General features: G+C 43.9%; 7 protein-coding genes, 1 long non-coding RNA gene, 1 other non-coding gene and 5 pseudogenes across 46 annotated transcripts; 3 read left to right on the top strand and 11 right to left on the bottom strand.

The window, feature by feature from the left end:
- The first annotated feature begins 2269 nt into the window (after positions 1-2269).
- TUFM (Tu translation elongation factor, mitochondrial) lies at positions 2270-5796 on the top strand. The gene is made up of 10 exons (XM_039884650.1): positions 2270-2430; positions 2534-2728; positions 3174-3340; positions 3599-3703; positions 3787-3951; positions 4089-4221; positions 4306-4410; positions 4532-4683; positions 4769-4888; positions 5433-5796. The coding sequence occupies exons 1-10, from the start codon at positions 2388-2390 to the stop codon at positions 5604-5606; spliced, it is 1359 nt and encodes a 452-aa protein (XP_039740584.1). The 5' UTR covers positions 2270-2387; the 3' UTR covers positions 5607-5796.
- Positions 5797-7929: 2133 nt separating this feature from the next.
- Positions 7930-20415, bottom strand: ATXN2L (ataxin 2 like). 28 transcript variants are annotated; one of them, XM_039884634.1, is made up of 24 exons: positions 19595-20414; positions 18041-18077; positions 17792-17848; positions 17633-17704; positions 17107-17257; positions 16578-16702; positions 15188-15279; positions 14590-14790; positions 13774-13949; positions 13503-13613; positions 12790-13002; positions 12630-12701; positions 12321-12391; positions 11847-12142; positions 11698-11767; positions 10997-11143; positions 10804-10876; positions 10523-10710; positions 10003-10132; positions 9785-9906; positions 9408-9620; positions 8987-9230; positions 8678-8714; positions 7930-8437 (listed from the first exon to the last, which is right to left on the bottom strand). In XM_039884634.1, the coding sequence occupies exons 1-23, from the start codon at positions 19891-19893 to the stop codon at positions 8683-8685; spliced, it is 3192 nt and encodes a 1063-aa protein (XP_039740568.1). In that variant the 5' UTR covers positions 19894-20414; the 3' UTR covers positions 7930-8437; positions 8678-8682. The 28 variants fall into 28 exon arrangements, with proteins under 28 accessions (XP_039740568.1, XP_039740570.1, XP_039740576.1 ...); XM_039884636.1 differs by having other exon boundaries at positions 7930-8414; XM_039884642.1 differs by having other exon boundaries at positions 9041-9230; positions 19595-20152.
- Positions 20416-27694: 7279 nt separating this feature from the next.
- On the bottom strand, positions 27695-27813 carry LOC120620628 (uncharacterized; annotated as a pseudogene).
- A 2413-nt stretch (positions 27814-30226) lies between these two features.
- Positions 30227-31704, bottom strand: LOC120620537 (RNA-binding protein FUS-like; annotated as a pseudogene). Its single transcript, XR_005657928.1, has one exon. The product of XR_005657928.1 is annotated as an RNA-binding protein FUS-like (transcript).
- A 6836-nt stretch (positions 31705-38540) lies between these two features.
- Positions 38541-38659, bottom strand: LOC120620728 (uncharacterized; annotated as a pseudogene).
- A 7781-nt stretch (positions 38660-46440) lies between these two features.
- On the bottom strand, positions 46441-46559 carry LOC120620698 (5S ribosomal RNA). Its single transcript, XR_005657955.1, has one exon. It is a non-coding gene; the product is annotated as a 5S ribosomal RNA (ribosomal RNA).
- A 14557-nt stretch (positions 46560-61116) lies between these two features.
- LOC120620135 (eukaryotic translation initiation factor 3 subunit C) lies at positions 61117-76583 on the bottom strand. Of its 2 annotated transcripts, none has more exons than XM_039884617.1 (21): positions 76504-76583; positions 76230-76369; positions 74934-74999; positions 74638-74827; positions 74133-74258; positions 73895-73949; positions 73659-73768; positions 73130-73257; positions 70123-70282; positions 69887-69990; positions 69294-69435; positions 68973-69098; positions 68749-68842; positions 67774-67964; positions 67287-67511; positions 64007-64370; positions 61968-62127; positions 61819-61884; positions 61648-61735; positions 61386-61548; positions 61117-61289 (listed from the first exon to the last, which is right to left on the bottom strand). In XM_039884617.1, the coding sequence occupies exons 2-21, from the start codon at positions 76328-76330 to the stop codon at positions 61207-61209; spliced, it is 2742 nt and encodes a 913-aa protein (XP_039740551.1). In that variant the 5' UTR covers positions 76331-76369; positions 76504-76583; the 3' UTR covers positions 61117-61206. The 2 variants fall into 2 exon arrangements, with proteins under 2 accessions (XP_039740551.1, XP_039740552.1); XM_039884618.1 differs by having other exon boundaries at positions 76456-76555.
- Positions 76584-76586: 3 nt separating this feature from the next.
- LOC120620136 (uncharacterized) lies at positions 76587-77844 on the top strand. 2 transcript variants are annotated; one of them, XR_005657748.1, is made up of 2 exons: positions 76587-76707; positions 77724-77844. It is a non-coding gene; the product is annotated as an uncharacterized LOC120620136 (long non-coding RNA). The 2 variants fall into 2 exon arrangements; XR_005657747.1 differs by having other exon boundaries at positions 76593-76707; positions 77681-77844.
- Positions 77845-88775: 10931 nt separating this feature from the next.
- Positions 88776-88894, bottom strand: LOC120620717 (uncharacterized; annotated as a pseudogene).
- A 1788-nt stretch (positions 88895-90682) lies between these two features.
- Positions 90683-100640, bottom strand: CLN3 (CLN3 lysosomal/endosomal transmembrane protein, battenin). Of its 6 annotated transcripts, none has more exons than XM_039884609.1 (18): positions 100553-100640; positions 100121-100334; positions 99217-99663; positions 98908-99030; positions 98705-98783; positions 97367-97500; positions 96560-96631; positions 96101-96180; positions 95904-95989; positions 95338-95410; positions 95112-95255; positions 94181-94293; positions 93903-93949; positions 93758-93826; positions 93609-93664; positions 93378-93471; positions 91163-91303; positions 90683-91061 (listed from the first exon to the last, which is right to left on the bottom strand). In XM_039884609.1, exons 3-18 carry the CDS (start codon positions 99292-99294, stop codon positions 90942-90944), a joined length of 1509 nt encoding a protein of 502 aa, XP_039740543.1. In that variant the 5' UTR covers positions 99295-99663; positions 100121-100334; positions 100553-100640; the 3' UTR covers positions 90683-90941. The 6 variants fall into 6 exon arrangements, with proteins under 6 accessions (XP_039740543.1, XP_039740544.1, XP_039740546.1 ...); XM_039884610.1 differs by having other exon boundaries at positions 99217-99414; XM_039884612.1 differs by lacking the exon at positions 100553-100640 and having other exon boundaries at positions 97367-97463; positions 100121-100301.
- Positions 92126-92241, bottom strand: LOC120620692 (uncharacterized; annotated as a pseudogene).
- Positions 100641-100774: 134 nt separating the features above from the next.
- APOBR (apolipoprotein B receptor) lies at positions 100775-106104 on the top strand. Of its 2 annotated transcripts, XR_005657746.1 has the most exons (5): positions 100775-101059; positions 101394-104204; positions 104291-104556; positions 104645-105815; positions 105923-106104. XR_005657746.1 is itself a non-coding variant. In XM_039884608.1 (4 exons), exons 1-4 carry the CDS (start codon positions 101003-101005, stop codon positions 104712-104714), a joined length of 3204 nt encoding a protein of 1067 aa, XP_039740542.1. In that variant the 5' UTR covers positions 100775-101002; the 3' UTR covers positions 104715-106104. The 2 variants fall into 2 exon arrangements, 1 of the variants encoding a protein (XP_039740542.1); XM_039884608.1 differs by having other exon boundaries at positions 104645-106104.
- On the bottom strand, positions 105714-124860 carry IL27 (interleukin 27). 2 transcript variants are annotated; one of them, XM_039884615.1, is made up of 6 exons: positions 124716-124860; positions 119728-119827; positions 107942-108114; positions 107759-107857; positions 106734-106892; positions 105714-105947 (listed from the first exon to the last, which is right to left on the bottom strand). In XM_039884615.1, exons 1-6 carry the CDS (start codon positions 124737-124739, stop codon positions 105732-105734), a joined length of 771 nt encoding a protein of 256 aa, XP_039740549.1. In that variant the 5' UTR covers positions 124740-124860; the 3' UTR covers positions 105714-105731. The 2 variants fall into 2 exon arrangements, with proteins under 2 accessions (XP_039740549.1, XP_039740550.1); XM_039884616.1 differs by lacking the exons at positions 119728-119827; positions 124716-124860 and adding an exon at positions 110162-110269.
- A 6316-nt stretch (positions 124861-131176) lies between these two features.
- On the bottom strand, positions 131177-132721 carry NUPR1 (nuclear protein 1, transcriptional regulator). The gene is made up of 3 exons (XM_039884606.1): positions 132361-132721; positions 131788-131937; positions 131177-131467 (listed from the first exon to the last, which is right to left on the bottom strand). Exons 1-2 carry the CDS (start codon positions 132473-132475, stop codon positions 131801-131803), a joined length of 252 nt encoding a protein of 83 aa, XP_039740540.1. The 5' UTR covers positions 132476-132721; the 3' UTR covers positions 131177-131467; positions 131788-131800.
- Between the last annotated feature and the right edge of the window lie 7684 nt (positions 132722-140405).

The raw sequence follows: 140405 nt of genomic DNA, 5'->3' as shown, positions 1-140405 counted from the left end.
GTTATGGAGAAAGTTACAAGGGAAAACATCTGCAAAGATCCTGAGGTAGAAACAACTGTAGGATGTTCGCAGAACAGAAGGATGGCTAGTGTGGCTGGGAGGGAATGAGAGGAAAATCATACTAGATGAGGTCGAAGCGGTGGGCAGGGGCCAGATCCTGCAGGCCTTGTGGGCCACAGGAGGAATTTGGATTTTTTTTTTTTTAATAACAGCTTTATTGGGATATAATGTACCTGCCATACAATTCACCCATTTCAAGTAGGAGTTTGGATTTTATACTAAGTGTCATATCATAAGGAGTCATTGAGGGGGGGATTAGTCTCTGATCCACATTTTAAAGACTGATCTGGCTGCTGTGTGGAGGATAGATTTGACAGGTACTGAGAATAAGAGTAGAAGCTGGGAGACCCATTGAATTCGTGAGGTAACCTAGATAAGAGATGATGCCAGATTGAACCACAGTGTCAACAGTGGAGATAGAGAGAAGTGGTCACGTTCAGGAGATATTTGGGAGAGAGAACTAGCAGGATTGAGTACTGGGTAAGGTGTAGAGTGAGGGGAAGGGAGAATGGTGGTGCCGTTTATTAGATGTGTAAGGAGAATGTGGGAGATAACCGAGAATCCTGTTTTAGATTATGTTAAGTCTGGGGCACCACATGGTGGCACCCTTTAGTTTGGAAGGTTCATTAATAGTTAAAATGCAAATATTCAGAGGCCTACGGTGGCCAGGCACAGAGAATATGAACATAAAGAAAGCCCAGTCCTGGCCCTATGCAAGTCACTCAGTCTCAGACAAGAAATCCGTCTTGGTACCAAGTGCTGTAAGAGAGTATCTGTTAGGATGTATTTAACTGCAAATAACAATTTTGACACAGTCTGGCTTAAACAATAGGACATCATCATCACATACAAGGAGTCCAGCCTTCTAAGATCCTCTTTGCTTTGGCCTCTTCTGGATTTTGGCTGCATCACAGCCCAGGAGCAAAATGGGCACAGTAGTTCTAGGCTTTCCATCCAGATCCAGCCGACATTCAGAGTCAGAAGAAGGTCCCTTTCTTTGGTGTCTCCTTCTTGAGAATGAGGGACCCTTTCTTGGAAGCACCCCCCCCCATCTCTTACTAATGATTGGCCCCAAAGGAGTCACATTCAACCCTAACCAAACCTCTTGGCAAGGATAATAGGACCACCAGAAGTGGATGAGACCCGTCAGATTTATTCTGGAACAGGGGAAAGGGCCACTGTGAACAAAATCAGGGCCTGTCTGCAGGAAGATGGAAAATGGCTATTAAGCAGGGGACATAACAGAATGAACAGACTGCCAGGGAGAAATGGAAGGCCATTTGATTTCAAGAATATCTTTTTTAAAGAGTTCAAGATTTGGCACAAATACTTTTTTTTAACTGTAGTCATATACAGTTATATGATTGTATATGAAAAAGAAAAATTATTCTCCAAATTCACAGCCTCCTAAAGTCACATTTTCGACTTCCTTTGTTCCCTCCCCCCACCTCCCACCCTCCACTCTTTCGGCTGCTGAGGGGCAACAGGCCGGACCGCAAAGCTCTGTTTGTCCCTGCAGGTTGTGAGCCAGGAGGGCGGGTATTTGAGGGTAAAGAGCTCTGGGACCTGGAGGTCCCACGACCCCATTCTCGCCTTCTCCTCAACTCATTTCCTCTCAGAGCCAGACATCAGTAATACAGATATTACTACTGTATTCCCATTTTACAGATAAGAAAACAAAGGCTCAAAGGAGAGATGGGTCACTCTTGAGTCCCACCCCCGAAAAGGCACCCAGGATCGTCTTCCTCAGCCTGGCCGCTGGGCCTCGTTCTACCTCCAGCTGCGGCACTAGGGCCGCCAGATCTCTCATCTGACCCGCGTAGGGGGTTTGGGGCAAGGACCTTCCTGAGCAGTCTTCACCGCGGCCGCCTCTGCCTCCAGGAGGCCGGGCCCCTCCCTCTGGACCCGGTCTAGTGCCACCGGACTCCCATGTTAAGTGCAAATACAGCCTCCCGCCCTGGGAACCCCAACACTCGGGAGCCTCCGGGACGCTGGTGTAACATGGGATGCTCCACACCTCCCTCTCCCGGCGCCTCCAGAGAGGACTGCGTGGACTCCCTCCTCCCGCGAGGTCCGCGTACGTCATGGAGACCTCCATACCGCCCCGCCCCTGAGACGCCAGCATCTACCTCCCTGGACGTCTTCCGTCCCGCGCCCGGAAGTCGGCGGAGCTGGCCATAAAAACTGGCGGCTAGAGGCGCCCAGACTTGCCCTCCCGGCCTTCACTTCCGCCGGAAGTGTCTTCCAGTTGCCATTGATCGTTCCTTAGTGCACGCGCGGGCACCGGGTACTCGGTACCCGGCCCTCGGGGCGTGAGTCCGACCACGATGGCGGCTACCACCTTGCTGCGCACGACGCCCCTCTTCGGCGGTGAGGGGGAAGGGAGAACGGTGGCGGGCTGGGGACCCGTGGGGGTCGTCGGGAGTGGCCAGGCTTGGACCCGCGCCCTGACTCCAAACCTCTGCCTCGGCAGGGCTGGGCGCCGGTCCGACCTCACTACTGCAGGGTCTGTTGCGGCCGCCGAAGGCTCCGGCATTGTCTCTCTTGTCCCGCGGCCTGGCGGTGGAGGCTAAGAAGATCTATGTGCGCGACAAGCCCCATGTGAACGTGGGTACCATTGGCCATGTGGACCACGGCAAGACCACACTGACCGCGGCCATCACGAAAAGTAAGCGGGGTTGGAGTGGGGGCATCCGGCAGGGCCCGCTCTGCTGGCGGGACCTGGAGCCAGGGAGGCGGGGCCAGCAGAGTGGCTGCTGGAGGTGTTTAGTGCCAGGAGCCCAGAATTCGGGTGGGCGGTAGACTGGAAGATGCAAGAGACAGATGAAGAATGAAGAACTTTGTGATGCATAAATTGGGGGGACCCTGAATGGCCACCCTCCAACTATGGGGACAGCCTCATGAGCAGAGGCTTTATCCTAGAGAAGACGCTGGGCGGGATCTTAAGGACTTTTAACATTTCTGTCTTGGTTACCTCTGCTGAGGAGTTGAGGGAGGGGATTATCATCCCAGGGTGTCCCTTGTTTAGGTGGGAAGGACCCAGGGGTGTGGCCTGAACCCTGCTTCTATCTCTGCAACTTTAGCTGAGAGGTGTGTTCTCTTCCCTCCATTAGTTTTAGCTGAGGGAGGTGGGGCCAAGTATAAGAAGTACGAGGAAATTGACAATGCTCCAGAGGAGCGAGCCCGTGGTATCACCATCAATGCAGCCCATGTGGAGTATAGCACTGCCGCCCGCCACTATGCCCACACAGACTGCCCGGGTCACGCAGATTATGTTAAGGTGAGAGCATTGCCGGGGACAGCCAGGAGCTGCCTCCTGTCAGGAAAAATACTAGACTTGTGGGGGAGGAGGTTCAGATGCTGAAGATGTATAGGTTTGAGATCATGGATTTCTGGGCATGGCTCACTTTTCTCTGCCATCTCCTCATGGCAAAGAAAGGTGAGCCTCAGTTCCTAACTGCTGTTCTTGGCTAGATGGATGTGGAGCTAAGGAGGTTGTTCACGTAGGCTGAGTGTTTCCTCTCCTCTCCTTACCCAGAATATGATCACAGGCACTGCCCCTCTTGATGGCTGCATCTTGGTGGTGGCAGCCAATGATGGCCCCATGCCCCAGACCAGAGAGCACTTATTACTGGCCAAACAGGTATGCAGAGCCTGGGTAGGAGTGGAAAGATGAAAAGTGAGGAGTTGGGCCACTCAGGACACCATCTCTCTTTCTGTCTACAGATTGGAGTAGAGCATGTGGTGGTATACGTGAACAAGGCAGATGCCGTCCAGGACTCTGAAATGGTGGAGCTAGTGGAGCTGGAAATCCGAGAACTGCTCACTGAATTTGGCTACAAAGGGGAAGAGACTCCAGTCATCATAGGCTCTGCCCTCTGTGCCCTTGAGGTGAAGGCAGGGTCAGGCAGGGGCTGCTGTGGCAAAGGATGGGGCTGGATGGGCATCTAGAGCTCTGCTTTGAGTTTGGGGAGTGGTTCTTCATAAGCAGAATGAAAATTTCAGAGTCCTGTCACCTCCGCCCATAGCAACGTGACCCTGAACTAGGCCTGAAGTCTGTGCAGAAGCTGCTGGATGCTGTGGACACTCACATCCCGGTGCCCACCCGGGATCTGGAGAAGCCTTTCCTGTTGCCTGTAGAGTCAGTTTACTCTATTCCTGGTGAGGACTGTGCTCATTGATTTTTCTTTTCCCTAGCAAGAGCCTCACCCAGGGTCTCTGATGTTCTGTCTTGTCCCCTCCCAGGCCGGGGCACAGTGGTGACAGGTACGCTAGAACGTGGAATTTTGAAGAAGGGAGATGAGTGTGAATTCCTGGGACATAACAAGAACATTCGCACTGTGGTGACAGGTATAGGAAGGAAGCTTTGGGACCCAGGAGCTGGCTCCAGGATGACCTCTCTTCTTACAGATCCCCTGTGCCTTCTTTTTGACCCAGACCATCCTCCCTTGTCTTTTCTCCTCCTTCCTAGGCATCGAGATGTTCCATAAGAGCTTGGAGAGGGCAGAGGCAGGTGATAACCTTGGGGCCCTAGTTCGAAGCTTGAAGCGAGAAGACCTGAGGCGTGGCCTGGTCATGGCCAAGCCAGGTTCCATCCAGCCCCACCAGAAGGTGGAGGCACAGGTGAGGGCTCCAGGTGATGGTGGGCCGGCCTGAGCCAAACTGACCCCTAGAGAAGCAGTGCTTCTAGTCACTTGTTCTTTTCCAGGTTTACATCCTCAGCAAAGAGGAAGGTGGCCGCCACAAGCCCTTTGTGTCCCATTTCATGCCTGTCATGTTCTCCCTGACTTGGGACATGGCCTGTCGTGTCATCTTGCCTCCAGGGAAGGTATGGTGGATATAGCGAATGTGAAGGAGCAGAAGGGGCACTCTTCATATAAGCTTTGCCTCACAGGACCAAAGTTATGACAGTATGGGGACTTCCTTAGGTGAAGAGAGGCTGACTGAAGATATAAATGAAACTAGTCATGGAAGGGTCTGGATCAATGGATTTAGGGGGAGCAAGCCCTCATCCAGTATTCCCTAGGCTAAAAACGTAGCTTTACTGGCATTTACCCACAGGAAGACTTCCCAGAAAAGGATTCCTCTTCTCGAGTGTTTCTATACATAGGGCTCAAAGAAGTCCGTGACTAAGAAACCTGCATAACCCAAAATGTCAACATTTTTTCTCCCGAGTGTACCTTAAGAACAGTGTCACTGGTCCTTTTTTGCCTTTGCATATGCTGTTTGCATTTGCCTGACTGCTGGAATGAAGCTGTCCCCAGAATCATCCTGCTGCATTTCCCCATAAACTTGAACCTAGGTAGCCAGCAGACAATTGGAATGAAGGCATCCTGAAGGCTATGCATAATTCCCGTCTCTGCCCCCTCCAGGAGCTTGCCATGCCTGGGGAGGACCTGAAGCTTAGCCTCATCTTACGGCAACCAATGATCTTAGAAAAAGGTCAGCGTTTTACCCTGCGAGATGGCAACCGGACCATCGGCACTGGCCTTGTCACTGACACACCAGTCATGACTGAGGAGGACAAGAATCTCAAGTGGAGTTGAGTCTGCACCTCTGCTCAGGCTCTTGAGTTCAGGGCTGCACTGGCCAGTGTTCGCTCCTTCTGGTGCCCCCTTCCCAGGGCATAGACTGTAACCTAGCAGTTGCGCTAGACTGACACTTTCCCTGCCAGAAGAGGCCATGTAGCCTGCCCGGTGAGGTAGGTCAATAAACTGTTCTGTGAATAGTAAGCTAGCCTGGGTCTCCTGTCCTTTGTATAAGTTGGAACGATAAAGGTATATAAAAATGGAGCTGAAGCCTGGGACAGATGGGCTTTGAGATATCCCTGAGCCATTTTAACTGAGTTCTCTCTAGCCTCAGTTCATCTCTGTGGTGTAGGCTGGAAAAGTTCCTTTTTTAAAAAGCTGTCATTACTGCCGTGACAATTTAAGGGAGAAGCCAAAGACTGGCTATCCTCCTGGGAGACAATGGAAAGGATTTTGTTACCACCTGGAGCCAGCATGGGCTCTGCTCAGGTGCCAAATCCACCTCATTTCTTCCTTGAGTATTTATCTACTAGGCTGTTAATGTCTAGCCACCCTTGTTTAAGATTTGACACTGGAGACTGTATCTTACCACTAGAACCAGCACCTAAGAGGTACTTGATTAACCACTGTCTTAATTCTAAACAGGCTTGAGAAAGTTGTAGAATGAAGGTTTCTTTTTGTTTTTTGAGGTTTAACCCTTTTCACATTTGAAAAGAAGTGCTGCTCGCTGCCAGTGTTAATATGCATAGGAATGCTACATTTTCTAGGATTTAGCATTTTCAGCAATCAAGAATTAAACAGTATTTCGTAAATAGAAACACCACTACTAAAAACAGAATGCTATAAATAGAATGTCACGTTTCCAAAAACTATCGATACACTAGAGCGATGCAAAAAAAAGCAAGATATTTCATGGCAAACTTTGGGGGTAAGGTTAGGACTGTAATCCATAAGTTATCTAGGGGTAAACGCTACTGCCTCAAGCACTGCCAGCATGTATTCTTAGGGCAAGTGGGAAATGGGTTAAAATCAAGAAAAAGGCTGTTTATCAAATATTACAGGGGATAAAATGCTGAGATTTTTTTAAAACCTAAAATAACCGATGAGGATGCTGACTCCAAACAGAAGTAACATTCAGCGGGGATTAATGGCCACCTTTCAAACGTGGATCCTGACAAATGAGTATATTCAGACAACCTACTGATAAGTAGTCCTAAGAGGGGAGGCCCTCCAACCTGAGAGCAGTTTTGAGAAACTGAGAACTTCATCTATGACTCCAGAGAGAGGCCCAAGAGAAGGAGGACTTAAGGCAGGTTTGCTTGTTTTACCCTCGGTGTCCAGGGTGAAGCTAGAAAGTCTCAGGGGGACTCCTTACTGGAGGTGAAGTTCCAACTTCAGGATTTCTGCTCTTAGGGGTAAGATAAGTTAAAACCAATCTACAGTCCTTCCATAAAGCATCAAAAGGACTACTCAGTAAACACAGTTATATCACTCACAGTACTAGACATCTGTGTCCCCTCAGCCCAACTGAAAGATTTCCTGTGCCTGCTTTTTCCATCACTGCCCAACCCCAACAGACATCCCTTAAGATAGCTCTAACTTGGGACCTCAAAACAGCCTATTGTAGCAGCCAATCAGCTGCTACAGACAATGCCTTTCTTCTTTTATCTCATACCTCCCCTTCCTCCCTCAACTCCCGTGTCCACCAGATTTCAGATATTCACACCCTGGAAATTCTTTCCCAGTATCTAATCTTCATCTGTCCTGTCTTGGTCTCAGCCAATTTTCTCTGGCTTTGGTCAGAGCTGAAATGCCCCTGCCTACCGCTGAGCACCAGTTCCATCCTCACAATCCCCTAAGGGTGAAATTATCTCCATTTTACAGACAAGATGACCAAGGTCAGGTCAGATAAGAATTCCAAACTACCTCAAAAAAAAAAAACCTCTGAGGCCTGTGTTTTCTACCTCTTCGCCCCAAGCTTGGTTGTTCTTGTCCTGTCCTTAATCCCGTTTAGCTCCTGCTCCTCTAAACCCCAACCCCCTCTTCTTCCACTAGCAGCTTTGCCTTTATAGGTCTCACCTGCACCCAAGACTTCTCACCAGTCAGGCCTGTTTCCAGTGGCCATGTACACTAAAGTGCTTTTCTGTGTAAAGCAGTGAACATAATTCACAAGGCACTTAGAAAGTCACTGGGAGGTTGGGTGACTTGTGCAGTAGTTGTAGCCAAAAGGGCACCATCCTCAGGCTATAGAGCTACAATGCCCATCTCTGGAACTACATCCTACACATTTAAGACTGACAGCTATCTTACTCTACTCCCCAAAGAGAAAACTACAGGCAGGTTAAGTTAGTTTAAAATTTTATTTTTTTTTTTAAATTTTTTATAATATTTTTATGTAATAAAAAGTAAAAGTCCTTGTCCAACCATCCTTGTGGGGCATCTGTCTCTCACGCAGGTCACTCAAGTTAATGGGGAAGAAAGAACAGGGGGCCCAAGTCTGAGATTATAAATAATAGAAAATAAAAGATCTTCCGTCTCCAGCGGGGGAGAGGTAAGAGGATGGGAGGGCAAGATGGGGTGGGGATGGGCAGGGGCAGAGAAGGAACCTCCCACCCCGCTGGACCCTGGCCCTGCCCACTGAGGCCCCTCCCATTCAAGGTGCTTGGCAGGAATTCCCCAGCCCCAGGGCAGGGGAAAGTGAGGATTGGGGGGCTGGGATGGTCCGAGCTGCTGGGGGAAGAGACATAGATCACTCTTCCCTCCACTCATGGAGGTCTCAGGTCGCGGCCAGGACAATCTTCAGTTCCCCGGGGGGTGGAAGGGGAGCTGCTGGGAGGGATGAGATTGAACTGGTTGGAGGGGAAAGAGAAGAGAGCAGGAGCATTAGAACCCAAGCAGCTGTCCCTTCATCCAATGCCGTCCAGTGTGGTGGGGGAGTGTTTGGGTGGGAGCGGCCTCCTCAAGGTGTCTCATGGGGCTGTCAGAAGCACAGATCAAACGCTGTTTCCCAGTGAGCCAGAGCCCTTACTCGTGTGCCCAGCTCAGCCCCCCACACCCCAGCCTGGCCCTGTCTGCTGCGCTGACCTTACCTCGGCTAAGTCAGGAGACAGTCGGGGTCACTGAGAGCTGGGGAGGCAGTGGGGAGGGGGGCTGCTGGATCACAACTGAGCGAGGACGGAGGGAAGCAAAGGACAGAGCCAGGAGCAAGCCCCTGGCGGCGGCGACTGTGGCTTCTGCCCACCCTACATACTTCACAGACAGGTGCAGGTCGGCGGGCGCCCTGTGGGACAGCCCTGCCTCCAAGACCCCTCACTCCCCACCCAGAACCCGTGCATCCTGCCCCACCTGCAGCCCATCAGCTCTTCCATGCCAAATTCCCCCAGCTAACGAGAACTCACGAATCCTGTCATCGGCTCCTCCTGGAAATCCAGGCGCCTGGCCAGGCTGCTCACCTTGGGGGTGTCCGATGTAGGGGTAGGGTGAGGGTGTGGAAGCTGAGAGTGCAGGCACCCCACTCTGGGGCACTGCGCCTTGGGGGGGGCCCCCATGGCTCTGGGGTGGGTGCAGCAGCATCACCTGGGGCGGGTGGGGAGCCCCAGGGTGAGGGGGCGGGGCTGCTGTGATTCCAGTTTGGACATGGGCCTGCAGAAAAAAGAAAGTAGCTAGGAGCACCAAAGGACCTTGACACAGGCTGAGAGTCTTTAATGTTGGGAGCACTAAGTAAAGGTGGCACCACAGACTCAGGAATGGGATAGTCCCATGGTTAAGGTCCTCACAGCAGAACAGACCCAGAGGAAGTGGGTCCCTCTGGGCTCTTACCTGGGTAACATGGGCCATGTTGGTGAAGCCGTGGGGCAGCTGCTGGTGGGCATGGATGGCATACACAGCAGCTGGCTGGGGAAAGCTGCTCTGAGGGGACTGGGCAGAAGGTCCCGGTGGCAGAGAAGGCGGCGTGCCTGTCAGGGCCCCTGGGTGGTACAGATTCTGCTGTGGCTGTCCACTGCCCAGGTGTGGGGCCTGCCCCGCCTGGTGCTGTCAGGGGGAGGGGAAGGGTGAGTGCCACCCACTCTTCTGGTACCCAGGCCTTTCATCTGTTGACCTCTTGACCACCCCACTGGGGAATTACCCCTAGCTCTATCCCTCACTTCCAACCACCCGTTCCTGCCCCAGTCACTCAGATCCCCCATGGCAGGCACCTGGACAGGACTGGGGGCTGCATGCTGGGACTGTGGCTGGCTCCCAGTAGGCGTGGTGGCCGGCTGCGGCTGGTGGGCATGGAGTTGCGTGGCATGGTGTGGATAGGACTGGTGAACAGTGGCTACAGCAGGAAAGAGGGAAAGAATAAGTGCTGAGCACACTGGAAGAGCTGAGGAGCACAGCCTGGAGTGGAGGGGGATGGTATAGCAGAACTCACCATAAAGGGCTTGGGGGGTGGGCTGCTCTGCAGAAGGGTACTGAGGGGTGGAGGATGACACAATGGCCTGAGGATGGCTCCCTGACGTCAGCATGCGTGGGTTGCTTTGAAGCATGGGGGCAAACACCGGCTAGAGTGGCAAGAAGAGAAATGGTTGGCACAGCAAAGGACTTGGAAGGCATAACCTGTGCACAGCGCATAACCTGTGCACAGCACTACTCTGGCTTTGTCACAACTACCTTGTTTAACAATCACAATCACCCAACTATGTAGATGCTACTTTATCGACACTTTATAGAAAAAAAACTAAGGCTTGGGTGTTGAAGTGCCTTGCCACGGGTCCTACTGGAGCCAGGACTAAAGCTCAAATCTGACACCACCATTCAGAACACTGCCTGCCTCTCTCTGACACCACCATTCAGAACACTGCCTGCCAGCTCCTCTGAGTCTAGGAGGTGAAGAAGACAGGATCTCTAGCAGGGCTCCTGCATCCCCATGTCCCTCCTGTGCCTCAAGTCACCTGTGAGGGATAGTGGGCCATGGGCTGCATCATGGTGGGCTGGCCTGGGAACTGCTGTGGGTTGTAGGGGATGTAGGAAGAATAAGGTGTGGCAGCCACCAGAGGTGGGCCAGCAGCGGCGGCGGCCTGCATCATTGGAGGGGCTGAGGCTGGCTGGTGTTGGTCCGAGCGCTGGGGGGGCAGGGAGCCTGGAGGTGGGGGGAAAATAGTGCAGAGCTCAAGCGCCATCTGCCAGGAGGTATTAGGCAGCCCCACTGACTGCCTCTCCAGAACCTGCTCACCTTTTGCTCCCCGGTACTTGCCCTGCTGTCCAGGCACTGAGTTGGATACAGGATATGGATACATCTGAGGTGCCTAGAAACAAGGAGACGAGGCTGAACGACTTATTTACAAATGCCCAGAACACGTGCGACCTGGTCCCTCAGCTAGCCCAACCAAACCTCCTACTTAACCTGGGCCCACTTGGTTTCTTACCTGAACAGCTGGTCCCATGTGGATCTGAGGTATGTAGGAAATGTATTGAGGGCTATACAGCCCACTTTGGCCTGCTGTCAGCACCGGGATGGAGGGAGTTGAATGAGTACGGGGCCCCGGAGAAGTTGGAGTACTGGTGGATTTATTCTGTAAGAGATGAGAGACAACATATGTAAAATATCTCACAATTTTTCTATCTGCTTTCACTCCCCAGCCTCCACCTATATAGCAACAGCATTCGTGGAGTGCTGTGTGCTAAACACATGCTACACTTTATCTTGGTTAAGCCTCACATCAAACCTTATGACATGGGGGCACTCTAAAATTATAGATGAGGAAACAGAGAAATTACGTGGCTAGTCCAAGAACACAAAGCTTACAAGTGCAGGGGTTTAAGCCAAAATTGGTGGGCCTAACTGAAGCCATGCTCATAACTACCATGTTGAGATACTCCCTGAGCCAAATGCTAAGTCCCAGAGAGAAACCTATAAATACTTGTCAGAAACATCACATTCCTCCCCACTCAGTCCTGAAACTTGTTTTCACCAAACCAGCCCAACTGCTGCTATCTCTATACCTTCACAATGTCTCCTCTCTCACTGCCTGACAGTCAAATGCTCCCCTCCCTCTTCAGTGTTGTTACCCTACTCCCAAATCTCTTTTGTGGAAACCAAAGTCCATATTCTCCTATCCCATCTCACCACAGACAGCAGAGGCTTTGTGGGATTGAACTCCTTGGCATTGGGGTTCAATGTTGACTTCTTCACTTGTCTGTAAGAGAAAAATAAAGTAAATCCTCATGGCTCACTCCTCATTCTCCGACACCCACCCAGCTCCCCACTCCACTCACTCAGCAACAGGGCCCTCATCCTTGTCATCTCCCTTGATGAAGCCCACTGGGGGGCTGCCGGTTTGGCTTGGGCAAGGTGGTGGGGGCTGATCTGGCCCTTCAGTGCCTCCTGCTGGTGGCAGGGGCGGTTTGTCCTCCTTATCCAATATGGACTCTGTCTTGGAGGAGACTGGGGACCCCATGGACTCTGAAGTCAATAGACCATCAACTTCTTTCTCCTTCCCTTTGGCCTCTTCCTTTAAGATCCGAGGAGAAAAAGGATCCAGGCTGGTTTCAGGAGAGCTACTGGGCTGAAGCTGAAAGGAAAGAACCACACATACAACACTGTCTAGTTCAGACCCCAGGCCCTGCTTCATTCTTTCACCCTTGCTCTCATCACTTCTAATTCACCTAATCCTATGCCTCTTCCATAAGCGCCCCCCACCTCCTTCAACTTCAGTTATTAACATCCTAGCTCATTCCCACCCTTCTCACCTTAAACTGGGCTCCAAACTTTCTCAGTTCTTCCAGTTGAAAGCGTTTCTGTTCATTCTGAAGGCCAGAGACTATTAGAAACAGTAAAAGAGAAAATATACATTTCTTTTCTCAAAGTAGCTACACAGTGCCAGTAGCTACACATAACAAAACAACCAAAAACAAAAGAGGAGCTCCTGAGAATCTTATCAGAGAAATTAGGATCAAAGAACTAATAGACATTGTTTCTAAATTCCAACAACTTTCCTAACTGAAATGCTCTCCTGATCAAAGGAGTATTAGATGTCAGCAGATAAAAACAATCCTCACCTTTCCCAGATATCCGAGACAGCTCTTGGGACTCCAGAGTTCTCCCAGGTTCCTTGGCCGAAAGTTCTTTTACTGAGCAAGAAGAGACAGATGCCTGAAGGTCCTTTTGTCCAGAACCACACTTCACATTGTCCACAGCCCTCAACCATCTGGCTCTTACCATCTGTGGGAGCCAGTGAGATCTTTGGAGAAGCTGGAGAAACGGAGCCTACTCCAGGGTCCACAATTGATGATGTCACAGGGATGGAAGCTGAAGAGGTCGGTACTGCTGAGCCAATGGGAGACTCAAGACAAGAAGCTGAGACTGGGGCAGGGGCAGCCGACTTGGGGGAGCGTGGGGGATACATCCGGCCCACTGAAAGAAAAGGGAAAGCTGTAGAATGGTTACTGCTGGTCACTAAGCAATGGGTACAGAGGACTTACTAGAAACACCAAGAAAAGTTTATCTACTCTTTTATATACCACAAACCTAAATGCCTAGAAGGGCAAGACAGGTAACATAAGCAGGTAAAATGGCCTCATGGGCACCATGAAAGATTTAAAGAGATAGTCATGACTCAGTTCCAGCCAACTGGAGCTATACAGCAAGACAGGTCAGTGCTGGCAGAACTTCCTGTATTTCAAAAGAAATTGGAAATTTTCTATGATTTCTCTTGTTTTAAATGCTGGCAACTAACTTAAACAAAAGACATCTGCCACCAGGCACACCTATAGATTGCTATGCTGGGGTTTCTGCACAAAGGAAACTAAAAAATTCTTTTCTAAAAAGCATAAATCCAAACCCCCAAAACACCTTTGAGAGCACTCCAAACACTGACATTTATATCCTTCCACAAATTTCTATCCATTCATTTAACACTGCTGAAATTTTACCTGCAGAAGGGGGTGGAACAGAAGCTTCTCCAGAAGGCCTACTGCTGGGTGAAGATAGAGTCTTAGCACCTCTCAGAGGTCGCTGTGCCTTAGGAGACATGCGGGAAGGGCCTATTTTTTTTTTAAAGACGGGAGAAAAAAGAGGGAGAGTATTTATTATTACATTACCACCAACGCGTTATCCTTCCAACCCATCTAAGTCCCTTCAATTACCCTTCCCACCTCCTTACTGTCTCTGCTTCCCGATCCCCACGTCTGCTTCATAACTCACCTCCATTAATACCACGTGTTTCAGAACCTGGGCCAGGGCTGCTATTATCAAGATGATGAGGGCCACGAGGTGGCAAAGAGCTAAGGCCAGGCCGGCCGCCCCGGGAACTGCTGCATCGAACTCCTCCCCGGGGACCTTCCCGAACTCGTTGAGGTAGAGGGATATGCTTTCCCTCCCTGGGAAAGAAAGTTCAAATAAGGTCAAGTAGCCACAAAACCCATATATTTTGGAAATAAGAAGCCCTTCTTTCTCAAGTCCACCTCTCACTCCAACACACACATGCACAAGTACGCACACACGAAATGCTTGGCTCCAGCTTTCTGCACTATCCCACCTGAAGATTTGTCCTGGTTAAATGTTCTGTGGCTACAGGCTTATGACCTTGTGTGTCAACCCTGACCTGACCAACCTGGCCAATGCCCCACAATTCCACCACTCCTGACCTATGAAAAAAGAAGTATCACAACATTGTAGTTCAAGGTGTTTACAAGATACAGATTATCATGCAGAGTTTGATTTCATTTTCACAAAGAATAAAACATAGATATGGATGGATGTACAGACACACATACACACACAAAATACATACCAAAACTCTGAAAAAAATTTTTTTCCTGTAAATCCATAATCTTTAGCCTCATTACCATGGGCAGATCACTTAACCACTCTAGTTTTCTAGACTGAAATTTGGAATAACTATTTCTTAATCTACATCTCATATGGCTGTGAAGCTAAAACAAGAATATACAAAGCTCTCGGTCCAAGCCCTGGCCCATACGATGAGCCCCAAACAGGCCAGGCTGCCCTCGACAATACCTAGACGCCAAACTGGGACTCTCTCGTCCTGACCCCTGCCGCTGGACTGCACTGTGCTTCTCCTCTTCAGTGCGCCCATCATCGTTCTCCATAGCGATCCGCAGGCGGTACTGGGGGCTCGATTCAATCTCCCGAGCCAACTGGGCTGCACGCAGCTCCCGCTGACGAAACTCTTCCGAGTTGTCCTTCTCTAAGGGCACCCTGAGAGGACCACCACACAGACCACCACCATCCCAGTGCCAGGGTACAAAAGGGGAAAAAGGAAAAACATTTGTTAGTCCTGTCACAAGCTCGGGTATGTAAGTAGTTAACCCCTTTAGCAACTCAGCATATTTAATAGTCCTCTCTGAATCTGAGGGACACTTACGCACATATTCAAGTATGTTTTAATTTCTAGAGGACAAATGGACAAGAAAGCAGTTAATTCCACCCATGAGGTGGCCTGGATCAAGGATAAAACCTTTGAGGGAGCACAACAGGAGTGGGGAGAGGGCAATCTGGACACCAGGAAAAGCATGAACAAAAGCTATGTTCCACCTAGAGACCTGCTCTTCTGTTAGTGACCCCACACCTCAAACTGCACCACCAAGGTACTCACGTGTAAGAAGAGAGACTGCTATCATAGGTGGTCTTTACACCGTAATTCTCTTCATTGAACTTGAACATTTCGTTGGGATCCCATCCATTAGACTAGGAAGGGAGTAGGGAGAATGTTTTAAAACCCAGCAAAGATGAGACAACATGAGCGGATCTAGAGCATATTATGTTAAGTGAAACAAGTCAGAGAAAGGAAAGTACCACACAATCTCACTTATGTATGGAACCTAAAGAATAAAATGAGCAAACAAAATAGAAACAGACTCACAGATACAGAGAACAAACTGGTGGTTGCTAAATGGGAGCCGGGTTGGGAGGTTGGATGAAAAGGTGAAGGGATTAAGAAGTACAAATTGGTAGTTACAAAATAGTCACAGACATGTAAAATATAACAGAAGGAACATAGTCACTATTACTTAGTAACTATATATATAAAATGCCAGGTGGTTACTAGATAAACTGTGTGTGTGGGGGGGAATCCCTTCGTAAATTTTATGTCTAACCACTACTCTGTACACTTGAAACTAATATAATACTAAATGTCAACTGTAATTGAAAATTTTTTTTAATTTTGCCAAAAAAAAAAAAAAAAAAAATCCTAACAAGGAAAACAACAATGACCTGTCATTCTCCATCAGGCTGATAAATTTAAAAATCTAACCAAACCAAGAGTGAAAAAAAAAAAAACATGGCTGGTGGGAATATCAACTAGAACTACCAAATGTGGCACAAATTGGCAATAACTAGGAAAACTGAAGCCTTGAGACCTAACAAATCCATTTTCAGAGTAATTTCGGTATACATGCATGGGAGTACATGTTCTAAAAATTCAGTAAGTCACTATTTTTAATAACAAAATAATGGCAACAGAACACCAATCAGTAAAGAAAGGGATAAATACGATTTGGTAGATACACGTATATAGGCATGTATACAAACAGAACAGTAGACAACAGTTAAAAAGCAACGAACTAGAACTATGTATTAACATAAAACATTCAAAAACAGACAGGAAGAGTAAATTCTTGTGTAAATTAAATAGCTAAATAGCAATGCATTTACTCATGAGAAATTTTAAATGATCAAAGTACAGTAGTTTTTCAGAAGAGAAATGGGCTTACATGGTACTTACTCTTGTCTATACTTTTTCTTAAAAGATGAAGCAAATGTTAAAATTAGTTAATCACACATAGTAGGAGAACAGATATTTTTGTTTTGTTCTTTTCTGTACCTTTCCATTTGAAATCTGACTGCCATGAGCAAGCAATAGTAAAAGATGTTCCTCCTCCCTCCCTAGCAGCAACTCGTTTCCAAGAATGATGTCAGTGTCTATACCCCACACACTGGCAGCAGGGCTGCCCAGCTCGCAGGGTCAGGGAAGGAAACTGTACCATGTCAGACTCGAGGTCATAGTCATCGCTGTTGCTGTCACCCCCTTCCCAGCGCTGAAGAACCTTCTCTTTGTGCTCTCCATTCACCTTCGAGTTCATGGCAATGGCTGAATCAGTGAACTTATCTGTGGGGGCAGAGTTGAAGATCAGGAGTCAGGTGTCAGTTCCTTCTTTCTTTACAACCCCCTCCTCCCCAAATAGTTCAGAAGCAGAGAAAAGCGTGTGTGTCTCAGGGCTTGTAAGTGGGGGTGGTGGGCAGGCGCCAACATAAAAAGCCTCATCTTAATAGTTCAGCAAGAAGCCGAAAACAAAGAAAATATGAAGAACCAAAACATACACCAAATTCATCCTACTTTATCTTAAACATCAAGACACATTCTCAAGAAAAATCCAGCAGTCTTCTTCAGAAAAAAAATGGTAAAGAGGGTGGTGATATGTGGGAGTGGGGGGTAAAATCAAGTTATCCTGTAACTGCTCTATGCCCTCCGCTCACAGAAAGTGGCTCTGACATAACAGCCTGCCATAGTACCTTTAGTAGCATAATTGAAGTCAACATTTCGGAAGTGGACAAGCATGACATCACTTGGCTTAAACACCATGGTGTCCACAATGTCTTCCCGTCGAGGGCCACCTGCTGGCTCAGATGCTTTCCGGTGCACAGCATCTACTGCTAGTTCAAACTAAAAAAGACCCATTTTCCAACACCCAAAGGTCAGTAATAAAGAAACATGAAAACAAAAATATGACTATTTTCTTCTTACCCTTTCTAAACTTTTCCCAACACGTGTGATGTCTTCTCAACATCAGCCACAGGACTTGGCGAAAGTCCCAAACTTAAAAATTTATATTTTAAAATTAAGCATTTTAACAGTGAAAGCATCCAGCCCTCAAATTTCACACCCATGTCTTTCAAAGCTTGCAGCACTATTTTCAGCACAGAAATAACTAATGGCCAAAACACTAACCAACACCACTCAATCCACATCTTCAATGAGACTATTTCATCATCCTCCTTCCATGCAACTCTAAAAACAAGCTAATTTGAGTACACTGACCTTTGAGCTCAGAGTCTTGAAGATACCTTCATAGGTGGTACCATTCTTCACCTTTACATCACAAGTGGACCCCTGGGAGAGTGGGAAAAATAAGAAGTGTCTCCAGCAAAGAGATGCAATACATTCCTCAAACAACCCAGTGGTTAGGTACCCACTTACCACAACAGCTGTAAGAAAGTGCAGCATTCTGGAATTGTTGTAGACACCCTCAAACACCTGTCAGTAACACAGTAGAGAGAAACAGAGGAATAGCCAGTCAACACCACACTTTCCTTCTAAAAGCCCACACTCCATATAAACCCACCTATATGTGCTGGGCCCCCTGGTCTTCTGAACCCACCTGACAATTTCTGCACCTCAACATACGTGTCTTTTACACCTCTACCTTGGGGAGGAAAAGGCACTCACCGGTGACTGTGGGGGTCCCTTTCCTGTGCTTTGTCCCCTGTAAGGAAACAACTAAGTTAAATTTGTTCAATCCCTCTTACACAATTAATTACAAAGGACTTTGTATCCCAAAACCATACCATGTGAAGATGCTGATTTAGGCTACGATTAATTAACAAGATTTTCAAACTCTCATCCCATAAAGGAATAAGCATTACAAGCCATTAAACACATTTCTTCCTAATGCTAGTAAAACAAACCTCGACAACTGTTGTCAACTGCTTTAACAGCATATTCGACACAACCATCTCACTTTCTCCAAGAGGCCAGGGCTGCATGCTTCCAACAGACCAATGATAAAGTATTCAATAACCAATAACCCACCTCAAATATAAAGGTGAAAACAGAGAGTGCAGATTCGGAAGTACCTAGCTCAAGCACATTACCTCCGAAATAGGAAAGACAATCATTTTCAGCAACTTTACCCCTCAAGCACTGCGAGGAGAGTACTCCCTTTATAGCCCACCCCCTCGACCTCTTTACTCATTCAGCCCGTTACCCACTCTGGGAGGGGTCATCAATGGCCTGGTAACCCTGCTCCTCGCTGGCTGATGTAACCGCCGGTTGAGGAGGGTGATGAGAGGGCCGTTGGCGGGGCTGGGGGACAGCGCAGCCGCAAGAGCCATCCACAGGGAGGCCTCGCCCGCTCTGCGCCTGCGCACTAAAGCCCACGGGCCTCTTCAAAAACCCTCCTCCCGCTATCAGAACCCTCTGCGCCTGCGTGTATCGCCACGCTCAATTCCATTAACCCATACTCAGAAGAACCCGAGTGGGGTGTCCACCACTCAGCCACGAACTCCCTCCATGCACACTCCTGGCCACTGCCCCATGTTACCCCAGGCTCGCGAACGCCTGGGTCATAAGACAAGAACATCCACGCACACGTACGTAATGAGCGCGCGCACGCGTTGGAGGTTCCCGGCCCGCAGTCCTCCCAGTTGCCTCTCTTTCCGTCCCCCCGCCCACCCCGCTCCCCTCCTACTGGCCAGACCAGGAAAGGGGAGGTGGCCACCCGCTCCCAAGTCCCTCCCTCCCCATTGGCCAAACTGTGGGCCGCGCGCCCCCCTCCATTGGCTATGGCCGGGGACCCCTTCCCACAGCTGACTCCCCATTGGCTGAAAACCGGGACCGCGAGACCCTCCTTGGTAATGGAGCCGGGGACCCCGATCATCTCTTCACCCCCCCAACTCTTCGTTCCGACGGTGTTGGCGGGATGCGCCCTGCCTGCCCTTAAGGCCCAGCCGCGAGCCCTGACTAGGCTCTGAGAGTGGAGCAGGGCCCCTAAATGTCCCAGTGGCTGCCGGGGAACCCTTTTCTTCCGACCTGTTAGGATTTGAGGGGGCCCACCCCCAAGCCCCACGGAGGGTTCCCCAATCCCCCTGGCACCCCTCAAAAGCGGCCAGGCTAGGAGCCCGTCACGCGCGGCTGTAATCAGGTCTCAGCTACCGGGCCGGAACCGAGTCGCCACCGCCCCGCAGCCGGGGCTCCCGCGCCCAGAAACCCACCCCTTCTCACCTGGCGCTGCCGATGGTCGCTGGCCCTGGCCTCTCTTGATGTTGCTGCTGCGGCGGCGGCTGCGGTGCCAAGATGCCCTCGGGTCCCCGACGGAGTCCGCTCCCGGCAGCGGCTGCAGGCCCCAGGCAGGGGGAAGCGGCCGCGGGAGGCCCTGGGGGAGCCGAGGCAGAGGCTAGGGGCGCCGGGAGGCCGCCGTTGGGAGGGCTGGTGCCCCCGGCAGGCCGGCGGGCCACGGCCTGTTGCGTGGGGGGCGGCTGCTGGGGCTGGGAAGTCTGTTGTGGCGGCTGAGGCTTCAACATGATGGCAGCGTCCGGAAGGGGAATTAGGGGGAAGGGAGGGAGAGAGGAGGCCGGGGCTAGGCCCCTGCCGGAGAGCGCGGGAAGCAAGGGGAATTGGGAAGCTGGGGACCCGCCGTTGGCGGGCGGGGGGGAGCCCCGCGGCGTCGGGGTTGGATATAGAAGACCGCGGTGCGAGAAAGCGCCGCGAGGCGGAAGGGGAGGGGGGTCTCGCGGGCCGGAGGAAAGCGAGAGGGCGCGAGCCGGCCTGGCGCGCGTGCGCGTCGCCGGTGAAAGGGAGGGGGAAGAGCGCGCGGGCGGGAGCTCCCGAAGGGGGAGGGGCAGGGGAGGGAGCGGCGGCGCGCTGTCCGCGCTCACCGAGGCGGTTAGCTCGGGCGGGAGAGAATAGAGAAAGGTGAACCTCGCGCCCCTAGGCTTTGGAATGGGGAAGGAGCATCGCGGGCGCTCACGCGCGCCAAGGATTTAGGGTCTCTAGGTCTCTCACAGCCCTAGAGGCGGCCGGCCGCTGTCGCTTCACAATGAGCGTGTGAAGCGCTGGGGGAGGAGCCGAAGAAGCGGAGAGGAAGAGCCGGCTGCCCCGCCCACGCCGCCGGCGTAACGTCAGGATGCCTCCGCAGTAGTGTGAGCTATCAAGACAGCGTGCAGTTCTTCCGCCATTTGGAGGCCTTTGGGCGGAGTCAAATTGCAAAAAAATCCCGGGACTAGACAAGTGGCTCCTCCGTGGCGATGGTGGGTTTCATTAGGAGCTACTCTCTACCTTATCTATTTTAAATAAGACTATTGGGCATTAAGGTTATCGGTTTGAGGACGCCGATCTTTGCAGATGTCTGCGCCTAATCCCAAATTATTTTAAACTTCAATTATTTTAAACCTAAATGATTTCTCCATCCGCTAGAATGAACCCTTAAACTGTGGTGGTAATAAAGAGACTGAAGGACAAAGTTCCTAGGGTCTAGTTCAAAATGCTCCACCCGTCTGCCCTCATTCATTTAAAATTATTTGGGCTAGATGCTTTGGATACAACCAATTAAACCACTTCCTGCCCTCAGTTCAGGCTAGTGGTAGATTTCAGTTAGATGAAAGCAGGAGTGACACCTAATCCAGGTTTGGGTGATGGATTTCTAGGCAGGGGGAACAGAATGGAACAAGCTAAGAAAACTTCAGCATGGCTAGAGAATAAAATTAAAGAGGGTGGAGGTTAAAAACAAATGAAACTGGAGACATAAGTAACCTGGGACCAGATTTTTAAGAGGGACATTATCCTCAAAGCAGTGGGGAGCCTTTTACAGAAAACGAAGAGGTAAGATTTGTATTTTAAAAGCCTTTTTGCCACGTGGAGAATGGAGTAAAGCAATAATTCTGTGGACTTAATCCCAGTAAAACTTTCAAATCTCAGACTCACTTCACTCTGGGCATTAGCTTTGGAGTTCTTCTCAAACCCTCTTCCCCCACAAAATGCACACACCTAGATAAAAATCTGCCTTAATCTTCGTGAAGTATTCCTTCACTCCTGCCTCACTTCTAGCTTCAAGTGTGTTAGGCTCCCTTCCTGTGTGCTTGCCCTGCAATTTTCCACACTTTCTCTAAGAGCTCCTTGAATTCTGTCTTCTTGCTAGTAGCAGCTCCCTAAGGGTTGGGATCTTACTGCTCCTGCAGTACCTAGCACAATGCAGGCAGTCAATTAGGTACTTTGAAGTGAATGGATCTGAGTGGTATTTTAAAGACCTGAATAAGCTAAATAACAGTCCAGCTTTTTCCTGGCATTACCTGTACCACCTGGTGCCATGCCACCTCTCCAGCCTCATTATGGACACTCCTGTTTCCCCCACCCACAGCCTCTTCCCACACTCAGTTCTAAGTTTTAGCCCTGTTAAGCTTCCATTTCCACAACATGCTTTGCTCTTATTCAACTCTGCCTTTACATGTGCTGTTTTTCACCTGCTTTCTCATTCTTCAAGCTCTGCTGTCAAGTCCTTTCAAACATCCTGTTATTGACTCCCTCTTCTGGGCTCTCAGAGCACTGTGATAATTTTGCCTCTCCTTTCCACTAGAGTCCACTGTATTTTATTCATTTCCAACTCGGCTGGCACACAGTCACTCAATTGGTAAATGAATGAAATGTCTTATATGCAATTTAGAAATTATACCACTGACTTGATATGGAGTGATTTCCAGAATATATTGTTAAGTGAAGAAAGCAAAGTTCAAAGGAGTATAAACTATGCTACCTTTGTGCAAGGAAGAAGGGGAAATAAGAAAACATAAATGTATCTGCAAATTTTTGCAAAGAAAAACTCAACAAGGCTAAACCGAAAACAAAATTGATTACTTAAGATGGGTAGAGAAAATGAGAGATCCTTGGTTATTTGGTTACATTCTTCTTGAAGGAAGAAGCCACAGAGCTCTGATTGAGGAGAAGGCAAACTTCCTTGAGTATACCTTTTCATATGGTTTTGACTTTTCAACACATGTTAATGGTCAACATATTCAAAAAATTAAATCAACAGAGATTATGGGTACCTAAAATCCGAATATAGATGTAAATAAATGAACCCAACTCTATTTTAAATTAATAAAAATAACACTGAAGGGGAAAAAATAGGACTGATTCAAGGAACTTTCAAGCACCCTCTGTCTAAAGAAAAAATAACAGCAAATAAATCTTGAATTATTCTTAGGTTTGCTGTAGGGCAAGGCTTTGACCATTCTGAAACTATTGGCTGTGTTGTGAATTGAGCACACAAGTAAATATATAGACGTTGAGAGCCAGGGTTCTCACTGGGGAAGTAGGGAGAAACATATATGGAATGAGAAAAGTGACCAAAAGTTTTGTGAGGATCAGAATGGAAATTATCAGTATAGAATTTATGGAAAAAATAAGATAGACGGATAGATGGATTTACGCATATCTAGTTCCAAATCTTGCTTTCTAAATATCATTCTACAGAAAGGACCTAGGGCTCCTTGAAGAAATGGCTGATTGCAGCCTGGGCAGGAGTAAAGAAGGTACCAAATGAGCTTGAAGATGAGCTTGAGCCAGAAAATAAGTACTAAAAAAAATTATAAGGGCATGAAAGAGACACAGGAGCCATCTTAAAGAGGCCAAATCTGTCACAATTTGAGCATCAAAATAAGTATAGTAACATTATAACTCATTGAATAAAGGAAGAACCCATGCATTAATACTGTTAATAAACATATACATGTACACATTAAAAGAAGAAACATACAGGAGAAATAATGACTGTATTCCTCAAAAATGTCCGTGGCATGACAGCCAAAGAAAAGTTGAACTGTTCCAGATTTAAAAAGAGGCTAAAGCAACTAACAAGTGAAATACTTGATCCTAGCCTAGATCTAGGAAAAAAGTGCTATAAAAGATAGTCACTGTTCCTTCCCCGCAAAAGACATTATGGGGAAGATCGATGAATTTGGAATATAGGTTATAAAGTATTACATCTTTGATAAATTTCCTGAATGTGATAACTCTATAGATATGTAAAAGTATATTATAGTAAATACACACTGAAGTAGTATGGGGGAAAAGAACGTGATACATGTAACCTACTACACACGCACGCACACACACACACACACACACACACAAATTAAGCAGAGCTCAAAGTTGCCAAGATAAGCAAAAATTCTGCAAGTGAGTAATTAAGTATAATAGTGAGAAGAGCAAGATTCATTTTTACTGCATGATTCTCAGACTCATGTATTCTGGCTGTAGGGGAGACAGCACCATATAATGGTCTCTGATTAAAGTATATACTCTATCCTGTAAAATAGAACCCCATCCTTTTAGGGTGTGGTCTTCCAAGTGACACCATAACTGAATCTTTAGTAAGCCATTCCACCATGCCAGGGACTGTGTTGATTTGTTCCAGTAAGGATATTGCATCTGAGACAGCAGCTACAGTTAGAGTCACCAACTGATTAAGTTTAAAGTAGTCCACAGTCATTCTCCAAGATCCATCTGATGTCTGCGCAGGTCAAACTCCTGCCATTCAAGTTTTTGAGGGTGGCATTAATCTCTGCAGTTTCTCCAGGGATGTGATATTGCTTCTATTCCTGTCTTGATAGGAAATGGATGTTGCAGGGCTAAGTGAAAACTTAGCCCTTCCTGCCATAATGTTCTTACTCCATGAATCATAGAACTAATGTGGGGCTTCTGCCAGTTGCCATTGATGTCTATTCCGATTATATTCTCAGGAACTTGGAAATAACCATAGGGTGGGACCGTGGGTCAGCTGAGCCCTCTCTGAGTTGGGCTTGAGCTAAGACTCCATCTATTACCTGATCACTGTAAGCTCCCACTTTGGTAGGCCACAGTGGCATTTGGGTCCTTAGGAATTAGTGTCAATTCAGAGCTAGTATCTAGTATCCTCAAAAAGTCTGGATATTTTCTTCTCCCTAACATACAGTCACTAGTAAACACTAGTTTGGCCAATTATTCATTTTTAGAAACATGCTGATCAATTAGCCACTGCCAGTGGGGCTAAGGCATTCTGATAACTGGTATGTCTCTGCTGCCCTTTAGAGCAGACACACCCATCTTCAGCGGCAATATGCTGTCATGTGGCCTCTGCTAATGAAGGTTTCCATTATCCCCACTGAAATCAGGAGCCCATTTCAGTGGTGCCATCCTCCACAGTAATACCTGGTTTACACAAAGAGCAACAACAGAGCTTTTTAATAATGCAGGTGCTTTACATGTGCTTCCTACATGAGACATACTTCACATCGAAAGACACAGACTTAAAAGTAAAGGGATGGAAAAAGATGTTTCATGAAAATGGAAACAAAAAAAGCTGGGGTAGCAACACTTATACCAGAAAATATATAGACTTGAAAACAAAGGCTGTTACGAGAGACAAAGAAGGACCCAATTATCCCATTTCCTGGGTATTTATCCAAAGAAAACCAAAACACTACTTAAAAGGATATATGAATCCATATGTTTATTGCAGCATTATTTACAATAGTTGAAATATAAAGGCAACCTGGGTGTCCATCAATGGATGAATGAATAAGAAGTGGTACATATATACAGTGGAATATTATTCAGCTATAAAAAATGAAATCTTGCCATCTGGAACAACATGAATGGACCTAGAGTTATTGTGCTGAGTAGAGTAAGTCAGAGAAAGACAAATGCCATATGATTTCACTTAAATGTGGACTCTAAAGAATAAATAAAACAAACTCATAGATACAGAGAACTTTTTGATGGTTGCCATATGGGAGAGAGATTGTGGGGGTGAGTGAAAAGAGGGAAGGGATTAAGAAGCACAAATTGGTGGTTACAAAATAGTTATGATGAGATAAAGTATAGCATAAGGAATATAGTCAATATTGTAAAAATATGTATGGTGTTAGATGCATAAAGCAGCTTGACATTACTTGTGACATTGCTAGATTTAGCAGAGTGACCACTTTGTAAGTTATATAAATGTCTAATCACCATGTTGTACACCTGAAACTAATATATGGCAACTGCAATTAAAAATTATTTGAAAATAAAAATGCAGGTGCTTTTCTCACCAATGCATTTCTCAATGCCTTAGTGAAGGAAGTGTCTTATAGGCCTTCTTGTGGAATATAGTTAGGGGGTGAGTATGTTCATTTCACATGATAAATATACTCTAATATTCCTATCTCCCTAAGCCTTTGGGTTTTCTACTCTACACCATGGCAGGGAAGTTCTGGCGTCTCAACTTCATTAAAGGTAGGCCACTGTCAAGTTCAGGTTTCAGTCAGCTTACCAAGTAAACTGTTAGGGCCACCTCCAGCTGCATGAGTCAATGCATTAAATCCAGAGTCTCTAGTAAGTACACCCATATCAATGAATTTGACGCAACCTAGTGCTGCATTTTGCTCTACTTGGTCTAACACCCTTAGGGTCGTTTTCCACACACATTCCCCAGGTTTCTGCTGATAAATACTAGCAAGTCTTGCACTTATTTTGCTATATGTTATTTCCTCCTGGGTTATAGTGCGCACCTAAATCCTCTGGAGCACACGGAGATTTGACCCTCGTTATGGGTCTAATGGCAACAGCAGTAGTTGTGCTCTTAAGGATAATCATCCCCTTTCAAGGAATCTGTCTCAGAAGAGGTTGTCACAGAGTTTTCAAGGAAGGAGCACTGCTCCCCTTGAGATGGTTCTACTGGCATGAGAGGCTCAGAAAATTTGGGTATTTAAGATTATCAGTTTCATCGTGGTTCAATTAGGCATCCCTATTCCAAGTTTCAGAATCCCGTTCTTTCCTAATCAGTGCCCAGAAAAACACATAAGAAAGTTGTGAAACTGAATTCAAGTCATTGTAATTTATCAACTCAAAATTAATTTTTTAAAACTGCTTAATTGAGGTATAATTAAAATACGATAAATTACACATGATTAAAGTGCAAATTTTATGTTTTGACATGTATACACCTGTAAAACCATTACTTACAATCACAATAGTGAGCATATCCATCCCCCAAAAGTTTCCTCGTGATGTTTATAATCTCTCCCACTTGCCCCTTTGCAAGCCCCCCATCCACAAGCAACCACTAATATGCTGTCTCTATAGATTTTTTGCATTTTCTAGAGCAGGCGTTGGCAGACATTTTCTGTAAAGGGCCAAATAGTAAATAATTTTGGGTGTGGTGGGACAACAAACAAAAATGAGAATATTATATAGGTACTTGTATAACAAAGAAAATAAATTTTATTGGTAAAATTAAAAGTATAATAATTAAAAATTATTAAAATTAAAAATATAATAATCTTTGTAACACAAATCTACTAATGAAAATAATGGATATTTTTTGGTGTGACATTTTGCTTAATTGGAGTTCAAAGTTAAGTGTCCCTTATCTTTAAAATCTATCACAAACGTTTTCCTCTTAATTCAGATTTAAAAATGTTTTTTCACACAGATAGTACTGCCAAATACAATCAATACACAAACTTATGATTTTACTCAAGCGTATTCATCATTTGGAAGGCATCTGTAGAATTCTATTAGATTCTTCTCTTGATATTTGTTTTTTAGCATGACACTGTGACATTGCAGTTTGATTACTTCCAGTCGAGTTAGGTAGACTTGGCTTAATTGCACAGTTAAATGGATTTTGAAATATGAAAATTTCCTTTGTGGTTATATCGATGTCCTGAAAATGCTGCTGGAACTGTTTTTTGAGCTTGGAAAATACAGCTACTACATGTTTATGTGGGAATGATGATCTTGTTTCTTGTTTTAACTTTTGACATCCTGCATAAAGCAGCTTGACATTACTTGTGATTCAAACAATGTTATCAAAATCACTTTACAGCAGTACAAGTTATGGATGTATGTGCTATTTTGTCTTGTAATTTTAGGATGAGTTCATTAAGAAACATTGTCAAGTCTGCAACAGAAGCTAGTTATCAAAGCCATTCAGTGGTTGCTAGTAGTAGCTGAGTGTGGTTCTTTCCATTCAGCAAAATTTCAATCTAAGCCCCAAGTTCAAAAACCCACAGTAAAGCTTTAGCACTGCTAAGACATCAAACTTCTATGTGGTAGGGTAAGTCAGGATATTCAGCTTCTATTTCTAACAACAAATCCTGGAACTGATGATGATTAAGCCCACAAAAACAAAGTTCACAATTGACAATACTAGTTCAATATCATATAATCGATTCAAATAATTTCTGTGAAGTACCTGTTGATGAATAATATGAATAATAATTATAGGCTTTATACACTTTACATTTTCACAAGCTTTCTAAGTTTGTCCAACTAAGGCTTCTTCTGCTCCACATAAATTTTTTATGCCGACGGCACCTTGTATTCCAAGGTGGTCTCCCATCCAAGTATTAACCAGGCCCAACCCTGCTTAGCTTCCGAGATTAGACAGGATCGGGCTTGTTCAGGGTGGCATGGCCATAGACAGGCTAATTCTTGAGTCACTTAAAACTCATCATTGATTCCTCAAATAACACCAATAGTGTTGGTAACGTCTGTTAAGTCATCAAGAGCCAAGAAAAACCACTTGAAATCATTCACCTGTTTTTAGTTATTGATGTTGATTTCTTCACCTCTTTGAGCAACTGTTCTCAGTGGTTAATAGTCTTAAGCAAGTTTTATTTTCTCCAAACACATTTCTTTGGCTACTGCAATTGAATATGATTTCATGAACTCACATCGGTAAATAGATTCCCTTGCCTGGCTAGCACATGAACTACTTAGATTTGGTTCCAGTCTCTTTTCTATTTTTTATTTTTATAAAGAAATTCTGCTGTGGTGAAATATTCTACTTTAAATTTTCTATTTTTTTATGACTGTTGCTTTCCTGTGAGGAATATTATGATGAGTCCTTAATCTGGTAAGGTCAGTGTATATTGTATTCATCTAGCACACCAATAGCCTTATTAAATAGTAAACACTACATTTACATTTGAGTGCCACTTTTCTTATTATGCCCTGGTAACTTTTTAAAAAGTCACGGCATGTCTACGGCTATGCCACCCTGAATGTGCCCCATTTTGTCTGATCTCAGAAGCTAAGCAGGGTTGGGCAGTATGTAAACTAATGGACATGGGTGTATTCTGATAAAATTTATAGATGCTGAAGTTTGAATTTAATATAATTTTCACATATTATTCTTCGACTTTTTTCAACCAACTGAAAGTGTAAAAGCCATTCTTAGTTCAGATACATACAAAAATAGGCAGTAGGCTAGATCTGGCCTGCAGGCTATAGTTTGCCAATCTCCAATCCAAACCCTGACGACTCACAAATGTATATCTCAAGTTGTAACCTGTATCCTGAACTTTATGTTTATCTATCCAACTGCCTACTTGACATTTCCATTTGGAGTCTATGGTATTTCAAAAATAAGCCACTCAACCCATAGTCCTAGTCATTTTTTCCAAAAAATTGTATTATAGAATTTTTCAAAAGTATGAAATGGTTGAAATTTATGGTGAATAGGATTGTATCATTAACATTTTATTATACTTGTCTTATCACATAGTTATCCGTCTTTCCATCCCTCTACTGATCTTTTAATCAGTCATAGTTCCTTGACGCATTTTAAAGTTAACTAAGTTCATTTCAGCCTAAATACTTTTTTTTCTTCCAAGGTAGAAGTCACATATAATGTTCTAGAGTTCTATATAAATGGAATAATACAGTTTGCACTCTTTTTTTGTCTGGCTTCTTTTATTCATAATTCAGCCCAATTATTCATCTATGCTGTTGTGAGTCAGTAGTTCATCTCTTTTTATTGTGGAGTAGCATTCCATGTTTTGGGTATGTCACAATGTGTTTATCCATTCACTTGTTGATGGATATTTGGGCTATTTCCAGTTTTTTAGCTATTAAAGTCTCTATGAACCTTCATGTACCATTCTTTGAATGGACATATATTTCCTTTTCTCTTGGATAAAAACCTAAAATCAGAATAACTGCCAAATTGTTTCTACCCACAGTGTATGAGAGTTCCAGTTGTTCCATGTCGTTGCCAACACTTAGTATGGTCAGTCTTTAAATTTTAGTTACTCTAATAGAGTGGTATTTCATTGTGGTTTTAATTTGCAATTAAACCATCTTTTCATGTACTTATTGGCCATCAGTATATCTTCTTTGGTGAGGTGTCTGTTCAAATCTTTTGCCCATATTTTAATTGGGTTATTTGCTTATCGTTAATGAGTTTTGAGAGTTCTTCATTCTAAATCAGATATATGCTTTGAGAAGATTTTTTCCTAGTTGATAGCTTATCTTTTCTTTCTCTTAAGAGTGCCTTTTGAAGAGCATATGTTTTTTATTTTGATGATGTCGAATTTAAACATTTGTTTTTTTATGAACTGTCTTTTTACTGTTGAATCTAAGACATTTTTGCCTCATCCAGAGTCACAAAGATTTTCTCCTATGTTTTCTTCTGGAATTTTCAGTTTTAGTTTTTACATTTAGGTCTATGATCATTTTCGAGTTACTTTTGTATATGGTGTGAGGTATGGATGGATAAAAGTCTTTTTTTTTTTTTTTTTTTTTTTTTTTTGCACATGGATATCTAATTATTCTGGTACCATTTGTTGAAAATGCTATCCTCCATTGCATTGCTTTAGTGCCTTTGGCAAAAGTCAGTTGTCCATTTATGTGTGGATTTGTTTCTGGACTTCCTATTCTGTTTCACTGATCAATTTATCTTTTTTTTTTTAAACTAAAATGATAGTTTTTAATGTGACCCAGAGATATGGTTACAATTACATAGTCAGACACAAAAAATCTGTGGGTGATCAAGAGTTACAAGGTTACAAAATAATGAGAGTAACACTTGGTATAGAAGAAAAACTGTCCAAAACCTCAGTAGCCAGGCTAGCATGGCCTCTCCCTGCGATCCTGTCTGTGGTCACCCCTGGAGTCCATCTTGCTGGGGCCAAAGCCACTTCTGTCTCCACCATCCCAGCCCCCTTGGAAGCCCCTCATGGTCCCCGCCTCGGCCTCGGTAGCCACCCCGATCATAGCCTCCTCTGCCACCACGATGATCATCTCCATAGCTACTTCCCATATGAGAGCCTCCTGGTCCCCCTCCTGGGCCATCTGGTTTAGGGTCCTTACACTGGTTGCATTCATTCCTCCAAGAGAAGTTCGTGTTCTCACATGTAGGATTAGGACACTTTCAGTCCCCAGCTCGCTGCTGTCCTCCACCACCACCACCTCCACTGGGGAATCCTCCCCGGCCACTGCCACCACTGCCACCACCTCCATAGCCTCCACGGCCCATGGGTCCTCCTCGCCGTCGGCCTCCACAACCATTGCCACCACCTCGATTGAAATCTGCTCGCCAAGTAACAAATGAGACCTTGATAGGATTCCCAGAAAATTCTTTACCACCAAACCAGTCAATAGCTGCTTTAGTAGAAGGTGGGTCATCAAATGATACCGTTGTCTCTCCCTTCAGCTTGCCTGTTTCTCTGTCTGTGTACAGATTAATCATAGGTTGTCCAGTTTTCTTATTTGTCTTAATAATACCAATCTGCTTAAAATAATCAGCCACAGACTCAATTGTAACATTCTCTCCCAGGCCTTGTATGAAGATGGTATTGTCTGAATTATCCTGTTCAGAGTCATGATGTGATCCTTGGTCCTGAGGGCCACCAAATTTATTGAAGCCACCACGGTCACTTCCTCCCATGCCTCCTCTGCCTCCACAGCCACCTCCACAACCTCTGGGTTCATAGCCACCACTGCTGTGGTTGTAACCACCCCCTCCTGGGCCGCAGTCCCCTCACTCCTGCTGGCCTCCCCCGTAGCCACTGCCACCACCGCCTCATGGGAGATTGATCTTGACCGTTGTCACCTCTGCCACCTCCACCGTTACTGTTGTACTGGTTCTGCTGTCCGTAGCCCTGAGGAGGATTATAGGAGCTTTGCTGCTGTCCACCATACCCAGACTGCTGACCATAGCCCCCACCCTGGGCCTGCCCATAGTTGTTGCTCTGAGGACTGCTACTGTTAACTTCCCGAGGTGCTGCTAGGGGCTGGCCGCTGGCCATAGCCAGGGTAGGAGGACTGCAGCCCGTAAGAAGATTGAGAACTCTGGCCACCATAGCCACCCGCTGAGCCATATCCCTGGGGAGCTGGCTGAGTGCTATACCTCTTCTGGGTCTGTCCATAAGAACCTTAGCTGCTCTGGCCATAGCCTGAAGTGTCCGCTGACTGACTGTAACTCTGCTGTCCATAGGGCTGATTGCTTTGCTGGAATAGCCCTGTCCAGGCTGGGTGGGGTAAGCCCCATAGCTTTGGGTTGCTTGTTGGGTATAGTTGTTTGAGGCCATGTCGGCGCATTCGCGCACAGGCCGACACGCAAGAAGCTTCCAAAACCACAGAGCACTGATGCCTCGAGGACTGAACCCAATTTACCTATCTTTACAATAAAACTACACTGGTTTAATTACTGTAGCTTTATAATGATACTGGAAATTACTATAGTGGTAGCCCTCTACTTTGCTCTTCTTTTTCAGAGTTGCTTTGAGTTTTCATTTCCATATACATTTTAGGAATAGCTTGTCAATTTCTATGAAAAAAAAGTCTATAGGAATTTAGTTGGGTATTACTTTGAAAATTGATCTATAGACCAATTTGAGAAGAATTGCTATCTTAATATTTGAGTCTTCCAATTCATGAAGAAAGTATAGCTCTCAGTTTATTGAGATTATTTTTCTGACATATTTTATAGTTTTCAGCACATATGTCTTCGCAACTTTTGTTAGATTTATTCCTAAGTATTTCATATTTTTGATGCTGTTGTAAATGGTATTTTTAAATTTTAATTTTCTATTTCTGTGGCTAAAATATAGAAATACAATTGATTTTGTACATTGATATTGTATTCCATAACCTTTCCAAACTCACTTATTTGTTCTAATATCATTTTTCGGATTCCATTGGACTTTATACATGATGATCATGTATTCTGTGAAAAAAGAATTTTGCTTATTCCTGGAAGGGTAAATTTGGTCCCTTTTACTCCATCTTGGCTGGAAAGAGAACTTCTCTATACACTTAAGTTTTGTTTTTATTGCAAGCAAAATCAGCACTGTGGCCATGAAAAATAATAGATACTTTTAGGGCTATTATGGAAGCTCTCTGGTTCTGAGATTGTGACGTGAGCTGACAGTTAAAAGACCTGAATTTGCCATTTTCTCTCTGTAAGCAATCCAGTGCACTTTGAAGAAGAATCCACACCACAGTCATCATTACTGATATAATAGTCAAATGCAGCAGCCAGTTGCAGCAGGCAGGTACTTTAGTTGGTACTTCATCGAAATAAGCCACAGGTGATAGCCTGATTAATTGTGATGCCACTGCATGTCATGGATTACCAACATCTTATTTCCTATTGTCAAGGAGCTCAGAACAGTGCTCAAACCCAGTGGAATGACCAAACCAATCCCAAAATTCCATCCTGTGGGTCTGTCTCCTAGCAACACTCTTGGTACTAATTCTGTATCAGTCAGGATCCAATCATGAGGCAGAAACCACACAGTAATGTAAAAAGGAAGTTTATTTATAGGAATTACTACTAAGTGTGAATAAAAGAAAACTCTAAAAAATAAAGCCAGAGGAATAGTACCCAAGGAAGGAACAAACTTGAAAGGGAAGTGCCCTCTCCAAGTCTGGGATTCAGACCTCATTGGAGAGATGTGGCTGCAGCCCAGTGGAGAAGTTTGTTGGGATGCCCCAGGCATCAGACCCAGGCTGGTGGCCAGAGAACCAGAAGCAGAAAACCCTCTCATTGGGGTGCTAGTGTGAGGCAAGGAACCATGAACTGGGACTGGCAAGCTGAAAGTGAAATGCCACCAGGAGTCCTGTGTGGTGCTGCTTGCCACAATCAGCAGAGAGGGAAAAAAAACAAACAAACCTAGAAGAACCAGGAGAACCTTCTTCCTCCAGAATCACTCCAACGCCCTCTACTGTCAAGAAATGTTTGCCAGTTCCAACTCAGTAGAAAGCAGAGCAATTCATGGATTTGCAGCTGAGAGGCAAAAAATTGATAACTGGCACACTATACTAATAGTACTCTTCACCGGTATGCACTTTAAAAAAAAGTCCTCCATCTACAGCCATGCTACTCTGAACAAGCCCAATCCTGGCTGATCTCGAAAGCTAAGCAGGGTCGGGACTGGTTAGTACTTGGATGGTGAGACCACCTAGGAAGACCAGGTGCTGTAGGTGTAAAAAAATAAAAAAATAAGGGATTGTAAACTGATGAGGTCCTTGCAATCTGTGAGGTCAATCAAGGGTTGCCTCACCTAAAAAAAAAAATTCAGTGACCTTTTCGAAGCATTAAAAATGATCAATTTTATTGTCTCACCCCTTGAATGCCTATCTTTTTAATATTCTGCATGTCAAAGCGGGAAATACAGATAAAGCACTTCTGCTGCATAGTGAGTCGCAATGGTTATCTCAGGGAAAGTCACTTGTAAGATGCAGTTGTGAGCCAAACGAGTCACTTTTTTTAAAAAAATAAAACACTATTTTTACTTATGAGAATGAAGAACAAATTGCTATTATTTAGAGTTGGGTATCTGGCAGACATGTCTTTAAAAATGAACCAAGTAAGCCTGGCCCACCAAGAAAAAAAACCAGCGGTGTTGCTAGTGATACCTTTTAAGTGAAAATTAGAATTTTTTTCAAAAACATATCCATTTTCAAGATCCTAACAGCTTCCCAATACTTTTTTCCCCCAATAAAATTGGTTGTAAAGATAGACCAATGGCTTTTAATATGACAGAGTATGATATGTTCATTGATAAGGTTTTACCTCCCACATTTGTAACTAACCTTTTAAAAAACAACTGTCAAATTTTGGTGTTATATCAAAGAAGTATATCCACATTGAGAAATACTCTTGTTTTTCATCTGCATATCTGAGTGAGGTTGGATTTTCTTTGTAAGCTTCAACCAGAACAACACAATCAAGCAAGCCACAGTGAATGCAGAAGCAGATATGAGAAGCCAGTTCCCTTCTATTAGGCCAAACATTAAAAAGATTTACAAAAATGTAAAACAAGCTATTTTCAGTAAATTTGTTTTTTTAAAATATAGTTGTTATTTTTTTAAACTATATTATTTACGTTAATGTAGTTATTTTATATTGGCATTTTTAAATGATAAATTAACACTTAAATAACATCTTAGTTTTAATTTTAATTTTCAGTGGGATAAATACCGATTGCTATAACCCACATAACCTAAAGTTTATAGGAGTCCTCAATAATTTTTAAGAGTATAAAAAATTTGAACCACTTGAGACAAAAAATTTGAGAACCACTGCTACAGGTCAAGTGCCTGGTCCACAAAGAGTTCAATAAGTGTGGGTTGAATCAAGGAGTTTTAACAATTCTGAATTTTGATGTGGCAATTTGGAGAGCAATTTTATAGGCATGAAGGGGTGAAATTGATGGCAGTGGGAGGTCGAGAAGAGTGATGGAGCTAGCTAAGCACGTGGAGACTGTTCTCTGTAAATCTGGCAATAAAGCAAAGGAAGGAGAAGATAGTAAAAGGCAAAAGATTTATGCGATCTGAAGAGAAACCAGAGTACAGGAAGGAGAAGATAAAAGCTAGAGCTGGGATCAGAGCTGAGAGGATACATTTTACAGTATAAAATTTTGACTGCTCATGTTTATAGGCCAGAGGAGAATTAGAAGCTGAAAATAAACTTGTTATCTTACAAACTCCTCATGTAGACTTTCTCTCAATAACCTTCTCCTGTATCTCTCCTTTCCATGCTCTGTACCTTCTCTGAACTCTTCACTGACCTTTCCATACCTTCTTTAACCTCATCTGCAGGCTCTGTAAACTGCTTTGCACATTCTCTGAACTTCAATCACAGTATCTGCTTCGAGGTATGCCCCAGGGTGGACCACATGAAAGATAAAGTTAGCTCCTTATCTTAGGGCTATAGGGTCAGGCTTAGAGCAATTCCAGGTCAGAGGTATCATCCAGGTCTGTTTGGAGAATCCAGCATCGGTCACTAGGTAGTCCTTACCATTCCACAGCCACCAGGCCTGGAGGACCCCTAGTACATAGAAACCTTTGAAGTGTCAGAAAAGAATGGTAGTCTCCCTTGAAAATACCTAGACTGCGAACAAGGGAATGGGGTGGGATAGCAGCTAGAGGAGTGTGAAAAGAGAAAGAGGAAGAATATATTATTATAAACATTTCCACCCATTCGTCTGGAATCTTCTATCTCAGATGCAGGCACCTCAGGGGATGTGGGATTATGGGTCAGTTGAGGGTGATAGAAAGATGGATCTGAAAGCTTGAGAGTGGTCAGCCCCAAGAAATATCTTCTCTTGGGGACAAGGTAGGTTGAGGAAATAGAGCCTTTGACTGTAATTAAGAGGACTCAGAGAAAAATGTGAAAGAAACCAGAAGGAGTGGGTATGGGGATGCTTCCTTACCAGTGACCCAGAAGAAGGTCTCAATGTGCTGTTCCTTACTGGTTATATCGATGTCTTGAAAATGCCGCTGGAACCGTGGAGTTCTTATACTGCTTTGGGGTATCAATAGGGAATAAAATCTGAAAGAAAGGCCTTGTTAGAACCGTTCTCCTCTTCTTCCTTCTGCTCTACTTCTAGAAATTAGGCCAAAATGTGTCTGGGGCATGCCAGTGTATCTGGAATAAACCAGACCAATGACAGCCCTTATGCTGAAAGAACATATGTGCAGTGCAAAGAAGTTCCATGGATCCATGAGTGAAGCTCTGGGTATATCTGGAAGTGGGAACCTGGAAGGGAAGGACGGATAAAGGGAAGTCGGGGAAAGAAGAAAAAGAGACAAGTCGAAGATGAGTGAAGGGCCAGAAAGGCTGAAAAATGGAAAGTAGCTAATAAGAGATAGGGAGAAAAGATATAGAACTGCGAGGAAGGAAAGAGGGAGGAAGAGGCAGCATAAGTTAGAATCAGCTTGATATTATAATTTCAAATTCTCGAGAAGAGAATGTGTTATGAGCAACTGTATGTCAACAAATTGGATAAGCTAGATGAAATGGACAAATTCCTAGAAACACAAATCAAACAAAACTGAATCATGAAGAAATAGCAAATCTGAATAGACCTATAACGAATAGAGATTGAATCACTAATGAAAAACCTCACAACATAGAAAAGCTCTGCACCAGATGGCTTCATTGGTGAGTTCTACCAAACATTAACAGAAGAATTAACATCAGTTCTTCTCAAACTCATCTTATTGCCCTGCCTAGAAACTCTAGTTTGAATAGATGTGGTAAGAGTGGACATCATTTATTTTATTTTTTATTTAAAATTTTAAAAAGTTAGACATTTATACAATCCATGAAATGATCCTCTTGATTACTCCAGCACCCATCTGGCACTACATCATTTCTTATTTAAGAGTTTTTTGTTGACTCTTTGGGACTTTGTATATAGATAATCACGTCATCTGCAACAAAGACAGTTGCTTTACTCCTTCCCAATCTGTATACATTTTATTTCTTTTTCTTGTCTTATAGCACCAGCGAGGACTTCCAGTATTATGTTGACTACTAGTGGGAGAAGGGACATCCTTGCCTAAATCCCAGTCTTAGCAGAAAGGCATCTAGTTTCTCACAATTAAGTATGTTAGCTACAGGTTTTTGTTCCTCTCTGTAGTTTGCTGAGTGAACGGGTTTTTGTCAAATGCCTTTTCTGCATCTGTTGATATGATCACATGATCACATGATCATATTTTTCTTCTTTATCCTATTGATGTGATAGATTATATTAATTGAGTTTCAAATGTTGAATCAGGCTTGAATCTCTAGAATAAATCATAATGTATAATTCTTTTTAAACATTGATGGATTCAATTCACTAATATTTGGATGAGAGTATCTACGTCTATGTTCAGGAGATATTGGCCTATAGTTTTTCTTTCCTGTATTAATGGTTTTGGTATTAGGATTTCCCTAGCCTTTTTAGTATACAGTCACAACTAATCTAGGCCCATTTGCAAATATGGCTTCACGGATAATGCAGGTATTTTATAACCGAGTATTCCCACTTCCGCCCTCCTATCCTTTTGTATCATTGTTGTCATTCTTTTACTTCTCCATAGCTGTCATCCCTCAATACATTGATGCTATTATTATTTTGAACAAAAATTCTCTATTAGATTAATTAAGAATAAAAAACATAAAGGTTTTATTTTACCTTCATGTACTCCTTCTCTAACATTCTTTCTTTTCTTAACAGAGATTTGAGTTTCTGACCTATATCATTTCCTTCATTTTAAAGAACTTTTTTGAACATTTCCTGAGAGCAGATCTACTGGTTACAAATTATCTCAGTTTTTGTTTGTCTGAGAAAACCGTTTTTCTCCTTCGCTTTTGAAGGATAATTTTACTGGATACAGAATTGTAGGATTTCCCCCCTAGTGCTTTAACTATTTTACTCCACTCTCTTCTTGCTTGCATGTTTATGAATAAAAGTCTAATGTAATTCTGATCCTTGTTCCTCTGTTTGTGAGGTGTTTTATTTCCTCTGGCTTTTCAAGATTTTCTTTGCCTTTGGTTTTCTGCAGTGTCAATATATGTCTAGGTATAGAATTGTTGGTATTTATCCTGGTTTGTGTTCTCTGAGTTTCCTAGATCTGTGGTTTGATGTCTGTTGTTAATTTTGGGAAATTCTCAGATATTTCTTCTGTTCCTTTCTTCTCCTTCTGGTATTCCCATTACACGTATGTTACATCTTTTGTGATTGTCCCACAGTTCTTGGATATTCTGTTCCTCTTTTTTTTTCATAATTTTTTTGTTTACATTTTTTGGGAAGTGTCTATAAATATATCTTCAAGCTCACTGATTCTTTCCTCTGTTGTGTCCAGTTTACTGATGAACCCGTCAAAGGTATTCTTAATTTTCATCAAGTATTTTTGGTTTTAGTATTTTCTTTTAATTTTTACTGAATGTTTCAATCTTTCTGCTTATATTACCTACCTGTTATTGCATGTTGCCATCTATTCTTTCCATTAGAGCCCTTAGCATAGTCATTAAATTCCTGATCTGATTCCAAGATTTCTACTACATATGAGTCTAGTTCTTTGTTTTGTCTCTTCAGACTGTGTTTTGTTTTGTTGTTTTTTGCCTCTTTTTTTTTTTTAATTTAAATGCCTACAGCACCTGGTATTCCAAGGTGGAATCCCATCCAAGTGCTAACTAGGCCCAACCCTGCTTAGCTTCCGAGATCAGACGAGATCGGGCACGTTCAGGGTGGCATGGCCATAGACTGTTTTTTGCCTTTTAACATGCCTTATAATCTTAGTGATGCCAGAGAGCTCGATGAGGCGGAATCCAAACAGGGACCCTGACCTGGAGCTCTGGTGATCAGATTTTGTCTTAAGCTGCTAGAAAGAATTTAAGGACGTGACAAACAGCAAGCAGGAAAGCACAAGTTTTATTAAAGCAAAGTACACACTTTAACTAGCAATAATTATGCTTGAATAAACCTCATTGGTTACGATCCTGCCACTGCGCAAAGCTTTAAGGTACATACTTTAAAGTGTGGGCAAACTCTAGGAGAGTCTGCCCCAAGCTGTCTGAATTATGAGCTTCTGTTTTTTGGGGGGTGGAGGTGTCCCAAGACCATTTGTCCTGGCTCCCAGTCTTGGCTTGTTTTCCATGCTACCTTGGAGGGGAGGGGGCAGTCCAAGACCATCTACCTTGTCTCTTGGCCTTGGCTTGTTTATCATGCCTGAATTTTCACACCTGAAATCAAAACAGGGAGAGGGCTGAATAAAGGACAAGGGAGAAATTCCAGAGCCACAGGGAAAGGACTGAGTAAAGGACTAAGGAAAAATTCCGGAGCCACATCCTGGAGGAGAGGAGGAACTTCCCTAGGCTAACTATCCTGCCTCATGATGTTGTAAGCCAGACATGATGTATTCGCTAATGAAACTGAAATACACAGGCCTTTAGTGTAAGGTTTTGTGTTCAGGAGTTATGCTGTGTTTATTGCTTGCTGTAGTTGTAGGTGTCCAAGCCTTCAATTTTCTTGAGTGTCCTTTTTTTTGGGGGATGGGGAGGCAGTCTTTCCTCTTGTTTTTCGAACTCCTAAACTCCTAAAATAGAGTCTGAGCCTTGCAGTCCTTTCAGCTGTAATCCTGTTATACTGGAGCCTTTCTGATGTAGTGGTAAGGTATGGTGGGAGGGGAAGTAGTCTATAATTCTATGATTTGGTTTCAATATTTTACTGGGTCTGTGCCTTGGTTGTGTTCTTTATAAGATCTCAGCTTTCCCCACATTGAGATGAGACAGGAAGGTCAGAGAGGGCTTAAGTTGGGTCTTTCCATTCCCCAACATAGTTTAGGCTCTGGTAAAGTGGTTTCCCTTGAGGGCAGATAGAGAACAGAATGCTCTGGGCATTCTGTTACTTTTCTCTTGTTCCTCCTGGAAGCAGGAGGGAATTTTTATCCAGTTTTCATCATGAAAACTTGGTGAGCTCCTAGAGGTAAAAGTCACCCAGTGTAGGAGTGCCCCTCCCCCGCAACCAAGACTGAGCCTCTAGGAATTAAACTTCAAGCTAGTCCACACTCAGCCTCTAGCAGTTTATAGATTACAGTTTAAGTTTTCCTACCAGTTCCTGGTTCCAGTTGCTTCTATGCTTGGTAAATTGTGATTCTCTGTATTTGCCTGTCTTTCCAGTTTTCGAAGTGTTAGTTTGATCTCTGACCTCCATTCTTTGATGGATTTAAGAAGAGTTGTTAATTTTCAGTTTATTTGGCTTTTCTTTTCTTGTCGTGAGAATGGGAGTGATGACTTTCAAGCTCTTTACAGCGACAGAATGGAATATAATCTTTTTTATATGATGCTGGATTCTGTCTGCTAACATATTTTTAAGGATTTTTGCATCTATATTGATAAGGGATACTGCTCTGTAGTTTCCTTTTCTTGCGATGTCTGTGTCTAGGGTAAAACTGGTCTCATAGCATAAGTTGGATTGTGTTTCCTCATTATTATTTTTTTAACATTATAACTATTGTAAATTGTAAAGTTCAATGGTATTATACATTCATATTGTTATGCAACTATCACTACCATCCATCTCCAGATCTCTTTTCTTCCTGCCAGACGGAAATTTTGTACCCATTAAGCACTAAATCCCTATTCTGCCCTCCCTCCAGGCCCCTAGCAACCACCATTCTACTTTCCGCGTCTATAATTTTGAATACTCTAGGTACTTCATCTAAGCAGAATCATACAGCAGTTGTCTTTTTATGACTGGCTTATTTCACTTAGCATAATGTTCTCAAGGATCATCCGTATTGAAGCATATGTCAGAATTTTATTCCTTTTTCTGGCTGAATAATATTCCATTGTGTGTGTGTGTAACACATTTTGTTTATTCATTTATTTATTTATGGACACTTGGGTCGTTGCCATATTTTGTCTACTGTAAATAATGCTGCTGTGTACATGGATGTACAAATATCTCTTTGAGTCCCTGCTTTTTTTTCTTTTCTTTCTTTTTCTTTCTTTTTTTTCTTTTTCTTTTTCTTTCTTTCTTTTTTCTTTTCTTTTGGTATATACTTAGAAATGGAATTGCTAGATTATATGGTAATTCTATGTTTAACTTTTTGAGGAACTGCCATACTGTTTTCCACAATGGCTGCACCATTTTACATTCCCACCAGCAATACATGAGTGTTCCAATTTTTCCACATACTCACCAACACTCCCTATTTTCTACTTCTGCTTTTGTTTTTGTTTTTAAATAGTAGCCATCCTAATGGATGTGAATGGTATCACATTGTGGTTTTGATTTACATTTTCCTAATGATCCCTAGTGATGTTGACCATCTTTTCATGTGCTTATCAGTCATTTGTATATCATCTTTGAAGCAATGTCTAATCAAGTCCTTTGCCCATTTTTTAATTGGGTTGTTTGTTTTTGTTGTTGAGTTTTAGGAGTTCTCTATATGTTTTGGATATGAATTCCTTATCAGATAAATGATTTGCAAATCTTTTTCCCATTCTGCGGGTTGCCTTTTCATTCTCTTAATAGTGACCTTTGATACACAAAGTTTATAATTTTGGTGAAGTCCTGTCTACCTACTTTTCTTTGGTGCCTGTGCTTTTAGTGTCATATCCAAGAAATCATTGCCAAACACAGTATTGTGAATATTTCCCATGTTTTCTTCTAAGAGTTCTATAAATTTGGTTCTTATGTTTAGGTCTTAAAATTATTTTTTCTCAATACACAACTTTTATTGTACCTTTAAAATATCACAGATAAGTCTGAGGAATCTTCTGACATCTTGGCTTTTCTGTAGCTGGATATCTTAGACCTTATTTATCAGCCTTCTGAACTGTTCCTTTTTCAGAAACACAGATAATATACAAAAACTTTCTAATATCCTTGTTTTTAACTGTTGGGGCTTGTTGAATCAAAGCAGCTGAATTTGATAAAGTTCAATGTTATTTCCTTAAGAATTAACTCATCTTTCTGGGCTTGAGCTACTGAACAAGCAACACCTGACCTCATCTGAACACTGTGGATGTATTTTTCACCCAAGAAATTTCAAATCTCAGCAAGAGAACCATTCTCCTGAATAACAGTGCTGATGGGTAAGGTGAGCATACACAGACCTCATTTTGCAACGAAAGCACAATGTAACACTCTTGATTGTGTTCTGTACATGACTACAGATAGTGCGAACAGTAGCCAGTTCCTTTCTATTTCCCCACCATTTGTCAATCCAGAGCCTCTTCATTTTCTTTGCAAGGAGACTGAGTTCTACATTGATGTGATTGATGTCCCTTTACAGGGTGCCTCTGGGGCCCTTAACGGTAACTGTGCATCCCTTCAGAGTGATGCCTACATTTTCTGGAATGTCGACAGTCTATTTGTTGAGAATGGTCATTCTTGCAGTACATGCAGCAATAAGAACAAGTCTTAAAATTATTTTGAGTTAATTTTTGAATATGATATAAGGTCAGGGTCCAATTTTGTTATCTTGCACATGGATGTCCAGTTTTCTCAGAACAGTTTGTTGAAAAGACTGCCCTTTCTCCATTGCATGGTCTTGGAACACTTGTCAAAAATCATTAACCAGGGAGTGGCTCCATAGTGTAGTGGTTAGTATGCCTGCTTCACACGCAGAAGGTTCTAGGTTCATGCCCCAAGTAGAGCCACAGACCATACCCCGGGTGCCCCAGGCCCTGGGTGCACACCTCGAGCGTGTGGGAGGAGATGCCCTGCCCTCAGAGATCCAGTTTTTAAGGGGAAAGGGCAACATCCATGCGTCAGGAGTGGAAGTGTGGGGGAGAATTAAAGAAGGAGAAAAAATCATTGATCATACATACGAGAGTCTATTTTAGGGCTCTCCATTCTATTTTATTGGTCTATACATCTGTTTTATGCTTTTACCACACTGTTTTGATTACTGTCCATTTATAGTAAGTTTTGAAATCAAGAAATGTGAGTCCTCTAACTTTGTTCTTTTTCAAGATGTTTTGGCTCTTTGGGATCCCTTCAGATTCCATATGAATTTTAGGATGGATTTTTCTATTTCTGAAGAAAAAAAAGTTGGAATTTTGATAGGGATTGCATTGAATGTGTAGATCACTTTAGGTAGTATTGACATCTTAACAATATTAACTCATATTGCATGAACATGAGATGTATTTCCATTTATTTATGTTTTCTTAATTTCTTTCAGCAATAATTTGTACTTTTAAGTGTACAAGTCTTTTACCTCCTTTTCGATGCTATTATAAAAGGAATTTTATAAATTTAATTTAAAAAGTTCCTTTTTAAATTGTTCATTGTTAGTATATAGAAATGCAACTTATTTTTGCATATTGGGTTTGTATCCTCCAATGCTACTGAACTCATTTATTAACTGTTTAGTAGTTCAAACAATATGTATGTGTGTGTGTGTGTGTTTGTAATCTTTAGGGTTTTCTACATATAAGATCATGCCATCTGCAAACAGAGATAATTTTACTTCTTCCTATCATTTCGGATGGCTTTTATTTCTTTTTTACAGTTATAATAATTTATAACTATAATAATCACTCTAGCTAGAATTTCCAAAATGTTGAATTAAGGTAGCATAAGCAGGCGTTCTTGCCTTGTTCCTGATCTTAGAAGCTTTCTGTCTTTCATCACTGACCCATGTTATTCACTGTGGGTTTTCATATATGGTTTTTATTATATTGAAGTAGTTTCTTTCCTAGTTTTTATCATAAAACGGTGTTGAATTTTTGTCAAATGCTTTCTTAGCAGCAATTGAGATGATCATGTGACTTTTTCCTTCATTCTTTTTATGTAATGTATTACATTGATTGAGTTTCAAGCATTGAACCATCTTTGCATTCCAGGAATAAGTCCTAGTTGGTCGTAGCATATAATCCTTTTAATATGCTTTTAAATTTGGTTTGCTGATATTTTGTCCAGGAATTTGCATCAACATTCATAAGAGATATTGGTCTATAGTTTTCCTTTCTTGTAGTGTCTTTGTTTGGCTTTAGTATCAGGGCAGTGCTTGCTTCATAGAATGAGTTATGAAGTATTCTGTCCTCTTCAATTTTTTGAAAAAAATTGATGAAGATTGCAGTTAATTCTTCTGTAAATATTTGGTAGAATTTACTTACCATTGAAGCCAGCAGGTCCAGAAGTTTTCTTCGTTGGGAGACTTTTTTTATTATTGTTTCAATGTCCTCAGTAGTTATAGGTATATTCAGATTTGCTATTTCTTCACAATTCAGCATTGGTAGGTTTTGTGTTTCTAGGAATTTGTCCATTTCACTTAACTCTTTCAAATTGTTAGCATAAATCGTTCATAGTACTCTCATCATCCTTTTTATTTCTGTAGAATTGGTAGCAGTATCTCCACTTTCATTTCTGAATTTAGTAATTTGAATTTTCTCTTTTTTTCTTAGACAATCTAGCTAAAGGTTTGTCAATTTTGTTAATCTTTACAAAGAACCAGGTTTTGGCTTCATTGATTTTCTCTATTGTATTTCTATTCTCTGTCATTTATGTCTGCTCTAACCTTTATTATTTCTTTCTTTCTGCTAGCTTTGAGTTGGTTCAGTTTGTTCTTCTTTTTCTTGTTCCTTAAGTTGTAAAGTTAGGTTGATGATTTGAGATTACTCTTTTTTAAAATGTAAGGATTTATAGCTATAAATTTCCCTCTTAATATTTTCACCATGTCTCATAAATTTTGGTATGTTATGTTTTTATTTTCCTTAATCTCTGAGTATTTTCTAATTTATCTTGATTTTTTAATGCATTTTTAACAATGTTAATTTCTATAAATTTGTGAATTTTCCAGTTTTCCTTCTGTTATTGATTTCTACCTTCATCCTGTTGTGTTTGGAGAAGATACTTTACTTTTAAAAATCTATTGAGACTTAATTTGTGGTGTAGCATTGGTCTATCCTAGAGAATGTGCCATATGCACTTGAGAAGAATGTGTATTCGGTTGTTGTGGAGTAGAATGTTCTGTATATGTTTGTTAGATCTAGTTATTAAGTTGTTCAAGTCTTCTATGTCCTTACTTATCTTTTGTATGATGTTCTATACATTATTGAGGTGATGTATTGAAATATCCAACTATTATTGTAGAATTGTCTATTTTCCCCTTTAATGCTGTCAGTTTTTACTTCATATATTTTTAAATTAATAACTTTATTTTTCAGTTATAGTTGGCATATAAATACTATATTAGTTTCAGGTGTACAACATAGTAATTAGACATCTATATAACTCACAAAGTGATCACCCCAATAAATCTAGTGCCCACTGACACCAGACATAATTATTATAATATTATTGGCTATATTTCTTATGCTATACTTTCTACCTCCATGACTATTTTCTAACTACCAGTTCGTACTTCTTAATCCCTTCCCTCCTGTCTGGTAACCCTCAAAATGTTCTCTGTATCTATGAGTTTGTTTCTGTTTGTTTGTTTATTTTGTTCTTTAGATTCCATCTGAACGTGCAGTCATATGGCATTTGTCTTCCTCTATCTGACTTACTCTACTCAGCACACTACCCTCTAGGTCCATCATGAAATATCTTTTTTCCATCCCTTTACTTTTAGTCTCTCTGTGTCTTTTAGTCTGAAGTGAGTCTCTTGTAGGCAGCATATGTAAGGGTCTTGTTTTCTTATTCATTCAGCTACCCTGTCTTTCGATTGGAGCATCTAATCCTTTTCATTTGAAGTACCCGCTGATAGATATGTCGTTATTGCCACTCTTTATTTAGATTTTTGATACATATCTTTTTCTTCTTTTTAAAGAAGGCCCTCCAACATTTCATGTAATATTGGCTTGGTAGTGATGAAAACCTTTAGCTTTTTCTTGTCTGGGAAGCTCTTTATCTGACCTTCGATTCTAAATGATAACTTTGCTGGGTTACAGTAATTTTGGTTGTAGGTCCTGGGTTTTCATCACTTTGAATATTTTGCGCCAAGTCCTTCTGGCCCGTAGTTTCTGTTGAGAAATTGGCTCACAGTCTTATGGGCATTCCCTTGTATGTAACTAATTGATTTTCTCTTGGAACTTAACCTGTGTCTTAGTGTGGGCCTCTTTGGGTTCATCTTGTTTGGGACTCTCCAAAGTTCCTGGGGTTGCATGTCTATTTCCTTCACCAGGTTAGAGAAGTTTTCCATCATTATTTCTTCAAATAGGTTTTCAATTCCTTGTACCTCTTCTTCTTTTGGTACCCCTATGATGCAAATGCTGTTAGTTTGACGTTGTCCCAGAGGCTTTTTAAACTATCTTCATTTTGGGGGGATTTTTTTTTCTTGTTGTTCTGATTGGGTGTCCTCTGCTACCCCATCCTGTATGTCACTGATTTAGTCTTCCATTTTACCCACTTTGTTGATTCCCTCTAATGTACTTTTCATTTCAGATATTGTATTCTTTATCTCTGATTCACTCCTTATTATGTTTTCCATCTCCATTTTTATGCTTTTTATCTCTTTGTTAAAGATCTCACTGAGTTCATCTACTCTTCCTTTAAGTTCCTTGAGCATCCTTATAGTTTTTTTTTTAATGCCTACAGCACCTAGTATTCCTAGGTGGTCTCTCATCTAAGTACTATCCAGGCCCGACCCTGCTTAGCTTCCAAGATCAGATGAGATCGGATGCATTCAGGGTGGCATGGCTGTAGACATAACCAGTATTTTAAACTCTATATCTGGTATATTGCTTGTTTTCATTTTGGTGAACTCTCTCTGGAGCTTTGTTCTGTTCTTTCAAATGGGACATGCTTCTTTATCTCCCCATTTTGGCTGCCTCCATGTGTCTGTTTTTATGTATTAGGTAGGGTTCCTAAGTCTCCCAGTCTTAATAGAGTGGCTTTATGTAGTTGGTGTGCTGAAGGGCCTTTGGCATAGATCTGGGAGGGGTCCAGCTGCAGCCCGAATTCAGCCACCACTGTGCACCTCTGGGGTCACCTGGTAAGAGTCCACATATGGCTGTCACTTGTCCTGGGCTTATAGGTGCCTCAAGGGACCAAGTCAGAAAGCAAGGCCAGCTGCCACTGGTGCGGGCCTTGGAGATTCACAACAAGAGGTATGGGGCACGCTGAAGCCAGATGCTGCTTTTTTGGGTTTTGTGGGCATTTGAGAGATTTTATGAAAGTTCACAGCAGGAGCCAAGACAGCTCATTTATATGGAATAAATTACTGGAAGTGGCTTGGGTGGGCCCACAAGTTGGGAGAGCCGGAGTCTCAGGGTATTTTCTGAGTGGAGTGACCTGTGTTACCCAGTTTGATGGCACCTGCACGTGCAGGCTGGAAGGAGGGAAGGCTCAACAAAGGAGCAATGGCTTCTGCCTTTACTTCTGTCCAGGAGTCAGCTGCCCCTCCAGCCCTTGTCCTGAAGCTCGACAGCTCAGTGCCTCCCCGTATGTTCCTGGCACCCCCCGAGCAGCTTCCCCAGCACTGGAGCGCAGAGTGAGCAAGTCTGTCAGCAAGTAAGGCCGGGCATGGGCCCTTTAAGAGGGAGGTATCCACTTCCCACAGGCCTTTGTCTCACTCAGCTGCCATGTCCACTGGTTTTCACAGCCAGAGGTTGTGGGAACTTCTCTTCCTGGCACTAGAACCCTGGGCTCGGGAGCCCAGTGTGTGGCCAGGACCCCTCCTTCCTCAGGTGGGGGAGGTGGCTCTACAGCCAAAATAGCCCTCCCATTTCGCATCTCCGCCCCTCTTACTGTTTTGATTTAATACTGTAAAGTTAAATTTAACATTATAAAGTTAGAATACTCATTTTGATGTATACTAGCTTAACTTTACTAAAGTACAAAAATTCTGCTCTTTTACAGTTCCATTCCCATTCCTTTCAAGTTATAGATGTCACAAAATTACATCCTTATGGTCCAAAAACAAATTAATAATTGCTTTTTAAATGCATTAGTCTCAAATCATGTTGAAAACAAAATGTGGAATTACAAACCACTGTTAATACTAGCTTTTATAATTGCTCATATATTAACCTTTACTGATATCTGTATTTTTTCATATACTTTTAGGTTACTGTCTCATGTCCTTTCACTTCAATTTGCAGGACTCGCTTTAGCATTTCTTGCAGGACAGGTCTAGTGGGGATAGACTCCCTAAGCTTTTTTAAAAGTCTAGGAATGTCTCAATTTTTTCCAACTTTTGAGGGGCAGTTTTGCTGGCTATAGAAATCTTGGTTGAGTTTTTTTTCTTTTAGTAATTTTTTTCTTTTAGTAGTAATCTCATCCCACCTTCAGGCTTCCAAAGTTTCTAATGAGAAATTGGCTCATAATCTTATTGAGAATCCATTGTATGTGATAAATCACTTTTCTCTTGCAGCATTCAAGATTCTTTTTTTGTATTTGTCTTTCTTGATTATAATGTGTCTTGGTGTGGGTCTCTTTGAATTCATCCTAGTTGGAGTTCATTAGCTTCTTGGATGTTTATATTCATATTTTTCATCAAATCTGGCAAGTTTTCAATCATTATTTCTTCGGATAATCTCTGTGTCCTTTTATCTCTCCTCCTTCTGAGACTCTCACAATGCACATATTGGTCTGCTTGATGACGACTCAAAGGTCCCTTAGACTCTATTCACTTTTCTTCAATCTTTTTTCTTTCTATTCTAACGACTCAATAATTTTAAGTGTCCTATCTTCAAATTTTATGATTAATTTTTCTGCCTGCTCAAATTTACCTTTGAATTCCTCTAATAAATTTTTCATTTCGGTTATGTACTCTTCAGCTCTAGAATTTAATCTTGGGTTCTTTTTAGATTCTATCATTTTTGATATTTCCATTTTGGTCATACATCATTTTCTTTACTTTCCCCACATCTTTCTTTAGTTCTTTGAGCATCTGGAAGACAGTTATTTAAAAATCTTTGTCTAGTAGGTCTTCCATCTGGTCTTTCCCAGGGGCAGTTTTGGTTGTTTTCTTTCTTCCCTCCCATGAATGGACCAGTTTACTGTTCACTGTTTCTTTAATTCCTCGTGATTTTTTCTGTTGTTGTTGGAAACTGGACCTTTGAATCTAATAATGTGGTAACTGGAAATCACATTCTCCTCCTTCCCTAGAGTTTGCTGTTTTTAATTTTTATTTTTTTATTATTTATTATTATTATTTATGCCTACAGCATCTGGTCTTCCTAGGTGGTCTCCCATCCAAGTACTAACCAGGCCTGACCCTGCTTAGCTTCCAAGATCAGACATAAGGCTTGTTCAGGGTGAGATGGCCACAGACCATGGACTGTGGCTCCACTGGGGCGTGATCCCAGGATCTTCTGCATGTAAAGCAAACGTGCTAACTGCTACACTATGGAACCATATCCTATTTTTGTTTTTTGATTGCTATATGCCATCTCTGTGCTTAGAATCAGCCTGAGGTGTAAATTTAAGGTCTCCTCAGGTCTTTTCTGATCCTGCACCTTTCCCTGGGATTCCAAGGTGAGTTTCTAATTTTTCCTGAATATGTGGTTGCTTTTGAATGTCCTCATCTTTAATGTCTGGCTCCCAAAAGAGGAAAAAGAGAAAAATAAAAGGGGAAAAAGATAATTATCTTTTAAATCCTCTGGAAGTTGCTTCAGCCAGAGAGAGAGGGGCTTGCAACAATGGTGTGTGTGTGTGCACGCGCGCGTGTGCACACATAATAGCTGCTTGCCTCTGTGTGTGCACTTCATGGTCAGAAGCACCAATGAGTGATAAGAACACAGATTCCCCCATATTTGAAAAACAGGGTCTTTATTGCCCAACCTGGCTCCTGCAAGCTACATGCAAGTTGCTCCAGGAACATGTGCACTGCTGCCTGCCACAGGGCTGGGGGGTGGGGTAGGGGTAGCTGCTGCTAAGCTAAGAGCTGAAATAGACTGAAATTAAATGCAATGTACCACCCAAGCCTTCCCCTAGAAGTTGAAAGCTTTCAATAGACTCTAGAGTTCCAAAATAATTACATCAGACAGATTGTGCCAGTACAATTGCTGTCTAGGTAGGGAGATGGATTCTTGAAGCTTTATATTCTGCCATCTTTCTCCCTCCTCTTTTGATTTTTGGAAGAGCTTGTGAAGGATTCATATTAGTTCTTCTTTAAGTGTTTGGTACAATTCACAGTGAAGTCATTTGGCCTGGAATTTTCCTTATGAAAAATGTCCAATGTCTGTAATTGGTATAGATCTCTTCAGATTTTATATTTATTCTTGAGTTCATTTTGGTTCTTCTAGGAATGTATCCATTTCATCTAAGTTATCTAATTTGTTGGCCTACAACTGTTCATAATATTCCCTTATAATCTTTTTATTTCTGTACTGCTGGTAGTGATTTCTTCTTTTGTTCCTGTTTTGTAATTTAAGTCCTCTTTTTTTTCCCCCTTGGTCAATCCATCTAAAGCTTTACCAATTTTGTGGATTTTTTTTAAAGATTTTTTGGTTTCATTGATTTTTCTCTAGTGTTTTTCTATTTCTAGTTTTATTTCTGCTCGTCTTTATTATTTTCTCCCTCTTGCCCAGGGTCTAGTTTTCTCTTTTTTCTGATAGCCTATGGTAGAAGTTTAGGTTATTGAGTTAAGATATTTCTTCTTTTTTTTAAATGTAGGTATTTACAGCTATAACTTTCCCTCTAAGTACTGCTTTAAATGATTTCTCTAACTTTTGGTATGTTGTATTTTTGTTTTCTTCCACCTCCAAGTACTTTTTAATTTCCTTTGTGATTTCTTCTTTGATCCATTGATTATTTAGGCATGTTATTTAATTTCCACATATTTGTGAATTCCCGAAATTTCCTTTTCTTCTTGATCTCTAATGTAATTCCATCATGGGTAGAGAATTTACTTTGCATGATTTTAATCTTTTTAAATTTATTGAGATTTGCTCCATGGCCTAATGTACATTCTATCATGAGAAAAGTTCCAAATGTACTTGAGAAGAATGTGTATTCTACTGATGTTGGATGGAGTGTTCTGTAAATGCCTGTTAGGTCTAGTTGGTTTATAGTGTTATTCAAGTCTTCTATTTTCGCATTGATTTTTAGTGTTGTATCTATTATTGAAAGTGGGGTATTGACATTTCCAACTCTTATTGTTGAATTGTCTGTATCTCTCAATTCTTTCAATTTTTGCTTCGTGTATTTTGGGGGCTCTAATGTCATAGGTGCTTATATGTTTATAATTGTTATATCTTCCTAATGGGTTGACCTTTTTATCGTTATAAAATGTCCTTTGTCTCTAGTGACAATTTTTTTCTGAGTCTGTTTTGTCTGACATCATAGACACTCCGACTTTCTCTTGTATAACTTCTTTTTACTTTCAACTTATTTGTGTCGTTGAATATAACTATGTCTCTTATAAATAGTTGAATCATCAGTATTTTTAAAAGATTCCCAAGGGATTCTGTTTACAGAGAGTGCTGAGACTATGAAACCCTGCTGGTAGGGGAGGCTGAGAGGGCTATGAGGATAGGGAGGGTTGGCTGAAGTCACAGAAGCTGCTGTGATGTGGCCTTCTGCTGCTTCTATAGGAAGAGATGAGTGGACCCTGCACTGTGTTTTGTGAAGGAATAGCGCCCCCAGGGAAATAAAGGGGGCCCGGAGGATTAAGACAGATCCTAGGTCAAGAATGTCAGAGGGAGGACTAAAAGGCAGAAAAATATACCTGTTCGCACTCAAACTTGGGGGCACTTGGGGCCTGGTGATTGGATCTGAGAGTTCCTTGGTCCCGAAGAGGGGACCAAAGGCTTTGTGACAACCATCTGGACTATCCTCACAATATCTTTCTCTTCTCTTCTGACTAAAGGGTCTGTTTTCTAGAGCACTGAGGTGGCACTTCCTTTCCCTGGTCTCTTAATTAAGAGACTTGTTCATATGTGTTCATGGGGCCCAGATCAGGGGCTAGCATAGAGAAAGTACACAATAAATGTATGTTTGAATGAATGACATCACTGACTCTCCCTAATGCCTTCCACAAAGGCTTGCATGAAATCCTCAATAAATTGTGGTTGAACACTTCATTGACACTTAATAACTGTGATAAGAGCAGAGCTCACAAACTGAGAGCCCTGGGGCTGAACATATAGCAGATGTTTTGTTTGTCCTTCAAAGTGCTGATCAGTAAAGTGTTTTATAAAAAGCAACATAAGATCAGGAGATTTCACAATAAAATCCAGATTTCTGCCTCTTGAAAAATCAGCTCTGGCAACACTGGGCCCATGTTCTGAGGGGCTGTCTCCTGAAATAGGGTATAAACTCTTTATTCACGTTCTACATTTCCTTATTGCCTCTTAGTTGAACATCGTTGCCCTTTCTCACTGATCTTGTTCTGTTGCATTACTTACTTATTACTGGCCCCTGTAGGCATTAGTTGTGATTCCTAGACTAGAACAAAGGAGAATCTCCCCTGAATCCCAATAAGAAACTGACTGGGAAGTAAAACATCAGTCCCAAAGGTAGGTATCCCCAGGTCTCAAGGAAACAAGGTTACCTGTTAAAAAGAATGTGATTCATTCCAAAGGAATCTTAATAGCCAGGTCAGAAATTCTCCCGAAAAGATCCGTGGCTTGCTCCCCAGAGGTCAACAGAACATACTCATATGTGTACCAAGACCCTCCTGCTGATCCATCCCACCTGCTGGCTTGGGTTCTTAGCCATCCTGGCTCGGCAGACCTGGAGGGAGGGGCTCTATCTCTCCTTCAAAGGGAATATGGTTCAGATGCCATATACTCCAAGAAAGCTTCCCTGGTCAGCCGTCTCTCATTACTCAGGCCACACCTCCATCAGAGTTCATCAAAAACTCAGACCTCACCATGACATGATAATGATGTGAGGAGGCCAGCTCTGGGCTTTGCCCTGCCCCACCTCCCCCCAGCTCTCTGGGGAATCCTTGACCTTTTGAGCCTTGGTTTCCTCCTTTTAAAAATGGGTTTTGGTGAGGATAAAAAAAGATAATGGATAAAATTAGGTACAATAAGGTAGAAACAGCCCAAATGTCCATCAAGGAATGGATAAAAAATTCTAGTATATACATATAATATTATTCAATAATAAAGGAATGAAATTCTGATAAATGCTACAGAATGGATAGAACCTCTAAAACATGCCAAGTGAAGGAAGCCAGACACAAAGGATATGAAATATCCAAAATAGATAAATCCATCAAGACAGAATGCAGATTCGTGGTTACTAGGAGTTGAGGGGTTGAGAAAATGCTAATGAATGATGGGAATGTTTTTAAACTAGATAGAGATGGTGGCTGAACAATATTGTGAATATACTAAGTGCCACTGATTCGTTCACTTTAAAATGGTTACTTTCACTTCAATAATTTTTTAAAGTAAATAAAAATTAGATAATGAGACATACTGGGCACTGAAACAATTTTTGTTTTCATCTTTTGAAAACTATCTTCTTCATTTGAGAGGTGAAGAAAGTAGGGTCCTGAGAAAGGAAGTGACTCCCAGGGCAGGTTAGTGGAAGAAAGCCTCAAAGGGCAGGTTGGTTCCCACACTTGCAACAGTCTGTGCCTTCTCTCCCTTTACTTAGGCTGTGGACTCCTGGCGGCACAGAGCAACACCAAACTGGTCATCATTGGGTTACATTCCACATCCTCTAGCCTGGCACTTGATGCGGCTCTACAAGGGGCCCCATAAGTGTCAGTTATGGTCACCATGTAATCACCTCCCTCCCATGAGGGCCCCCATCTTAACACTGCATCCTTCTGAAGATGTGATGAAGTACAAATGTCAACACCAGCCCTTCACTGTATGTGGAACCGAACTCACACACAGCATGCTATCTCATTTATATTACACAGCGCCTACAATAAAGAGATATGATTCTCTCTTTTACAAATGAAAAAGCTTGAGGCTTGGAAAGGGGAAATGATTTGCCCAAAGGCAATACCTTGTAAGAAAAGGAGCTGGAATTTGAACTCAGATGACTTAAGGCCTTTCCTTTGGCCAGTTATGCCCTCTCACCTCTCAAACCAGAAGATCAGCTGGAATTTAGAAAACAGCTCATGTTATGTCCGGGGAGGGAAAAAAAAGCAGAATAAACAGAATGATCTCAATCTGGTAATAAATTAATATGTACATACCAGAAAAAAAACACCAAAATGTTAACAGTGATTATTTCCTATGGGTAGTGAGATATGAATTTATTTTTAAATTACATGACTTTTTATCTTTACACTTTCTAGTATTTTCCAAGTTTTCCACAGTAAGAGTGACTTTCATAGTTAGAAAAAAAGGTGTTCTTTGAAATATCACTCAGGTTGTGTATATCGGTGGGCCTGCCACAACTTTGGACTGCGTGCCCCTTCCTACCACGTTCTATGCCTCCTGTAGCCCCGGAGCCTGGCCTCAAACCAAGTTTGACATTTGTTAGCCTCTCTCTCTGCCTGACCTAGACACACCATGTGGTCTTTGGAGCAAAGGTTTGGGCTGTGTAGCCACCCCCATCCAAAAACAGGTCTGCCAGTCTCTAGAGATTTTAATAGATGTGCAGTGGTATCTCATGGTTTTATTTTTCATTCCCCTAATAACCAATGATGCCAAGCCTCCTTCTAATATGCTTATTGGCCATCAATATATCTTCTTTGGTGTTGTGTCTGCTCGAACCTATTACCAATTTTTAAATTGGGATGTTTCCTTGAGTTTTGTGTTCTTTAGATATTCTGGGTAAGTCTTTCATCAGATATGTGATTTGCAAATTTCTCTCACTCTGTAGTTTGTCTTTTCATTCTCTTAACAGTGGCTTTTGAAAAATAAAAGTTCTCAGTTTTGATGAGGCCCAATTTATCACTTCTTTAATGGAGTGTGCTTTTAGTATTATGGTCACAAAGATTAGCTCATGGTCACAAAGATTTCTCCCAATGTGTTTTCTAACAGTTTAAGTTCTGTATTTATGTCTTTGATCCACTTTTTATTGTGGTAAAATATACATTAGATGAAGTTTACCATTAAAAAAAAATACTTAATTTCTTAAGAGTAGTTTTAGGTTCACAGCAAAATTGGGCAGAAGGTACCAATATTTCCCATTATACCCCCTGCTCCTACACATGCACAGCCTCCCTCATTATCAATGTCCCCACCAAAGTAGTACATTTATTACAATTTATGAACATACACTGACACATCATTATCACCCAAAGTCCACATTTACATTAGGGTTCACTTCTGGTGTTATACATTCTGTGAGTTTGGACAAATGTATAATGACATGCATCTACCATTACAGTATCACACAGAGTAAGTAGTTTCATTACCCTAAAAATCCTGTGCTCCATCTATTCATCCCTCCTTTCCTTCTGAGCCCTAGCAATCACTGATCTTTTTACTGTCTCCATAGTTTTACCTTTTACAGAATGTCATGGTTAGAATAGAACAATATGTACCCTTTTCAGATTGGCTTCTTTCACTTAGGAATCATGCATTTACTTCTGTTTTTTCATGTCTTGATAGTAAACTTCTTTTTAGTGCTGAGTAATTCCGGTGTACCACATTGTCTGGATGTACCAATTTTATCTATTCATCTACTGAAGGAGCTTGGTTGTTTCAAAGTTTTGGCAATTATGAATAAAGCTACATGTACAGGTTTCTGTGTAGAAAGAAATTTCCAACTCCTTTGGGTAAATACTCAGGAGTATAAACACCATGATTGCTGGAGGATATGTTTAGTTTTCTAAAAAACTGCCAGACTCTTGCAAAGTGGCTGTACCATTTTGCATTCCCACCAGCAATGAATAAGATTTACTGTTGCTTCACATCTTTGCCAGCATTTGTGTTATCAATGTTTTGGATTTTGGTCATTTTTAACCATTTTAAAGTACACAATTCAGTGGCATTAAGTACACTTGCAATGTTGTGAAACCATCACAATCTATTTCCAAAACTTTTTCTTTCATTACCCAAAACAGAAACTCTGTAACCATTAGCAATAACTCATTTCTCCCTGCCCCAGCCCCTGGTAACCTCTGTTCTGTCTCTATGAATTTGCCAGTTCTAGATACCTCATATAAGTGGAATCATACAGTATTTGTCCTTTGTCTGCATTATTTCTCTTAGCATAATGTATTCAAGGTTCATCTACAATGTTGCATGTACTAGAACTTTATTCCTTTCTAAGGCTAATAATATTCCATTTCATGAATATACCACATTTTATTTATCCATTTCTGTTGATGGATACTTGAGTTGTTTCCATCTTTTGCTATTGTAAATGCTGCAATGAATATTGGTGTACAATATCAATTTGAGTCCCCCATTCTTAATTCTCGTGGGTACATACCTAAGAATGAAATTGCTGAACCACATGGTAATTGTTTAGCTTTTTGACGAACAACTTTCTTCCACAGCAGCTGCATCATTTTACATTCCTATTAGCAATGTGTAAGGGTTCGAATTTCTCCACATCCTCACCTACATTCATTTTCTTTTTGATAGTAGCCATTCTAATGGGTGTAAAGTAGTATCCTATTATGGCTTTGATCTGCATTTTCCTGATGATTAGTGATTTTGAGCTTCTTTTTATGTGCTTATTGGCCATTTGTGTCTTTGGATTAATGTCAAGTCTTATTGCTCATTTTTAAATTGTTTTTGTTGTTGAGTTTTAAAGAATTCTTTTATATTCTGGATATTAACACCTTATCAGATATAATTTACAAATATTTTCTCTCATTTTGTGTGCTTTTTCACCTTGTTGTGTCCTTTGATATATACACAATTAGTTTTCATGTTAATGTTGTACCTGTAACTTTGCTGAATTCATTTGTTTGCTCTAGTTTTCTTGTGGATTCTTTCAGATTTTCTATATTTAGCATCTGTGAATAGAGATTTCTTCCTTTCCAATTTGGATACCTTTTTCTTTCTTTTTGTACAATTATTTGGCTCAAACTTTTAGTACAATGTTGAATAGCAATGGTGAAAGTGGATATGCTTGTCTTGTTCTTGATCTTGGGGGAAAAGCTTTCAGTCTTTCACTACTGAGTTTTTGTTGTTGTTGGCTGTCAGTTTTTCAGAAATGTCCTTTATCATGTTAAGGAGGTTGCCTTCTATTTCTAGTGTTTTTATCATGAAAAGGTCTTGGATTTTGTCAAATGACTTTTCTGCATCAATTCACCTGATTATATGGGTTTTTCAACTCTGTCCTATTAATGTGGTATTTTGCATTGACTCATTTTTCTTATGTTGAGCACCCTTGCATTTGTGATAAATTCATTTGATCATGGTGTATAAACTTTTTAATATGGCGTTAGATTTAGTTTGCTTGTTATTTCATTGAGGATCTAATAAGAGCTATCTTTCCATTTAAGGTGTTTATATTATTTCATGCAGTACTGTTATAATAGTTGTTCTACACTTTTGCTATGGGCTGGCATCTATCTATTTACTTTTTCCTTGAGAACTGATCACCTGGTAATTCTGGATTGTATCCTGGACATACTGAATATTATGTTGGAAATATGAGATTCTGCTGAAATCCACTCATGAATAATTTTGTTTCAGAAAGGTAGGATTCTTTAGAAGTTTAAGCTGCCTGTACCACCACTACAGATACAGCTCTACAGAAGGGCCACGCTTGGGCCAAACAGGAAAAGAAAAATTAAATGGTGATTACCCTTCTTCAGACAGTGTCCTTTCCTGGTTCCTCTGCCCAGTTTTAGCTGCCAGAACCAAATTGTTACAGTCTTGCAACATTCACCTGTCCTAGAGGGAAGGTCAGGAGGGGAAAAAAGGAAAAAAAAATTCCTGTTCTCCAGTTCATAGGGTCTCTTTTCCCAGGTCGTCTGGCCAGAGCTTAGATGGGTTCTTTCTGGGTTTTTGAAGCCTGATCTGAGGTAAAAGCCATGAAAAAGTAAAAATACCAAGAAACACCTCTGTATGGATTGCTTAAGTTAGGACTCCCCTCCCTACTCTGTTTTTATTTTCCAGAGTCCTCAGGTAACTTTTTCTATTTTTTCCAATTTTTAGTTTTAGTCGGTAGGAGAGGCTATAGTGGGCTTGAATCTTGGCCAGCACAAGTTGGGAAGCAACTTTTGCTAACTCATGAACCTGTTATTTTCACAAGAGCCAATACTGTTTTCCATTTAATTCTCCTCAAACTGATGCTGGGAGGTTACATTTGAGAAGACTGAATTTGAGCTTGCTTTCACAAAACAGCTGTGTCAGCTACATTTGCTCAAATTCATGGTAGGAAGTTTTGAGAATTTATAATCTGTACTTAATTTTCACAACAAATGCTTTATTCTTATTTCATTCAAATTTGCCTGAACATATTTTTGAGATAATCTTTTAGACTGGAGTTTAACAGTAATTGTCTTTATCTCCTAGATTTGATGGGGAGCTGGTTTTGAGAACTCTTGAATCTGATCTTGTTTTCATAGACTATTGTTTCAGCTACCTTTGTACAATTAACTCACCGTGAAAAGTTAATTTTGTGAACATTTGTATCTGTTCGCTTGCACAGTAATTACTGGGTTTCAGGTAGATAAGCTCAAACTTAAATTTGAGAAATTATTTTCAGAGTTTGTTTTCAAAACACTATCTTTTTTTCATTTAAATTTGCTTAAACTTGGCTGGAAAGATACTTCTAAGCATTTGTGCATTTGGGTTTGTTTTTACAAAAACTGCTACATTTCATCTAAGGTGTGCTCAAACTCACACTTCCAGTTTCTGAATCTGAGGTTTTTTGTTTTGTTTAAGAAAGCTACTGTTTCAGTTAGGTATGCTTTGGGAGAGATTATCTTTTTGCCTTTCTCCAAAAGGCCACAGTGGAGGCAAAACAATGTCTCACATATTCTAGGCTTCTGTCAATGTCATGCAGTAAAATTCCAGGAACCGCCAGCCCAGTATCTAGGACAGAGAATGGGCCAATTCTGGTCTGTGGATGGTTTTTGTATGATCAGTTAGCCAAGAATGGATTTTACATTTTTAAAGGGTTAAGAAGAAAAGGTATATGTGACAGATCATATGTGACCCGCCAAGCTTAAAATATTTACCATCTAAAGCTTTGACAACCCTCTTTGATGGTTACTATTCACAGACTGGAAAATGAAAGGTATTTCCTGGAACTGGGCAACACAGTGGCTTTGCTTCCTGTCCAGGAATGCTAAACTGACCAAATTTAGTACAAGGCAGCCCACCCCAGGGATGCATAAGCTCTTCGGCCTTTCCTTCACCTCGCCTCCCTGGTTCTATTACCTCTCTGGCCACTTCTCTCTCTAGCTTTTCTTTCACCCACTACTCACATACTGAGAGTCTGGTCCTTAGCTCTCTGCTCCTCTATGCTGCCCATTCTAGAAAAATAATTAGTTCTAAGTATAATAGTTAAGAGCTAGAGTCAGGTATGCATTATTTTCCTCTCTTCCTAGCCATGTGATCTCAGGGAAATCACTTTAACATCTTTGGGCCTCAAGTTTCCCCATCTATAAAATGTAGATAATAATAGGGTTATCCTAAGAGGATTAAATGAGGTAAGGCACACCTAGAATGTAGGCAGTCGATAATATCAATAAGGCTGATAAATTTACCTACTACCATATTTTAAAAAGCCATTCACTTCAAAATCTTTTCCTTCTGTGATAGACTAATAATTGCTCCCCCCACCACCCCAGTATGCACTGTCTTTTAGTGACAGAACTCCCCAAGTTTAAATGAACATACAACTATTCAGCTAGAGGCATTTTAGTCTTCCCCACAAGGTAGTAATAATGAGGCTAGTTCTAGCCGATGATATCAGTGCAATTTTCAGGCTTGGACAAGGATATGGGGCTGATCACCTAGTTTATACCATGTAGATGAGAACCATTTAGGGGGAACAATGGGAGCAGTAAAACAATGAAATATTGGGTCCCTAGATGATCTTGAACAGCTGCTTAACCCCAAGCCTGGACCACTCACCCATCTCTGGACTGCCACACGAGAAGAAAACTACAGTTGCCTTTGAACAACATGGGAGTTGAGGCGCCGACTCCCTGTTCAGTTGAAAATCCGCACATAACTCTGACTTCCCCAAAACTAAAGTTATCCCTTGGTAACTGCGTACAAGTGGACTTGTACAATTCAAATCCATGTTGTTCAAGGGTCAACTGTATTTTGTTTGAAACATTCTTGAAGTCCCTTTGTTATAGCAGCTTAGCCTATAGCCTAATTAATATGGATCCCAAACTCTTATAATCTCCAGGTGCCTTGCTTGTATCCCAAACAAAACCTCAAACTCAATGTCTCGGCCCATCCCGCATACCTGTTGTTCTTGTATTCCTGAACACAAAGGATATTCCAACTACTTCTTCATAAGTCTTATTATCTACCTATCCCCAGTCAGGAGAATCTGTCATTTGTGACTCCTACTATTCCCAGATTCATCTGGTCACAGAAAGCCTACCACTTGTTACAAACATCCCTCTTCAATCCCTTCCTCATCTCTGATCCTAACCACCCTGGCTTCAGATGCTTTTTACCTTCTGGTTGACTCTCTGCCTCCAATTCCATACTCTACAATGCTACTCCATTACCATTCTTAAAACTGGATCCATTTGTGCATTTTGTTTCCAAAAGTCCAAAGCATTTAAAGTCTCCGTGACATAGCCCCAGCTTAAGTCTCTATCCCACACATAATCCACACATTTATACCAACCATATTCTTTTCCTCCTCCAGCACTCCGCTCTTGCTCTTAGTCCTTTGTCTACATCAATGTTTCACAAATGTGAAGATTATAAAAAGTTTCCAATCTACTGTAGATCAATACTTTTGAAAATACACACAAATTAGAAAAACAATCATGCTTAGCTGTCATGGCAATAGCAAAATTCCTCAGTGCCTACACTTAACTGTGGAGCCTGTTTTGTCACGGACAGGTTAACTCCAGGTCCACACTGGTCCAAAGAGCACACTTCACACGGGTTTAGACACACTCTCCCTTCTCCCTGCCTGGTGAACCACCAGCCATCCACCAGCAAGGTCCAACCATCCCTACTGCCTCCTCCATCATGCTTTTTCTTGATATTTATGCACCACACTCACATCCTTTCAACATATCCACCACTATTTATGCTCCTATTATAACTTATTGAATGTCTTTATGATTTTCTGTTAAATAAAAAAGAGCAGAAAACTCTTTGAAGTCAGAAATATGTACAAGTCATCTCTGTATCCTGAGCCCTGTGCCTGTCATGTGGTAGAAGCTAAGAAATACAATTACCAAATGACTGTGCAACACACCTCTGTGGTGACATGCAGACAAACAGGAACTATAATGACTCTAAATAGACCTTTAATGACTGGGATGTTTCAGGACTTAAAGGTTGAATGGTCGAGGCCATGGGGACAGAAGTGGCATGATCAGTAGGCTGTCTGAGACTGCTGCTGGCGGTAGCCACCCCGGCGCATGTAGCCCTCGTTTTTGCGGTAGCCATCCTTCTGGTCTGTAGGAGAGAGATGAGAAGGGGAGGGAGTGAATGCCAGGGGAGGCAGAAAGGGAGCCAGGACCCTGGGAGAATGGAGGAGATGGAAGCACTCACCTCGGAAGTAGCCACCATAGGTGCCCTGCTTGTGGTCAAACACCCGCTCGTTATTTTCCACCAGGCTGCCTAGCTTCTCTGCCAGCTGCAGAGCCAGGTTCTGTTGGGCAGTGGGCTCGGTGCGGTGCATCACCACTGTTTGCGTTGGCTGGTCCAAGGAGGCCTGATGGGAATGAGCCAGAGAAAGGGACATGACACGGATCAGACCCCTCGACTTTGAACTTACCACGACTCCACCTGCCAATTTACCACTGGCCCTTACCATCAATTCCTCGTTAATGATCATCTTGCTGATGATGGAGTGCACGGTGGGCAGGTCCAGCTCGAACATGTCAGACAGTGTCTCCATGCTGGGGAGAAAGGCAGCAGGAGGCAGTTTAGGACCCTTGACCACAAAGCTGGGGCCCCTCTGCTTCCTCAGCACTCAACTCACCTGATGGAGTCATAGACACTGCTGTATGTGAAAAGGTAGGTCCGCAGAGACTCTTCCTGGATCTTTCTATGGGGAGAAGGGAGAGATCTTCAGGGAAGGAGACCAACCACTCTTTTCTTCTCCCCCCATCACAGTCTCTCTCTGCTCACCTAACCAGCATGGTTCGGACTTTGTCAGCCTCGGGAAAAAGGTCCCACACTTTGCCGTTCATTTTCTCGTTGATGATAAAACTGTGGCAGGTCTTCCAGTCGCCCATCTTCATGGCCTTTGAGGCAGCGACCACATGTTCCCTCATTGATTCAGGGGGACCTGAAAGGTTGGGAATGAGGTAGCGCCTGGGGACACTTGGGACCAGGGCTCCTGCCCCGATGAGCACTGTTCAAGGAAGAACACAGGCCAGGAGCACGAACAACCAGACTGGAGACTCTCCTATCTCTCTACTAAACAGCTTTGTGATTGTACAAAGTCCCTTAATGTCAGAAGAAATTTATTTAGATTTAGACTAATAAATTAATCCATGATGTGCTTCAATGGACTAGTTGAGCCCCTTGAAAAAGTTGACAAACTGCTGTGTGTCTCCTCATGTACATTTCTCTAGAGAAAGGTCCACAGTTTTCTTCAGATTCTTGTAAGGCTCCTTGACCTGAAAAAAACTTAACATCTCAACTGGAACAGTATTTATGCAACTTCCTTCCATCTTATACTACCTTCATGATTTTTGCCATATCCGTGTATCACTGTTTTTTTTTTTTTCTTTAAAGTGGCTCACTCCTTTTCCTTAAAAAATTTAGCTTCACTTTAAATTACTTCTGTGAAATCACAGGTTTCATGTGCTGATTATGGACTTGGGCCCCTAAATACTGTCCTGAGAGACAAGCCAGGAAGACAGACGTGGCAAACAAGAGTAGCTTGAATTCAGGGTAGACAAAGTATAAAAGCTCCAAGGCTGGAATAGGTGGCAGGTGTATGGAAACATGAACATGGCTGACCCTGTAACAGGGACAAGAAGTTCAACCATGTACATGGTTCAGGCCCGTGTAGAAATGTATGAAAAGGGTTAAGTATAAGAAAAGGCACACGACCCTTGTGGATTAGCTTTCATTCTATCACTCTGAAAAAGGAAAGGTCAGAGGTTCAAAGAATATTTCTCTACAAACCACACAGCAGTGCACAGCTGAAACAGAACCTGGCTTTTGGCTCCACTGCAGTAACTGAGAGGCAGAAACTGTGGTGAACCAGACAGCCCTAAGAGGTGATGGAAACAGAGATTTTCACTGGAAAATTTCTAAAACAAAGTGTCACTACACAAGCCCAACAAGATTTGCCTAAAGGGCACCTACATGTAACACAACCACACACCCAACCAGTAGAGGACAAATCTGTAGGGAATGTAGCTGTGGAGAGTTAAGTCTGGCTCACCTGCCAAGCCTCCTATGTGCCAACCCCACAGGAAGAGCACAGTGCACATCCCTTTCCCTGTGAAATCACAACTCACCCAGCCCCTGGACTGACTGATCAGCTCTTTCAGAAGTGATAAGAGCCAATGCTAGATTCCTGAATGCTTAGGTTGGCGGAAAATAATATGCATGAAGGGGAAAAAATAGAAAAAAAAACTCAGAGAAGCCATGTTATTATGTTAAAGCTGAGTAGGTCAGTTAAATTCTGTGCCTGTTTCTTAATCAAGAAAAAGGAGTAATTATAGTACCTATACATCACAAGGTTGTTACTAATGAAGAGAAAATGAATTATTTATAAAACAGTGCCGGACAGAAAAAAAAGTACTATGTAAGCTTATGTTAAATAAGAAATATCATTAGAGTCAGCTCATGAGTTTAACTCAGTGACCAAGGAGACTGAACTTTATTCTGTAGGCAGTGAAGAACTTCTAAGGTGTTGGGGGTGTATAACATCATAAATTTGGTTGCATGATAATGCTGTCAAAGAGAGACTGAAGGGAGAAAACAGGAAGCAGGGAGCTTAATTTGTAGGCTAGAACAATGCAGCCTATGGTACCACAGAGACTAGTTAGTAAAAAGGATGCCTTTAGGTTCTACATGGAGATGTGACTAAAACAAATGGATTCATCTCATGGGAAAGTTACTCCCTTTAGCTTCTCTTAATCCTTTGATTAAAAATAATCAAGGGATGAACAAGCAAATTTTGCTCCTCTACAAAACCTCACACTCACCCAGCAAGGGCTGTCGCTCGCCCACCCGTAGCTGGTGATGGAACTGTTTGCTGATCATGCGACGGCGGGCATCACTCTCGTGAGCGGCCATGTAGGGAATCTCCAGGAGCATGGCAGACACCAGATAAACACACTCCAGCAGCTCCAGGTTGATATGCAGGTGGAAGGGAACCTGCCGGCGCCGCTCCACCTTCTCCTGCTCCTGGTTGCGCTCCTGCAGGCTGCGCAGCAGTAGACCCTGGCCCAGAAGCTCCTTGGCCCGGCCGCTTGACTGGATGTCCAGCAGGGCGTTGTGGGCATCCTTGGTCAGGCCTTGCCGGAAAGCGCAGATGCCCAGCTGCACCATGGTGCGGTTGTATAGGATCTGGGAGCAAAGAAACAGCAATGCGCTCAGAGCTGACCACCACGAAGCAAGTTGTTTATTCATTCAACTAATAGACAAACACACAACAAATGATACATTGATGTGCTGAGCTGCCTGGGACAGAGAGCAAATCACACAAGTCCCTGTCCATCCATGGAGCTTACATTCTAGGGGTGGGGTATAGAGAACAAAATAACCACAATATGCAGGTGGTGCTAAGGAGAAAAATAAAGCAGAGGAGGGAATTAAGAAAGGAATTTGTGTGGTGGTGGTAGTGTTGGGAGCTTAGTTATGTAGGATAACTAAAGAAGCCCTCATTTTGAAGAGAATGTTTAAATAAAGAATAAAAAAAGGAGAGAGCAAATTGTGAAGATAACTGGGAAAAGAAAAGCATTGTAGAAAAGAGAAAAAGCAAATGCAAAGACCCTGTGCAAGAATTGTGCCAGGTGTATCTGAGGAACAGAGAGTGCGATATGGCTAGAGCTGATAAAAGGTGTGATCGTAAACGGCAGGATGGGCAAGCGTACGTTAAGAATTTTAAGATGAGAAACCACAGGAAAGTTTTGAGCAAATAAATGATATAATCTGACTTAATTTAACATGGTTACTCTGGCTACTTTGTTAAAAATAGCCTGAAAGGATACAAGGGCAGAAGCAGAGAGAGACCAAGATGATAGTGGCTTAGACCAGAGGGTAGCAGTGGAAGTGATAAGTGTTCAGACATGGATTCTGAATAGAAATGGCTGGGGAAGCTGATCTAGTACATGTGAAAAACCAGAATCGAGGATGACACCAAGGTTTCTGGCCTAAGCAACTGAAGAGATGGACTTGCCACTAATTAAGGTAGGGAATATTATAAGCAGTCCAGATTTTTTTGTTTTTGGTGGTGAGGGGGTGAGACTTAGTATTGACAACAACAAAAATATAGAGGTCAATATCAGTCATGAACATAGATGCCAGGAGCCTTAAAAAAATATTAGCAAACAGAACCCAGCAACATAGCAAAGAAATAACATAGCATGACCAAGTAGAATATATCTTAGGAATGAAAGGCTGGTATAAAAATCTAAAATAATTGTTATTCAGCACATGAACAGAATAAAAGAGAAATAACTAGCATTTCAATAAACACAGAAAAAGCTTTTGACAAAATTCAACATCTATTTATAACAAAAATTCTCATCTAACTAGGATCTGAGACCTGGGATCAACTTATTGTCTAGGATCAATCTGTGAAAAGGCATCTACAAAAATACTGCAGCTAACATACTTAATAGTGAAATGTTGGCTGCTAAGAATGGGAACAAGGCAAGATGTCTGTTCTCACTACTTCTATTCTGCACAGCATTAGAGCTGAGTCATCACCATGGCAAAAAAGAAATAAAAAAGTAAAGTCATAAACATTAGTAGAACAATAAAACTGCCTCTATACACAGATGACATGATTACTTCAGTAGAAAATATTAAAGAACCTATAAAATAACTAGTCACATATCACAAAACAACATTTTCATCAATGACGAACATATATGTGCCGGTGGTATACCATATAGCCTAGGTGTGTAGTACTATACCATCTAGGTTTGCGTAAGCATCCTCTGATGTCCGCACAACCACAAAATCGCCTAATGACATTTCTCGAACCTATTCCCGTTGTCAAAGCAGTGCATGACTGTACTAGACCTAATGAATTTAGCAAAACAGTAAAATACAGAGGTACAAAAATTACTTGTATTTTTATATGGTAGTAGTAAACAACTGGAAAATGAAAAAAAAATGCATTTACAATAGCATCAAAAATCACATAATATTCAGGAATAATTTTTAAAAAGATGTATAATACTGCCAACACTGCAGAGCGAAACTGAAGAGATAACATGGAAAACTAAAAGTTTCAATGTTGTTAAGATGTCAATTCTCCCAAAATTGATCTATAGATTCAATATAATCCTGATAGAAAATAATGGGCAAAAGTTGACCAGACATTTCATGCAATAAGATATATACAGGGCAAACAGGCAAAAAATTAATCAATTTCAACAGTTAGCAGGGAAATACAAACTAACACCACAATGAGATTCCATTATACAGCCACCAATACAGCTAAAATTAAAAAGACCTACAACACCAAACATTATTGGTAGCAGTATAAACACACATTGGTAAGAGTATAAAATGGTATAACCACTTTTGAGTTTTATAATAAAACTGAACATACACCTACTCTATGATGCAGCAATTCCACTCTTAAGTATTTACCTAAGAGAAAACATAGACCCATACAAAGAATTAAACGTAAATGTTCAGAGCCGCTTCATTTATAATAGTCCCAAACCAGCTATCTATCAAGAAGGAAAACAGAGTCATACAATGGAATAAAAAAGAAATGGGAGTGCTATTTAAAAACCACCACCAGATAAGTTCTACTAATGTTCCACACAAATATTTCTCAATTATTTAAACTCACATTTAAAGACACAGCGTTAGTACTCTTATGTAAAAATATCCTCACAATCACAATACACAAAATTAGTGGTTCCACTGTTATGCCCCAACACATCACGTTACATTTGGGTCTCTGACTTTACAATTAGTTTGACAACTTAAGGGTTTTTTTTTTCATCTTTTGAAAACAAGATGATCTCCTAATGTGCTGAAGCAGACATTTAATGATATAATAAACATTAGCTGAACCCAAATCTCTATCCCAGAGGACTCTAATGCTGTTGAACAGTAGGAAATTTGTTAACGTGCAGGAGGATCAAAGTCTGCTGGCATTTGATGAAATGTCTATTTATAGCTGCATTGATCAGACAGATGGCTAATCTGGTTGAGCCACTTTGCCCAAATAGAAGACGGGGACCTGCCTGGTCTTCCCTTTGCCACCAGTGCCAGAGTGCCTCCTTCTTATCCTACCTGTACTGGAGGGTCCGCGTGCTGAATGTTGTCTTGTAAGTGGCTCATAAGCATGAGGTCACGGGCCTGGTACCAGCGGGAGTGCAGGGCATGATGGTAGATATGGCAGAGGATGGCACACGTCCGGATACGGTCTGTGCGGTCCTTGGCATAGATGTACTTGCACAATCTCTCCATCAGCACAGCTGAGTCCTCGCCTTCATTTTCTACCTGATCCAGGTCAGACTGGGGAGGAGGCGAGGCACAGGGTTTGGTGAGGGGGTGATGTCGTTGGACGAAAAGAGCAGGCAAAGACAATGGCTCTAAATGGTGCAGGCTTTAGCGACCAAAGATGAGACTCCACCCAGCCTCACCCTAGTCCCCCGTTTCCCTCCTTGTTCCACCTCAGGAAGTCCCCAGGGAATGGGAGACTTGCCATCAAGTCCTGACAGACATGGAGAACAGAGTGACACACTCCTTTCCCTGTGACACTTGGCCAAGCACACACCTTTGAGGAGCCCTCAGGGAGGGTAAGCTGCCGCTGATGGGCCTTGTAATCAAACTTGTAGTAGGTGTGGAGAATGCGCCTCAAGTAGATGCGACAAATCTCCTCAGTGGTGCCCTTCTCTTCCAGGTAGCGCTGCACGCGATCGATGATGGCACACACCTGCGCCTCATCCTTCAAGTGCTCCACGTACTCTGAGAAGGAGAGCACCCACCCTCAGCTCAGCCAAGCACCCAAGCGTTCCCAGCCATCTGTCACTGATCAGTCCGGGTGCCTCTGTATATGTTTCCTGCACCCACTGGAAGTCTACTTGCTGTGCTCTGAAAACACCATCCTGCCTGAAACTTGCCAAGCTCACTTTCTGTCCCTCCTGTCAGGTGTTCTCTTCTGCTAGTTCCTCCCTTGATTAACTCCTCCTCTTCCTCATTCCAATCTCACTTCAAACGGCCCCTACTAAGGATCATTATCTAAAGCAGCCACTACTCCAGTCGCTTTCTACTATGTCCCAATTTGAATTTCTAATTCACACTTCATATCACCTACATTTACCTCGTTTATTTATTCGAATTGCCTTTCCCCAGCACCGAATGTAAATTCTATGAGCATGAAGGACATCCCTAGTTGTCTTGTTCACCATTACACCCTTGACTCAGTGGGCACGTATGGGCATTCACATTTTACTGAGTAATGTCCTTTATTTTCCCCATCCCAATGCCTCTAATCCAAGCAAAACAAGCCAAGTGGACAATGATTCTCAAAATGCAGTCCCCAGACCAACAGCACCACCTAGTATATGTCAGAAATGCAAATTATGGGGCCCCACCCAGACCTATTGAATTAGAAGCTATGGGGGTGGGGCCCAGTGTCTTAGGTCCTCCAGTGTGAATGCGGGGGTAAGGAAGGGCTGGCTTTCCAAACACTCTAGTATAATTCCTTGCACTTTTCCTCTCACTGACACCCACACTTGCGCAGGCTTACCTTGGGAGTGAGGATCAGTATTTTGCATTATTTTGGTAAATTCTTCATCCATCCGTTCCACCAGAGTTAGGATACAGCCACGGACACGCAGCGGCTGAAAAGGTAGAGGAGGAGTAAACATATCAGCCTTGATCTCAGCCCTGCTAATCCTTCTATCTCTACTGAGCTTTCCCAGAGCAGACAACATATACCTCTCTAATTAGCCTGCTAATCCCTCTCTTTACCTGGTCAACATTATGCAGATTCTCGCTCTCTTCCAGAATGTTCTCTCCAACAAAGATGTTGGGGTTTGCAAACAGGATGTCCATCAGCTCATTGATGCAGTCCAGGCACTTCTGCCACATCTCGGGCTGCCGAGAAATCAGAAGGCAATCAGAGGTGTGCAGGTGGAATAAGCAGATGCCTCCCAAGAGCCCCTTCACCAGGAATCCCTGGGGCCTTCAACCGCCAAGGCTGTTTCCATAGCCCTTGAGTTTTAAGACATGAAGTACCCTCCCCTGACCCACCAGCTTCAGCCCTGGGATGTTCCTCTTTGCTGCCCTCACCTTCATGTATGTGGCCAGATTGGGGTTGTAGTCATAGAGAGATGCAATGATATTGAACTTGATCTTGACAATGACACCCTCCCCAAGATTGTTTTCAGAAGCAATCTGAACCAGCAGCTGTAACAGCTCAATCTGGGCTGCACTGGAAAGGTACAAAACAGGTGAGGCATTAGAGACAAGTCAAAAAGCCTCATCCTGTCATGCAGCACAACCCCTTCAGACCAGTAAGGTGGGCTCATTTCTATTATCCCTATCCTCCCCACCTCTATCCCACTTTCTTCTCCTTTAGAAACTGAAAATAGAAACAGCATTAATGTTAACAATCTACCATCCTCTTCAGTCACTGAATGACTGAAGGTGAGCATTATTCCCATTTTATAGATGGGAAAACAGTCCTGAAAGGTTAAATGATTGGTTTAAGGTCAGAGATAGAGTAAACGGCAGAAAATGGACCAGAATGTCCAAATATACCATTCCTTCCACTATAGCCACACACAGATCTTCCCCAAATAGCACTGTCTGCCCATAAACCTCTACCCTGTTTCTTACAGCTTTCACCCTGCAAGCCCAGAGCCAAGGCCCACAAATCTTACCGATCAGTTCCCTTCTTGCCTCGTGCCTGCAGGATCTCATTCAGTTTCTTGATGACAACGGCATGGGTGATCTCAGTTCCCTTGGCAAACATTTTTGGTTTCTCCTAGGCAACACATAGCCTGTCATGTGCAAGCCAATAGAAAACCATTCTTTCTTTTTCTCCCAACCCAACTAGACTGTACCTGTATGCTCTCCCCAACTGTTTCCCAATTCATTTTAATTCTAAAATCCTCACCTTAACGAGGGGCACCCCGCCTCGGACCCTTTCCCACTCCCCGCCTTCATTGTCCTCCTCCTCCTCATCCAGACGCTTAGATTTCCTATCGTGCTTCTTCTTGGCTTTGTCCTCCCGTTTCTTCTCAGCCGCTTTCTTGTCCTCCTCTGTGGCGGGGGCCCTGCCAGAAGACATGGGAGAAGATGAAAGACCAGCCCCTTCTCCATCGCTGAGGCTTCTTCCTCCCATGAACTTCTTTCCCTCCAGCAAGTCCTAAGTTACACTCTAAAATAGTGACCTAAAGTTAACCATAGTCATAACCAAAGCAAGGACTATTAAGTATTTGAATTGCCAGACTACTTACCAAGGTCTGCCACCATATTAAACCAACTAAGAAACTCAAGAAGGGAACAATATGGCCTAGTCTATTAAAAGTGGAGATGCTAACCAGGCCACTGTAGACACAGAAACAGCCTGTCATGTTCCTCTACAGTGAACCTCTAATGTTTCCCAGAGAACCCATAGGAAACAGTTGTTTTTTGATACTAATTGCTCTCTCCAGACTAACCTAGGAACAGCAATATTTTTGCACTTTTTTCTTTTTACAGATTTTAAGCTGACTGCTCTGTCCAGACTGACCTAGGAATAGCACATTTTTTTTTGCACTTTTTACAGATTTTTTGCACTTTTTCTTTTTACAGTAAAAAGGCTTTGCTGAGTTCTTTGAGTCATTCTAGCATATTATTGAACCTAAGAGGATTGCAGGAAATTTGAATTCATAGCTGGTTGGTCAGAAGTACAGGTGCCGAACTTGAGACTTGCAACTGGTGTCTGAGGTAGGGAGTCATCTGGAACTGAGCCCTTCACCTGTGGGTTTGGACTAGTATCAGAATGGAACTGGACTGCTGAACACCTAGTTGGTGTCCAGAAAGTTGGAGAGCTGGTTGGTGTGAGAAAAAAACCCAAACAAATGGTATCAGAAGTGTTCTGAGTAAAAGGAAATTAAATATGCAGTGCTTTCCAGACTTGACCAGTGTTCCCTAAACCACACAGTGAAAAAGGTTCTCAATTCCCAGACAAGAAAAAGCTAAAGGAGTTCAGCACCACCAAACCAGTATCACAAGAAATGTTAAAGGGATTTCTTTAAGAAGAAAAAAAGGTAAAAAATGTGAATAATAAAATAGCAATAACTACATTCCTATCATTAATTACTTTAAACATGAGTGGATTAAATGCTCCAATCAAAAGCTGGAGTGTGGCTGAATGGATAAGAAAACAAGACCCATACATATGCTGCCTACACAAGACCCACTTTAGGTATTAAAACACATAGACTGAAAGTAAAGGAATGGAAAAAGATATTTCAGGCAAAGGAAAACCAACAAAAAAGCAAGGGTAGCAATCAATACTTACATCAGACGATACAGATTTTAAAACAAATGCTATAACAAGAGACAAACAAGGACTCAGCAATTCCACTTCTGGGTATTTATTTGAAGAAACTCAAAACACTAGTTTGAAAAGACATGCATCCATATGTTCACTGCAGCATTATTTACAATAGCCAAGATATGGAATCAACCTAAGTGTCCATTAATAGACAGATAAAAAAGACACAGGACATATATATAATGGAATATAACTCAGCCATAAAAATGAATGAAATACTGCCATTTGCAACAATATGAATGGACCTAGAGGGCATTATGCTGAAATAGGTCAGAAGGAAAAAAAACAAAAATACCATGATTTCACTAGTTAAAAAAAAAAACAAAAACGTATAGAATACACAGATATCAAATGATAATGTACACCTGAAAATTATATAATTTTATTAACCGGTGTTACCCTGATAAATGATTAAAAAACAAACAAACCCATGAACAAACAAACAAAACAGACACACACACACAGATACAGAGAACAGCTGATGATTACCAGATGGGAGGTGTGTTGGGGGGATGAGTGAAAAGGGGAAGAAATTAGGAAGTGCAAACTGCCAGTTATAAAAACAATCACAGGGATGTAAAATATAGCATAGGAAATATAGTCGATAACATTGTGGTAACAATGTATGACGTCAGATGGGGTGCTAGACTCAATCGCAGTGATCACTTTGTGAGATATGAACATCTAATTACTGTTGTATACCTGAAACTAATGTAACATTGTATGTCAACTGTAATTGAAACAAATTAAAAAAAAAAAAAAAGCTTCTCAACAAAATGCCTGTGTCTAGACCCCTCTAGTGTCAGGTAATCCCCTACCTCCTAAAGCAGTGTAACTCCAACTTTGGAAAGCAAGAAAGCAACCCCAAGAGCAGCAGCAACAGTTCTGCCTATTAAAAGAGCAGTGTTTATCAGAGCTTGCTGTGTAGGACAAAGGGACAGGGACTATCTTGACTTTAAAGGAAGAAACTGAGACCAAAGATTAATTAACTCACCCAATGTTGGAGAGTTACTAAAAGACTAAGGGCTGGGACTGGAATTCAAATCAGAATCCTCTCCCATTCTGTGACGGTCCCAGGAAGGCTTGCTGCCATTTATATGCTATATATGTCTATGTGCTACATACGCAGTTCTCAGGAAGGGAAAAAAGTAGCGACTATCACTGAGAGCTAACCACATGCCAGTCCTAGGCTGAGCCATTTCCCTATATCACCTCCCTGTATTCTTGCAGCTATCCTTGAACGCAGGGTCAAGTACTTACCCATTTTACAGTTGAGAAAACTAAAGATTGGAAAAGTTAAGAAGCTTGTCCAAATATCACACAGCTTATCAGGGCCAAAGTGAGATTTACACTCAGTCTGCATGCAGTGAATAATGTCGTTAAATACTTAGACTTTGGAGCCTTCAAATCACATCAGCTTTGTGACGTTAACCAACTAATACACTTGACTCTGAGATCTCTCTGTGAAAAGGGAGCAGTTGGTGCCCACAACTTGAAAGGTCTCCATAGAAGATGTTAAAGGTGATTAAAGGTGTCCTACTCTTCCCGCTGTAGCCCAAGGTACCACTACTTTTCTTACTTTTTAAGGAATTTTGAAGCCAGCACAGTCTGTTTCCCTTCTTCTTCCTCTGAGTCTGAATCAGATGATGTAGAGCCTGTGTCCCAGTCTTCATCATCTTCTGAATCTTCTGAATCCTCATCTTCATCCTTAGAGAGTCAAAAAAAGGAAGAGCAGGAAGAAGATGAAGAAACTGACTGGTCTTTCTGCTCCCCCCAAAGCATGTCCCAGGGATTTACAGGAGTAGAACAAGAGTGGTTAACCATGAACTTACAATATTAAGAGCTGGATTAAGCCACCAAGACCAAGAAATGGTGACTTGCCCCAAGAACACACGACGGCTCCCCAGGGGCAGAGCTGGGCCCAGAATCTAGTTCTCTAGATTCTAGTGCTCAGTGTTCTAATCCAAGAGGAAGCCTATCCTCAAACTAGACTCTGCTAGACCCAACTCCTCCTAACTCTAGGGTTCTGTGAGTCTTTTCTTCTCCCCAGGGACCCAAGAATGGTCCATTGGAGGCAAATCACCACTCACTTTAACTCTGTCTCTTACCTCCAGCTTTTTGAGGAACTTGCGACTCTCCCCAGAAGGAGCTTCGGATTTCTTCTTCAGGAAAGTTGCAGCACTGACTCCGTCCTCGTCCTCATCCTCATCTGAAGAGCCTGGTGGGAGAGGGGAGAGAAAAGAGCTAGAATGGTGAAGAGCAAGGCTGAAGGACACCAAGAAACCAGGCTAAGGGAACCCCTAACTTTAGATTTCTGAATTATCTGCAGAGTCTCTTCTCTCACCTTCTGAATCCTCCTCATTCTTCTCAGCATCTTCATCTGCAGACTGTTCAGGGTTCTTGAAAGAGGGAAATGAGTAATTAAGGATGCCTTCCAATCACCACCCCATCCTACCCCTCCACCCCAGAGAGCCTTATCATGATTCCTTCTCCAGTCACACCTCCCATCTGCAAATGCTTTTTTGTCTCAGTGATGAGGTCACTGTACCCACAACTCAAAGTCTGCCTCTAGCATTCCCTACCTGCTTGTAATTTGTAATATGGGACTCAAAATCTCGGTTATATTTTCGGATCTTCTGGCGCAGGGTGCTCAAGGCCTTGGCATTGTTCTTATTCATCTTCTTCTTCCCTTCCTTGTCTTCCCATAGCTAAAGAACAGAGAAGGAAGAAAGAGGGATCTGAGACTAAGTAGCACTTCCTAAGCTTCAGGTTTCACCACCACTTTCGAGGCTTGTTATCTACCTGCATGCCATCTATATAATTAATCGCACCTGTTACTTTTTAAAAGTGCCTTTGCATATCACCACTAAAAGTACAAAGCCACAAATAAGAGGCAATATAAAAAAAATTAAAGTTCTTGGCCAAAAGAGTTTCCTCTCCTTGTATTATTCCCATTTCTTGGGTTTTGGGAAACACTGTACATAGGCAAACAACCCAAAAGAAACATGATTCCTGAAAGTGGATTAGGAACAGGCCCCAGGCCCCATAATCACCTTCTGGATTCCCCCTCACCCAAAGGACTCAAACCTCATTAAGATAGTCCTCCAGGTCAGCCAGGATGCGAATATAGAACCGGGGAACACCTTCCTTGTCCACAATACTCTTAGCTTTCCCATATGCTTTTCCCAGGAGCTCAAACTCTTCCAGGCACTTGGTGACATCCCGAATCTTCATGGCATTACGAATAGTCCGGATAAGGTTGGTTAGCTCCTCAAACCTGGGTTGGGAATCCAATACCACATTGGATATGCCCACCATCGCCACCCAGAAAACTTTCCACTGCGCCAGAGACTCCCCACAACACAGGCTCCCCATGGCCTCACCTCTTGTCCTTGGCACTTCGAACAACTCTCTTGGTATCTTCTTCATCCTCACTCAGCAGCAATGGTCTATTTGGAAAAAACACAGACCATTAATCTCCCTTTTTAGTTCCAGTCTTTCCAAGTGATCTCTATTTCTCTTCTCAGAAAGGGCAGGTATAACTGAGTAACGCAGGCCATTTATACGCATCCTCTGTTTCTTCCTCTTCAAAGCCTCAGCACATAAACTCAATTTTTAAGTCTACTTAAAGTAAGGCCTTTTGTCAAATGTTGTAGCACATACAAAGAATGCTATCTCCATCCTCTCAAAAATAAACACACGAAGGTGCTTATTTATTGTCAGAAAACTAATTACGTGAGACACAAGTTACTAAGAAGAACTGAAAAGGTGAGAAAAAGGGTACTTCAGCTAGGCTTCAAGGTGGTACCTGAACTAGGTCCTAGAAAGCAATGTTTTGCAGAGTATGAGAGACCAAGAACGAGGAAAAAGTCTGTGGTTTGAATACCTCCATTGCCAGTATTTTTCTTTAATAATGAGAAACCAGACCACAGACAGCACTCAGCCAACAATCTCTCTTCTTTCTTTCCATCTTATCACTTGTTCCAATTATATTCTATTTTATGGCCAGTGCTGTTGGTTTTCCACTTGTGGCAGTGATGTGAAGTCATATCTATATGGCTTTACATGTGTATATATAGTTTTAAACAATAGACAGGCATGTGGCAAAAATAACGAAGGTGCCACGCATATGACAGAAGTTTGAAAAATAACATTCCACTGTTTCAAAGGGTGAAAAAGATTTAATGTGTAGAGAAAGGTAAAGTGTTTCAGTGAAGGTAAACATGAGAAAAAGATACATAGATGTTTTTAGAACCTGCCCACAGTGCCAGGTGGTTCAGCTTCAGAGCCACACCAAGGAGCTCCCAACTATCAAAGGAGCGTTTTGAGAAAGGGATTTTGTGGTAAGAATAATTATGAATTTTGAAGTCCGATGACCAGCAGAAGAGGGAAGGTAGGTGGTATAAAGGTTATGGACATGGAAACAAGTTAGGAGACTAATTCAACTGATCTATCCAGTGGGAAACCTCTGTGACTATGCCCCTGGTACCCGGTGGGTGGACTCCCACAATTCACAGTACCTTAAGTCGTCCCTCCAACACTGCTCCAGTCCTACAGAACCTGCTGCCTCCTACAGAACCTCATCTTCATTCTCACCCGCCCCCCAATACAGGGCCTTCTGAAGCCTGCCGAACCCCGCACTCCACGAGTGGTCATCACGGCACAGGCCTTCCACTCACTGTTTGCCGTAGTTACCCCCGACAGGTTTGGTGACGAGCTCCTCCCCGGAAAGGGACGACTCTGACTCGCTGTCCGAACCGGTGGTGAAAAACCGCGACATGGCGACGACGCGGGGCGGCTGTGGCGGGCGCGGCCGGACCTGCGGGAGGGCTGGAGTCACGTGCCACGAGAAGGGGTCCGAGCCGCCACCTCCCGACCCCCGCTTATCACAGTCCCCGCACGCACCCCTTTCCGGTCGTCCACCTCAAAACACGCGGCCCAAGAAAGGCTTACCAGCTAAACCTGAGAGGAGTCACACCGCAGAACGGCGGAAACGCGGAAAGAGAAGGCGGGGCCTTTGCGTCACTTCCGGGAGCACTGACGAACTGTATCGGGTGACTACAACTCCTAGTAGCCTTCGCGCCACGCAAGGGGCGGGGATAGCCCCGCTGCGAGTTTGGTGGGAAGGACGTTGTTTCAAGAGTCCCTGATCTGATGGTGCGTTGTATTTTATTACTAACAGATACTAGCACCGACTTCATAAGGTGTTATGAGAATTAAATGATTTAGCATATGTGAAGCATTTCGGACAGTGCCTTGTACAAAATAAGCGTGTAATAAATAGCTAGTATTCATTCATTCAATAAATACTTGTTTATTGAGCATTTATTATCAACCGGTAGCATTCTAGGCACTGGGCAAAGTAGTGAACGAAATAGAAAAAGTCCCTAATTTTACAAGGAATTTATAGTATAGTGGAGTGGCACAATTAACAGGTAAATAGATAATTTCAGGTAATAAGCACCATAAAGTTATTAAAGTGACAGGTTAGATAGGAAGATTATTTTGGATAGGAAGGGCAAAGGTGACATTTGAGCTGAGATCCAAATGACAGGAAGGAGGAAGCTGTGCAGAAGGTCATCTAGGGAAAAAACATTCCTAACTCCTTTTCTGGGGAAGGGCAGGAGCAAGTCTGGGCCAGGTTTTAGGAATAAGGAGGCCACTGTGCTATCAACAAAGAAAGCAAGGCATTAATAGCATAGGAGTAGACAATACTAGATCATGCAGGTCCTTGTTGGCCTGTGGGTTTAAATCCAGGTGCGTTGGCTGAACCATCAGCAGGGGTTTTAGCAGCACAAGGACTGTTTTACATTTTTTAAGATGGTTTCATTCATTCATCATTTGCTATATATCTGGACCTGTGTTTAGTCTTGGAGGCATGATGCTCCCCTGAATAAAAAGTGGGAATTAAGGGGAAAGGAGGCAACTTTAGATAGAGAAAACAGTATGAACAAATTCCTGGGGACAGGAAAGCACAGGGCACATTCAGTGGCTGGTATATTAGGGTTAAAATGTGGCAGGACCTCTCCACATGTCCTAGCTTGTCACCTCTGTTCTCCTTCCTCCCTCCCGCTTCTCCTCTTTGTGTCTCTTTCTCTCCTTTCCTCCCTCCCTCTCTCTCTTCCCACAGAGCCACTTGATTCTGACATCAGCCTCTTTGCCTCTTTAAACAGATATGGAATGCACTGAAATTGCCAGTGAGGTAAAAGGTAAAGCAGATTGAGTGAGATGAAGATTAACGTCATTGAAGATGAAGAAATGCAAATTCATACTAAAGTAAAGCTACTGATTTTAGAGTGGTTTCCTGTTACTTTCAAGACCCCGATCATGTGCAAAGGAAAAATCATACCAAACTATTTTTTTACTAATCCTTTACCAAGTCATTATGAAAAATTTCAATTTAACAGAGAAGGGGATTTTTAAGTAAACTTTTTTTGTGAAGTGTAACATAGATGCGGATAAGTGACATCATAAGTACACAGCTTGATGAGTTGTCACAAAGCAAGCACACCTGTGTAACCAGAGTTCACATTAAGAAACAACATGACCAGATCCCCTATCCAAGTTCCCTTCTGGTAACCCTCTCCAGTCAATGCCCAGTAGGTTTCTGAAATTTTATTTTTTATCATGAAATATTTCAAACATAGAGACAAGAATAAAGGCTATTCTAATGAACATCTACATACTCTTAATCTACCTAGGATTGTCAAAACTTAATATGATACCACATAACACGTTTCTGTGGCTCATTTTTTTAAAGAAAAATAAAAAATACACTTGGGACATTCTAGGTAAATGGAGGTCTTAATGAACAAGGTTCATTGTACATCCACAAATATCTTTAAAAGTACCTAGCATGTGCAAGATACTTTCATAAAATTATCTCTATTTTAAAACAATGCATGTACATGATCCCAAAATGTAAATGATACAAAAGAATTACAGGGAAAAAACTCTTCCCACCTCTGACCTCTAGTTCCTCAGCTTCTATCCCTAGAAGCAAACATAATTATTTGTTTATAGTGCAATTGTCTAGATGTCTCTGTCTATATATATATATATATATATGTACTTAAAAGGATATAGATATATGTGTGTATGTATAAGAATTATATAGATAAGAATATATACAGTAATCCTTCCTATTCACGGGAGATATGTTCCAAGACCCCCCCACTGGATGCCTGAAATCGGTAGTACTGAGCACTATGTGTACTTTATCTTTTTCCCTATACGTAGATATTTGTGATAGAGTTTAATTTATATATTAGGCCCAGTAAGAGGTTAACAATTACTAATAGTAAAATAGAACAATTATACTGTAATAAAAGTTATATGAATGCTGTCTGTCTCTTCTCAAAATATCTTATTGTACTATACTCACTCTTCTTGTGATGATGTGAGATGATACAATGCCTATGAAATGAGATGAAATGAAGTGAATGACGTAGGCATTGTTATATAGCATTAGCTACTACAAGGGCTACTTAAACACAAGCACTGAGATACTGTGGCAGTTGATCTGATAAAACCTAACTAAGTGACTAATGGGCCGGTAGTGTATACAGTGTAGTTATGTCCTGGGTGGGATGGAGCGGGACAGCACGAGATTTCATCACGCTACTCAGAATGGTGCACAATTTAACTTGTAAATTGTTTATTTCTGGAATTTTCTATTTAATATTTTCGGACCACAGATGACCACTGGCAACTGAAACTTCAAATAAGGGAGACTGCTCTGTATGGATATCCAAAATTGGATATACTATATATGGATAGCTGATAGATATCTATATATGTATCCTTATCTGTATAATATTATACACACATATACACATATATCTATACACTTTTATGTATCTACATCTATGTAGAGAGACAGATTAATACAGGGGTCCCCAACTGGCGGGCCATGGAATGGTACCAGTCTGTGGCCTGTTAGGAACCAGGCTGCACAGCAGAAGGTGAGCAGCTGGTGAGCAAGCGAAGCTTCATCTGTATTTGCAGCCGCTCCCCAGCACGAGTATCACTGCCTCAGCTCCATCTCAGATCATCAGGCATTAAATCTTCGTAGGAGCACTAGTTCCTGGTGCCAAAAAGGTTGAGGACCATTGAATTAATAGATCTATCAATATCTATCTATATGTCTATATAGATAGAGATGGACTATATAGAGCCCCATTCTTTTTTTACACAAATCATAGCATACTTTATGTGCTCTTCTGCATGCTATTTCATTATTCATATATCTTGCAGCTCATTCTGTAATGCGTATGAATCTATCTTATTCTTGTACCATTGTACAAGACTATTGTACCATTATATCATAAATAATAAAATGCATTTCCTCAGACTCCTATTGATTAATTCTTCTTTTAAACCTTTACAACACCCCTGCAAGATGGGTATTATTGTCCAAATTTAAGAGAAGAGGATGTTGACATCCTCAGAGATCAAGTGACTTGCCCAAGTTTACATCGTTAGCCTGTATTCCAAGCCCAAAATTAATTACAGCCATCTAAACTATTGAGAGCTTTGCTGTTTTAGAGCTAGACCCCTAAAAATTTTTGAGTTGACACAACTTGGTCTTGTGAGTAGGATCGATGAAACTTAGGTCAGCAGAGCGAAGAAAACCTGATAATTTCTTCCTTTATGAGCATAACTAGGCTGTGTTATGGGAGCCAAAAAGAACATGGGTGGTTTTAATGGGTGAATTTAGTTAATGCCTAGATTTTGATGGGGTCATTAACGGCCCCAGAGCAGGAAGCACAACCTGGAGGAGCTTTGCTCAGTCTGGTGTCTCCGATTCACGTAGGCGTCACATTTCCCTTAGATTACTTCTCTTCCAGTTCCTGTCATAATGCAACCAACAAGCAGAAAAGTGGTAGTCATTACTGGCATCTGAATAGCAATTTCAAATACCATAAAGACATTTGAAACTCACGTCAGGTAGGCAGGAAAAGCAGCTATTACTAACCTCATTTTACAGATGAGAAAACCAAGACCAAAAGGGCAGGTGAGGGCTAACTTAGTGACAGCTCGAGGTCCTGAAACTGACCATAGCAGGACACATCATAATTGTGGAAGAGGAGTAGGCTGAGAGGAGGCAGAGAATGGAACTTGGGGAAGAGGAGGAGGTAGCGGTAGGACTCCTCTTTGGAACTAAATCCTAAGTATTATGCTCTTCCTATTCACTTAACTCCAGCCACTGAGGCCTCAGCTTTATCAGACCCAATGCCTAATTTTTAAAATAAATATCCTGAAACACTTTATAAAATTCAGAGGTAGTATAACCTCTGACACACAGTTTTATTTTGTGTGTGTTTTATTTTCCCAAATAGCCCTGAGCTCCTTGAAGACAGGGATAGAACTTTTTCATATGTCTCGGTATCACTCTCAGTGCATTTCACATGGTATGTTTTCAATAATGTGTTCTTTTTATTAGTAGTATTATTGAAAGACAACATACATACAGCTAAGTGCACCTACCGTTTTGACTTCTACCATCATCTATTGGTTTTGTCTGTTCTTGAGCTTCATATAAATAGAATTATAAGGTATGTCTTTTTTGTGTGTCTGACTTCTTTCAGAAGCCTATGAGATTCATCCATGTTTTTGACTGCTAGAGTCTTCAATTGTGTGACTATGCCACAATATATTAATTCTCCTGTTGATTTGGGTTGTTTCCAGTCTGGGGATATCATGAATAAAGCTTTTATCAATATATTTTTACAAGTCTTTTTGTGGACATGAATATTATTCTCTTGGGTGGGATAGCTGTGCCATAGAGTAAGTGTATAGTCTGCTTCAGTAAACTGCCATGCTCTAAGCGTATTTGTAAAGAAAAAAAAGAAAAATGCTTTTTATTAAAAATATGTATTTAAGTATGTAAATACTGAGACATGATTTCCCTCGAAGATATGAAACAATTCAGAGATTTGCACCTACTTGCAATGACAGAGAGAAGACAATTATAACATAAACAAATATTGCACTTTTTTCTTTATATTTGACATTTTGAAATAAGTATGTGTATATGTTCTTAGCATTTTTATATATAGTAGTCTCCTCTTATACATGGTTTCACTTTTCATAGTTTCAGTTACTTACGGTCAACCCTGGTCCCAAAATATTAAATAAAAAATTCCAGAAATAAACAATTTGTAAGTTTTAAATTGCATGCCATTCTGAATAATGTGATGAAATCTCACACCATCCTGCTCCATTTCAGTGAGACTTGGATCTTCCCTTCGTCTAGTTCATCTTCTCTGTATATGCTACCTGCCTGTTTGTCACTTAGTACCTGTCTCGGTTATTAGATCAACTGTTGCGGTACCGCAGTGTTTGTGTTCGTGACCCTTATTTTACTTCATAATTGTCTCTTGGGTGACACAAGAGTAGTGATGCTGGCAATTTGGATATGCCACAAGAAGCTGTAAAGTGCTTCCTGTAAGTGAAAACGTGACTACAGCATAAGAAGATATTTTGAGAGAGACTACATTCACATAACTTTTATTACAGTATATTATTATAATTGTTGTATTTTATTATTGTTGTTGTTAATTTCTTACTGGGCCTAATTTATAAATTAAACTTTATCATAGATATGTCTGTATAAGAAAAAATATAGTATATATAGGGTTGATTACTATCTACAGTTTCAGGTATTCAGGCAGGTCTTGGAATCTATTCCCTGAGAATAAGGGGGCAGGGCTACTGCATACTTAGAATCTCAATGAATGATGTAGCCAGAAAACAATGCGATTTGCTATGGGTGTTGCCTTCAGTGAGAGGATTTTCCACATATAGCAAATAGCTCTTGGTAAAGATTTAAACAAATCAAATACAATCTTCCTTCAGTGTACCTGGTAGTTGAATTCCGGGACAATTCAATGTATATTAAAACCAAGCAAGATATACTTTGAGCTCACTATAAAATGAAGTTAGATTGTTGGCCTCTATTGTTAGATATCTGTGGGGACACTGAGAAGCCACTCAGGGGTAGAAAAATTACTCTTCATGTAGGACAATACTGCACATGTCAGAATGGCTTGGCCCTCACTCTCTCAGGGCACTGTCCCTATTCACAGCGAGATTCAAAACACCCACCAACTTCCAAAGTGACCATAGGAGACAGTACCACCCCACCGAGAACAATTCTTTGAGACCTGTTCTAATGCAATAAACAATAGCCATCTGTGGCTTATTATATTTAACTTAACGAATTAATATTAAATAAAATTCAAACTTTCATTTCTCAGTCATACTAGTCACATTTTAAGAGCTTAAAAACCACATGTAGAGAACTGGGCAAAATGGTGTAGATGACAGAAGCTTCGCTTATCCCGTCTTGGACCACGTCAAAGTTGAGATGGAAACACGGAGCAAACAGCAAGCAGAGTCGCCTGGGGTGGGTGGGGTCTAGATGAACAGAAGCCCTACAACTAGGGAAAGAACTAAGAAATCACCCCGCAATGGTTGGAGATAGGAAGGGATGAAGACACAAGGCTGCCCGGTCCCCAGCAGCTGAGTCGGACAGAGGCTGGCAGCTGCAGATATCACTTAAAGGGGCCGTGTCCACAACTGGACTTTTGCGGTGATGGACTTTCTCACTCTGAGCACCAACACCTGGTCGGCTGCTCAGGGGTCATCAGGGTCTTGCAAGGGGCACAGTGAGTTGTCGGAGAGAGGGCCAGAGTCAAGGCTTTCTCCTGGGCAGAAGTGCTAGCGGAATCCACTGCTCCTCTGTTGAGCCCTCCCTGCTTCCAGTGTGCAGACACAGCTGAGACTTAATCAAACTGGGTAACAGAGGTCGATCCACTCAGAAGAGTCCCTGAAACTCCACCTCCCCCAACTCACGGCCCCACCAAAGCCGTATTCAGTTGTGTCCTGGGCTAGTTCTGTGCCACTTGCCAAGCAGCGCCAAGACTCACACTGGAGGCAGCTGATCTCGTTTTCTGGCATGGCTTCTTGAGGCAACTATAAGCACAGCATCTATGGATTATTTGCAGAATCTTAACAAGTGGCCCTGAAGAGGTACAGGCTGGGACTAAACTTGGCCTGCAGCTGAACTCCTCTCAGGACTGTGCCACTGGACGCCTATTACATAGAGCCACATTAGTAAGACTGGGAGACTTAGGAGCTTTGCTTAATACATAGAAACAGACACAGAAAGCAGCCAACATGGGAAGACAAAGAAGCAGAAACCATATGAGAGAACAGAACAGAGATCCAGGAATAATGGAGTCAAGTAATCTAACAGCTGCAGAGTTCAAAACACTGGTTATAAAGATGCTCGATGAATTTAGGGGAAGTGTAGATGAATTCAGCAAGAACTTTAACAAAGAGATAAAAAAATAAAAATGGAAATGGAAATTATAAGAGGGAACCCGTCAAAAATGAAGAACACATTATCTGAGATGAAGAGTATATTAGAGGAAATCAACAGAGTGGAGGAAGAAGAGGATCAAAACACCGATACAGGGGATGAGAAATCCAAGGACTCCCAATTAGAATGGCAAGAAAAAAATAACCAAGAATATAATAATAATTTAAGAAGCCTATGGGACAAAATTAAGGGTAAAAACATCTGCGTCATAGGGGTACCTGAAGAGAGAGAACAAGAAGTTGAATACATATTTGAAGAAATAATGATGGAAAACTTCTCTAACCTGGTGAGGGTTAACCAGGAAGCTCAGAGAGTCCCAAAAACCAGGAATCCAAAGAGGCCCACACCAAGACATATTGTAATTAAAATGCCAAAGGTTAAATACAAAGAGAGAATTTTAAAAGCAGCAAGAAAAAAAAAAACAGATAGTTACGTACAAGGGAATACACATAAGACTGGCAGCCTATTTCTCAAAAGAAGCTTTGCAGGGCAGAGGGCTTGGCACAGAATATGCGACGTGATGAAGACCTAGGATCTACAATCAAGAATACTTTATCTAGCAAAGCTCTCATTTAGAGTCAAAGGACAGATAAAGAGCTTCCCAGACAAAAATAAGCTAAAGGAATTCATCAACACCAAGCTAGTATTACAGGAATTGTTGGAGGGTCTTCTTTAAAAAGAAAAAGTATGTATCAAAAACACGAATAAAGAATGGTAATAACTACATATTTATCAACAAGTACCTCAAATAGAAAGGAATTAAATGCTCCAACTAAAAGATAGGGAAGCCGAAAGGATAAGAAACATATGCTGCCTATAAGAGACTCACTTCAGATTAAAAGACACATACTGACTAAAAGGAAGGGGATGAAAAAAGACATTGCCTTGATGGACCTAGAGGGTATTGCGCTGAATGAAGTAAGTCAGATAGAGAAAGAGAAATACCACATGATTTCATGTACATGTAAAATCTAAAAAACAAAATAAAAAACAGCGACAGCAACAAAAACGGAAACAAGCTTATAGATACAGAGAATATTTTGAGGGCTACTAGATGGGAGGGGGGCTTGGGGGGATGGCGAAAAAGGGCAAAGGGATTAAGAAGTACAAATGGATAGATGCAAAATAGTCACGGAGATATAAAGTGTAGCATAAGGAAAATAGACAACTATGTTGTAAAAAATATGTAAGGGGAAAGAGGGGTACCTGATTTAGTAGGGTGACCACTTCGTGAGTTATATAGATTTTTAATCACTATGCTGTACAACTGAAACTAATGTGTTATTATATGTAATTGAAAAAAATGATTGAATTGTACAATGTAAATATGAGCAACTAATTGTCTATATAATAGTAATTTAAGAAGTCTATGGGACAAAATTAAGGGTAAATTAAGTATACTTCAATAAAGCTGAGACAAGAAGAAGAAGAAGAAGAAAAAGAGGAGGAGGAGGAGGAGGAGGAGGAGGAAGAGGAAGAGGAAGAAGAAGAAGAAAATCCTGACACATGCTACAACATGGATGAACCTTGAGGACATTATGCTACATGAAATAAGCCGGTCACAAAAAGACAAATATTGTATGACTCTACTTATACGAGGTGCCCACAGTAGTCAAATTCTTAGAGACAGCGAGTAGAATGGTGCTTGTCAGGGACTAGGGGAGGGGAGCATAGGAAGTTGTTTCAGTTTTGCAAGATAAAAAAATTTCTGCATGTGCATATAATTAAAAGTACTGGACTGTACATTTTAAAATGGTTAATGTGGTAAATTTTATGTTATGTATATTTTACCTCAATTAAAAATTTTTAAAGGCAAAAAAAAGAACAAAAAAAAAACATGTAGCAAAACTACCACAGAGCAAAGGCCTCAACCAGATGCTTTCACTGGTTAATTCTACAAATAGTTATAGGAGAATTTACACCAGTTCTTCACAAACTCTTCCAAAAAATAAAAGAGGGCATACTTCTCAACTCATTCTATGAGGGTCATATCACCTTGATACCAAAACCAGACAAAACAACACAAGAAAACTACAGACCAATATCTCTTATGAATATAGACTCAAAAATTCTCAACAAAATGCTAGAAAATCTAATACATCGACTATGGCTAACTGGGATTTATTAGGAATGCAAAGTCATTTTATTATAGGAAAATGAATTAATGTAATACATCATATCAATAGAATAAAGAACAAAAACCACATGATCATCTCAATAGATGAAAAAAAAAAAACAAAAACAAAAACTAAAAACCCAGAACATTTGACAACATCCAAAACCTCTTCAAGGTAAAAATACTAACAAACCTGGAATAAAAGGAAAGTTCCTCAGTATGATAAAGGGCATTTATGAAAAACCCACAGCAACATCATACTTAATGATGAAAGACTGAAAGCTTTTCCCCTAAGATCAGGAACAGGACAAGAATGTCTACTCTTGCCATTTCTATTCAGTGTTGCACTGGAGGTTCTAGCAAGGGCAATTAGGCAACAAAGTGAAATAAAAGGCATCCAAATCAGAAAGGTTTGCAGAGGACATAATCTTGTTTATAGAAAATTCTAAGGATTCTACAAAAGCCTATTTGAACTAATAATGAGTTCAGCAAGGTTGGAGGGTAAAATATCAGCAGACAAAAAACCAATTGTATTTTTATACACTTGTAATGAACAATCCAAAAATAAAATTAAGAAAACAATTTCATTTATAAAAACACCAGAAAAGAACTAAACACTTAGGAATAAATTTATAATAAGGGCAAAATGTATACTCTGAAAACTACAAAGCATTGTTGAAAGAAAATAAAAAAGACCTAAATAAGTGGAAAGGCATCCCATGTTCATGGATCAGAAGAGGCAATATGGTTAAGATGACAAAACTCTGCAAGTTGATCTACAGATTCAATGCAATCCCAATCAAAATCACACTGGCTTCTTTGCAGAAAATGACAAGCTGATCTTAAAATTCATAAAACAAGCTTGAAAAAGAAGAACAAAGTTGGAGGATTCAGACTTCTCAACTTCAAAAACTCAATATAAAACTACAGTAATCAAGACAGTGTCTTACTGGCATGAGAATAAACATATAGGTCAATAGAATCAAACTGAGCCTAGATATACCCCCCCATATATACAGTCAAGTGATTTTCAACAAGGTATGAAAACAAATCAATAGGGAAAGCCTTTTCAACAAATGGTTCTGGAACAACTGGATACCCACATGCAAAACAATAAATTTGGGCCAGTATTGGGAGTCCCTAAGACCACACTATTTCAGTGATTGCTAAGAAGACTCACAGCATTCAGTATAGTCGTACTTGTAGCTATGACTTGTTATAATGAAAAGAAGCAAAGCAAAATAAGCAAAGGGAAAAGGAAGCCACTTGGGGGTGAATTCCAGGGGAAACTAGACACAAGCTTCCAAGGGTCCTTGTGGGGTCACATAGGACATACTTAATTCCCCCAGCAATGTGTTGGAACAACACATGTGAAATGTTGCCCGCTAGGGAATCTCATTAGAGACTCAGGGCCAGGACTTTTATTAGAGTGTCACATAGGCACTCTACCTAGCAAGTACCAAAATTCCAGATTGCAGAAGGAACACAGGTGTTCAGCATAAACCATAATGTTTGTACAAACAGTTTAGGCAGTGTGAGCCACTTTATCAGTTAATGATGGGAAACATCCTGAAATCTAAGTTACCACACTCCAGGCAAGGGCCATTTTTACAAGCAGGCTTTTACAAGGTCAGCAGTTTGAGCCTGTTATGTTAACTCTTTCTGCACTGACCCCTTACTTCACACCACACACAAAAACAGAACAAAAAACAAACTCAAAATGGACCAAAGATCTAAATGTAAGAGCTAAAACTATGAACTCTTAGAGGAAAATATAGTGGCAATTCTTCATGACCTTGGATTTGGCAATCGTTTCTTAGCTATGTCACCAAAAGCATGAGCAACCAAAGAAAAAATAGATAAAATAGACTTCATCAAAATTAAAAACTTTTGTGCATCAAATGACACCATTAAGAAAGTAAAAAGACAACACACAGAGTGGGAGAAAATATTTGAAAATCATTTATCTAGTAAGGAACTTTATCTAGCCTATGTGAAGAACTCTTACTATTCAAAAATAAAAAAGCAAATAATCCAATCCAAATAAAAAGGCAAAGGATCCGAATAGACATTTTTCTCTAAAGAAGATATACAAATAGCCAACAGCACATGAAAAGATGTTCAAAATCACTAGCTATCAGAGAACTGAAAATCAAAACCATAATGAGATACCACTTCATACTCACTAGATGGCTATAATTAAACAAAAAACAAAAAAATCAAATAAACAAAAAGAAAAATAACAAGTAATAGTGAGGATACGGAGAATTATAGTCCTCATACATGCTGGTGGAATGTAAAATGGTATAGCCAGCCACTTTGGGAAACAGTCTGCAGGTTCCTCAAAGGATTAAACAGGATTATCACATGACCCAGCAATTCTACTCCTAAGAGAAATGAAAATATTATGTCCACATGAAAACTTGACACAAATGTTTACAGAATATTGTTCATAATAGCCAAAAAAATGGAAACAATCTAAATGTCCATCAACTGATGAAGGGATAAGCAAAATGTTATATATCCATGCAAAGTTATAATATTCAACCATAAAAAGGAATAAAGTACTGATAGATGCTACAACATGGATGAATCTTGAAAACATTAAGTGAAAGAAAGACTAAAGGTCATAGAATTTTTTTATTATTTATTTTTTAGGAAAGGCGATCCTTGGTTAACCTCACAGATTGCAAGGACCTTGTCGCCAGTTTTTATTTTTCACGCCTATAGCACCTGGTCTTCCTAGATGGTCTCCCATCCAAGTATTAACCAGGCCCAACCCTGCTTAGCTTCCAAGATCTGATGAGATCAGGCATGTTCAGGGTGGCATGGCCGTAGACTAGGATTTCTTTTTGAGGTGACAAAGGTGTTCTAAAGTTGACTGTGGTGATGTTCGCACATATCTTGGATTATAGTGACAACCAACTGTATGGTAGTGAAGTATGGCTCAATGATGCTGTTAAAAGTAATTTTTAAAATAATCAAGATTGAATGTTTTCACTCACTTAGTAAAGAATTCAAAATGATTATACCCATTGCTGAGGAGGGTGTTGTGAAACACACGCACAACTTGTGCATATAAACTGGTAAAACAAAAAATCTTTCAGAAGACAAGGTGGTGACCTATCAATAACCTAAAAAATGCTCACCCCTACACTTTCACTTTTGAGAATCTATCCTAAAGAAATACTCATATGTAGAAAATACATGGTGCACAAAGGGGTTATTTTTAATAATAAATGAAAACAAGTTAAATGGCCAACATTAATAGAATGCCTAAGTTGTAAAGATCCCTTGTGATGGAATATTATGCACCCATCAAAAGGAAACCAATTTTTGCATCCACAGCAAAAAAGTTCCTGGCTTGAAGAACATACTTAGAAGTTTTTTAACCAGAAAAAAAGAAGGCTTACAAAGAATTATTTTTTAAAGGAAAAGGGTAAATTCAGTGGTTCTCAAAATGTGGTCCTTGAAAAGCAGCAGCTGCATGCCCTGGGTGTATGACATGTGAGATCTTGGTGCCCACTCCAAGCTCCCTTAATCAGACCCTGGAGGTGGGCCCAACAGTCTGTATTTTAACAAGTGTTCTGATGCACACTTGAGAACCATTGGCATAATACAATGTGAAAGGTACAGGCAGGTTTCAAACCATAGCCAGTTATTGAGTGTTGACTATGCGTTCTCATGATCTCATGTCATTTCCACAACCACCTTACGACGTGTTGGTACTATTGTTATCCCCATTCGACAGATTAGGAAACTGAGGCACAGAGATATGAAAAGACTTGCCCAAAATCAGAGAGCTAGTGAATGGCAGAGCTGGGACCCCAGTCTTTTCTCTGCCTCCAAAGCCCTTGTTGTTAACCATTGTGTCAGCACTTCCCTGAGCATGGGCCACAAACATAACCAGTCATCTCGGGGGTACTGGCTATTCATTTTAAACACCAACAGTTATGCATTGAATGTGTTGTAGAAAAAATATATAACTCATGTTTTAAATAGTGACGTTTCCTTTTAAAATAACTAAATTTATATTAAATGTTAGTCACTTTAATGAAAAATATTAAGTAAATGGAAGTATTGTTATGCATAGATATAGCAAAAGTGGTAGAGATGGTTAACAGTGAAATATGGGGAACACTGAGCCCACTTCAGTTACTTAAAAAAAAATGTAACAATTTGTGTATTTTACTGTACATAATTTTCACCTTAAAAAGGACTGTACAAAAATACTGGATTCTAGTTAGCGATGTACATGCTGCATGCAGCACGTAGAGGGAAGTATATTCAAGTCAGCTCCCTACATTTAAAGTGCATTGCAAAAGTAAGATTGACTGACTGGAAGGCTGGATGTGACAAAGCAGCTGTAGCAAAATGGTCATTGTAGAACCCAGGTAATATTTACTGAGTACTCACTTGCACAAATTCTTTCAACTTCTCTGTGTGTCTGAACTTACATATTGGAGAAAAATGTATATAGATTGCCTCAAACAGTGAATGAATAAGTAAAACCTGATAGAAATCTCCTGAAGTGCTTTCTATACACTCTCCTGTATATTTCCAAAGTGGGCTTTTATTACTTTTATAATAAAATAAACACTTTTTCAAGGAGACAAATGGCACAAGAGTCAATTGATAAAACGGGCCTTTATTCCGAGGGCTTAATGCCGAGAAGGAACTTCTCGAGATGAGCTTGGAGTGGGAGAAAGCTGCTCCCCTCGCTCCAAGGGGAATGTGATCTCAGCACTTCTCAACAGCCCAGCTGTGCAGGGGAGTCCAGGGGGAGAGCTCATGGACAGGCTCTGGGCTGTGGGCTTCGGGTCTGACCTGCTTGCCTGTCAGTGCAGGCCCCCGGTCATTGTGTCCTGTGTCCCAAGAAGCGTAGTGTCAGGAGAGGTGGCAGAGGAAGTTGTGCAGAGGCAGGGCCAGGATCCCTGATAGGGAGATCCCCAAGGTGTCAGAGATACAGGCGGCGGCCATGGCAAATTCCCGGTGCTCGTCAGTGGTCTGGGGAGGGCAGAAACAGGGGTGAGGCTTCAGGTCTCCACATCTCTGCCCTGGCCGTTTCCAGAGAGGCCACCCACAACCCTCCTCTGGCTGGTGCTGACCTCCTGGGCAATGTTGTAGAAGGTGTTCACATAGGCAGCACCCCCCAGGAGCCCTTCAAACAGAATGATCAGGAAAACGAGGTAGATGCTCGGCAGGAAGCTCAACCACACATCCGCCAGCAGCAAGGCCAGGTTGAGGCACTGTGGATGCAAGAGGAGGGGAGGGCTGAGCCTGGAACCGGCAGTGAGAAGGGACGCAGGTGGCCATCCAGTCCAGTGGTCTCAGTCCTGGGAGGTGCTGCTGAGGGAGAGGGCTGGTAGGCCTAGATCAAAGCCCAACACCCAGCTGGCCTACCAGATGCTGGGACCAAGGTGCACCTTCTCCCTACCCTGTCCCAGCACCTTAAACCTTGCGGGTCTTGCCCTCTCCCTCCTTTACTCATGTCAATCCTACCGCTGGGAATGCTATTCCACCCTCCCTCACTGGGGATCTCCTAGTCACCACAGTTCATAGCTCAGCTTGGATCAGGGTCACTCGCTTCTGTGCTCATGCCTCTTTCCACTGTGCTCCCTGAATAATTTTTGCCCCGTTTTAATACACTGAGGCTCTGGTTAGACCAGCGGTTCTTGACTGGACTTGATTTTGCACCCAAGTGGGCATTTGACAATGTCTGGAGATATGCTTGGCTATCAAAGCTGGGGATGGAAGGTGCTACTGGCATCTAATGGTGAGGCCAAGGGTGCTGCTTGACATCCTACAATGCACAGGATGATCCCACAGCAAAGAATTATCTGGCGCCAAATGTCAATAGTGTCGAGGTTGAGAAACTCTGATTTAGATGGTCCCATCTCTTTTAGGAAGTCTCTCTGACCCCACCCAAGGGTGTAGGTCCCTCCTGTGCCCCAGTTCCTTGGGGGATCCCAATGTCCCATCTCTGAGTGCAAAGAGTTGCGACAACAGTGGTTCATATGCTTGATGCACATGGGAATCATCTGGGGATCTTTTTTTTTTATTATTATTTATGCCTACAGCACCTGGTCTTCCTAGGTGGTCTCCCTTCCAAGTACTAACCAGGCCCGATCCTGCTTAGCTTCCGAGATCAGACTTCGCGATTGTTCAGAGTGGCGTGGCCGTAGACCATGGACCGGGGCTCCACCGGGGCGAGAACCCAGGACCTTCTACGTGTAAAGCAGATGTGCTAACAGCTACACTGTGGAACCACGTGCATGGGGATCTTGTTACCCACACAGACCTTGCCCTCAGAGGCTCTAAAGCACTTGGTCTGAGGTGGGCTCAGAGATCTAGATCTGCATTTAAAAGAACACACCTTTGAATGCCAACTGTAATTGAAAAATAAAACATTAGAAAAAACACGCCCTGGTAATACTAATGTGACCTGCAAAACACTTTCTGCAGCATTAGGCTAGACACCTTTTGTAATGGAACGAAATGATTATAAGTGCCTATTTCTATGAAGCAGCCCTGATTAAGATTTAACTAAAATCATAAGCTATATTTCAGCAGCATCTAATGAAGAACCCTGGGTTACGAATTGCTGACACAACAATTTGGGACTTTGGGGCTACGAAGTCCTGGATTGGCAATACTGCTTCAATAAGTAAACAGTTATAGGATATTTGCATGCTGTTGCCATAACATTAAAGTATAATCTATACTTATTCTGGATCTTGCTATAGATCTAAGTTTATTAAAAAGAGCAAAGGACTTTCCTATAATAGTTGTAGAAACTATGAATGCCGGTTATATAAAATTACTTTTCTTAGAATGTAGGGAATGCTGTTTGTTCGCTTAAAGTTGTAGATTACTTTATCCATGGGTAGTTGAATTTTCTCACCGGCCTTGAGATGTATAATCTGTTGAGTACAACATCACTGATTCTATTATAATTCACCATGCAGAATAAAAGAACCGTACATTTTCTCAGTGTTAGAATGTTATTTTAAAGCCTGTGTCTCTTCATAAGGCTTGTACAAATAATCATTAAATGAGTAATTCTAAAACGACCCCGAGAAGTAGATGTTGGCCATGCCCAATTTATAGATGAGGAAACCGAGGCTCAAAATGGTCCAGACACCTGTCCTAAGTCACAAAGCTACTGACTATAGATAATGAGATTTACATCCAGGTTTGCCTGGCTACTGGGAACACACTGAACATGGAGCCCTGCTGGTCTTTTGTTCCCTATGCTTCCTGCTGAGAGGGGGAAGCACTGGGGTTTGGGGAAGCTGGGAGTGAGCACCAGGGGCTTAGTACCTGTAGCAGGGCCAGGGCCCACGTGAAGCGGATGTGACAGCAGCGAAGAGAAGAACGGGAGGCAAAGACACCGGCCTGGTACAGCATCTGGTACCTTGGACAGAAGCAGGGAGTAGGAAGAATCCTCTCTGGTGCCTACTCCTACGGCAGCCCCTGCCAACCCCAGGCCCTATCCTCAAGGGGCCCTCTCAACAGACTGCCCGTCCTTCCACCCACCATCACTGTCCTTACCAGCGGTACTGCTGAGCGTGACTCAGGGACGAATTCCGGAAGAAGAGGAGCTCAAACTATACCAAGGACCAGACAGGGTGGATGGACAGGGATGTGTGAGTCCCCACCCTGGCCTCTATTTCCACACCCCCTGAGGAGCCCCCACTCACAAGTCCCTGATTGATGAAATACTCAGCAAAGTAAACCAAGACCAAGGGGATGATGTGGCACAGCAGGCCCTGGAAGAGTCAGAAGTGGAAAGGTGGAAAAGGGGCACTGGCCACAGACAGGACAGGCCGCAGCCACCAGCCGTACCTTGAACACAGTCCATCTTTCCTGAAGGGAGAGGTTTGAGCTGGTGTCTGTGGAGAAGCAAGAAGAGAAGGGCAGCTGAGGCTGGCAGATTGACCTTGCAAAGGGGTGCTGGTGGGAGTCGGCCAGCCGACACAACAGGGTGAATGCACTGGAGTGTACAATTAAAAACGGTTACATTGGCATACTTCATGTTATGTGTATTTCATCATGAGAGAGAGAGAGAGAGAGAGAGAGAACAAACACGTGTGTGCACTCTTAGGACCTCCTGTGTCTCCTACCTGGCTTTGACTCTGGGGCCTCGTTGCTTATCAGAGGCTGCCGGGCTGCCCTCTCTGCCTCTTCTTCCCCTCCAGGGTCCTGAGGCTCGGGAAATGTGAGCAAAAAGAAATAGCTAGGAATAGGCGGAACAAAGACAAGGTCGAAGAGCCTCTGTCAGGTGGGCAAGGCCACTCCCTCCCAGGGCAGCCCCCCTCATTTCTCCTCTAAGGCACCCCATCCTACGCCAGAGAGCTCCAGCTGTGGAAAAATGCCTCCTTCTCTAGGGGTGAAATTTGTCTCCTTGTTGCTTCTATACACGGGCCCTCGTTTCGACTCCTGGCTCACACTAAGCGAGTCAGCTCTGTTTTCCTGACACTATGATTCTAATGATTGCTCTAGCTGACATTTATTTTATGTTCATTTCGTGCTAGGCCAGAACCACCCAAATTCCAGTCACTTATGTTTTGCCTTCGTGCTATTTGTCATATGCGCATTCCTCTTGTGCATAATATTTTTCCCTTGATATTTTCCTTTAAACCGATTCCCTTCTTCTACATGGCCTTGTTCTAAACAATCTGTGAAATCACAGGTTTGACCGACTAATTAAAATTCTTTCCTAATACACATGAAAATAGACATAAAATTAATAAAGTCCGCCCTTGTCCCCCTCAAATCGTCTTGGGAACCACACCGTTCTAGATGCTTCACACATTATCACCTCAGAGGAAAGCAAGGAGAACCACCACATGTGGGAAAATTGAGGGTCAGAGAAGTAAAGCAACGTGTCCCACACCACAGAGCTAACAGGTGGTGGCCCCAGACTCAAACCCAAGCCTTTCAGAGTCCAGAACCTACATCCCTCATAACAAGGCTGTAGGGATCTGAAGATTGGGGTCATGATCTAGTTCTCTCTCCTTGAATCCCTTTTCCTCCGAGTGCAGGACAACTTACCTGGCCAGTAGCAGGGCGGGGATACCCAGCATGGACAGCAAGGTGTGCTGGGGGGAGAAGCCAGCCTGGGTGAGGCCCAGGTAGGACAATGCCCCCAGCAGCCCCGCTCCTCCAGTACCTGAGGACCACCAGGAGATCACAGCCCTGAGGAGAACACAGGAGCACTAAGGAGGGCTGAAGCCAGCAGCAGGACCTCCTCTCTGTGCTCCCTGTTCTGCCTGCTTACCTGGGGTAGAAGGAGGTGAGTGAGAGGAAGGTGACCTCCCCCAGACCTGATGAGATGCTAGCCAAGACCACACCTGGGGGAGAACAAGCATGACAGTGGGCATAGCTAGCCTCTCCCCAGTAGCCTCAATCCCCTAAGGTGTCTGGCCATGGCCTCCTCTCTATCAGCTCAGAGGAGCTAAATACAGACCCTTGGACAGGTGGCAGTCCAGATCTGAAGTAGAACCAACCGCTCCTCTGAATGTTCTCTCCCAGGGAGTGGTACCTCCATCCACTTAGTTATCAAACCAGGAGCAAGAACTCACGCTGGACTCCTTCTCCACCCCCGTCACAGAGCATCGGTTCCTCTGCCCATCTCAATCTCCACCTAATTCATCCATTTCTTCCCGTCTCCCCCAGCACCTACCCCTCCAAATTGACCTCATCTCCCATTTTCTTGTGCGATCCTATCAGCTTCCGAGGGTTACAAAAATAACCCCTTTCCTCTGGGGAGCTGGGGAGGCTAACCCCACAAATGCTGTCGCGGGTCCTCTGGGCCTCCCGCCTGACACAAAACCTCACGCTCACCACACAGGCTGGTCCCCACTGAATGAGAAAAGGCAACGAGGATGAAGCTTCCAGCTGCGCAAACCCCGCTGACGAGAACCCGGGGACTGTGGGAAGAGTGGAGAGGGAAGGGGAAGGTCGGCTTCTGCTCTCAGCTCCCAGCCCTCCCCCCACATCCTTTGCCCTCCTGCCCTCCCCGCTGCCACCCCGACCCAGACCTGTAGGGCAGTAGATGAAGGCCAAGAGGAGCCAGCAATTTGATGACAAGTGTGGGGAGGATGTCTGCCAGGAGCACCGCCTGGGACAGGAGAACAGAGTGAGACTCCAGACCTTCCCAGGGACAAACCTCCGAATCGAGTGGCCAAGGAAAGCCAGAAACCAGCCAATTAGACCTGCCACAAACACAGGCTCTGAAGTCAGATCTGGGTTCAAGTCCCAGCTCTGTGGCTCCTTGGCTATACGTCGAGGCATTCATATTCTCTGAGGACATTCAGTGTCCTCACTTGGAAAATGGGGGATGATTATAGTACCCAGCTCACAGTACTGTTCTGTGAGTTAAATGAGCCAATATATGCTACACACAGAAAGGGTTCAGTAAATGGCAGTCTTTATTATTATCGTGAGGACAGTCCCAGCTGGGTTCTGGGGGGTCAGGGGAGGGACAGATGGATACTTACAGCCGTGGAGACAGAGTTGCAGTCAAATCGAGATGAGTTATTGTGGGGGATAGGCATTGGTTCCGGGTCCACCTGATGGGAGAGAAGGAAGTCTTTCTTTCACCCAGGGAGGTAGGAGGGTAGACAAACAGGGCCTGCTCTGCTCCAATGCCAGCTCTGCTCTAACTAGAAGGATGGCCTTGGGTCAGCACTGGCCTCTAGGACTTCAGTTTCTTTATGTGCACAATGGGGAGACAGAGGTTCCAAAGATGGCCTTGTAAATGGACTTTATTTCATTTAAAAATTTGGGTTTCCAGAAAATCTGATCTTGGACCAAATTCTCTGTCGATCCTGCAAGACAGCAGCTGCTGCCCTTGGGCATGCACCCTCCAACCCCTCATAGACAAGAGATTCTCAACTGGAGGTGACTATACCCCTCAGGGAACATTTGGCAATATCTGGAGACATTTTTGATGATCACGACTAGAGGGCAGGGGTTGCTATTGGCATCTAACGGATAGAGGCCAGGGATGCTGCTAAACATCCAGCAGTGACAGGACAGCCCTCAACAAAGAACTATTCAGCCCTAAATGTCAACAGTGCTTAGAGGTTAAGAAACTGCTTTACACCATGGTCCTACCCAGTCAACATCTGAGTTTGTACACCTGGCACCAACTGATTCTTAAAGACCCTTTCTGTTCTGCGATATGGGAGACTGGGAACCCCATTCCATGAGTTGTTCAAGGGGGCCTCTTACCCAGGGTGAGTCTCTTATCTCCCCACGGGGACTAAATACAGTAGTGGTTGGTAGGAGAGAGGGTCACTTACATGGCTCTGGTTCCCAGATGCCCTCTGGTGGCTAAGAATGTCATGAGCAGCACTGAGCATCACCACATAAGAGAAGTTGTTGCAAAGGCCCAGGAGCCTGGAGTGAGCAGGACAGATTTTCCCTCCCAGTTTTACTGAGATATAATTGACATATAAGAACAGATCTTAACCTCCTTTGGGGCCTACGATCTATCCAAAGTCCTAGCAACAAACCTCCTCCTTTCCTGTGCCCTTCAATCAGCTCTCTCTTTTTTCTCTAGCATCAGACCTCATCTCCATTTTGTGTTAAAGTCAGAAATTCAGGCTTTGGTATCACAGACTTGAGTTCGCATTTAATCTCCAAGACTTCACCCAGGAAGAGAAGGAAGTCATCCTTGATGACTCTTTCCTCTGAACTCCCACCATGATTCAGTTCCTGTGGCATTTCTCATCCACTGATCCACTGTCTCTGATGCGCTGTGGTACGGTAGAAAGCTCCTAAAGCTTGAAACCCAAAGGACTATGTTCAGATCCCAAGTCTGCCAAGTCTACTTCAATAGCCTCAGTCGACCCATGTGTAAAGCAGAGATACAAATTTCTCTCCTGACTACCTTGCAGAGTGCTGTAGGGATCAAAACAAGATAATACCAAAGGCCTTTATGACCCATGAAGGATCTTGTTTGTTTACTCTCATCTCCCAGAGCTTCACTCAGTGATGGGAATGGAACTGGGCCCAGTGCCAGAGATTTCATGTGTCCTTTCCACAAGCCTATGAAGTAATGCTACTGCTCTTCCCATTTCACCGCTGAGAAACAAGCTCAGAGAGGCTATGTGATTCCTTCTAGAGTTACCTGGGAAGTCACTTCCAACCCAATCTGCCACCTGAGTCCTTGATGTAAATATCGAGGTTAGTGCTAGAAATACTTCCTAAGGCTCAGTAGTTGAGTGATTTTAGGACGTAAACAGATGATCTTTTAAAAAGTAGTGATGCATTTATTTAAACGTGCATTAGGAAAATATTGGCTTTCTGTCTAGTGTAGTGATTTAAAGTTTTCTTTTAAAAATTACGTGTATATACAAACTTAAAGGCTTAATTGGTTCGAGTAAAAACATTAAATAAATAATCTTACAGAGGGTATGAGGATCTGGTCAAAATGTTAAGTTTGAAACCCGAAGGTGATAAGTAAATAAGTGAAGTTTGGTTAATTTACAAGTTGCCTCATGTAAACCAACTGGTTCAGTAAATATTTGTGGATTCAGCTCCTTTTTCACAGCTCAACTCTTCCTTCCCTCTTTCCTCCTGTGGCTTCTCTCTTCCCATCCCATTTTTACTTATGTTGAACTCTTCAGGCCACTCACCAGAAGCCCATCGCGTTCTTCCAATGGGCGCCCTGACTGTCCGGCAGAGGGAGCCGAGACTCTGGGGCGGTCTCTTCCCCTGGGAGGGCGAGAAAAATAATTCATGACTCCCCAACCCCATTCTCAAGTGCATGATGGCTCAGCTCCGGAGCTCTTTAGGTGGGTCGCGGGGAACGGCAGTCACTCTGATGAGGGATGCTCACCCTCAGAATCCGAAAGGCGCCGCCGTGAGCCAGCACAGCCTCCCATGGTATCAAGTTCAGGTCCCCCGAGGAGTCCAAAGTCAACAAGAGTTCAGAGTTGGCTCCGATGGGGCGGATGAGGGTCTGCGACATGTGAGAAAGACATGTCGGCTCACTGCGGGTCCCAGCTGCGGCTTCTCCGCTGCACTCGCGCCCCGCGATCCACCACGCTAACCCTGGATTCCATCTCGCCCCCTCGCACGCCCACCACGCCTCACCCAACGGACTCTGCCCTCGCCCCCTTTAAAGCAGGGGCCCAACAGCCTGTACCTTTAAGAGTAGCTGAGCATTCCGCAAAAAGGAACAACAGGTTGGTGGGTCACGTGACGGCACCGGCGCGTCCCCCATCACGTGCTCGGCAGTTCTGCCCACTTCCGGGTCTTCTCTTGGTCTTCGCTTTAGGCCTTTCCAGCTTCGGGGTATAGGACCGAGGGAGGCCGAGAGAACCCTGGAACCGCTGGGTCAAAACTGGAGTGGGTGGGATCAGCAAGAAGAGCCCTGATGTTAGGTTAGCGGCGCCCAAAGCGGTGATTGTGTAGAGCCAGCACTAATCATGGCTGCGAGCGGCTTCAGTTCCTTTCGCAGTCTTCGCTTGCCAAAAACAAATATGGCCACTTGGCTGTTCGTCGCAGACAAGACTGTTTCTGGCCGGGAACAAAGACCGCCAGCTGCAGGTCATTGTTATTCCTATCTGTTGCCCTTAGATTGCTTTAGATACTGAAAATAAAGATAACGCCCACTTAAGCGGATTTCATGAATTATCTGTGGGCAGTATCCAAGGCTTTTAAGAGATCCGTTTCTCAATTTATTCTAGAACCAATGGATATCACCGTAATAGTCCAAACCCCGGTTTTACAGATGAGAAAAAAAAAAAAAAGGAAACTTATCAATGATCGTACAAAGTTAGGCGTAAAGGTGACCTTCGAGACCCTTTTAGTAATAAGAAATCGAGCACCAGAGATTGGTACTGGCTGAGCAGGCTGCTGCAGGATTTCTGCCAGCATCAAAGGTGTTTAGCTTAGTCCAGACGATTCCAAGTCCCATGATTCTGATTCTGTGATCTCATCAAGTTCCTCTAATTGGAAATTTGGGAAGTGGGGCTCAGGGGACTGGGGGAAGAGGTGTAAATCAACTTCATTTCACATAGTCCGGAATAAGGAGTGGATGCTCTTACCTTCCTCTAGGTGGTAAAGCAGCATTTTGCGTTTCCTTCATCACATCCTTCCCCTGCTAAATCTCTGCTGTGGGCTTCCAATAGCTGGTGCCCAGCTCTACCAGCTCTTTCTCACCGCCAGGCCCTCAGACTGCCGTTCGAAATGTGTTTCCTTGGTCTTCTTCCCAGGTCACTCGACCGCTGAAAAATGGGGTCCTACTACCCATACAGGGCCCTAGAAATTCAGCAACATGTCATACATGGCCTCTGCCCTCAAGGAACTCACAGGAGGGTGGGAGGTAGACACAAATAACCACAATGAGAAGCTCAGCCAAGTTTTGTTTCACAAGAATGACTGCAGATGAGGGAATGGGCATTTAAGCCACCAAACCAGCCCCTTCTTTCCCTTGGGGAAGCATTAATGGCCTTGAAATGAAAAGCTAGAGCTCTTACCAACCCCCTCCTCACTCCCACTCTTTGTCCTCAGGCAAAACAGGAACCACAAACCCCAGCTTCCTCTCACAAAGTGGCTGTGGCTTGGGGGGAGGCGGAAATGGCTGAGGTGTTAATATAAGACCTGAGTCATTTGAGCTGCAGTTGCCACATGCCCCCTCCCCCAGTCCCAATTCTGAGGTCTCTTGCTCCCATTTTTTTCCTTTCTGGCTTCCTCCCTTGCCATGTAGCTCCTAAAGTGCACCTGAGTCCCCTGTGTGGTACACATCCATTTCCCAGCCTGGGCTGGAAGCTGCTGTGGGCATTGCGGAAGGTGGGTAGGGCCTGGGGTAGGGATGTGTCAGGGGAGACAGGGGAAGAGGAAGTGTCTTGGGTCCCGGGGAAGACCAGCTTGTCTTGGTGGGTGGAGACGGTCATTGCCAGCTTTCTGGACACACAGGCACAGACAAGATGGATTTTCTCCGGCTACATCTCCCTGAGCTGCATCAGGCCTTGAGGGGGGCACTGGTGAGAGGGACAAAGAGATGCCAGAGACTTTCACCCTGCTCACCCGGGCTTCACCTTCTTTCCTCCCTTTGAACTTCTCCTCAGACTTGAGGTTCCTTTCCTAGGATCAGGCAGCCTTCTAGCCCAATCTTTTCTGGATTTCAATCCGCCCACCTCCACAAACACATCCACATAACTTGAATCTAGGCCCTTTCCTATTCCTTCTATAGATCCTGTTCTCCTTCTCCTCCTGATTTCAGAACTCCTCTTCCTATTTGGAGTTTCTCTGGCCCAGGGCCCCCAGGGAGAGAGCTGGGTCTCCCCTTAATGCCTTCATCCCTTCTTTTTCTTCTAGGATTCCTTCAGCACCTTTGTCTCCTACCTTATAGGAGATGAGGTCCCCATTGCAGAGAGGAGGGAGGCGCGGGCAGCTGAGGAACTAGGGGAGGTGGCTGCAGGAAAGCCAGGGGAGACTGCAGAGGAGGGAGCCCAGGAGGCCCTGGAAGGCCTTGGAGGCAGCCAAAGCAAGAGGGATGGAGGACTTAGAGGGCCTGGAGAGGGTAGAAGATGCCAGGAGGGAAGCTCAGCTACAGAACAAACCTGGGGTTGGAGAGAAAGCAGCTCCCATGGGTCTCAAGCAGATAGGCAGGATACTGGGGCCTGGGAGGCAGCCAAAGCCTCCCAGTGCCAGGAGCCAAGTGCCCCCTTGGAGGCCAGAAAGAAGTCTGAGGCAGGGTCTGAGGCTGGTAAAGACAGGAACAGCCAAGCCCAGGAGAGTCAGGAGCACAATGTGCAGGAAGTGAACAGAGAGGAGACACTGAGAACTTGGGAACAAGAGGAGGAGGAGGAAGAGGTCAGGGCAAGAGAGCCAGGGGTGGTTGGAGGGGTGGAGTCAGAGTGGACCTGGCAGAAGGAGCCTGAGAGGAAGGCCAGTGCCGATGGGCAGAAGATAGAGAGTGATGTCAGGGAGTTAGAAGAGGCAGTCGAGGAGGTCGTCGCAGAGGAGATCCAGAGGGCTGGGGTGAAAGAGGCTGAGAGAGAAGAGATTGTGGTCACGCTGAGGAATGACCAAAGCACAGGGGCACAGTGGACACAGGAGCTCGGGGCAGAATCTGAGGATGGCGCAGCCTTGGGCAGAGAGAAGGCCAGCGCAACCTTAGGCAGGGAGGAGGCCTGGACACCCTCAGGTGGGGAGGAGGCCGAGAAAACTTCCGATTGGAAGGAGGCCAGTACAGCCTCAGATGGGGAGGAGGCAGGGACACCCTCAGGTGGGGAAGAGGCTGGGAAAACCTCAGGCAGGGAGGAGGCTGACCTCCCAGGAGTTCGGGAGACAGAATATGGGGCAGTCCCAGGAGATAGGATCCCAGAGGGCACCAGAAGAGTCTGGGCCCTAGAGATGACCTCCAAGGGAGACCAGGAAAAGGAGGTGAATGGAAATAGAGAGGCAGAGATAAACCTGTTCCTGAAACAGACTCAGGCCCTGGGAATTGAGGATGTAGAAGAAGTGGCTAAGAACCAGACAGCAGGGAGGGAGGCTGCAGAAAGCCAGGGGTCAGATGAGGAGGTAGGGGAGGGCTTTGAGGGTCAGACAGATCAGGATGAGAAAGAGGCCATGGGGAGGCAAGACTCAGAGATCAAGGCTGTTCAAGCCAGTCTAGAGGAGTTGGTGCAGACACAGGAAGCCAAGGAGGAGAAAGAGAGTTGCTGGGTCGTAGAGGTTGGGCTGCCCCAGGACAAAGCAGCAAACGAGGCTGAAGGTGATGCTGACTCGGAGGCAACTCCAGAGACCAGACCTGAGAAGGAGTTCAGGGAGGAAAAGAGTGAGGAGGAAGCTCAGATGGGTGGAGAAGCATTGGGGGTGGAGTGTGGTGCCCTCTGGCACAAGGTCAGTGAAGGCCAGGAACCTGAGCTGATGCGAGGCCCCCAGATCCCAACAGAGCAACCTGAGGAAGGACAGGGGCATAAGGAAGGGCTATGGAGCATTCCGGCTCTGAGCAAAGAGGAGACAGAAAGGAGCCTGAAGGAATATCCCAGTAACATAGAGTATGTGAAGCCTGACACCTGTGAGGCAGAAGCTTGGGAAAATGGGAGCGGAAGGGATAGAGAGAGAGTGAATACCCAGGAAGAAAAAGCAGGTACTGAAGCTGGGGAGGAGGAAGTGACTGGAGGCCAAGAGTCTGCACTCCCAGAGGTCTCTGAGGCATTCAGAGAGTGGAAGAAAGCAAAAGAAGCAGGGTTTGCAGCAAAGAACCAGGAGCTGGGTGGAAGGCACAGGGCAGCATCAGGGACAGACCAGTCACCTGGAGAGTCAGATGCCAGAAAAACCAAGGATGAGGAGGTGGAGGCCAAGGTGCTCTGGGAGACAGATAAAACATCCAGGAGAGGCTGGAGGCTGGAGGGGGCAGCTCTAAGCCTCCAAGACAGTGAAGACACATGGACCAGTCCTTTGGCTGCTGAGGTTGTGGAGGATAAGGCAGCTTCGGATGGAAGGGCCGCTGGGACTAGAGAAGGACCCGAAAGAGAGGCTGGGGAAACTTGGGATGAGGCACTTGGGCGAGGCTGTAACTCAGAGGGGAGAGAGGAAGCTGGCAGAGGTGAGGAGCCGGTGGACGCCGCAGAGGGAGAGAACAGAGATGGGAAAGAGTTTGGCCTAGAGGGCTCAGTAGAGGAGGAAGTTACTGGCAGAGGTGGCCAAGCAGAGGATTTTGAGGCCAGGGAGGGCGAGCTGTGGGGAGAGTGGGCAGAGGTCAGGGAATCTGTGGTGACACAGGGAAGCTGTGGGATTGATGGCTTTACCTCAGGCTCCCAGGTGACGAGAGCAGAGGGGCTCATGGCCATAGTAGAGGCTGAGGGGCTCCTAGAAGGGCAGATACTGTTGGAAAAAGAGCCTGGGGTATGGCCAACAAGGGAGCAGGAGCAAGGCAGTGAGGGGCAGCGTGGGGACCATGACCCTGAGGGAGAAGCACAAATGCCCCGTGATGTGGAGGATGTTGAGGTTACTGGACACAAGAGGGCGGAGGCCAAGGAGATTGATCCGGAAGGCCTAGAAGACATCCAGGGCCAGGAGAACCAGTCGACAAACCAGGACCCTACAGAGGCTGAGCCTGGGCCACGTGAAGAGGCTGCAGAAAGTGCCGGAGGGGATGTTCTTGGCAGCTGGAGTGAGGTGAGGGCTCCAGGTAGGGTCCAGGGCTGAATAGAGCATAATCTCAACGTCAGTCCCATAACACTTTGTGCCCCGCTTCCCTGCAGGCCCTGCTCCCTGGGTCTCGCCTGGATGTCTCTGTCCCTCGGAGTCGTATAGTCCTCTCCCGCAGCTCCTCACAGCGTCGCTCTCGGCCCTCTTTCCGACGGACCCCCACCTCTGAGCAGCAGGAAGAGCCTCCCAGCCCCCCGCCAGAGGAAGTGCTGTCAGCCCCTGAGCAAAGACTTTCCCAGCCAGAGGAACCCCCAGAGCCAAGCCCCCCAAGGCCTGAAGGGACTCCAGTGCCAGCCAGGAGAAGACCCTTGGGACACGGGTAAGCACAGGGTAAAGTGGCTGGGCTGGGATGAGCAGAAGGCTGAACACCTGGAGACCAGCTCCCATGGCCTGTCTTCCACCTCCAGGTTTGGCCTTGCACACCACGGCATGATGCAGGAACTGCAAGCCAGACTGGGCCGGCCAAAGCCCCAGTGACTGGGCGCCGAGACCCAGGAGCCAGGCTCTGAGTGAGGGTCAGTGGGCTCTGCTGAACCGCGCTCAGCCTGACCCCATTGGCCATTTTGGATGCAACCTTTCCACCCCGTGGGCCTTAGTTTCTTGGTGTTTCATTCATGGAGCAGACATCTTCAAGAACCAGACATCTTCAAGAACCATGAACTTAAGGAGTCAGACTCTCCAGTGCTGCCGGACCTCCTTTCACAGCCTGTCCTGACTGTCTCCCCACCCTGTCTCTGAGGCTGCCCGGAGGACTGAGAGGGGACAGAGACACATCTCCCCGTAGCCTTCCCTCTGACTACCTCTGCTCCCCACCCTGCTCTCCAGGCCCCTCTCCAAGCCCTCAGAGAGCTGTGTAGGAGTAATGCAAACCTCTGGGGTGGAAGTCAGCCTAGAGGAAAGGGGTCAGGAAGGCCTAAGGAGCTCCATTTGCAATCAAAGGTTGATGGGAAACAGACCAGCTGCCTTGAGGTTCCAAAATGGGAGCTGAGCCTCAGGACTCTGCTGGTTACTATGGTAACCACCAACTGAGCAAGCCAGAGTGGGAGGTGTGCCAGGAACCCCAAAATATAGAAACAGAGAGGGGCCCAGAGCAGTCAGATGTTAAAGGATCCATTCCAGACCCACTTCGGGTATAGACATTCCTTCTCTGAAAAGAAGCCAAGGCAGAGAGAGGTTAAGAGTGCTTTATTAGGCACCTAGCATGGGGGCCTGGCTGGAGGACGTCAGGCCCTGAAACAATAAATAAACCATAATTTCTCTAAACAATAAATAAATATCCAAGAAATAAATATCCAGCAAGGACTGGAGGGGCCTTAAGTTATTGGGTAGGGTCTGGGGAGGAAGGTCGGTAGAGTCTTGCCTTGTCTAAGGCAGTGAGCTGGAGCTGTCCTCTTGGCCCAGACTCCAGTCCTAAAGTCCTAACAGGTAAAGGGAAGGGGCTAAGAAATCACTCCATCGGGGCTGGGAGACAGCCAGTGTTGGACCCCCCAGGACCTAGGCTGACTTCCCAGCCTGGGAGAGCAGCAGCAAGTCCCGCACGGCCCGAGACAAGACAAGCTCCAAGGAGTGCAGCAACTGGTAGGTGTAGAGGAGCTGGGGCCAGGGCACCTGCACTGACAGCTGTGAGGGGCCACCCAGAGCTCCCGGGAGCAGCTCCTTCCCCTCTTCATTCTCCTCCTCCTCAGGGATGTTGAATCCTGCAGCCAGCAACTGTGAGGAAAGGCCCATGGGTCAGAAAATGGCCAGGCTGAGATCCTAAGTGAATTCTTGTTCCTTTATGTGTCTAGTGGCGTTGAATGACATCAGAGACCACAAAGTTATGATTTCCCTGGACAACCCCTATTTCAGATCTTCCATTATGTCATCATCTCATGTGTCCTGCCTGATTTTTTTGGCTCAAGGAAATGGAAATCACAGAACAAGATGATGTTCATGGAGGGAGCCGGCTCATGCACCTAGGATTGCACTGGGCATTTGGGGTTCCAAAAAGTTCCTCTCTTAAGAGTTGTCTTAGAATCAGAAATGGGCAGAAAGGTTGATATAGCTAGTTTTTATGCTGCTTGCATTTTCAATTCTCATTTTAGTAAAGGTAAAATTCCTATTTCCCTTTGAAATGTCCAGCAGGACCTGGTGATGTCAGAGGAAGAGAGAGAGAAGGAAACCAACTTTGTTATGTCCTGCTGATGCCAGATGCTGTCCTGGATGCTTCAGACCTATTCTTTCATTTAAGATCAAGACCCCAAGAGAAGGCAGAGATTCAGGGGGGCAGAGCCAGGGCCTGGTGCAGCTATACACACTCGCACTCACACTCATACACATACAAATACACACACATACATATACTCACACACACACACTCATACACACACTCGGAGAATCTGGAGCATTTCTGTCCAGACTTACCCGACCTGTGGGCAGGGGCATTGTTTTAAAAAGGGAGCCAATGAGCTTCAGTTTTGGTCTCAGGGGGTCAAGGATGGTGGGTGGCCGCTCTACCTGGAAGCGAAGATGCCGCTGTAAATCACGGAGATCCAGCCTCATGGCCCACAGCTGCATCCTCTCTGAGCTGGCCCAGCCCCCCTGGCTCCCCAGCCCTTCCAACAGGGCTTGGTAGGGGCGAAGTGTCGTGGAGAGGAAGCGGAGTCGTTCTGGGTCCTGTGGAAACAGAGAGAAGGGGTCAGGAAAGATCCACAGGCTAAGGATGACCCGCTTCAAACTGAACACCGTGTCTCTCCGAGTCCCATTTCCATCCCAAACTCCAATTCCCATTTCATCCAAACATCTGTTCTCATCCTCGACTTCATGTCCTTCCCTGCTCCCTTCCTTTGCTCATCAGCATTCCTGTCTCCACTGTCTATGATCTCCATCCTACCTCCATTCCCAACCTCATTTTCAGTTCCATGACCAAACTCAGGTCTAAGCCCAGCCTCACTGTCCTATCATTCTGTCCACAACCCCATTCCTGTCCCTTCCTCACCATCCAATCCTAACTCCATCTCCTTACTTATTTTCAGTCTGTCTCCCACCTCTTTCCTATCCCTATTCCCATTCCTAATCCCAATTCCATCCCTTGTCCATATGTCCAGCCTCACCATCTCTCCATCCTATCTCCAGCTCCATCCCAGACTCATTCCGTTCCCATCCTCACCGGCGATCCCAATCACTTTTCCATCTTTCGCTTTATTTTCACTCTCATCCCCAATCTTCCCATTCCTAACCTATTCCCATTCTCATCCCTAACACCAACGCTATCCCTCCTCCATACCGGTCTCTGTCCCCGATCCCATTCTACTCCTATCTCTACCTCTTTCCATGCCCAGGTTCACTTTTACTCTCTTCCTAACTTCATTTCTTTATTCAGCTTCATCTTTATATCTAACGACATACTCAGCCTCATCCAGATTCTGTTCCTCAGTTTATCCCCAAATTCAACTTCAATTCAATCCCTGACATCATCTTCACCCACCCAGCCCCGTCTTATTACCAGCTCGCCTGCCCCACCCCACCGGCCCTCTACTCACAGAGAGACCTTTCCAGGCCTGGAAGGTCAGGGAAACATTGGGGAGCTGCTCTCCCAGGGGCAGGAGGTCCAGGTTCACTCCTGGCAGATGAGATTCAGCCTGTGGGGCAAGGTCTGTTAGTGGGGGCCAGAGTGGATTGAGGATCTTCCCAGTCCCAGAGCCAGCTGCATTAGGGAGACTCACAAAGCGGTGGGCCTGGGCCCGAACCTCGGACAGCAGCTTCTTGGCGAGATGCAGGCTGACCTTGAACTCCCTCTGCAACTCCTGCAGCCTCAGGGGAGGCCTCCCTGGGGGCATCGGGAATCCCCAGACACCTGCTCGAGCCAGGAGCAAGAAGAGCAGCAAAAGGCCGAGCCCTGGAGAAATGGATAGGGGGTGGGCAAAAGGAGGGCAGAGCTTGAGAAGAACTCAGAAGAAAGGGGACGTGCCTTTTCTGAGCCTATGCTATAGGCAAGCTCTGTGTTCCGTCTCACTGATCGCTCAAAGCCACTAATGAGATGGAAGCTATTGAGGACACCATATAACATCTCTGTATGACTGAAAGGAAAGATACAGCCTTGCACCAAGTGCCCTCCTTTGCAAGTAGATTTCAGGCTGGATTTTGACCCCTACTAACTCCCTTGGCCAAGTGTCTTTTTCAGTGAACAAATTGCACAACTCTATGTGGCCGCCTGCGTGCTATTATTCTTCCCAGTTTGCAGATGAGAAAAGTGAGGCTTAATGAGGTTGACTTGCCAAGGTCACATAGCCAGAGGATGAGGAAACCAAGACTGGATTCCATATCTGCTGAAATGCAAAGCCTGTGTGCTTCCCCCAGGCAACTCAGAGGAGGCAACCACCTCCTCCAGAGCAGGCACACTCTGTTCTGCCTCAGGCTTGGCCAGGCAGCTCTCATGGACTGAACTAGGGCCCCAGGGGTGGCTCAGTGCTGGAGGCTCTATCCCAAGGAGTCAGAAGGACAGATTGGTCCAGCCTCTCCCAAGGCAGTTGGGTTACTCTGCGGTGTGGGAGGAGCAGGGGATGCCAGGAGGGGAAGGAGGGCCCGGAATGGGGGGTAGAACCTCTGTTTCTCATTTGGCTTCTTCCCTTGAACAAGTCACCTCTTACTTCTGTGCCTCAGACTCCCATCTATAAAATGGGGGAGTCAGACTATCTGGTTTCTGAAAATGCTTCCTGCCCTGTATTTCTTGAACAGAAGGAAGAAAGGCAATGGGGTAGGAGCTCTGGGAAGAGGACAGCGTTCACCATTTCTCCCTCAGGGAGAGGAAATCTAGCAACCACTGAAGTTACACAATTCTCCTTGAAACACAAACCAAAACAGGCCTCTAAGTCTATTCCTGCTTACCCTCCTCTCCAAGCTTCTTCCCCATCTGTCCTTGATCTGTAACCCCTGGGCTCTGCTCCTTGAAATGCCCTCTCAGTAGAGACCAAGAGGAGTTTCTGGGTATGTCCACTTCCCCTGTGGACTTCCAGAGGGGGTGGGCAGTGCCTTCGCTCTCTGGTGTCCAGGCTCCCTGGCTTGGGGGCCACCCTGGCATCCTGGAGACTTTGAGTAGAGAGGAGTTCTCGGCTATGTGTTGAGGTAGAGTGGATACCCCAGGCCCTGGTGGATACTGCTCATCCAGAATTGAGCTGTCATTTCCTACTGACTCTCTACTTCCTGCCTGAGCTTTGGAGCCCCTAGATCCTTCTCTTGGCTTCCCCCTATTCTTTGCACCTAATCTTGGGTCTTTGGCCCTGGGCTTTGAAGGTTCTGTCTCCATCCTTTTGTCCTTGGTCCCTATTCTGACCCTACCATCTTATCTGCTCCTCTGCCTATATCTCTGGTTCCAGCCTCAGAGTCCTTCAGTCACCAACTGCAGATTGAAACTCCTTCTAAGCTTCAAACTACAGACCCTTGACCCAGTTAGGCTGCTGACTCCTTGGCTCCAGCCCCACACTTGTGCCAACTCCTTTTGCTGTTCTTCCTCTAGCCAGCCCCAGTTCTCAGCCAAGCTGTCTGGACTTTGCTCATTCATTCCAACCAAACTCTTCATCTATCTGCCAGGTCCCGGTCCTGGTCAAACCACCTGCCCAACTCTCTCCATTCATGCTAGTCAGAGCTTCCCATCCTCTGCCCACTCCTAGCCAAACCAATACTCCTCTAACCCTGCCACCCATTCATGCCAGCCAAACTGCCTCCTCTACCCAGCCCTGGCTGAACCATTGCCACTCTGTCCAAGCCCTCTTCCCCGTTCACGCCAGCCTCATTCCCATCTTCCAGTCACCTGTATCCTTAGTCTCTGCCAAGTAGTTGGCCCTCAGCCCTTTGCCCCCACCTGCACCAGTCAAGTTCTCCAATCCTCTGCCCAGTCTCAGCCAAGCCTCCCGCCCGTCTGCCCCAAGCCCTGGCCTCAAACTCACGCCAGCCAAGGTCGCCTGCCTTCTGGCCCATGGCGGGGCCCAGCCTCTTTGGCCAGCCATCTCCCGGGTCGGGGGAGTCTTATACTGGGGGCTGTGCCCGGTTTCACTTTCCGTCCTGCTTGTAGTTTCAGCTTTAACTCAGTCTTCCCTCCTCACCACCCCTTGCTGAAATGGGGAAATGTAATTTCCCTTCCCAGAGCGGGTGGGAGGTGCGGTGGGGGATGGTGGGAAGCTGGGGATTTGGTCAATCTAAGCTCCTGACCCCTGCTGAGCTCCCAGGTCCAGCCTTCCCCTCACTGCCCCAGTCTTAGGTGAGCCTCCCTGCTCTATTTGCTGGTAGGTCCCAGAGACTTGAATCCTTTCCTGTTTCTTTGCTCTAGAATTATCATCCTAATGCCATCACTTGCCTACTGTCCTTCAAAAGATGGATGGCCAGATAAGGGGACTGATCATCAGAATGAACTTGGGGTTTTACTCTCTTCTTGTTTATCAGATGGCTGAGGAAGGAATGTAAAGGAAGTCAGGGCTCAGTGGGTATCTGGGATGGATGGGGTTTTGTGTAGGGCAGAGGAGTCTCAGTCGGGGCAGAGTCAGGGCTCAGTCTATAGCCAGGCTCAGGGCTGGATGAGAAGTTTCATTCGGGGCCAAGAGCTCAGTCTCAGGCCAGAGTCAGATCTTAGATTAGAACTCACTTTATAGCCAGGATCAGAACATGGTCTAGGGTTGGACTCAAAACTTTGTCTGGGGCCAACATCCTGGCTCTGTTGTCTGGGACAACATCAGGTCAGAGCTATCAGTGACTCGAGGGCTCTGTTTGGGACCAATCAGGGTTGGGCTTAGAGATCAGTCCAGATCAGGCACAGAGCTTGGTCTGTGGCCAAGCTTCTGACTGAGACTGTCAGGGCTCAGGCTTAGGCTGGGATAAGAGCTCAGTTGCTGACCAGGGTCAAGGCTCAGCCTGTGGTCAGGTTGGGATCGTATTAGGTCAGGAACAGGGCTCAGCCAGCTCCCAGAATTGTCCTGGTGTTTCTGCTCTATAGGTGGCTGTCAAGGCTGAGTTGCTTCAACCACAGATCTCCCTTCCAGCACAGCCCCGCCCTAAGCCCCACCCTGGATTTCCCATCTTCAGGGAGAAGATGGGGGTTTCTTGGTCTTCCCCAAGGCCAGCTGCTGCCACTTTCCTTTTGGGACCTGTGGGGTTTCCCTGCTGGGTCCCTGCTGTGAGACAGAAACCAAGGGGGCTTCCCCTTCCTATACTCTGCCTCCTCAGCCCTGCCTGGGCACTGCCCGCCAAAGCAGCCTTGAACCAACTGCCAGGGAAGTACCAGCACCAGCCAGGGAGCAATCCCAGAGGGTTGCTGGAGGAGAAGGAAAAGGAAGAGCGGCTAGCTCCTGCCTAGCCCAGACTGGTTTCCCTTGCAGTACCCTCCAGAGGTGGCAACTCACTCCCCTACATCTCGTGTACCTGGGGCTCCCCACTGGGGAGTCCTAGACATTATGAGGTGGATGATAAGGACTGACAGAGGCTCTGGCTGGTCTTCCTCACATCTCCAAGTTCTGCCATCAGGCTACAGGCATGGCTACCCAACCGACCCCCTGACCACAGCTATTTCTGACCTTTCGTCATTACCAGAACTGCTGTACCTCTCAAACCTGGAACCCCATCTCCTGCTCTCTGGCCACAGCCTCTTGACTTCCCCAACCTTTCCTTAGGGTTCCCTGAGACCTCCTGTCCCTTGTTGCTTCTCTGCCCTTCTTAATCTGACTGTAGCTGGCTCTTCCAGCCTCACCCCTCACTCTTGCCCTATTCCTGCTCCAGCTACTGGAGCCTTATGCTTGAACTTGATGGGAGAAGATGGGGGTTTCTTGGTCTTCCCCAAGGCCAGCTGCTGCCACTTTCCTTGCCTTTTCATAAGGTGGTCTCTCTGACTAGAATGCCCTCAATGTCTTCTCTGGAGTTTCCTTTCCTCAACCTTGTCTGTGCTCTGGCCCTTGTCACAGGCTTCCTCCCTGAATCAGTCATCTTTTCCTGCCATAAATCCTGTCTCCAGTGGACATCTCACATTTGTTTGTCTTGCTCACTCTATCCCTACTCATATTACTCCAGCCATACTGGCCTCCTTGTTGTTCCTAGAACATGCCAAGCATGCTCCTGTCTCAGGGCCTTTGCACCTGCTGTTCCTTCTGCCTAGAACATTCTTCTTTAGATATCTGCAAAGCTCATTTGCTCTTTAAGATCTCTGCTCAAATGTCACCTTCTCAAATAGGGTCTTCATTGACCACTCTACTAAAAAATGCAATTCTGCCCCTGTCCCTCTCTATTCCCTTCTCAGAATTGTTTTTCTACATAACATTTTAGATATCTAATATTTTTAGATATTAACATTCTCTCATTTATTTTTTTTCTGTCTGTCTCTACGCATTTGGATATGAGTTCAAGAGGGTGGAAATTTTTGCCTATTTTGTGTACCGATGTGTCCCCAGTAGCTAACAATAGCAGGTTCGTGATAAATCATCCAACAAATCTGCCTTCTGCCACAGTACCTCATCCAGGTTCTGTTCATGGCTTGTGATCTGTAGGTTGCCCAGATAGAGGAGCAGGTCTGGGACAAGCCTGAGCCCTGAGGTCTCTCTGCTACCCTTCTCTCACTCTGGCCAAGGTCCCAGCCAGGTGCTGAGGGATGTAAAGGGGACACGTGGCCATGGCCCTGGGCCGATGGTCTTAGCAGATCTTTGTCAAGAAGCTAAAGGGCCAGTTAGTACAGTGCCAGCCTCTCTATATCTTTGGGGATAGGCCTAGTCTTTTCTCTACCTACCTGGACCTCAGTTTCCACAAGTGGATCTTGGTTAGTGGGCTGACGCTTGGGCTGTTGCCAGCAGGAAATGAAAGGGATGTGGTGAGAAGTAAGAACTGCTGGAAAGGAAGCCAAGAACCCTGGGTTGTGGACTGCAGTGTATAACTAACCCTTCTGATGACCTCAGATGAGTCACTAGCCTGCCTTGAAACTCAGTTTCCTCATCGAAAAGTGATAGCAATTTTCAAATGTTGCTACTATTATTACGTAGAGAAATTAAAACTTAGATGATTTTTAAAAAGAGAAAGAACCATCCACCAATTTTATGATACAGCTCTGACCCTATGGGGCACTCCATGGGGTTGCATGGGAATCCTGAGCTCAGGAAACAGAAGTTAGAAGCTTCGTATGTGACATCAGGATGGAAACAGGGAGGGGAAAATCTTGTTCAAGGTTATCCAGTAGATCAGTGACAGAATCAAGACTGGAACTCGAGTCCCCCATTTTCAGCTTGGGCCAGTGAGGGGAATCCCTGGGCCCTGTGATGTCAGCTTGGAACTAATCTCTAGGAGAAACCAAGATAGGCTTTGGTAAAGGCAGGAAGGTTGGGGTGAGGCGAGGCCAGACTAGAGCTGGGGCCACACCTCTGAGCTTCCCAAACACAGGAGGTGAGCCCTTGATTCTAGGCAGAGTACCCACCGTCTCCCAGGAGAGTGGAGGTGGATAAGGCTCTGAGTCCCTGGCCCTGATCACTAGATCCCTCTCATGTCCACATGAACTTCACCCCATCCCACGCTTAGGGTCTAGCAGGATTTTTTCCTGTCCCCTCCTAACTACCTGGGAGTGAGAGCCTGGTGAGGGGAAAAGGTCCCACTTCTCTTTTCCTTATAAGACCATGGCAGGCATCTCGGGAGGACTGAGAGAAAGGGGGTGGGGGAATGGCTTCCCATGGACAAGATGGTCATCACTGGGTGTTCTATTTAAACCCCACATGAACGCAAGGGTGGGAAGACTGAGCTGCACAGAGTATGAGAAGAAGGTGGCAGGCCTGTTGAATGCCCTGGTGAGTGACAAGAAGGAAGAATTCAAACCCTGGGAGTAGGGCTGCAGAGGAAAAACACCAGCCTGAGGATGAAAAGTCCCGGGTTGAGTCCTGACTCTGCTCTTCCCTTTACTCACATGCACCCTCTTAAGCAAGACGCCCAAACATTCTGCTTTAGTTTCCCCATCTGTAAGATGAGGCCTACCTCTCAGCCTACAAGTGAAGGTAAACTTAGGAGGACGCTAGGCATCATGGGTCAGGGCCCATTCTGCAGTCAACAGACCTGTACTCCTTTCACAGCTCCAATACTGCCCAGTCTGACCTCTTCCGCCACTGACAAAATGACCCCTTAAAATCCCTTCCACATTTATGAGCTCTAGGGCATGACCCAATTGATACAAAAATTTTAGCTTAAATGGAAGTCTATGCTATGAGTGATTATTCCTCTACAGAGATATTTTAAGCAGCAGATATTGGAAAACCCTAATATCTACACCTGGGTAAACATGAGCCATGTATGCTTTCTTTTTTCTATGCCAGAGTTTTGATACATATGCTGAATTATCACATACTGTTTTATAGACCTACAGAGACAGGTAGTATTTGAATAACAGCACTAAACTGGGAGACAGGAGACTATTGTCTTCTAAACCTCCCTGGGTTTGGTTCAGCTACCAAGAGGAGATGCTACTCCTACCAGCTGGATAAGACTGCTGTGATGATTATGCACATAAACAGCTGATACTACCACTGAGTAGCTGTATGATCTTAGGCAAATTACTTAACCTCAGATTTCCAGTCAAGATGGTGGAGTAGGTAAACACTGTGCTTGCCTCCTCTCATGACCACATTAAAATTATAACTGACCTACAGAATGACCATCATTGAGAATTGCCTGAAGCCTAACTGAACAGAAGTCCTACAACTTAGGACGTACAGAAGAAGCCAACCTGAGGCTAGTAGGAATGACAGAGACATGGAACGGGCTGGCCCCACACTTGCATGTGGTGGATAAAAGTCAGGAAGAATATCTAAGCTGCAGAAGTGCCCCCCCACCAACCCAGAGAGTGAGAGGTCCCAGCCCCACACCAGGCTCCCCAGCCCAGAGTTCCAGCTCCAGGAAAAGAAGTCTCCACGATTTCTGGCTGTGAAAACCTACAGGGGTGGGGCTGAGTGAGACAGAGGACAGTGGAAGTGCCTCTCAAAGTGCCTCTTAAATGGGCTTACTCACAATAGAGTGACTTGCTCTGAGCTCCTATGCTGGGGCAGCCACTTGAAAGACGCCAGGGACGTAAAGGGAAGAAGTGGATTTTCTGGCTTTAGGACAAGGGCTGGAGGGTCAGCTTTTTCCCAGACAGAAGTGCTGACAGAGAGTATTGTTCCTTTGTTGAGCCCTCTGCCCTCCCAGAGGGTAGAATGTGGGCAGCTGCTGTATCCAAGTCTTCATCATCCTGGCTAACACTGGTCACCATTCCCTGCTGATTCCCTGAGACCTCAGCTCACCCAACTCTTGGGCCCACTCAAACCACCTCCACTGGCTTTTCCATACAAATGGCCTGTCTTGGCTCGTGTTGTGGACTTTCCTAAAATCCCTCAAAGGTTCACAAAACCCAAACAAGCGGCATCTGGACTCTGCGTGCCCTGTACCTCTTGCTGAAAAGTTCAAACCCTGCACTAGTTGGCAGCTGTCCTCAGTTTGTGGCTTGGCCTCTCAAGGCACTTCCAAGCCCAGTTTGAGTGATGGCCATCTGCAGATTCCTTGGTGGCTCATATCAGGTAGCCCCAGGCAGGGCACAGGCTGTGGCTGAACTTGGCTTGTGGAGGGTCCCCTTCAGGAGTCCCCAGGCCGGCACACTCAGTGGCCACTCTGAGCACGATGCACCCAAAAGGCAGACTAGGTAGGTACCAGAGCCCTGCTAAAGTGAATCCTACTCCGTAGGATTAGCCCCTGTATAACAGCTCCTCTGCTATAGAGATGGCCAATCATCACAGCCAATTGGTCCGAGGGTCAATCTCTCCCATCGCCATGCAAACAGCAACCAAGGCTCAACTATAACAGGAGAGCACACACAACCCATACAAAGAACACACCTGTAGCACCTAGCTCAGGTGTCCAGGGGTACTACTGGACCCCTGGTATCCAGGGGTACCACTGGACCCCAGAGGATACCTATTACATAAAGCCATGTATTAAGATCAGGAGATCAAACAGATCTACCCAATTCATAGAAACAAACACAGGGAGGCAGCCAAAATGGGGAGACAAAGAAATGTCCCAAATGAAAGAACAGAACAAAGCTTCAGAAAAAAAGAAAAAAAGAAAAACTAAACTAAATGGAGACAAGCAATCTACTAGATACAGAGTTCAAAACACTGGTTATATGGATAGTCAATGAATTAGGGAAGAGTAGATGAACTCAGTGAAGACTTTAACAAAGAGATAGAAAACATAAAAATGGAGACAAAAAACAAAAAAGAACCAGTAAGAAATGAAGAATACAATAACCAAAATGAAGAATACCTTAGGAGGAAACAATAGATTAGACGAAGCAGAGGATCAAATTCATGATTTAAAAGATAAGCTAGCAGAAAACACCTAATCAGAACAGCAACAAGGAAAAAGAATCCAAAAAAAATGAGGATAGTTTAAGAGGTCTCTGGGACAACATCAAGTGTACCAACATTCGCATCATAGGGGTACTAGAAGGAGAAGAGAGAGAACAAGAAATTGAAAACTTATTTGAAGAAATAATGACAGAAAACTTTCCTAACCTGGAAGAAAATAGATATACATGTTTAGGAAAGACAGAGAATCCCAAACAAGATGAACCCAAAGAGGCCCACACCAAGACACATTGTAATTAAAATGCCAACGTTTAAAGACAAAGAGAGAATCTTAAAAGTGGCAAGAGAAAACCAATTAGTTACCTATAAGGGAACTCCCATAAGACTGTCAGATGATTTCTCAATAGAAACTTTGCAGTCCAGAAGGGCTTGGCATGAAATATTCAGTGATGAAAATCAAAGACCTACAAGATTACCCAGCAAAGCTATCATTTAGAATCGAAGGACAGATAAAGAGCTTCTCAGATGAGAAAAAGCTAAAGGAGTTTATCAATACCAAGCCAGTATTACAAGAAATGTTAGAGAGATTTCTTCAAGAAAAGAAGGGGGGGAAAAGATAAAAAAATATGAATAATAGCCCCCGGCTTCCCCACGGGCATCACCCAGTGACCTGTCAGTCTGTGTGTTTCTATCTGAAATGAGTCTCTTATAGGCAGCATGTGTAAGGTTCTTATTTTCTTATCCATTGAGCCACATTATCTTTTGATTGGAGCTCAGCGCGTGGGGGTCCACAGGTCAGGCAGCACGACTCGAAGCTGGGAGTCCTGGGGCAGGAGGGAAGGCCCACCCACTTCCCTGCCTCTAAAATATATATGTATATATGAATAATAAAATGGCAATAATTATATATCTATAATTATATTTACTTTGAATGTAAATGGATCAGATGCTCCAATCAAAAGATAATGTGGCTCAATGGATAAGAAAATAAGAACCTTACACATGCTGCCTATAAAGACTCATTTCAGATAGAAACACACAGACTGAAAGTAAAGAGATGGAAAATGATATTTCATGAAAATGGAAATGAAAAGAAAAAGAAAAAGCTTAGGTAACAATACTCATACCAGAAAACAACAACAACAAAAAAGACTTTAAAACAAAGGCTATAACAAGAGACAATGAAGGACCTAGAAATCTCACTTCGGATATTTATCCAAAGATACCCAAAATACTATTTTGAAGGGACATGTCAATCCATATGTTCATTGCAGCATTATGTACAATAGCCAAGATAAGGAGGCAATCTGGGTGTCTATCAATGGATGAATGGATAAAGAAGAGATGGTACATATATGCAATGGAATATTACTCAGCCATAAAGGAATGGAATCTTGCCATCTGCAACAACGTGGATGGACCTAGAGGGTACTGTGCTGAGCGGAGTAAGTCAAACAGAGAAAGACAAATGCCATATGATTTCACTTACATGTGGAATCTACAGAACAAAATAAACAAAACAGAAACTTATAGATACAGAGAACATTTTGATGGTTGCCAGATGCGAGGGGGGTTGGGGGTGAGTTAAAAAAGGGGAAGGGATTAAGAAGCACAAATTGGTAATTACAAAATAGTCATGGGGATGTTAAGTACAGCATAAGGAATATAGTCAATAATGTAATAACTGTGTGTGGTGCCAGATGGATACTAAATTTATTAGGGTGATCGCTTTGTAAGTTATATAAATGTATAATCACTATGTTGAATGCCTGAAACTAATATAATATTGTATGCCAACTGTAATTAAAAGAATAAAAAATTATTTAAAAAAAGTACTTAGCTTGTTTCATCATTTATAACATGAGGAAAATAATATAAATTCATGAGACTGTTTAAAATAGTCAATAAATTATTGTTTGTAAAGTGCTTACAACAGGGCCTGGCATGTGATAAGACTGCAAGTTTTAGCTATTATTTAGTAGTACTAAGCCTGGCCCACAAGGAAACTCTCAACAAATATGAGTTGTCATTAATAAATACAAGGGGTAGTTGTTATCCATGGGCAAAGAAAGGCTGCCGAAAGATAGTTGGAGGAAGGGGGTAAGGAACAGAAGAGGCTGCAGTTATTGCTTAGGATGCAGGGATGGGTAGGGGTACAGGTTTGTATAGGAGGGACATAGGCAGAAGAGGCCCAATGACCCAGAGATGTGTGTCAAAGTAGAATTCAAGCTAGAAGCAGAAGTCTCAGCGAGCCAGCCAGTCGGGCCCTGGGCATGGTGTGAACAGCCACAGATCTGAGGACCACTGCATGGGACCCACCTCCCAGGCCAGGTGAGGCCTTCCTATGAAGAGGAAGTGGAAAGGAGACATACCTAGGCTGAGCCCAAGGACAGGCCCTGCCAGGTGTCTGAGAGAGGCAGGCAGGCCTTGGGCAGACACCAGGTCCTCCAACAGCCCTAAGCTCCAAGGCCAAAACTCAGCCCCACTCTAATCCCGGGTCTCCCACCTGGCAGCCTCCACAGGGTGTTATCCATCTCTGGCTACCCTGTCCCTTGCTTGTCCTGCCCACTACATGCAGAACCCCCAGGTGAGTGGACAGTTTACTTCCCAGGAATGGGACCCACTTGCTGCTTGTATTTTTATATACTACCTAATTTGTACAAGAGAATATATACCTCATATGTATTTCTGCCCACCCACTCCTCTTCCTCCTGTCTCAGTTTTGGTCCTGGGTCTCAGGAAGATATCTGCACAACTGATTCATTGATCCTCCTTTCATTTTGGGTAAAAACGAAAAAAACCCTTCCAATGGCTTTCGAGGTTATCGTGACCCCTCCTATTCACCTCTTCTGCTCTCTCCCTGGCCTCCTAGCTGCCCCACAAACACACTAGGCACACTCCTACACAGGAAGGGCCTTTGCACCTGCTGTTCCCTCTGCCTAGAACACTCTCCCCTCCACTCTTCAAATAATTGGCTCTTTGTCCCTCCTTCAGGTCTCATCTTCTCATAAATGCCTTCTTCTCTCTATAGCTCTGAGGACTGTCCCATCCCACCTACACAAAGACACTGTGTACAACTGTAAGATCTAAATTTTACTCTGTTAGCCTTTTGATTTTTCTATATCTTATGGGCCCTTCCCAAATCCATAGGGTCTTCTCCAGACCTTGAGCCTCCATCCACCTTGTCAGACATCTGGGTCCTGTTGGCGGTGTTGATGTGAACAACTTCCACCCCTTCCATGTTTCTGTTTTGAAGTGGTGCATCTAGGTAGGAGAGGGGAAGACAGAATTAGAGGTTGAACACAGAGGTGTGGGAACCATGGTTTTTGCCCACAGGGGTGGCCATGTATCAGAGAAGACTGGACAAATAGGTGAAATCGGAGAGAACAAGACAAAGTAGGGCAGTTCGTATCTCACTGGGACATCCTGGTAAGCCACTCTTTGGCCTTCTTTTCTTCACCTGGAGAATGGACATAGCGATACTGTACTCACAGAGAAAGAGAGGGCACATGAACTCGAGCTTGGGTGCTCTGAAAACTGGAAAGTGCTATTAATAGTGAGAGCTTATAAAGCAAAGATTGTCAACTGGTCAGCTGCTGAAAGGATGAGAAGAGCAGAGCATTGCTTGGGATGTAGTTACCATCTGTCATTTCTACCTGCCTGCCCATTCTTCCTTTTGGCATAAATTTTTTAAAAAGCATCTGGATTTTTCTTTGGAGAATTATCCATCCTCTCTCTCAGAGGCTGATACTCCTATGGTGGGCATATGACCCAGGACAGTCAGACCCTTGCTGCAGTGAATAATCCAAGGATGGGTTTGTGACACACTGAGAGTCAGTCCCTGGACCCACTTTTGGGAAAGAGGCTTTCTCTCCACAGGGATTGCTGAGCTGGCGGGACATCAGCCTGAATCCGCTAGGGGCCGGAACACCCTGAAGGAACACCCTGCCTCAGACTGGAGCCGATACTTGGGAAAGTAGAGCTGAGAGGTAGTGAGGGAGACAAAAATCTTAATTTTTATTTACTTTGAGCTCTATGATCCAGCTATTCCTGAAGCAATTAATTTTGAACATTCAGTTTCTTAGTTGTATTTCTGCCACTAGTAGCACATGTCCCCTCCCCTGTTTTGATCTACCTTTACAATTTATTTCCAATGTCAAAAATCACAGACTAGATTTTCTAAATCATGATAAAGTCAAATAGTATTATATAGTAGAAAGAGCACTATGTCAGAAGCCAGTGGAGAGGATATTTCAGATAGAACAGTGTGAAAATAGAACAGATGCTTGGTCAGTATTTACTGAGTGCCAACTCAGTACGTCCCAGGCATTATGCTAGGCATTAGAGATATGGCAGTGAATGAGCCGACAGAAAGTTCTGCCTTCATGGAGCTTATACTGAATGGAATAAAATTAAAATTATAACTAAAATTTAATCAAGTGCTTATATGTGCCAGGGACTTTTCAACTATTTGCTCATTTAATACTCACAATAACCCTGTGTCATAGGTATGATTTGCCATGTTCATTTTTTTACGGAAGAGGAAACTGAGGCCCAGAGAGGTTAAGCTTTTGGAACCAAAGTTACAGAGCTAGGAAGTGGCTTTGAACCCAGAATATCTGGTTTTCTTTTTTTTTTAATTTATTTATTTTAATTAGTTTCAAGTATACAGTATATTGGTTAGACATCTATATAGTTGGTAAAAATGATCCCCCCAATTGCTCCCTCCCTCCCCTGATCCTCCACCTAGCCAACGTATTAATGCTGACTACATTCCCTATGCCGTGCTCCCCATCCCTGTGACCATCCATCAGCTACTAATTTGTACTTTCTTAACCCTTCACCCCATTCTCCCAGCACCCGAAACCCTGCTCTCCTCTGTCCATCATCGAATTGACCACTATATTTGTGAGTTTGTTTTTGATTAGTTTGTTCTTTTTATTCCTTAGATTCCACATATAAGTGAAATCATACAGTGCTTTTCTTTCTCTGTCTGACTTAAATACCTTCTAGGTCCATCAAAGCAATATCTTTTTTCATCCCCTTCTTTTTAGTCTGTGTGTGTCTTTTAATCTGAAGTGAGTCTCTTGTAGGCAGCATATGTAGGGGTCTTGTTTTCTTATACATTTCTTTTCCATTTGAGGTATTTATTGATAGGAATGTAGTTGTTATCATTCTTTATTCCTGTTTTTGATACATGTTTTTTCTTCTTAAAGAAGTCTCTCCAACATTTCCTGTAATACTGGCTTGGTGGTGATAAATTCCTTTAGCTTATTTTTATCTGGGAAGCTCTTTATCTGTCCTTCAATTCTAAATGATAGCTTTGCTGGATAAAGTATTCTTGGTTGTAGATCCTGGGTCTTCATCACGTCGAATATTTTTTGCCAAGCCCTTCTGTCCTGCATAGCTCCTTTTGAGAAATCAGCTGCCAGTCTTATGTGTGTTTCCTTGTAGGTAACTGTTTCTCTTTTGCTGCTTTTAATATTCTTTCTTTGTATTTAACATTTGGTATATTAATTATGATGTGTCTTGGTGTGGGTTTCTTTGGATCCCTGGTTTTTAGGATTCTCTGAGCTTCCTGGGGTTTTGTGTTCATTTCCTTCACCAACTTAGGGAAGTTTTCCATCATTATCTCTTCAAATAGCTGTTCAACATCTTGATTTTTTCAGGTACACCAATCAGACGGCTATTCGGACCCTTATAGTGTCTCATGTACTCCTTAAGTTATTTTTATAGTCTTGGCATCTTTTTTTCCTTGCCATTCTGATTGAGTGTCCTTGGCTTTCCTGTCCTCTAGATAGGTCATTTGATCCTTTTCTTTATTTACTTTATTTATTCCTTTGTTTATTCCATTTAATATACTTCTCATTGTCAATGTGTTCTTCATTTCAGACTGGTTCCCTTTTATAATTTCCATTTCCATTTTTATGTTTTTTTTTTTTTAAATCTCTTTGTTGAAGGTCTCACTGAATTTATCTACACTTCCCAAAAGGTCATTGAGCATCTTTATAGCCAGTGTTTTGAACTCTGCATCTGTTAGATTACTTGACTCCATTATACCTGGATCTCTGTTCTGTTTTCTCATATGGTTTCTGCTTCTTCGTCTTCCCATTTTGGCTGCCTTTCCATGTCTGTTTCTATGTACTAAGCAAAGCTCCTATGTCTCCCGGTCTTATTAGTGTGGATTTGTGAAGTAGGTGTCCAATGGCACAGTCCTGAGGGGTTCATCTGCAGGCCAAATTTAGCCCAAGCCTCTGCCCCTCTGGGGCCACCTGTTAAGATTTAGCAAGCAATCCACAGATGCTATGCTTTTAGTTGCCTCAAAAGACTACACCAGAAACCAAGACCAGCTACCTCCAGTGTGAGTCTAGGCGCTGCTTAGCAAAGAGCACCTGACTCTCTGAGGATACACCTGGATGTGGCTTGGGTGGGGCCGCGAGTGGAGGAGTTTCAGGGAATCCTCTGGGCGGAGCAACCTCTGTTATCCAGTTTGATGACATCTAGGCTATGGAGGTGCTGTATCTGTGCACTGGGAGGAGGGAGGGCTCAATAGAGAACAATGAATACCGCCAGCACTTCTGTACAGCGTGAGTCTCGCCTTGGCCCTCGCTCTGACAATGTCTCCCTGTAAGTCCCTGATGCTCCCTGCACGCAGTCGAATTGGCACTGGTGCTCAAAGTGAGCAGGTCCGTCACCGTGAAAATCTATTCGTGGACCAGGCACCTTTAAGAGGTGTCTGCTGCTGCCACTGCCCCTGCCACTGCTGCAGCCTCGGTGTCGCTCAGCCGCTGGAGACCAGGCAGCCCCGCGTCCTCACCCCGTCCTACCTTCTGCCATTGCAGGGTGCTTTCTTGGATTTCTCCGTAGTTGTATGGCTTGTTCATCTAGATCCCAGGTGATTTTTCCTTGCTGCTGCTCCTTGTTTTTGTTACAACTTTGATTTGGTCACCAGAGGGATGAACAGAGCCTCTATCATCTACGCCATTTTCTTTCCTCCTTCGGATGTTGCTTTTTGAACACCCTATAGTTTCATTCGGCTGAGGGAAACCCAGTGGCCATCCAGGTTAGTTGTCAGTAGGCTTGTCAGATTCTCTGCAGCAGATGAAGTCCAAGTGATGCCCATTGATAGTCAGGTAATTCGATGCCTCTACTTACAACAAAATGCCTCTTGACATCCTTTTGTATATGTGGGGCATACCCTGGAAAACTGAGCAAACTCCCACATCTGATTTTCTTAATCACTATACCATGCTGCCTAGCATAATGGTTAGCATTTACTGAGCCTTCTCTGTATGCCAGACACTGTTCTAACAGCTTTATGTGTATAAATTCATATAATCCTCAGAAACAAATCTATTTCACAGATGAGAAAACTGAGCTCAAACAACAATAACAGAAATGAAATTGGAACTAAAGCAGTATAACTCGAGAATCCACACTCTTTTTTCTCCTTGAAATTATATTTCAACTTTATTGAAATATAATTGAGGAATAATATTATACCTTATTTAAAGTATACAATGTGATGATCTGATATATGGATACATTGTGAAAGAGTTCCCCCTATCAAGTTAGTTAACACATCCATCACCTCACATACTTATATATATATTTTTTTTGGTGAGAATATTTATGTTCTACTCTCCTAGCAAATTTCAATTATATGATATAGTGTAATCAACTATAGTCACAAGAGTCCACACTCTTAACCACTAATGCACACCACCTGCAGTGAATGAACAAAGGATTAAAGAGGAGCCAGAAAACTGAAACCAGGCTCAGAAGTGAAGAATAGCAAGAGGCCTAGTCCTGAGTACGCTTCCCCATCCCCTGTCCAAATGGCCACCAGGTCCCTGAAAAAGCGACTACCCTTCCTGCATTCACTGAGAGTGTGAGGAGCCCTGCCCCCTACCCCCGGTCCAATAACTGACCTCTCTGTGTTCTCTACTCTGAGGATGTTGCCAGAATCAGTATGGTGAGTAGCACAAGTCAGAAGAATGCAGGGAACAGAGACATAGTGAGAGGGCAAAGGAGAGGAGAGGAGTAAATCAAGAGAGTAGGGAACTCAGAAAGTCTCCAGCCCCCCAGGGGCTCCACACATTCCCCCACCGGGAATCTCATGGCTTTTCCCCCAAATTCCAGAATTGCTCACCTGTCCAGGAGTAGGAATATGCATTTCGAGTTTTCTCTGTAAATACTAGGAAGTGCTCAGGAACAAAGAAGTGTAGGAAGGCAGGAAACTTGCTGCCAGAGGTGGAACTGGAGTAGAGGTCAGAGGCCAGAGTTACGTCAGGCTCCTCCTGTCCACCTCCTCAGCCCCTATTCTGGCTCCCACTCGCCTCTGCACATGACATATCTTGTGGTTAGACTGGCCCTGCTCACCAGGATTCCTCTCACAGAGCTGGTTGGACAGGACCCCAGTGCCCTCACCACTGTCCTTGCTGGTCTGAGCCACAGAATGCAACTGTCCACCTGGTACTGGGGGAGGAGCCAACTCAATTAGAAGCAGTAAACTTATATCAACTCCCCTTCACTCTGTTCTCATTCACAGGGAAAGCAGACATCCCTAAAACAGGCTGGACTGCAGCAAGAGGGGTAGAGGGTTCGGTGTGAGGACAGGGCAATTCCTGTGAGGGATCCAAGGAAGCTTTCTGAGAGAGACTCCCTGACTGGGTCTGGCCTAGGGGCTCCAGCTCCAGATAAGCCTCAAAATAGCTGTATGGCTCCTAGCAAGTCATTTTCCTTTTGAGCCTTAGTTACCATATCTGTAAAATGGAGATGATAACTCTATTTGCCTGATGAGGTTAGTGGGAGGGTCTAATCTGTTGGATGACTGGACGGGAGAAACTCTGTAAAGTGGAAAGGCAACACTAATATAAGGGGTTACTATTCAGGATCAATGGAATTATGACAGGTAGAGATGAAAGGAGATATGTCCCCAGCCAAAAGGATGGTATGAAACAAGACTATTTCTGCCACATTCATTCATGAACATTTATTGTGTACCTACTGAGTGCCAGGCACCAGCCCTGAGCAAGAGGAACCAGAAGGCACTTAGACTAAGGAGCAGGTAGTTGAGGCCACACTCAAAAATAGGGCAGTGTGGAGCCATGTCAGGAAGGATGGTGACAGAGGGGCCTTCCACCAGGACAACTACAGGAGACCCCTGGGGGATGGTGCATCTCCTCCACAGAGCTAGGCAGCAGCACCTGAATGGGGGTGGGGGGAGGGCGGTGTTGAGCCTGTGTAGAAGAGGAGACACTAAGATTTTTTCGCCCAACCCCCATGACTCACCTCAACCCCCACTCTCTGTGGTCACTCAGCCTCCAGCCCTTCTCGTCACATTGGGTTTCTCAGCTGCCAGTGGTTGTTTCCCTTAATCCCTTAATCCCAGACAATAAATTAATAAGTAAAATATATAGTTTGTCAGATAGTGTTATGTACTCTTAAGGAAATAAGACAGGAATCTCAGCATGAATAACTATAACTCCCTGACTTCCTTCTGGCCTTTGCTTAAATGTCACCTCTGAGTGAGGCTTTCCTTAATCAAGGCATTTTAAACTTCAGAGCCGAGCTGAAATTCTTGTTAGCTTGTCTTTGCTTGTCTGCCCCACTAGAACATAAGCTCATGAAGAAAGAACTAGTTTACTACTGTACGCATAGCTTCTAGAATATTCCCTGGCTAATGAAAATTTGCTGAATGAATAAATGATTATTTTCTCCAACGGTTAAAACAAAACAAAACAAAACTCTCCAAACCGGTTCTTCAGAAAAGGGAGACAGGATAAGGCTGCACAGAGTTGGTGTCAGCATTCCCTGAAGTGATTACAAATTAATTTTATAACTTTTGCGAAAGTTGGAACGAGGGCGTGTTTGGTCAGGAGGGTTGAACTTGAGGTTGGCGTTACCTTCTGATTCCACAGCATTAACTGCTTCTGCAATCAGAGAAAGAAAGAAAATCTTGTTTTACAAAGAAAATGAAGTGATTCTGATTGACAGAGACCTGGGTTCTTGGTCTAGCAGTCGGGAAAGGTCTCCGTTGAAACTTCTTGCACAGGAACTCAGGGACTAGGGCGCTCTTGTTCTTTGCTTGCTCCCTTCTGGCACTCCATGAAGGCCACAGAGCTTTCTGGAAAGTTTGGGCATGGGTGTCAGCACACCTGGTCTCCTCTTGGCTCAGCCTATGACCAGTGGTGACACAGGTCTTTTCTCTCCCACAGGGCTTTGGTAAATATTCAGTGTGATAATAATGAGGTCAGGTAACTAACAAGCCCAAGGTCACACAGTAGGATAGCTGGAACTTGAACCCACAGAATCTGGGTCTAGAGCCCATGCTATTAGTCACTACTCTGTTGCCTCATTGAGTCCTTCTTCTGGGTTGAGTACTCTGCTAAGTGAAAAACACAATTTCCTTGCGTTCTCAAATCCTTTCCAGGAGATGGGTGTGCTCTTCATCTCCTGTTTACAGATAATGGAAATGAAGATGCAGGGTAAACAATAACTTGTCCCAGATCATAGCGGAGTTTGTGGACAGGACCTGGATGGACATAGATCTTGGGGACTCTGAGGCTGTTTCACCCTCTATTGCTGCATAATAAACCACCCCCAAATGCAGTGCTGTGAAACAACCAATTTGTTTTGCTCCCAGATTCTGTGGGTTGGAAGTTGGACATGGCTTGTCTCTGCTGCACAATATCTCAGGCCTCATCTGGGAAGACTCAGTTGCTGGAGGTGACTTGACAGGTGGGGCCGGAACCATTTGCAGTCTCCCTTCACTCACATGTCTGGAGGCTGAGGACGGCTTTCAGCTGGTACTCCAGCTGGGCTGAAGGTCAAAATGCCAACACGTGGCCTTTCAGTGCTGGCTCTCCACGTGTGCTGTCTTAGACTTCCGCACAGTGGGGTGGCCGAGTTCCAAGAACCCCAGGGAGAAAAGTGGAGGTGCATGGCATTTTCTGACAGCACCACTTCTGCTGTACTCTATCAGTCAAGGCAGCCGTAAAGGTCCACCATGTTCAAAAGGAAGGAACGCGGTTCCGTGCCCTCATTCGCAGGGTGTCAAGGCCACACTCTAAGGAGAGCATGTGGATGGGAACTCTTGCTATGACCATCTTTGGTAAATGTAATCTGAGGCAAAAGCCAACTGCATCTGTGGTTCTCAAACTTCATGGCACATTAGAGTCACTTTTCTAAGTCCTAGTGCCCAAGCTCTACTCCAGACCAATGAAATCAGCATTTCTGGGAGTGGGAGCAAGGCATCAGTATTTTCTTTAACTCCCAGGTGATTACAGTGAAGCCTTCTTCCATGTTTTCAAAGCACCTGGCAGAGTATCTGGCTTGTGAAGAACTAGTGTCTCTCCAAGTGTGAACACCTGTGATTCTTCATACACAAGGTCGTACTAGGTAGTGCACAGGTGGATGTAAAAAGTTGTAGTTCTGTGTTTCTTTTTACAGCTATCTTCTAAGTAGGACAAGTGATTGTTGGCTTCCATTTTTGGTGGTTATGTAATTTCCTTTTTAAATACATTTGAGTAAAAGAGGTAAGGAGGTAAAGGTAATTTAAAAAATTCTTAGTAAATAATGGTATAGCTCGAATGCACATAGGGCGATCACAAAAGTGCTGTGTGAAAGATGAGCCTGGGAACACCTGAGGCAGATCACCTAATGGTAGCTGTGTTACTATGAATAGAATTACCTTTAAGGATTGCTAGTTGAAAGTTAACTTTGGGTCATTCTGATAAGTTAAAAATACACATCTGAGAACCGTTTTGAGAAAGAAGTGGGCAGAAAAGGACCAGCATGTTTGTGAAGCAAATAGCCCTTGGTAAGTTTCCTGGTTCACTGCAAGGAGCTGCAAATCCTTTGAATTAATTGCAGCAACCTGACAGGGAGATTTCCATAACGCCTTGAGGAGGCAGAGAAGTCGGTCATTTCTCTAGCTCTCAGGAGGAACCCAAGAAATTGGGGAAACAGGTATTACATGTAAACAGAAGATGAAAAAGAAAGGGCGTAGAAAAAGGAGGTGGACCAGAGGGGGGAGGCTCTGGAGAGTCCCTAGGCCTCATGCGAGTTTAAGCCAGTCCTTGAGCCCTGACCCCTATCCCCAGGCCTTAAGAGAGTGGAACTCTAACCCCTAGGATCCTTTTAGATCAAATGTTCTATAATTCCAAGAATCATCTGGTTCCAGGAACATCTACTTAAAAGCCTCCTGGGCATAGGCTGTGCCCAGAAAGGACAAGGCCAGGGAAGGCCAATCAGAGGCCAGGACTGAGGGGTAGTGTGTGGGGCTTTTTGGCAAGTCTAGGATTCCTCATTGTCAGTATATGTGGTTCTTCTCAGGCATGTAGTGAAAAGGGAAAAGCCCAGGATTAGAAAATCAGACAGACCTGAGTTCAAAATCCCAGCTCCTGCAGATTTTGGCTGTGTGTGAGTAAGTTACTTAACTTCTCTGAACCTCGGTTTTCTGGTCTATAAAATGGGATCAATAATAGTATGCCTTTTGGGTTACTGTAAGGTTTAAATGAAACAATGCCTAAAAAATGCCCAATACATGGAAGCTGTTGCTGATTTTTTTTGAAGCTGACATACCAGTTCTGTGCTGGGCTAGAGCTCACTGTCCTGTGCTGCTTCTGCCATTTCCTTCCTGAGTTCAAGAGCTGACAAGTGGTCTTAAGATCTGGTTCCAATGATACCAGGGTCCCAATTGTCCCTCTGTGCAGTGCATGCCTTCAACCAAGTCCTGGTAATATAGCAGGCATCCAATAAACATTAATTGAATGAATGAATGAAATTGTTGTGGAAAGAGGGGTTCAGAGGAAATCTGAAGGAGCTATACGCCAAATGACTGAGACTCTGGACACAGACTTGCTATGTGTGCAATCCAGAGAAGGCGAAGTGGGGGCGAGGAGTCAGGTGGTGGAGGGCGGGGCAGGGAAGACTTTGAAGAGGAAGATTTTGAGCTGAACTCTGAGGGATGGGTGGGATTAAAGGCATCTCAGACAGAAAAAACCGGAAGCTCGTTCCGAGGCGAGGCAGGTGGGAGAACCAGGTCTCAGTCCACATGAACGTGTTGCTCTGAGAAGGAATCTCCAAGGTAGCAAGATTGCTGTCCCAGCGGTGTTTAAGCAAGCAAGGGTGACTCCAGTAGGAGTGAGTGACTCCAGTAGGAGTTGGGCTGATGCCTTTTAATGTCTTTCCCAGTCAGAGATCTTGGACTGGGAAGGCCCTGGCTGGACTCAGGGGAGTCCGATGGATAGAGGTTCCAAAGGTTTAAGCCCGTCTTAGTCAACTGTGCATCTGTTAACTGGTCTAACAGGTGCCTCATTCCTCTGTCCATATTCTTGAGTCTCTACAAACCATAGGCTCCAAATTCTGTAGCCTATGGCTTACGTAAAATGGACAGGAGAGGAAAAAGTCTCTGCCCAGGGCCACATCTAGGGGTTTTCTCTCCCTACTTATGTTTAATCTGTCTGTGGAAAATGTTTCTTGCTAGTTTCATCCACTTTTCTCTTTCCTGTTTCCTTTAATAATACAGCCCTGCTCTTCCCAAGTTTGGCTAACACACGGCTAACTAGCTAAATACTACATTTTCTGAACCTCCCTTGCAGTTGAGTGTGGCCATGTAATTAAATTCTGAGCAAATGTAATGTGTTCTACTTTTAGGTTCTGGCCTTAAAAATGAATTCGCATGTCCTCCCCTGGTCCTTTCCCACTCTCTTTCCACAGGCTGAAATGCGGACGTGATGGCAGGTAATGAAGCAGCTGCCTTGGACCTCAGATTGGAAGCCATGTTCTCAGGGTGGCAGAACCATGAGCTAAAAGCAGCTGGAGTCCCTGACACAGTGGAGTTGCCACTTTAGTCCAGGAGGACTTGCCCTTGGAGCTATTATGTGATAGACAGATAACTTTCTATCCTGTTTTGAGTCTTCATTACAGCTGCCCAAACTTGTCTCTCTATCAATATATCCTCTTGGCTCCAATCATACCTCTTATTTGCCTCCATGATGTTCTCAAACATTGGTTCTGAGACCAATAATACCAGATAAGGATCTTTCTCCCCAAGCTGACCTCCCAGAACCCTGTCCTGGCAGCCCCCTGGGCAAAGGGACCTACCTCACACTCCAGGATGGTAAGGATCCTTGAATTTGAGTCCTGAAGAACTTGGGGTAAGTCCCTTCATTTTTTAAGTCTTGGTTTTCTCCATTTTGCAGATGACACCAATAAACAACATTCATTTCAAAAGGTGGTTTTATATGAATACAATATAATTAACAAGATTGTTATTCTGAAAATATGGAGGATCTGGGGAGGGGGCTTGTTTCATGGGCAGCATTAAAAAGAAGCGGAGGGACTCTCTTGTACCTCATAAGGGACCATAAAAACCTATGCATACCAAAACAAAATACACACACACACACACACACACACACACACACACACACACACACTCACACACCACCACCTCTACATGCCCCTACAAAATCAGAAACACTGCCTCTCAGATACATAACCAAATACAAACACTAACAAAAGATATTCATTGCTTCATGCACATGCAGACACATACAGAACTGTATGCAAATAAAAACACGCAAAGAGAGGACAAAAACAAGCTGCGGTTGCTGTACTTTGTTTATTGTTGCTGTCAGGGGGTTCCGGGTTCTTCAGTGTCTTTCTTTTGGAGGGGACCTTTGTGACTGCATCTCTACTTCCTGCCTCTTACTCCCTATCCTGGCCTTTTTCTGGGGCTGAGGCTGCTTCCTTGGTGGCCTGTCAGAGCCTCAGTCAGGTGGGGTAAGTCCTGGGGTTGGGGTGGAAGCAAGCAGGCCTGGATCTTGCCCCCAGGTACTGATTCCTCCGTGGTCCTGCCTCCATTCCTGTGTAGTGTCCATGCTCTGTCCCCATCTGGGGAAGGAAAGGAGGTGGTGAGAGGGACAGAGGCCTGGGTTCTAATTCTGCCTCTCCTACTCACTTGTTCTGTGACTCTAGAGAAAGACTCCGCCCTCTCTGGGCCTCAGTTTCCTTCTTCGTAAACCAGGTTTCCCTCCAATAAGAAAGGGTCTACCTTTCCCCCTTCGCTCTGGTCACTAGGAAACTCAGACTCAAATGTATTCTATGTTGAGACAGTTCTTCGATCCCTCCTCCCTACACAACCACACACATTCAGCCCTGTCCTTTGGAGGCAGAGGGACAGCCGCTGGTGGTCGGAGCACCTGACTCCTTACCTACAGCTCTGTGTCAGGGCCGTGCCCTTTGCTTTTTCCGCTCTGTATTCTGGAGCTTAGTCACCAGCTTCCTCTCATGCCCACCTGGGCTGGGGCGGTTGGTGTTGGCAGCAGCTTCTCTCTTGGTGCGACCTTTCCGGCCTCCTGCTCCTGGAAACAGAGGCAAGAGCCTAAGGCGAGGTGGCTGGAGGCGTGATCAGAAGCCTCGAAGGAGAGGCAGGGAATTGGGAGTGCGGTGGTGGAAGGAGCTTGGTTGGAGTAGAGAAGTTATGGGGTTGTCACCACATAGCTTTCTTTAGGGCAGTCATAGTCCCTATTTTCCTGTCTGAGGAATGGAATGAGGGCCTTGAGGGGATCTGTCTTTGCTCCGATTTTATAGGCATGTGTGAGGCCCCAGGGCTGAGTAGGGCAGTGCCCAGTGGATGAGGGGTCAAGGGAACAGGTTGGAAAAGGGTGAGGGGTGGGGAGAAGTCCTAGGAGAGGGGTCCTGATTTGTGGGTTTGGTTCAGACTGTTTGTCAGGGCTGGGGGTCAAAATTGGAAGAATCAGGAAGGTGGCAGGGCCAGGCCTTACCCAGGTAAGAATGAGCCAGGCTGTAGAGGTCGTACTCATCCAGGCTGGGCTCTTCGTCCTCTGGGCCTGGGCACTGCCGGGATGGGCTGGCTGCTCTGGGCAGGGTAGCCATCATGTCTGACTTACTCTCACTGTCTCTCTCTCTCCTTTCAAAGCTGTGTCTGTTCTAGGTTTCCTGACACCTGACAGTTCACTGGATTCAACTTATAAGGCCAGGCTCCTCCTCAGCCTGCAGTCTGGCTTCAGTCCCTCAGGCCCTGTCTGATGCAATCTGGCTGTTTCCCAGAACTCAGCGCAGCAAACACCAGTCACGCGAGGGGAAAAGAGTTAGTCTTGTGAGTCCCAGGCCCCTTCACCTCCTCCCTGTCTCTGGGGCTCGCCCAGCTGGGTATTTTCCACAGAGGAGATCCCCGCCCCTAATGGAGGAGGAGGAGGAGAAGGAGGAGGAGGAGAGAGGCAAGGTCTGCGCATAAACAGGCCTTGGGATCTCAGCCAGCAGGATCCTGAGGGCCTCACCTGGCTGGCTCCTTCCTGTCCATCTCCTGCCCTCTGCCATATGCACCTTTTGGGCTTGGTATCATAGCCACACAGCTGACCTTCACTTCCACCCCAACTCTAGCTCAGATTCAGGACTGTGGTGGCAGAATATGAAGTGAAGAACGTGGGAAAGGATATCAACATTCTATGTACTAGGTCAGTTTTTATAGGAAACATCTTGGAAAGCCCCCTTAATATCCTGAGCTGGGGGTCCCTGGGTAATTTTCCTAACTTGAGAGGGAGGCTTGCGGAGTGGTTAAAAGTACAGATTCCGGAGCCAGATCTCAGACCCCTGATCCACTACTTCCTGTGTGACCCCAGACAAGTCACTTTACCTCTCTGTGCCTCTGTTTTCTGCTTGCATTTCTCCCTGGCCTGAGCTAGAATTAAATTTAGCTTTTGTTTTCCAGATTTGGGTGATTTGCGTGTTCTTTAACACTCAGGAAATGAAAGTGAAGACAAGAGGACACTTGAATAAAAACAAAGTTGGGGTAATAACAGACCAGATGTTAAGAGGAAGAGGAAAATATCTTTAATTTATACAAATATAACGCACCAAGACAAATTTAGGTGAAGAAAATTAGTAAACACGGTGTTCTTGCAAAGGAGGGTGTTTTATCACTCATTGCGGCAGCAAAATAATTCCCTTTATCATGACATGGGATGGGATAGATTCTAGTCTCAGGTCATTGGAAATAAGTTTTTAGCTTCTTGAATGCCCAGCAGGACAGTCAAACGTCACGCAGGACGTGGGACTATTCTGTGTGCGGCTGCCCTGCTCCGCCTCCCTTGTAACTACCAAGAAACACCACAAATTCTCCAGCTGCCTCAAGAGGGCAGTCTTTCACCTCTGCCGCTGGGACCCGGGGGTTGCTAGGGAGATCCTGGGCTCACTTCTGAGTTTGCTGGTCTGTAGAGAGGATAACGACAGCGCCCAATGTGTGACAGACAGGGTTTTGTCCAGAGTCGGGCATGTGGTGTAGGGCTGTAGGCTCGCCCACCCGCATTCTTCAAAGAAGGAAAACCGAGGCTTGCGGACAGGCCAGGGGATGATAGTGCGTGTTCAAAGTGCAGTGTGCACCTAATCCAGGCTTGTAAGCAATTCCCAGAGAAAGTCATGTGTGAGCTGACCTGGGAGGGGTGAACAGAAATCAGAAAGACCAGGAGGTCATGGTACACTGTCCCAGAAAGGCCAAAGTGGGGAAAGCATAGTGCGTTTAGTTAACCAAAGGAGCTGAGTACAAGGGAATCTAGTCCTAAATTTAGGAGACAATAGTCTCCTGTCCCCCAGTTCAGTGCTGTTATTCAAATACTACCTGTCTCTCTAGGTCTGTAGAACAGTATGTGATAATTCAGCATATGTATCAAAACTCTGGCATAGAGAAAAGGAAGCATACATAGCTCATGTTTACCCAAGTGTAGATATTAGGGTTTTCCAATATCTGCTGCTTAAAATATTGCTTTAGAGGAATAATCACTCATAGTATAGACTTCCATTTAAGCTAAAATTTTTATAACAATTGGGTCATGCCCTAGAGCTCTTAAATCTGAAAGGGATTTTAAGGGGTCATTTTGTCAGTGGCGGGAGAGAGGCAGTGAGAGCAGCCCAATAGTCACACAGGCCATAAAAGGTTCACTGTTTGTAAATTGGCCCAAATCATCTGGTTTTTTATTATCACATCAATTCTTAACAATACCAGTAATAAAATATGCCTCCTGCCATGGCAAACTGCTCTTACAGACCCCTCACCTCTTTATATGCTAGGGCACTTAGTATATAACTATATACACGTAAAGAACAGAACCAAATAGACTTAGAAATATCTGAGGTATCTATATTAGCCATCTCCTCAGCTCATACTATCATATAGTCCTCATTCAATTGCCAATTGTAAACATAGCTTGAGTAGTCAGAAATACATACATACAAAAAAGTCACAACAATGTTTATCTTCCTAAAATTATATTTTAAGAAGAGTCTCAATGAAGAGTCTCATCTCCTCAAATCTCACATCCATTTTCATCAGGGGCCCCTGGCTTCTGATGTTCTGTCACTTCTGGGCTTACAGGTTCACCAGGAACAGTCCTCAAGCACCTTCTCTGCTGGACAGTCTGGCACATGCTCAGTGGAGCAAACATGGACAGGTTGTTAACGTCCTGTTGTATGTCAAATAAACAGGTGGGCAACATCACACTAATTTTTGATGAAGTTTTTCTGGACAGGATAACAATCCTTGACTGTATAAATAGCAATTCATGCTTCATACAATCAAGCGGGCTTTCTGTGGACCATACCTGGATGGTGATGTGCTTGCGAGGCTCCCTGTGGGGTATTGCTCTTCAACGGTGGCATCCTGAGGAATGTCAAGAGAATTCTAGGGGTCTGTCAGTGTATCTTTGAGTGCTGCTTGGTGGCTTATTCGATCTGAAACATCATTCCATTCTTATAGAGGAAAATCTATTCAAATAATCTCTTGCCGGGGATGACTAGCTCCTTGCAGTTTGAGCAGGTGGTGGGAGAGCAGGGCACGGCTGGGGATGGGGAGGGCAATGGGAAGTGTACCAAACTCTCCATAGTGGTTATTTCAGACTGAGATTGTGAAGAAATTTTACTTTCTCTGTTACCGACTCTAGGTCTCTGCAATATTTGACTTTTTCACAGTGTATACCTATTTTAGAAGAAGGGAGAAAAGCAATTTTTTTAAAAAACAAGCTTATTCTTAAATGTACAACAGGCTCCAAGACAGTACTTCATACTAGCTATCGATGGCAAAAGATATTATGGCAGGGAATCCAGATATTAAGACAGGAATGGAATTGAGGATCAGGATCACCATTGCCCCAGGCACAAGGAACAGTTCACTTTTTGCCAGATTTTTTTTTAGATGGCAAAGCATTATGTTTATTATGCAATGAACCTGTTTCTGTGCTATAAGAATACAATATATGTCAACATTACCAGACCAAGAACTCATCACATTACCAAATCACATTCAGAAAAATTACAAAAATTAAAAACTATATCTTATCATAGTAGAATTTCTTCACAAAAAAAGAAAAAATGAAGGAAATGAGACTGAAACCAAAATACATGTCCAAGTGGCTCATTTGCTAGCCATGCAAGAAATTTAACATTGATTGATTACAGCAGCTAAAAAAATGTATCCAGAAAAAATAAATCTGTTTAAGACCATTAGTCTTTGGGTAAGAACAGCTGCTTAAAGTGTTGAGACCACTAGGAACAACATCAATAGTCAATTTAAATTATTTAGCGAAGGCAAATTATTTTGAGTGGTTTTCCTTGGCTCTTAATAAGTTGACAGGTGCCAGGATACTGTTCATTTGTTCCTGTTTATTCAAGGAGTGAACGTTAGAAGTGACTGAAGTGTTTGAAGCCTCTTTGTATAGGCTGCATGAAATAGGAGAGAATATTTTTGAAGAAGCTGAGAAAACATTAATTCAATACACCTGAAGGGAAATCAGCTATGCTGTGTTACAAGTTATGGAAGTAGAAACGCATTTAGTTTGATAGATTTACACTTGTGAAAATGTATGTCTGGAAAGGTCTTTATTTCTTCATCATATTTAAAGTGGAGCTTTGCTGAATACATTATTCTTGGCTGGTATTTCCTTTCATTTAATAGTTTGAAAAATTTGATTCCACTCCTTTCTGGCTTGTAAGGTTTGTACTGAGAAGTCCGACGATAGTCTAATGGGTTTTCCTTTATAGGTTACCGTCTCCTTTTCCCTAGCTGCCCTGAGAATTCTTTTTTTGTCATTGATTTTTAATAATTTTAATATAATGTGTCTTGGAGAAGGCCTTTCTGGGTTGAGATAATTGGGTGTTCTGTTAACTTCTTGAATTCCAAGTTCCAGCTCATTCCTTAGATTTGGGAAATTCTCATCAACTATTTGTCTGAAAATGCTTTCTAATCCCTGCTCCTTTTCCTCCCCTTTGAGAATGCCCATTATTCTTATGTAACAGAAAAGGATGAGCCTTTTCTGTTTTGCTCAAGCGGTGGGCATGAACAGGAACAAGCTGAGAGATGGGTAGCTGGCTTTATGTAGGAGGTGCCTGAAGCCCCCATGCCAAAAGCCAATTCTGAAGGAGGAGAGAGCAAAGAAGAAGGAGCAATGGGAGCACTGCCCTCAGCAGTGGAACTCAGGGGTTTGTAAAGGGATTGTCAGGAAGTTATGCAATGGAACTAACTCCCTCCTCGAGTCCTCAAGAGCCCTTCAATAAAGATCTGTGTGACTTTTCAAGGCTCTTTGGAAAAGCTTTTCAGATGTGGTGATCTGAAGCAATGAGTCTTAAGAATAGACCAGAAAGTCCCAGATTTCTTTGCTGTGCTGTGTCTTCTCTCACAGAAAGGGACTGTGCTGACCAGGCAAAGGGAGTGTTCTGGTCAGCTCCCACATTTTTAACTCTCCCAGTCGGACTCAGCAGGCTCCTGTTTATACCCCAGTCTCTTGTGAATTGCATCAGTGCCAGTCTAGAGGTTGCTGACAAAATGGAGTTTCTGGTCCTCCAGAGCAGTGGACCAAATTCTGCAGTAGTCACCACACTAAGATGCTGCCCCCTCAATGGCCCTCCCCGAACAGAGAGTGCATCTTCATTTACTCTTTCATCTATTATGTTATTTGCCAAGCACTAGGCTAAGTGCTAAAGATACAGTGATGAGCATAAACAGATATGAGCCCAGCATTCATTGGGTTTATAACATAGGGGATGCGGGGTAGAACGGACGTGAATTATGTCACAAACAAATGTAAAGTTGTTACAGTTACAGGAGGTTGACATTTGTTTTGAGAGACTATTACAAAGGAATTTGGCCCAGCCAGGGAGATCTGAAGATGAGAAGAAGATACGGTGGGATAGAGGGAAGGGAAATGTGCTCCATGCAGCCTTTGTAGAGGCCCTGTGGGAGGGACAGGGCAGGTATAACAGACCTGAAGAAGACTGGGGAGGCTTAAAAGGGTTAGAAGATGAGGAGGTGGGGCAGGAGACAGGAGTGCCAGAACATGAACATATTTGCATTTTAAGAAGATGGCTCTGTGAACACACAATGTAAATATACATATGCCTTACTGTGAAAATGTTCATCTGAAACTTGTCGGATTTTGTTAACCAATGTCACCATAAAAAATAAAATTAAAAATAAAGATGCCTCTGGCCAGAATGGATGAGGGGAGACAATTTACTATACATCCCAGAAAAATCCCCACATCGGCCACAAGGGGGCATGCATGAGGTGATCTGTGTGGTAGCCAGTAGTTGAAGGCAATTTTGAGGTGCATCACTGCGGGTCTGAATAACTAAAATGTGGGTGTCCACTGTGAAATACTGCAGTTATTCTAAACAACAAGGACAATCTTAAAAGCATGGTGCTCTTAACCATGCGCAGACTTCATTTCCTTAGATAGCTTTTTCTTTTAATATAGGGAGGAGGCAAGAGAATTAAAATGTTACTTAAGTCACATTGAGAGACTGCAATATGCCAATCAGCTCTGCAGCCGGGCCAGGAGAACACCTTCAGAACAAAGGAAGATTTCTGCTGGATTACTAACAACCCATTCCCCACACCTATGAAAGGGAAACAGGAACCAAGAGTTATTCCATATGGCTAAAACCACGGGGAACCCATGGATTAAAGGCTAGGAACTGCCATCAGGCCTTTCACTCTACATACCCTTCCTTACTCTGTTTCTCACTGTCTCTCTCACTGTCCCTCTCACTCTTTGCCTCTGAGAGGAGACCACCCTCTGTCTGTGAAGTGTTAGCCCCTTTCTAATAAACTTGACTTTTGACTCTAACTTTGGCATGTGTGTTGAATTCTTTCTACACTCTCCACCAAAGGACCCTCTTTTCTCGGTACAGGGCTTAGTCTCCCCTTCACTTGGGGAAATTTGCCCTGTCTTGCATCACTCTGATTTAAGTAGGCTTTGCTTAGTATAATGGCCTTGTGACTCACTTTTTCCACCCTCATTCTTCCACCTTTATCTGCCTACTCCCTTAATCATTAAGCCTTAGGACATGAGGATTCCGCCAGTGTCAATTATTCTAAGAAAAAAGTCTAAGTCTATGATCATGAGAACAATAAGTTTCAGTTAAACTAAGAATAACATCTGGGCTTTAGATGTGTTTCAGCCCCAGGCCCATAGAGGTGGAACAGCCCCACCTACCACAGGACCAGATGGCTGATTCTGGAACCAGACATGATGATCAATTATCCCGACTCCCTTTGTTGGCTGATGATTTTTCCCTATATAATCAATCCCCTTGAGACACTCGTGGACTTGCAGCTCTAAAATAAACCTTTACTTGCTGAAAAACTGCGTGTATCTCACTGGACTTCGACACGTGCAGCTAGATGGACCCTTTTGCTTCAGTAACAGTGCTGAGTGGAAAGAGTAAGAAATAGAGCGAAGTTTACAGCACAATGCCAGTTAGGTAAATTAAAAATACTCATACATTAAAAAACACGTTTTCCAAAGACACTCTCGCACGTCATTGAGGAAGGCAGCAGGAGTGGAGAAAAGAGATTAAAGGCCACAAATACATAAAACAGAGAGGCCATGCAGACCCCAATGATGATAGTGTGCCACAAAGTTAGAAATGAGTAATGTAATCTCTGCACCTGGGATTTAAAAAAATAAAAAGCCCTTGCATTTGTTTAGGAAAGAACAGAAGCACCTTGGACTAGGTTGAGTGTAGTGGAGATGAAAAGTGGACAGACTACGCTATATGAATGAATACCTGTAACACATTCGACAGTGCCTGATGCATAGTAAGTGCCCAACAACTGTGAGCTGTTTTTATTTTTACATTGCAGACACTTAGTGATGGATTGAAAATGGGGAGTTGAGGGGGAGCGGTGATGTCAAGGAAATTCTCAGGCGCTGGCTCCCACTATTGTTGAGAAAATGAGGTGAGAAAATGAAAAGCGAGGACAATTCTTATCGAGGAATTTGGATGTGAAGGGTAAGACAGCTATTCCTTACACATGGACAACTCTAAAACACTTTTTAAAAATTAATCGAGTAATTCATGTTTATTGTGGAAACATCAGAAACTACAGATAAATTCAAATAATTGTGAGCCCCACAGCTCTCCTGCGGAAAAATTAAGGTCGATAGTTGACATTCAGGAGAAATCACTCCTAAGACGTTTACAAAGGCAAACTTTGTGATTTCCCTGCTAGAATAAGCCTCAAAAAATGCAAGGTGGAGAGCTTAGACGGGGAAAACAGTTGTGCCATTCACTGAGATAATCACAACCGAAAGAGAAGCAAGCTTGGTGGACGAAAATGACGCGTGAAGTTTTGGGCTGAAGCGGTTTGTGTTGAAGTCTGAGATTCTACTAATGAATACAAAAATACTGAGAGCCAGACACTGTGCTAGGTACTGGGAATACATAGGTGAACAAAACAGACGATCCTACGCTCACCGAGTTGGCCATTGTATTGAATAATCAGGTAAATATATAATTATTAATTTTGATAGGAATT

The sequence above is a fragment of the Pteropus medius genome, unplaced genomic scaffold (genome assembly GCF_902729225.1).
Source record: "Pteropus medius unplaced genomic scaffold, Ma_sr-lr_union100, whole genome shotgun sequence".
NCBI lineage: Eukaryota > Metazoa > Chordata > Mammalia > Chiroptera > Pteropodidae > Pteropus > Pteropus medius.
The sequence above is the reverse complement of the archived record's forward strand: the minus strand, read 5'-3'. Positions and strand labels throughout refer to the sequence as shown.

Coding starts and splice junctions, on each gene's coding strand:
- ATXN2L (XM_039884621.1), bottom strand. CDS start 19,893: ATGTTGAAGCCTCAGCCGCCACAACAGACTTCCCAGCCCCAGCAGCCG. Junction 17,705..17,791: donor ACTTTCTTACAGCTGTTGTG/GTAAGTGGGTAC, acceptor CCACTCTCCCAG/GGGTCCACTTGTGATGTAAA. Junction 9,231..9,407: donor ACATGGCCCATGTTACCCAG/GTAAGAGCCCAG, acceptor TTTTTTCTGCAG/GCCCATGTCCAAACTGGAAT.
- TUFM (XM_039884650.1), top strand. CDS start 2,388: ATGGCGGCTACCACCTTGCTGCGCACGACGCCCCTCTTCGGCG. Junction 2,431..2,533: donor CACGACGCCCCTCTTCGGCG/GTGAGGGGGAAG, acceptor CTGCCTCGGCAG/GGCTGGGCGCCGGTCCGACC. Junction 2,729..3,173: donor GACCGCGGCCATCACGAAAA/GTAAGCGGGGTT, acceptor TCCCTCCATTAG/TTTTAGCTGAGGGAGGTGGG.
- CLN3 (XM_039884609.1), bottom strand. CDS start 99,294: ATGGGGGACGCGCCGGTGCCGTCACGTGACCCACCAACCTGTTGTTCC. Junction 93,950..94,180: donor GGCCCCAGAGTCAAAGCCAG/GTAGGAGACACA, acceptor GCTTCTCCACAG/ACACCAGCTCAAACCTCTCC. Junction 91,062..91,162: donor TCTACAACATTGCCCAGGAG/GTCAGCACCAGC, acceptor TGCCCTCCCCAG/ACCACTGACGAGCACCGGGA.
- APOBR (XM_039884608.1), top strand. CDS start 101,003: ATGGATTTTCTCCGGCTACATCTCCCTGAGCTGCATCAGGCCTTGAGG. Junction 101,060..101,393: donor AGGCCTTGAGGGGGGCACTG/GTGAGAGGGACA, acceptor TTTTTCTTCTAG/GATTCCTTCAGCACCTTTGT. Junction 104,205..104,290: donor TTCTTGGCAGCTGGAGTGAG/GTGAGGGCTCCA, acceptor GCTTCCCTGCAG/GCCCTGCTCCCTGGGTCTCG.
- NUPR1 (XM_039884606.1), bottom strand. CDS start 132,475: ATGATGGCTACCCTGCCCAGAGCAGCCAGCCCATCCCGGCAGTGCCCA. Junction 131,938..132,360: donor CCTGGCTCATTCTTACCTGG/GTAAGGCCTGGC, acceptor CTCTGTTTCCAG/GAGCAGGAGGCCGGAAAGGT.
- IL27 (XM_039884615.1), bottom strand. CDS start 124,739: ATGCATATTCCTACTCCTGGACAG. Junction 106,893..107,758: donor AGGCCTGGAAAGGTCTCTCT/GTGAGTAGAGGG, acceptor CTGTTTCCACAG/GACCCAGAACGACTCCGCTT. Junction 105,948..106,733: donor AGCGGCATCTTCGCTTCCAG/GTAGAGCGGCCA, acceptor CTTTCCTCACAG/TTGCTGGCTGCAGGATTCAA.
- LOC120620135 (XM_039884617.1), bottom strand. CDS start 76,330: ATGTCGCGGTTTTTCACCACCGGTTCGGACAGCGAGTCAGAGTCGTCC. Junction 73,950..74,132: donor ATATTACAAATTACAAGCAG/GTAGGGAATGCT, acceptor CCCTCTTTCAAG/AACCCTGAACAGTCTGCAGA. Junction 68,843..68,972: donor ATCTGCATAATGTTGACCAG/GTAAAGAGAGGG, acceptor CTACCTTTTCAG/CCGCTGCGTGTCCGTGGCTG.